We start from the raw sequence: 117,393 nt of genomic DNA on the forward strand, positions 1-117,393 counted from the left end.
AAGTCGTTGGGGCAGACACTGGAGAGAGGATGCGGGGAGAAGGCAGGGACTGCGTGTGCGTTCCTGCGGCGGCGAGACCCGGCGGGGCAGCCAGGGAGGACCTTTCACTCCTCCCGCGGATGTGCGAATTGGACGATGCAAATTAGCCGGCGCTCGGGGCGCCTTGGAGATAAGCGCTTTATAAGTACAGGCTGGGCGGTGGCTGTGACAGCCGGGGTTGTCACCTTCCTTTCCCGCTCGCAGACTTCTGCACGCTCGCGACTTTCGGCGCGGCTGTTTTGCCCGCCGCCTTCCCCCGGGCGCCCGAGGAGCGGGGTGTCGGGGCCGCGGCCGCAGAAGCGCACGCTCGGGGGCGCGGGGTAACTTGCGCACCTGGCACCTGCCACACGGCGAGAGCGCGGGTCGCCGAGCCGAGAGCCGAGCGGAGGGCCGCCGCCGCCCTCTCCCCTCGGCGCCCGAGGCTGAGCACGCTCCCGCGGGCCGGCCGAGCCGCGGAGAGAGTGGGTGGGCAGGCGAGGGAGGGGAAGGGAGAGGAAGGAGGGAGGGAGGGAAAGGGCGAGGCGCGTTCCCGCGGCGGGGGCGCGCTCTCGCGCGGGCTGCCGGGATCGCTCGCCGCCGCTGTGGTAATGTCCGCCATGTTGGCCATGGCGCAGGGAGCGGATCGGGCGGGCGAGCGGCGGATCTAGTGTGTGGAAGCGGCCGCGGGCGGCAGGGGGCTGTTTTCGGGCGGGTGGGCGCCCATGCTGTGGCCGGGGGCAGGGAGGAGGAGGAGGAGGAGCGGGCCGGCCGCGCTGCACTGAGGAAGGAGGTGGAGGAGGCGGCGGGAGTCCTCCCCCCCTCCCCACCCGCCCCGCCGCCGCCGCCGCCCGGGCTGTTCCTGTAAGGCGGGGAGACAATGAGTAAACTCTCCTTCCGAGCGCGGGCGCTGGACGCCGCCAAACCGCTGCCTATCTACCGCGGCAAGGACATGCCTGATCTCAACGACTGCGTCTCCATCAACCGGGCCGTGCCCCAGATGCCCACCGGGATGGAGAAGGAGGAGGAATCGGTAGGGACTCGAGTGTTTATTACCCCCCCTTCTCTCCTCCCCCCTCCCCTTTGTCAGTCGGGCCTCGCCATTCACAGCGCGCTTTACGCTCGCTGGAGGGCGCCGCTGCTGCTCCAACGCATGAGACCCTACGCCGGCGGAGTAGCGTAAACCTCTCGGCCGGCGCAGCGCCCGCCCGCAGCCGCCATGTTGTTGCGTCCCAGTGTTGTGATTAGCTCGCTGCGCCGCTTACGCTGCCGTAAGGGGGCCTTGCCGTAAGCGGCGGCCCGGAATGGCGCAGGGAATGTTATGGCCGTACTTGGCGTAGGGCCTCTGTTTACCTTTTTTTCCCCACCCGCGACGCCAGGTTAACTAATGGGCGAGGGACCCTTTGGCTGGGAAATCTTCGTTTTTCACTTTTAAATTTAGTTTTGCATTGGGTTATCTTTGAAATGTCTTATGGAAAGTAAAGTGCTTTCAAAACAAACATCTTCCTCCTAGCAAGGTAATCCTCGTTCCCTGGCCCGTGGTGTGCAGCGGGATGAGGCGGGGTGGCACTGCGACGGGAGAGGGCGGAGGCCACGACTACCCATCGAGTTGTAGCGTTAGAGAGCCGCGGACCTGCTAGCTTAGTGTCTCCGAGTGGGACAGCTGTGCCTGCCCACTGAGTGCGCAGCTTTTTGAAAGGTCTCGGGGATGTTCAGCAACGACCTGCTGGCGGTGTGCTGTCCCCTTTCCGCCTCCCCAAGTATTGTCGGAGGGCAGTCTTTTAGGAGTTAAAGACCTAGTGCATCTAAATTGACAGTTGCCTTTTCAGTAATACAGCACATTTTGGCAAAAATGTTGTTTTTTCTCCCTGATGGGTTAAATTTTGCACACGGTTGAATTTCATCTGGTTTGACAGTGTTTATGACTCTGGAGTGGTGTTACTTGCATGCGAAGTTTATAGTAACTGCACCCTCAAGAATTTCTTCAATGAACCTGGAGTCCCGCCTTATTGTCAACCCCGGGTGTTCGTGGATTGGTTCTCTTGCTTCTGTGACTGTCAAAAGAAGGCGCAAGGTTTCTGTGATTGGTTTTCCTCTTTTGACTATTAATATTACAGGAAATGCTTTTATGCCTTTGATTGGCTGCTCGAGTTCTGACCTCATTATGTTACCCTGTTATTACTACTTTCTGCTGTGATTTAATCACATTTCTCTTTGGTGTTTGATTACTTGAAAGTTTTGCACTTTCAGTAGAAAATGAATATGGCTGCATTATCAGAACGAACATTCAACTTCTTTTTAAGTAAATAAGATGAACACCCAATATTTATGCCGGAAATTTAGAATTAAGTCATGTGTAAAGATTCTTTTTGTTTTTGTTTTTTGAATAAGATTTATTTCTAACTTAGTATTCCCTGGGAAAGATAATTAAAATAAGAACGTGATAGTATATACAAGAATTAATTGAATTGAACTTTAACCACACAACTTTGGATTCCACAAAGTTAAATTTCTGTTAATGTTATTTTATGGGTTTTGACCCCCAAAGAAAGGTGGTTTATGAGTCTAAAAGTATCAATACAGGGTGGGGCAAAAGTAGGTTTACAGTTGTTTGTATGGAAAATAATACAATAATTAATAAATAATATAAGGATATACGTGTTTCACGAACTCACAACTGTAAACCTACTTTTGCCCCATCCTGTATTGTATGCAACTACTTTGATCCTATTATTTTGGTTTGGGAAACTTGAATCAAAAACTTGTACTAGAATGAACAGCCCCTGGAAGATATGTTACTTTTTGTAAACAGTGATCAGCATTGTATTTAGTTACTGCTTTAGATCCTTAGTTTTCCACATATGTCTTGGTATTTTATCTGAATTTAGGAAGAAAACTTTCAATTTAGTTATTTTTAATGATATACTAAAAATAAATGTTTAACCCCATCACAATTTTGTACATCAGTGTTAAAGTTGGATTATTTTCAGAAGTCTGCTTCATTTATCCAATTTTAGGAAAGAAAAAATCCAAATTCTGATAAAACTATTGAGTTGTAACCTAGGACTTCTGTCTCTGACCTGTCCTTTCTGCCTCTTTAATGTTATAAGTGGAGGTTCTTAAAATTAAACAAACCCTAACTCTTAAGATTTATATATAGCCTAAAGTCTTTTGTTTCTCAGACTGTCTAAATGGGGTACTAGTTTTTTCTTTTTCTTTATAAAAAATTAACATATAAGTCAGAAGACTTGTGCTTTCGTGAGTGACAGCCAATTCAGTTCTTCTGGTCTTATATGCAGAATTTGTTCATTAAGAAATGTTCTGCTCTGATAAGCAATTCTAAGTAGCAGTAAAATATAAATTGCACAAATGTTTTATTTTATTTGAGTTGTATCTCTATTAAACTTCAGTTGTCACCATGTTTCTAATTAGTCACCTTCATAGTTTTAAGTCACATAGACTTGTAAAAAAAAAAAAAGAGAGAGAGAGAGAAACCTGGGTTTATGGATTTATAATTATTGCTTGACATTTCTAAATTGTCCACAATATGACCATGAGCCCTTTTCTGATTGGTTGGCAGAATCCTTTGACTTCACTTTAAAGCCTTCATGGACATGCCCCCACCCCACCCCAATAAAATTAAGGACTGTGCCTGTGTAACTATCAAATTAAACTTTATATAGTCATTGACTTAATTTTGAGTTACATTTTGATAATAACTAGATAAGGTGTTTCCTTTTTTAAAAATAATTTAATGTATTTTTTAATCATTGAAAATTTTTTTAGTTACACTTAGCATTCAATATTATATTAGTTTCAGCATCGTGGTTAGCTATCTATATATGTACAGCAAAGAGGTTAGACATCTGTATAACTTACTAAGTGATCCCCGCCCCCCAAAAGTCTAGTCCACCTGACACCATATAATTATTACATTGTTACTGACCATATTCCCTGTGCTGTACTTTCCATCCCCATGACTCTTTTGTAACTGCTAATTTGTACTTAATTCCCTTCATCTTTTCTGTTCGGTCCCCTAACCCCTGCCCCTCTGGCAACCATCAGTTTGTTCTCTGTATCTATTAGTCTGTTTCTGTTTTGCTTGTTCATTTTTTAGATTCAATATTTAAGTGAAATGATATGGCAGTTGTCTTTCTCTGTCTGACTTATTTTACTTAGTATAATGCCCTCTAAGAGTCTATCCATGTTGTTGCAAATTTCGTTTTTTTGGCCAAATAATATTCCATTGTGTATATGTGTAGCACTTTTTTTTTTTAATTTGTTGGTGGACACCTATGTTGCTTCCTTATCGGGGCTATTGTAAATAATAGCTGCAATAAATCTTAAGTGTTCTTTGGTGTTGATAGCACTCTACTATTACTAACCATAGAATTCTCTTAGCTTTCTCTTTTCTTAGGCATCTTTTACTTTTCTTGTTCTCACTGTCTTTTGCTAAGATTTGCCAGTTGTCATCTTTCTGTAACTTGGTCTCTGTAATGCTCCTCATTGCACTTGGTCTAGGTCAAATACTGTAAACTTATGTTTATTTAGAGTTGAAACAACCAGAAAGATCAGGTAATCAGTGGTTCTGACATCTCCCCATGAGTTTGTATAGTGGTAGTTGTTGTTTTTAACATATCTATCATTTGGCACCAGATACTGTGCCAAGAACTTGACATTATTTTAAAAAATTTTTAATCCATTTTAAAATCAACTTGAGGTATAATTTATGTACAATAAAATGTACCCATTTAAAGCATGGAGTTTGAAGAATTATGACAAATGTGTTTTTATCTTATGTTAATTATCTCTCTCATAGGTGTATGTATATTTGTGTAAGGAGGTCTCTTCATACTGGAATGAACCAAAATCTCCATGAAGCATGTGATTCCATTTATTTTTAAAGAAAAAGATCATGATTGATTTAAATTGCCACTTCTCTCCTCATATGTTAGTTGACTAATTTTTATCATTATCTTAATATTTTAAGTGATATTTTAAATGATAAGAGTAGAAATATATTCTATCTTTCAACCATTTAAAATTATTTTTGGCACTAATATATTTCATGTTTAATAATAGGAGGATTCTGAGAGGGTATAAAATGCAATTTTGTAAGCTAACATTGTTTTGTTTTTTCCCCCCAAAAGCGAATACTAACCAGGCATTATGTAAGTTCTACGTGTTCCCTAAATAAGATATTGGGAAAGTATTTAAAGGGTTCTGTATATATCAATGTGTGTAAGGCTGTGTGCTGAAGTGTTTTAGGATTAAAAGAAGACTATGATACAGATCTTGATTTCAGGGAACTAAAATGAATCATTGACATTAAAACGTATCTGGAAAGTTAGCAAAAACTACCAGGTTAAGTCAGCCTGACAGACATTAAAAGAACATTAGAAAAAGTTAAATGTCTGTAGTTAAGAGGAGTAAGAGAAAAACATTGCTGGAATGTACAGAGAAGACTCCTTGGAGAGGGATTTAACAATTTGGGTTTTCAGGTTTGGTAGTATGGTGTATGTTGAAGCAAATATTTAGTGTAGAAATATTTAAAACTGGTTCTATGGATGTTAGTTACATAGACTAACAGATGATTCTTGCATGTTAAAAGTGTTTTTTTGTTCTGTTTTTTTATCCTCACCTGAGGAATATGTTCATTGATTTTAGAGAGAGAAACATGAATGTGAGAGAGGAACATCAGTTGGTTGCCTTCCACAAGAGCCCTAAACTGGGGATCGAACCTGCAATCTGGGTATGTGCCCAGACCAGGACTGGAACCTGCAACCCCATGATTCACAGAACAATGCTCCAACCAACTGAACCACCTGGCCAGGGCTCTTCTTGCATGTTATGTTTTTTAATCTGTCCTTCACCTACTGATAGAAACTTAAAGGAGTGTTGCAGTCTGTCATTTCTGAGCATGCCATTCTCTTAGGTCCCCCCCCCCCCTTTTTGACTTACAGATGACTTTTACTTCTTCCTCTTCCTTTGTTTCCTGCTATATCTTCAGCACTAGATACTGTTTAGAACCTAGGAGGCACTCAGTAAATGTTTGGTGATTGAATGAATAAAATTGTTGGAGGGGGGACTAGGTTGAAAAAGGGTAGAATTATACCAAATTATACATAGTTTTGAATGTTAGGCCCAGCAGTTTGTAGGATGGTGTAGAAGAAAGAGAATTGAGGTGCAAGTGTGAAATCTGTCTCCTGTTTTAGTTCTGTTGTTAAGTGGCCATATGATCTGGGAAAGTTGCCTACTTTCTCTGAGCCTCAGGTTGTTGATCACTACCATCTCAGCTATCATTTATTGGTGTGTTAGTGAGTGTGTTGAGCATGTGCCAGGCACTTTATTAAACTCAGTAGATGGTTTAGGGCTTATAACTCTAGGGTGGGTAGGTGCTGTTATCTCTTTTCCGGAAGAACCCAAGGCTTTAGAAATTAAGTATTTTGCCCAAGGGCACCCCTACCTAAAACTAAAACATGGTATAGGTAGTATCTGAACCCATACTCTGTAGGTCTTTGACTCCAGGGTTCTTACCTTCACTGTTGTACTGCTTCATCTGTGGAATGAGTATATTGAGAAGTAGATGATATCTAAGGTTCATTACATCTCTACTGTTCTATCACTTATTATCTCATAGGCACAGAGGAGTTACTAAGTTTTGCCTCAGGGAATATTATGAAAGAAACTTTGTGGTGAATGCCTTTTGTAAACACATTTCTTTTTTAAAAATTCAAAGGAATGATCTATTTCTGGCAGGAGTTTAGATTTAATCTGTATCAGTTCTCTAAAAATGAGGCCTAAAAATATTTGACAGGTGCGATCTATAGGTTGGTTTCAAGTAACAGAAACCAAATCTGGTTTCTTTAGCATTGCTGGAGGTTGTCTCATAGATACCAAGGAAAGATGGAAGAGTCAAGGTTTGGGAAGGCCAAGAACCAGGGCAGCCATGGGCCCGTGAGCAAGTGACATTGATGTCACTGTAACAATTCCCAATCTTTTGAAAAGTAGTATAGGTTATGTATGGGTGTGAGTCCTCAGGCAGGTTAATTTCATTTATAAAATCTAATGGGTTGTTGGAGTATGAACTGTAGTGTGCTTGGGACAATTTGTGGCATGCAGTAAGCATTAAATGAATATTAGCTATTATCATTGTTATATTTCTTTCAGTTCAAAATTCCAGATTCCTGAGATAGAGGGTGTTATTGGTTTGGCTTGCATCAGGTATCTGTCTGCCTCTAAGTCTACTAGTCAAGGAACAGGGGAAGTTAGTATACATGTGCTATTAAGGGCTACCCTACTGAGAATGGGGCTTTAGCCAGGCAGCTTCCCTGAGAGATCTTCTGGTAGGTATATGATATCATAATAAAAAGTTGTGGAGTTAAATTATTTAAATCCATGGTTTGACCCAATGTGAATTTGTATACTTGTTGTGTTTTTACAAACCTTCAATTTGTAAGGTGGTTTAATGAGATTAGAATATTTTGTGTGTATAGCTTTTTTTAATGAAATTTGAACTAAGGACTATGAAAGAAGTCTCCAGAATCCTTTTAAAGAAAGCAAATTCTTCACATTTACTAATTTTTGAAGTAGTAAAGGATGAATTTTGTGTGACCCAAGAAAGTTATTTAACCTTTTTGGCTCTTAGTTTCCTCATTTGTGAAACAGAATTGGACTGAGTGACCTTTAAAATACCTTTGATTTAAAAATTACTGTGTCTATGAATCATCATGTTCACTCAGAACTAACAAATGAGAGACTAGATATTAGGAAGAGGTTTAACTCTAACACTATTGCAAATGCTGCCAATTTGGTTTAAGAGTTCTTTTTTCATGAGGATTGGTTACATTTATCCACAGTCTCACTAGTTTTTCCTAAAGATCGGTAGGACAGTCCATTTTGTATACTTTGGATATGATCAGTTCTCTTGCTTTCATGAAATTTTCTTTTACTATCTTTATTATTCTTATTTGTTGCTGTAAACATTCTGAATTTTGGCATACTTTGAGCTCCTAACACGAGTTTATTCTAATTTTCTAATATCTCATATGTGTGTTTGTGTGTGTATGTATATCTCTAAGTGTGGATATGGATATATGTATGAGAGTGAGAACACAAGTGAGAGAAAAGACATTTATTTTCCCAACTAAACCAAATGCTTTAAGAAAGGTATCATGTCTTTGTTTTATTTAGCGCAGGCTAGATACCTACCCAGGCACTTAAGTAATAGAAAGTTTGTAGTATAGGTATGGCCACTGGGATTTGATTGTATTACTGAAAATACAGCACTGCATCTTTATTTCATTTTAAGTAAAATTGAGGTAGAAAAATAGTAATGGATGCTTAGGGAGCTGCCTGAGGAAGAAAGGATTATAGGTAGAAATAAGCCATGAAGGAGACCAACGCAGTTAGTAGGTCTATCATGATTATCATGATCTTACCTTACAACTGATCCTTGATTCTTTTTTTTGCCTTGTCTACACTTAAATGGAACAGAACTTCAGATTTGCCTACTCCATCATGTAGGACTGTTTCTTGTGGGATTTATACTAGAAGATGGCAGTCACTTCCAGATTCTTTTTAGCACCATTTCCATATATCTGCTTTTAGGTTTCTTTTTTCTTGTCAGCTAGTATTACTGTGCAGTTTGAGGAATGCAGAGTGGAAGATTCAGCCTGTCTGCTTGCTCTTTAGCCCATATCCTTATATCTTTACCTCCAGCTTTCTTACTGCAACCCTCCTGTTTTTGGTGGGCAAAGGACATAATGTTGGTTGGAGAGTCAGCAGGAAACCGTTAGTTGGTACTATAAATTTAAAGAAGTTATTGAAACTTCTAAATTGTGTCTTAGGTTCCAAACTTGGCCCCTGTCACTTTCCCTCTGGGCAAGATACATTACTTTATCTCATTAAACATTTCTTTGTCTGTTTAATGAAAAATATCTCAAAAGGTAACTTTAAAAATTGATTTTTTAAAGAGTTAAGTTAGTACTTTGTAAAGGCAATTGCTATTTTTTTATTACAGATAATTTTTAGTTATAAAGAATAATATGAAGGAATATGGAAGAGTAAAATATACAGAGTGTCTCCATACATTATTCTGTGGCATAGTTTCACTTTTTTTTTCCCTGTCATTTAAATATTTTTTTACATCTGTCGGACATTAGCAAATTGATACTTTATTTTCCTCCTTCCATCTTTGTTTCTGGCAAAGCTGTTAACATCAGATTGACTTAAAAAATTAAAGACTTTGAAAATTAAAGCCAGAGAACTAAGAACTAAATCTTCAGCTAATCTTCAGACTAATAATTGAGTCTTGAATAATTTATACTTAAATATTGTATTTGTTTTTTAGAGGTGTTTTTTTTTTTTTTTTAGATTAGACTGATCAGTTGGTCATTGGGGGAAAATAGGTTTTAGTGATAAAAATCTGTTCAGTGGGTGGTATACACTAGAGAAACAAGTGAAGAGAGACATTCTAATGTATTTGTGAACTCTGGGATGAACCCTTAAGTTTGGAAACTTTGGAAAGCATGGTACTGAAGAAGATAATGTTGCCATTTATTTGATTCTTGAGATGGTTCTCAACTGGGACGTTTTTGACCTTGTTTGTACGTATTTGGTTGTTTAAGGCTGGCATATCAGGAAGTTTATTAATCAATCTCCTGCCCATTAATTTCTGGTACCATAACAGTAGGAATAGCCCAAAAATGTTTCCTCCTTCAGTTTCCAGATGGGGGGCTATTGCACTTGATTTGAAAACCATTATCCAAGGCTTCTTAACCTGTTTTGTGACTTAGACTCCTTTGGCTGTCTGGTGAAACTCCTCCAAATGCCTAAAATAAAGTCAGATAAACAAATTATATTGAAATGTAGTTATCAGTGTTAAAGCTGTTTTTAATTTACGTATTTAACACATTAATAACTGGATATAGAGTTGGGTCTAATTATCTTAAATTTGAAGTAGTGATGAGTATAAATGATATTTTGACAAGTGCAATCACTGTAATGTGACAATTAAAAGATCTATTATTTCTGTTATATTGCTAGTCAGAAGTATTACTAGTACTACTGTGATCTGCTATCTACATTAATAATTAATGAAATGATAAATATGTTAGAAATTAGTGAAAGGATTATTTTCTTACCCAAGTTCATAGATCCCTCAGGTCTTTCAGTGAATGTTTGAGGAATCTATGACCTGTTGTTCAGAAACCCTCAGAAGAATTTCCATGGCCCAAATGACAATCTTTTTCTGTGTCATTTTTGTCCCTAATATGTAGTCAGGCCACAGATTTTATTCCCATTATAAGAAAAGATGCTGCTATAGACAATATGTTATTTTCATGTCTAAGACATTTTCTAGCCTTACTTTCTTTTTCAATTACAGTTTACATTCAGTATTATTTTTGTATTAATTTCAGGTGTACAGCATAGTGATTAGATAATCATATACTTTGCAAAGTGGTCCCCCTGATATTTCAACATTTGTAGCTTTTTTAAATTGAAAAATAATAGTTCCACATGATTTAAATAGAAAATTTTAATAACAAAATGATATACATAAGAAGTAATTGTCCTTTCTTCCCTTTCTTCTCCAGACTGTCTACAGAGGCAGCTATTGTTAATGTGTGTGTGTGTGTGTGTGTGTGTGTGTGTGTATGCATATCCTTGACAACTTTTTTTTTGCAGCTGCTTATTTATTTTTATTTTTTATTAATTTATTTTTGTTAAAGATGTTTCTCCTTTTTTCCCCCTGGCACCTGCCCTCATTCTCCCCATCCTGTCCCCCCAAACTCCCTGCATTGTCGTCTATGTCCATTGGTTATACATACATGAATATAAGTTCTTTGGTTCATCTCCTCCATCACCCTGCCCCCCTACCCTGAGGTTTGTCAGTCTGAACCGTACTCCTTTCTGTGTCTCTGGGTCTGTTTAGTTCATCAGCCCACCTTGTTCATTATATTCCACAACTAAGTGAGATCATGTGGTATTTCTCTTTCTCTGATTGGCTTATTTCGCTTAGCATAATACTCTCGAGGTCCCTCCATGTTGTCTCAAAGGATAAGAGATCTTTCTTGCTTACAGCTGCATAGTATTCCATTGCATATATGTACCACAATTTTTTTATCCACTCATCTATTGATGGACACTTGGGCTGTCCTAGACAATTTTTAAACACTTGCTTTTTACTTGGTGAAGTACGCAAATATTTCTCTTGTTGTATTCATTTTATAAGTGAGTGATACATGACCTTATAGTTATAAAGTCAGGTAATTTTGATTTTAAATTTCTACCCTTTAAAATCTCTGAGGAATTGAGAATTGGCAAATTGTAGCTTTCTGGTGAATTGTTTGGAGTTTGAATATCAAACCTTAACCTGTTATTCCCGTGTGGGAATTTAGTTGTCAGTAAGCCTTGTATTGTGCATAGACTTTTAATTATTTTTCTATAAATAAAACATTAAAGTCAGATTAACTATTGATTAAGTTACTTGTCTCTATTTTCTTTGACAGTTATATATGACCTTAAATAGCAACTTGGATCAGAAGAGTATGTATCACATTTGTATACTGGATCTTTCATACAGAGTACTTTCTCAACTTTTCAGTGTAGTGTTTATGATGCTCATTCATTCAGTAAATAGCTCTGTGAATACAGAGACTGTACTTTTTTTGTATCTGCCTGGTACAGTGAATGAGATATGGTAGTTGCTTACTGAATATTTGCTGACGGAATGAACAATACCTGCTATGTACTTTAGACATGGAAAAAGGTAAAATGTGGTTCCTGTCTTCAAGCAGCTTACAGTCCCATAGAAAAGACTTCTACACAGATAACTCCGTATGAGGTTTAATGTGTTAGGTGGAAGATAAAAATGATATCGTAGAAATTTGTGACACAAGGGTCATGATTTGAACAAGAGTATATATGAATTCATATAATAGGTAATTGAATTGAGTATAATGTGCTATTGTATTAATTTTTACAAATTAGTTTTAAAATTATGTCCATATGCCAGAATGCCATAAGTGGTGTTGTGTGTTATTTTTAATTCTTACCCAAGGATATTTTTACATTTATCTTCAGACAGAGTGGGAGGGAGGGAGGGAGGGAGAGAGAGAGAGAGAGAGAGAAACATCCATGTGAAAGAGGCAGACACATATAATAGTTGCCACCCGCACGGCCCCAGTTGGGGCCAGGGACTAACCACAACCGAGGTACGTGCCCTTGGCCGGAATCGAACCCGGGAATCTTTGGTCCATAGGCCTACGCTCTAACCGCTGAACCAAACCAGCCAGGGCTGTTGTTGTTTTTAATAGGCAGTGTCATTATTTTTCATATTGGGTAGTGTGTGATACCCAGGATAATTGTCAGAGGGTTGAAAGATTTTTTGTGTGTGTGGTCTAGTGTAGATTCACCTTTTATGACAGGCATACTAATGTTAAGGACAGTGCCTGATAAAGAGTTCCAAGGAAAAGAATCTGTGTTTTGGGGGATGGCCTAAAGAAACCGTGTTACTTGATTATTAGGCAATAATGTGCAGATTTTACTTATTACGGTTTAAAGCACAGGGGTCACTCTCTATAAAGAAACTACTTAAGCCAGGCGTGGCTCAGTGGTTGAGCGTCGACCCATGCACCAAGAGGTCACCGGTTCAATTCCCTGTCAGGGCACATGCACAGGTTGTGGGCCAAATCACCAGTGGACGGGGACATGCTAGAGGCAGCTAATGAATGTTCTCTCTCATCGATGTTTCTCTCTTCCTCTCCCTTTCTCTCTAAAATCAATAAAGAGAAAGAAAGAAAGAAGAAAAGAAAAAGAAAGAAACTACCTAAGAGAAGCTTGTCTATACATTGTAGGTGCTTCAGTAGGGTAATAGTAGCAGTTACCCTTCTGTTTTATTTGAAATAGCCTCAACCATCTTAGCAGAATTCATCAGGGCTTTCAAAATATTTAAAAGAAATACAAATGATTTAGGTCAGCGATTCTCAAACTTGTGCATCAGAATCACCTGGAAGGCTTGTTAAAACACTTATCACTGATCACCATTCCCAGAGTGTAGGATTCAGTAGGTCTGGGATAGGGCCCAGGATTTTGCACTTGTAACAAGTTCCCAGGTGATCCCATGTTGCTTGTCCAGCAGTCCCACTTTGAGAACCAACAGTTTAGGAGGGAGAATAGTGGTTCTTTTGTTGTTAATATATTTTTATTGATTTTTTTTTTTTTTTAAGAGAGTAAGGGAGAGAGAGAGAAACATTAATGGGAAAGAGACACATCAATTGGCTGCCTCCTGCATGCTCCCTATTGAGCCTGAAACCTGGACATGTGCCCTGACCAGGAATCAAACCGGGACCTCTCAGACCATGGGACTACTCTCAATCCACTGAGCCACACTGGCCAGGCAAGAATAGTGGTTCTTATCTAGGCCACCCATCAGAATATCTGGATGCTTTCCTAAAGTACATGTGTAGGTTTTACCCTAGATTTACCAACCAAATCACAGTATATGGCTGACTCTGACTCTGGGTAGAAAAAAGTGATTAGCATGTGTACCCATGATCCCTTTCTGCCTTTCCATTTTACCACTCCTTTCAGAGTTTCTTCTTGTGCTCTAAGTCATTGGCTTTCAAACTTTTTGGGCTGTGACATTGGTGTGTGTGTGTGTGTGTGTGTGTGTAACCAAAATGAAGTACACCTTGACATACACACACACAAATAATACAGTGGACTTTCATTTTTTGCAGTAGTTGCGCTCTGTAGAATTGCCATGAACAATGAATGACTAAAACATTGCTCCTAGAGGAAATACAGGGTTAGGTTCCTGTGAGCCTCTGGTCTCAGTGTGTTTTTATCAACCAGTCAATGTATATACCTAACCCTCATTTTATATATGTTTCTGTTTAAAGACACTTTATATACTACATATTGTCGATTCATTAACATTGACTTTAGAGCCACCAGCACTATAACTCATGCCTGAATCAAGCTTGTCTAACACAACATATTTTCACAGCCTTCTTGCACTTAGGAACAACATTAAAGAGCACCTCAGCACTATAGTTGGGGGTGCTGGGGAGGGGAGTGTAACAGTGAAATCATTAAAGAAGGAAAAAAACATGACACTAAACAGAACATTAAAAGGACAAAGTAGAAAGTTTTCAGTTCTTAGAAAATGCTTCTGGTTTTTAAATTAGAGTTAAGACGTTTTTCTCCCTTTTCTTTGGTCCTTAATTACTGCAGATTTTCTTCTGGAACTTGTGATTTTTTCTAGTGTGCTCTACTCTGTAGATCCAATTTTTTCATTCAAATGGATATTCAGTGGTTCAAACGCCATTTTAAAACAATATTTTTTCTCTCTGGTTAAAATGCCACTTTTATCATATTTTAATTTTCTTAGGCATTTGTGCTTATTTCTTAACTTTATATTTGTTTCATTGTGCACAAAAATTACTGGTTTAATCATTAATCATTTCATTATTTTATCTTTCTAAAATATATCTGGTAGAGGTAGTCACTTCTCCCATTCTTACTGCTTTTCGTTTTCAGAGTTTTTCTTACTGTAGTTTCTTGTTTATTTTTCATATGAACTTTATAATTATTTTGTCTAACTCCAGAAAAGAAGTTAGTGTTTTTATTAGGATTCACCATACCTTTATAAATTAGCTTATGGAGAATTGACATCCTTGTGATGTTGACTTTTCCTATCCAAGAACGTAGTTTACCTCTTCATTTTTTGAAGTGTACTTATATATCTCTCCAGAGCGGTTTTCTTACTGGTTTAGTGCATTTTTGGTTAAGCATATTCTTTGGAATTCTACCTGTTTGGTGGCTATTGTAAATGTCATCTCCTCTTTCATTATACCTTATAACTTGTTATTGCTTGTATTTTAAAAAGCTATAAATTTCTATGTTAACACATTGCGTACCGCATAGAAATCTCTAAGACATACGCCAGGGACCACACGTTTTGGGGCAAACTGCACGTTAGGTTCCGAGCTGCACTCATTTGAACCAGCAGATATCCATTCCCTAGCTACTTCAAGAATATAGAATGGTGTGCTGTTTTTCAGACTTCGACCCTCAGGGCGAAGATTCACAAATACAATAATCTTATATTACCCTGAGGTTCAAAAACGGAAATAGCTAATGCAAGTGCAAACCGGAGTTACCTCATGGCGCAGTCTGCAATGTTTGGGCAGGAAAACACGAGTAACTCGTGAATGGTCAAAATGTGTAAATTTTATATCCTGTGACTTTATTGTTTTCTATTATTTCTATCACTGGATCACCACTGGTTTTCTTACCTACTGTATAGTATATGTTTTCAGTGGTTAGTTGGAATTAAGAAAGATCCTAAAGGGCCTTCGGAGTCACCTTTCACCATCACCTCCGGAGGCTCTCATTCTTAGTATAGGCATACTGTTGTGGATATCTGATTCTGACATCTAATCCGATGCTCCCCACGCACACACACACCAAGCAGTTCTCTGGCACCAGCAGATTATCCTACAATTCAGCTCAGTTCTGACACTATCTATCTGGAGATAGCATCAGATGCCAATCAAAAGTCCAGGTTGTCACCTGTGCCTTTGACCAACTAGTTATAGATTGGAGGCTTCAGTGATTCCCCCTTCCTTGGGTTCATTAGTTTGCTAAAGTAGCTCACAGAACTCAGCGAAACATTTTACTTGCCACATTACTGGTTTATTATAAAAAGATACAACTCAGGGACAGCCAGATAGAAGGAAATGCATAGGGCAATGGGGTGGCGGGGGTGGGGAGAAGGGGCGCAGAGTGTCCGTGGTCTCCCTTAGCTTGCCTCTCTACCAGTACCTCCTGTGTTCACCAGACTGGAAGCTCCCTGAACCCACTCCTTTTGGTTTTTTTATGGAGGCTTCATTACATAGACATTGATTAATTCATTGGCCATTGGTAATCTGCAATCTGCAGCCCCTCTCCCCTTCCTAAAGGTAATGGGGGTGGGACTGAAAGTTCCAACCTTTCTAATTACAGAAACTAGCCCCCAACCTTAGGTGCTTTCCAAAAGCCACTTCATTAACATAACTCTGGTATAGTTGAAAGGGCTTTGTTAGGAAAATCAAGGTATCTTTATCACTCTTATCCCAGGAAATTCTAAGTGTTTAGGAGCTCTGGGTCAGAAAAAGGGACAAAGACCAAATTTATATTTCTTGTTATATAGCACAATATCACAGTATTACATGAGATTTTCAAAGAATTAGAATTTACTTCTAAGTAATGACATTATTTGAGCTATAATTTGTATTTGAAAGCTATCTTTCTAAAGGTATAATTGACACAAAGTCTACATACTTAATATGCACAATTTGGTAAATGTTGACATCTGTATACTCCTGTGAAACCATTACCACAGTTAAGGTAATGAACATGTCTCTTACCTCCATGCCCTGTTATAAGCCCCTTCACCTTTAGGCAAATTCCGTCTTGCTTTCTGTCACTGTAGATTAGTGGTTTGCATTTTTAGATTTTTAAATATTTTTTATTGATTTTTTAGAGAGAGGAAGGGAGAGAGAGATAGAAACATCGATGTGAGAGTGAAACATCCATCGGCTGCTCCTGCACACCATCCACTGGGGATCAAGGCCGGACCTCTCAGTCCATGGGACGACGCTAAATCCACTGATCCACATCGACCAGGCGCATTTTAGATTTTTATGTAAATGGAATCACAGTATATATTCTTTTTTGGTCTGGTTTCTTTCACTTAGCATAATTGTTTTGAGATCATACATATGATAGCATGCATCAATAATACATTCCCTTTGTTGCTGAGTAGTATTGCATTTTGTGGATATACCACAGTTTATCCATTTCTCAGCTGATTGATTTTTGGCTATTACAGATAAAGCTGCTGTGAGTATTTGTGTGTGTACATCTACTTTTAGTTGTTTTGGTTAAATATCTGGGGGTAAAATGGTTTGATCATATGGTATGTATATTTAAAAAGGTTGAACTTAAAAAAAAAAAAACTGTCAGATTGTTATTCAGAGTGGTTATATACCATAAAGATAACTTTTATGAGATGCTTCCATAGCTTAGAACCTTGCCACTCAAAGTTTGGTATGGATTTGGCATTACCTGGAAGTTCCTTAAAATTGCTGAATTTCACACCTAATGAATCAAAATGTGCAATTAAAAAAATTAGGAAGATCCCTGGGTAGTTCAAATGCACAGTAGGATTTGAGAAGGTCTTGTTTAGAGCAGTTGTTCTTGCTCTTCTTTTTCTAATTCTTATTTGCTTTAACATGCCTTAGGGCTTTGACATGTTTGTGTGACATTCACAAATGGTGCAGGGAGATGCAGTATCATTTTTCAAATTCCAAGATAATATTGATAAATTCTGAGTGTTTTGCCCTTCTTCAGATGATTGCTTCATAGTGATTTACTTTATGGCAGTAAATTTTTGCCTATTGCCCGTTTCAAATACAGTCGTTTTAGAAGGAATACTTCACAAGCATTTCTCTAGTATCTAGATATCTAGCCTGGCACAATTCTTTTGTGGGTAAGAGATGCCCATTTCCTTTTGTGTAATTCTGTATGATTCATCTGGTGAATGAGTCCATTTACTAGCCTTTTGTTGTTCTTTCTTTTTTTCATAACTAGTGATCTAATTCTTGGTTATTTTCATATATAGGTATCTAGAAATTTTCTGAATGGGTTATCTATCTACTCTTAGTTTTCAAGGAATGCAGAGTAATTTCAGAAATGACTTTGTTATTAATAAATTAAGTGAATATCAAATAATGCTTTTTTTTTTTTTGGTACATGCCCCTAGCATGTACCAAACCTGGGACTCTCTGGTCCACAGGTCAGCGGTTGGAGCATCGGCCTACGGTCCAGAGAGACCCAGGTTCGGTTCCCGCTAAGGGCACGTACCTTGGTTGCGGTTTATCCCCAGCCCTGGTTGGGTCGTGTGGGTGGCAACCACTCGATGTGTCCCTTTCACATCGATGTTTCTCTCTCTCTCCTTCCCACTCTATCTGAACAAAAATGGAAAAATGTCCTTGGGTGAGGATAAAAAAAACAAAACAAAGCCAAATCAATGATTTATTTTGTGTTTTGTTTAAATTTTCTCTACTACTGCTCATTTCAGTTGTTGCATGAATCTTTAAGATCAGGTTAACATTGATATCACTGTCACATTCCTGAATTAGTGTTAATGTTGAAGGTCATGGTCTTAATCAGTATTAGGAAATTCCCACTTTAAAACAAGGTTTCAAAAAAACCAATGATTAGATTAAAAATAAGCATTTATTACATAATCAAATGAAACAACTTAGTGTTATATAACTTAAAATTGAGTTCTCCAAAAGTTGATATGTAAGTCAGATATTCTAGAATTATATAGTAATGTTTTGGTAAAATATTTGTAAATTTGATTGCTTTCACTTTTACATTTTTGTTTAAAATATCAGTTGTTTAGGCTATTAAAACCCCCTCACCCACATTTTTTTTTTTTTTTTTTTTTTACATTCCCACTGGCAGTCAAGAAAGGAAGAGAAGCTATGGGTGATTCAGTTCTTATTTATTCAAAATTTAACACGGCTGTTTTTCAGAAGAGAAAAATCTTGACCCTGTTATTAAATTCTAAAAGGAATTTATTGCACATGGGCACTTACCTGTTTAATTGATAAATGTCTTTAAATACAATTTTCAGGAAAATAGAAAGCTTAATAAAGTAACTTTCTGTTTTATTGATTTTTAGCTAACGCTGATGTATCTGTCTGGGAGGCAAAGTTAATGAAATAAATGTAACTTTCCCTACAAAAACAGTATTTAGAATACTAAAGGAAAGGATGGATACCATATTCTTTAGGCTAATGTTTCTCAAATTTCATGGTGAAAGACCAGTTTTAAAAAATAATTCATTGTTTGCTAATACTTTTCTGAAGTATAATAAAAATGAATTACTAGAAAAAATAAATAAAAGATGTAGAAAATAGAAGGACACTGTTTTACTGTGTTTGTGTGTGTGTGTGTGTGTGTGTGTTTTAATCCTTACCCGAGGACATTTTTTCGCATTTATCTTCAGATAGAGCAGGAGGGAGAGAGAGAAATGTTGATGGGAGAGAGACACATCATCTGGTTGCCACCCGCAAGACCCCAACCAGGGCCAGGGACAAACCACCACCAAGGTATGTGCCCTTAGTGGGAACTGAACCCGGGACAATCTGGTTCATGGGCCAATGCTCTAACCGTTGAGGCAAACCGGCCAGGGCCACTGTTTTTTTTTTTTTTTCCTTTATTGAAAAAAAAATTTTTTTTCTTTTAGAGTGAGAGAGAGGAAATGAAAGGGAGAGAGAGATAGAAACATCAGTGAGAGAGCACATTGATTGGCCACTTCCTTCATGCTCCACATTGGGGATTGGACTCACAACCTGGGCATATGTCCTAACTGGGAATCGAACTGGCAACCTCTTGGTGCATGGGTTGACGCTCAACCACTGAGCCACACCAGCATACACCTTAGAAACAAACAAGATACGTGCCCTTGACCAGAATTAAGCCCGAGACTCTGGTCCACAGGCTGATGCTCCAACTGCTGAGCCAAACCAGCCAGGGCAAGACCACTACTTTTTAATCATCAGTTTTAACAGACAAAATTACTTTGTCACATTGCTTTAAAACTTCTAGAGCACCTCAATCTTAGTAGCATTGTTTTAGTGTAGCAATTGTAAGTGTAGTCCTCCAATTTACAGCTTTATTATCACATTGGAACTTGTTAGAAATGCGAATTGTCTGGTTCCACCCCAGAACTACTGAATCAGAAATTCAGGTGGTTTGGTTCAGCAATATGTTTTGAAATGAGACCCATAAGTGATTCTGAAGCACACTAAAGTTTGAGAGTCGTTGCTTTGGGCTTTCCCCCTAAAATGCTTTCTAAGGAAGAACTAGGTAGTCTAAACTCTCTTTGAGTGCAAACTATGTAATTGAAAGACAAAGATATGGTGAGTTTAAAAAGTTTAATCTGTTGCCCTGGCTGGTTTGGCTCAGCGGTTAGAGCATCTGCCCACTGACCAATGAGGCGAGGGTTCGATTGTGGTCAAGGGCACGTACCTCAGCTTCGGTTAGTCTCCGCCCTCGTTGGGGTCTTTCGAGAGGCATCCAGTCGATGGAAAAATATCCTCGGGTGAGGATTTAAAAAAAAAGTTAAATTTGTCATGGATTCTTAGATAGGAAATAGCACGTGTAATTAAAGATTGAGATGTTTGAAAATATATGTGCTAAATGAAAAAAAGATTCTGATGTTTCAGGTACTAGGACTATAGATCACATAATTAAAATTCTTTTGATGGAATTGAGAAGCCTGACATTGTTCTCACCTAGAAGAAGACTTTGCTGATTAAAACTCTTCTTGGTTTAAGACCTCAGGGTTGCATGGCAACTGATTCATACAACTCTAAGTTGGATGTTTGGCAGGTTGTTTCAGTACGTATTAAAAGGAACTAGCACATTGTTGTATTTGAAATCACCTGAGATTGAAATGGAATCTTTGTCTTGACGAATCTGTAATTTAACTTAGTGTGTTTGTAACTAGTGCATAAAAATATATTTGATTTTGTAAAATGATCTTGTATCCTACAGTATTGCCAAACTCACTTTATTGGTTTTAGAAGGTTTTTTTTTGGTAGATTCCATCATATTTCCTACGTAGAGGAGCCTGTGGGTCTGTGAACAAAGGCAGTTTTTACTTCTTCCTTTCCCAGTCTGGATGCTCACTCACTCTGTCTTTCTGCTGCCCTCCCTCTCATCTGTTGATTACACTGACTAGGACCCCAGTATGATATTGAATAGAAGTGTAGAGATTGGATGTCCCTATCTTATTCCTAATTTTAGGAAATGAGTATTCAGTATTTCAGTTAAGTATGATGGTTAATTTTGGGTTTTTTTGTTGATGCTCTTTGGAAATTCCTTTCTATTTTTAGTTTTTATAAGAATTTTTTGGAATGGTAGTTGGGTTTTGTAAAAAAAATTTTGTGTGTATGGAGATGATCATACTGTTTTGCTCTTTGATTTATTAATATGATGAATTACATTGATTTTGAGTGTAAACCAGTGCTGCATTCCTGGAATAGACCTCATTTGGTCATTTATTATCCTTTTAATATAGCGTTGGATTCTTTTTGCTAAATTTTTGTTTACAGTGATTGCCTCGATGTTCACAGTGAATATTTGTAGTTTTCTTGTATTGTCTTTTTCTGGTTTTGGCATCAGAGTAATACTAGTTTTTTAGAATGAGTTGGGAAGTATTCCTTCCACTTCAGTGTCTTGGAAAAATTTGTGTCGAGTTGGTATTATTTTCTCCTCAAATATTTGGTAGAATTCACCAGTGAAGCTATCTGTCCCTGAAGTTTTTTTGTATGAAGGTTTTTAACTACAGTTAAATTTCTTTAGTAGATATAAGGTTATTCAGGTTATCTGTTTCTTGTGTGAGCTTTGTTTCTTTCAAGGAATTTTTCTTTTTCATATAATTGATGAGTTGATTGGTATGAAGGTGTTCATAATATTCTTTCTTGGTTCAAACATATTTTGTCATAGTAGATGTTCCCTTTGAACATACAAAGAGCCCTGGCCAGTTTGGCTCAGCGGTTAGAGCGTCGGCCTGCGGTCTGGAGAGACCCGGGTTCGGTTCCCGCTAAGGGCACGTACTTCGGTTGCGGTTTGTCCCCGGCCCTGGTTGGTCGTGCGGGTGGCAGCCACTCGATGTGTCCCTTCACATTGATGTTTCTCACTCTCTTTCCCTTCCTCTCTCTCCCTCCCACTCTATCTGTACAAAAAAAAAAAAGGAAAAATATCCTCGAGTGAGGATAAAAAAAAAAAAGAACATACAAAGAAGGTGTATGCTGTCTTTGATGGGCAGAGCATTCTGTAAAAGGCAAGTCAAGTTGGATGGTAGTTTTATTTGTGCTGATTTTCTGTGTATTTGTTTTGTCTGTTATTGAGAATGTGGCACACAAATCTCTGTAATTGTAATATGTCTATTTGTCCTTGAAGTTACATTAGTTTTTATTTTATGTATCTTGAAGCTCTCTTGTTAGGTGCATAATTGGGTAGGATTGCTATGTCTTCTTGACCAATTGACCCCTTTAAGCAATGTGAAATAAACCTGTAAATTCTTCATGATTTTCTCTGATCTGAAATCTATGTTGGAATTTAATATGGCCACACTAAATCTCTTTGACTAGTGTTAGCATGCTATATCTTTTCCTATTTTATTTTTAACCTATTTATGTCTTTGTATTTAAAGTACATTTATTATTGGTAGCTTATAATTGGATCTTTTTGAAAAATTCAGTCTGGCAATCTCTGTTTAATTGTGGTGTTTAGACCTTTTACAGTTAATATGATTTTTTAAAAATTAAAACTTTTTAAGAGCAGTTTTAGACAGCAAAATTGAGAGGAAGGGATAGAGATTTCCCATATACCCCCCCATCCCCACACATACATAGCTTTCCTTATTATCAACACCCATTACCAGAGTGGTATGTTTGTTACAATTAATGAATCTATTATTGACAAACCATGACCACCCATAGTCCATAGTTTACATTACAGTTCACTCTTAATGTTGTACATTCTACAGGTTTGAACAGGTGTATAATGATATGTTGCCATCGTTATGGTATAAAGAGTATTTTCACTGCCCTGAAAATCCTCGGTGATCTGCTTATTTATCCACCTCCCTCCTTCCGTAACCACTGATATTTTTACTGTCTCCATTGTTTTGCATTTTCTAGAATGTCATTAGTTGGATTTATAAAATATGTAGCCTTTTTAGATTGACTTCTTCCACTTTTTTTTTTTTTTTCATATGTGAATGTCCAGTTCAAGCGCCATTTATTGAAAAGGATTGCTATATTGTGTTGCCTTTGCTCCACCAAAAAGGGTCTAATTATGTGGGTCTATTTCTGGACTCTATTCTTTTCCATTGATCTATTTGTTCTTGCCCCACTACCATACTGTCTTGATTACTGTAGCTTTATAAGCCTTGAAGTCAGGTAGTGTCAGCCTTCCAACTTTGTTCCTCTTCTTCAATATTGTGTTGGCTAATCTAGGTCTTTTAACTCTCCTTGTAAACTTTAGAATCAGTTTATCCATATTCACAAAATAACTTGCTGGGATATTTATTGGGATTGCATTGAATCTGTATACAGTGTGCAACAGTAGGTTTAGAGTTGCTCATTTAGAAAATAATACAAGAGTAAACATTCACATACTTACAACCATAAACCTATTTTTGCCCTGCAAAATAAATAAAGTTGAGAAGAGCTGACATCTTGACAATTTTGAATCTTCCTATTCATGAAGATGGAATAGTTCTTTATTTATTTAATTCTTCTTTGATTTTGTTCTTCAGAATTTTATAATATTCCCTCAGATATTGTATATATTTTGTTAGATTTATACCTAAATATTTCATGTTGGGTGTCGTTAATGTAGATGGAATTGATTTTAATTTCATATTCCACTTATTCATTGGAAAGCGATTTGCTTTTGTCTGTTAACCTTGAATCCTGCAACCTTGCTATAAATCACTGATTAGTTTCGAGGCGTTTTTTTGTCAGTTCTTTCAGATTTTCTGCATAGATGGTCTTGTCATCTGCAAACAAAGACAGTTTTATGTGTTTTTCCCAGTCTGTATACCTTTTATTTCCTTTTTTTTTGGTCTCATTGAATTAGCTACAACTTCTAGTATAATGTTGAAACAAAGTGGTGAGAGGGGACAAGTTTGAGGAAAGTTCCTCTCTGTTCCTATTTTACTGAGATTTAATATGATTTTGTATATGGTTAGGTTTCACTCTGTTATGCCTATTTTCTATTTATTCTGTTCTTTGTTCCTTTTTCCTCTTCTGTCTTCGTGTGACTCATTTCCATTTTACCTGTTTTTAGTTTATTAGCAATAACTTTGTTTTGTTATTTTAGTGATTGCTTTAGGGATGTGATTCTCAATAGGGTCTTATTTATTTCCCAGAGAACACTTGGTAATGTCTGAAAACATTTTTGATTTTCACAACTTGGGAAATGCTACTGATGTCTCGTGGATAGAGGTCATCCTACGTTGCACAGGGCAGCCCCCCACAACAAATAATTTTTGCCCAGAATGTTAGTAGTGCCAAAGTTGAGAACCTGTGATTTGGGGGCAATAATATAATTTTTATTTAACCACAATCTACCTTCAAGTGATATATACCACTTACTGTATAGTGTAAGAACATTATAATAGTGTACTTCCATTTCTGCCTGCCCAGCCTTTGTTTTCATATGTAATAAGCCTTATCATACATTCTTACTATTTTTCTTAAACAGCCAATTATTTTTCAAATACTTAAAAATAATATGAAAAAGATGTATATCTTTACCCCTGTAGTTATCACTACTCCTGCTTTTCATCAGTTTGTCTTATATCCAGACTTCCATGTGTATCATTTTCCTTTTTACCAAAGGACTTCTGTTAACATTTCTTATAATGCCGTTCTGCTGGTGATGACTACTTTCAGCTTTTGTATGTCTAAAGAAAGTCTTTATTTTGCCTTTCTTGTGTGGTAAAGCATATAACATAAATTTATCCTCTTAATTTATAAATGCACCTTATAGGATTGTTAACTATATGCATGTTGTTGTAGAGCAGATCTCTGATTTTTGCTTTGCTTTTGAAAGATATTCTGAATACAGAATTTTAGGTTGACGGTTTTTCTTCTAGTACTCATTAAAAATGCTGTTCTAGTCTTTCCTCACATTGTTTCTGATGAGAAATCCAATGTCATTTGTATCTCTGTTCCTCTATATGTAGCATGTCATTTTTTCCAGTCTGGTTGGTAGGAACAGGTACTCTTTTGACCCTGAGTGGCAGGCACTGTTCTGCTAATCTTTTCAGCTAGTTCTTTCTTCAGTGTCAGGTAGTTTCTTTACATACATGCGCTGGGGGAGTACTCTGCTGAATACTCCAAGGAATCCTCTACAAATTTCCTGGGTTCTCTGTGTGTGTAGTTCTTTCCTCTTTGGTACTCTGTCCTATGAATTTTAAGTGCCTTAGTTTTCCTGGACTCATTTCTGTCTCTACAACTCATGGAGTCACTATTCTCTAGTCTCTTTGCCTTAGTTCATTCTTTTGCTCTACAGCATGAACACGCTTTCTTTCAGGGCAGTAATCGGAAGCTGTCATAGGGCTCACCTGGATTTATTTTCTTTCTTTCAAGTACCATTGTCTTTTATTGTTTGATGTCCAGTGTCTGGAAAACCATTGTTGCAACTCCTTTGTCACATTTTTGTTGTTGCTTCAGGTAGAAGGGTGAATTCATTCCATCACTTTTTTTTGGTCAGTTTTTTGTGTGTGTGTGTGATAAAAACTTTCACATAATATATAATTCACCATATTAAATCGTGCAACTCCATGGGTTGGTTTGTTTGTATTTTTGTATATTCAGTGTTTTGCAGTGTCACAACTATTTTGTTTCAGAACATTTTCATCACCCTAAAAAACCCAATACCCACGAGTCACTCTTCATCTTCCTCCCCCCACCACTCTTTGACAACCACTAATATACTTTCTTTTTGTATAGGTTTGTCTATTTCTGTACCTTTCCTATAAATAGAATCATATATGTGGCCTTTTTTTACATGGTATAATGTTTTTAAAGGTTGTGTTATAGCATGCATCAGTACTATATTATTCTTATGGCTGAAAATTAGTTCATTGTATGTATTTCATCATTGTTGGAGTGGAAGTCAGAGGCTGAAGACTTTTAAGTGATTTCTACTGACTATTTATCTCCCTTATGGTCTATATTTGGCCTTCCAGGTAATTTTAACATGCTGTCAGGGCTGAGAACCAGATTTAGAGTGTACTTGAAGAGAAGCACTTTTAAATAGATAGGATAAGGACTTATCTAGAATCTTTTTTTTTTTCTTTGTCTTTATCTCTTCCTTTTCTTTCTTTGATTCTGAAAGGGATACCAGATCAATTTAAATGGTTTTAAACATTGGCACTGGTTGCTTTCTGTAATGCATGCTCTAAGTAAATTGTAGAAAATGAAGAGAAGAGAGACCATCTATAATTTCATTACTAATACTTTGGCACACTTACTTTTAGCATTTTTTAAAACTTTTTAATTTTGCGTTTATATATCCCACCACCTCTCATCTATTTACAATATTTTACTTGAGAGTATCTTCAATATGTGATTTTGTTTCCTGCTTTTTCTACTTAATGTGTGAGCATTTTCAAATATTAAATTATTTTTCAAGAAGTTTTAAATGGCAGTGTGTAAGTCAGTGCATCATATGGATATGCTAAATTACTGTTATTACAGTGTTGGAGATAATTTGGTTGTTTCCAGTTTTACTTATTATGATTGTTGTTTAAATAAATAGATTATTAGAGAGATTTTAAAGGTTTAGAAATGTATTACCAAACTGTTCTCCAAAACATGCCAATTTACACTTTAACACATTATCTAGCACTCATTCTTAAAAGTGTTTTACTCATCACAATTCTACCAGCATTGCAGATATTGCCTAGCCACCATGTTTTGTTTATGTTAAATATTTGTTTACCACACAAGTTAATTTTTCTAGATTTTTAAAAATTTGCTTTGTACTTTATTGTATAAAACATTTATTTTATGTGTGGTTCTGTTTTAATAAAGAAATATACCAGTGTAACCAGTACCCCAAATAAGGAATAGAACATTTTCATTCCCTTCAAAAGTTCACTTTAACTTTTTTGCAGACATATCCTCTACCTCTGTTTCAGGCTACTACTGATCTGATTTTGATTACTATAGGTTAGTTTTTGTCTGTTCTCGAACTTCATGTAAAGGGAATCATACAGTATGTAGCCACCTCTGTCTGGTTGTTGCTCAGTATATTTCTGAGATCCTATAATGTGTGTGATTAGTTTGTCCCATTTTCTCTCTTTAAACCAAGTATTCTATTGAATAAATATATTCACTTTGTTTATTCACCTGTTGAGGTACATTTTTATTGTTCCCAGCCATTTTGAGTAAAATTGCAATTAACATTTATGTGCAAGTTGTTTGTGCACATGTATTGCACTTCTCGGGTATATACTTAGCAGTAGGATTGCTGGGTCATGTGGTAAATATATATTTACTTTATAAGAAACTGCTCAGCAGTTTTCCAAAGTAGTGATAGCATTTAATACTCTTAACAGTTGGTGTGGTCAGTTTCTTAATTTTAGTCATTTTGTGGGTGTGTAGTTAAAACTTTCTGTGGTTTTATTTTACATTTTTCTGATAGAAAGATTTTGAGCCTCTTTTAAAAGTGTTTATTGGTCATTCCTCTATCTTTGTGAAGTGTCTTGTTTAAATCACTGGCCCACTTTTTTTTAAAAATTAGATTTTCTTATTGAGTTATAAGAATTCTTTTGATACAGTTGTTGGTATGGAAAATAATTCAATAGTTAATAAATAATAATGTAAGAATAAACGCTATTTTGTGTATTCACAGCTGTAGACCTATTTTTGCTCTGCCTTGTAATCTGCATACAAAATCTCTCACATGTATGTCGTGAATATTTTTTGTTTTCTTAAGAATGTAATTTGAAAAGCCCAGGTTTTGAATTTTGAGGAAATAGAGTTCATTCATTCTTCTATTAATAATTTGTGCTTTTTATGTCCTGAGAAATCTTTGCCAAATCCAGGATCACTAAGATTTTTCTCCTATATTTTCTTGTAGATATTTTATAATTTAGGTTTTATGTATAAGTCTGACTATTTTGAGTTAATTTTTTGTGGGTAGTGTGAAGTAGGAATATTAGGCTCTTTTTTTTTTTTTTAAAGCAGTTCACATCCAGATCATTTATACTTACCCCCATTTAATTGGCATCTTTGTCTAAAATTCATTACCTGTGTGTATGTGGGTATGTTTCTAGACTCTTTTTATCTCCATTGCTTTATATGTTTGTCTTTATGCCAATAACATTCACTGTTGATTAATTTAGCTTTCTGATTTAGCTTGTAATCAAATTATGTATGCTCTTCAAATTTATTCTTTTAAAAATATGTTTTTTTTTTTTTTTTATCCTCACTCGAGGACATTTTTCCATTTTTTGTTCAGGTAGAGTGGGAGGGAGAGAGAGGAACAGAAAGAGAGAGAGAAACATCGATGTGAAAGGAACACATCGAGTGGCTGCCACCCGCACAACCGACCAGGGCCGGGGACAAACTGCAACCGAGGTACGCGCCCTTAGCGGGAACCGAACCCGGGTCTCTCAGGACCGCAAGCTGACGCTCTAACCGCTGAGCCAAACCGGCCAGGGCTGTATTCTTTTTTTTTAAGATCGTTTCAGCTATTGTATTTCTTTTGCCTTTCTATATGAATTTTAGAATCAGCTTGTCCATTTCTGTGGTTATTTTTTTATCCTCACCCGAGGACTTTTTTTTTCAATTTTTTATTCAGATAGAGTGGGAGGGAGAGCGAGAGAGAGAGAGAAACATCAACGTGAAAGGGACACATCAAGTGGCTGCCACCCGCACGACCAACCAGGGCCAGGGAGAAACTGCAACCGAGGTACGTGCCCTTAGCAGGAACCCTGAACCCAGGTCTCTCTGGACTGCAGGCCTATGTTCTAACTGCTGAGCCAAACAGGCCAGGGCAAAACAAGAAACTTTTATTCCTTATAGTGTGCCTCGGACTATTCTGAACACTTCATTAACTTATATAATCATCACAACAGTCTTTTGAAGTATATGTTTTCTAAGTTTTACAGATGAGCCTCACATCATTATTTTCCAGAGGAACTTAAATTCCTTCCTTTCCCATACCCTTCATGGTAGGTGTATGAATATTCATTTCTAATAAGTGAGGTTTCTGTTTGTTTCTCTTTTGTATTCTATTTTGGGTTCTCCCCACATCCTCATTGATTTTCATTATTTTTAGAGCACATAAAACATTAACATGGTTCTAAAATTCAAAACTATGCAAAGAGTATATGCTCAGAGAATTTTTACTTTCTCCTTATACCTTCTACTCCATGTATAATACCCTGTCTTTGTGATTCTTAACTAATAATATGATCAGTTTTATGAAAGTTCCATTGGTACTTGAGAAGAAGGGGCATTGGGTATAAATTTTGGTATAAATTGTACAGTCTTATCTAATTAAATTGTGCAGGTCCGTGCTTGTTTTTTTGTCTACTTGATTTGCCTTATGCTGAGTGTTGTGTTAAGGTTACTGATTATTATTGTTATTATTACTAATTTTATGTCTTATCTATTAGTCCTTGCATATCCTGTAGCTTTGCTTCATAAAATGGTTGCTATGTTATTTAATGTATAGATATTCATAAATGTACATGGATATTCAAATATATGTTCACAATCTATACATATCTATACATAGATAAATATCTATACAGATATTTATGTTATCTTTGTTGTGAATTGTGATTTTTAGGTTATGCTTATTGCTAACTCTTTGGCTAGAATTCTACTTGTCTGATAGTAAGGTATGCTTATCTTACTGTCTTCCATTACATGACAAACTTTCATCTATGCCTTTAATTTTATTTTTTCTGAACTACTTGGACTACTGTGTGTGTGTGTGTGTGTGTGTGGGTGTGTTGTATATAACATATATAGTTGAGTCTTGGGTTATGACACTAGTTGAAAATCTTGTTTTCATAGATGAGTGAAGTCGATTTACATTTATTGATATGACTGAATATGTTTGGTTTCAACTCTTTCATATTTTTTTTTTTTAATTTTGTTATATCGGCTGTTCCTTTTTATTTTTTGCTCTTTTTTCTACAATAATTTTATTTGGTATATGAGAAATTTTTGTGTGTTTTTTTTTCATTCTCCCATTTTTAACTGCATTATTTCCATTATACTGTGCAGATGTTTGAATATTAGTCTTTCAGCCTTTCCCCATCTTTCAGTGTGTGTGTGTGTGTGTGTGTGTCTGTGTTGAATGAAGCCATGTGAAGACGGACACACTGTCCAATACGTAGTAACTAGTTATTTGTAGCTATTGAGCACTTGAAATATGGCTCAACTGAATTGAGATGTTTTATACGTTTTTAAAAACCACTAGATTTTGTAGGCTTAATATAAAAGAAAACAATGTAAACTATCTCCATGCATTTTTATACTATATATGTTGAAATGATAATGTTTTAAATACATACATGGGCTTAAATAAAATGTTATTAAAATTAATTTTATTTTTTTACTTTTGTAAGAATGTCTACTAGATAATTTAAATATGTGGCTCACATTAATGACTTGCATATTTCTGTTGAATAATACCATTCTAGTAGATTCCTCAAAAGTCTCCTACAATATTCTCTAATTTTTTTCCTTTGTTCTTGATACTTGAAGGACAACTTAGCTGCATCTAAAATCCTTAGTTCACAATTTTTGGTTCGCTGAAGTTTCTGAAAATGCTGCTTCATTGATGTTTTGTATTATATGTTGCTTCTGAAGTCTGATATTAATGTGATGTTTTTGGCCTTTTATGTTATAATAATATAATTTATAATATTATTATTTGAGGGCTGTGAGAATTTTTAAAATTGTTTTTGAAATAGTTTTATTTATAAATATATCAGAGTACGTTGCTCTTGGTTACTTTTTTCAAGTACTTGGTGAGCTTTTTTTTTTTATGAAAAACACATAACCTAAAGTTTTCCATTTTAACCATATTTAAGTGTACAATACAGTAGTAGTCACTGTATGTAGTGTTAATGCAACAGATATCCAGCACTTTTCATTTTAGAAAACTGAAACTCTATATCCATTGAACAACTTCCTTTTTCCTCTTCTGTCCAGCCCCTGGAAACCAACATTCTACTTTTTGTTTATATAAATTTGACTATTTTAGACCTCATGTAAATGAAATGATGCAGTATTAGTCTTTTTGTGGATGGATTATTTCACTTAGCATAATTTCCACAAGGTTGATCCATGTTATAGCATGTGTCAGGATTTCTTCCAGTTTTTAAGGCTGAGTAATATTTTGTTACATGTATATACCACATTTTGTTTATCCATTCATCTGCCAATAAATTCTTGGGTTGCTTTTACCACTTGGCTATTGTGAATATCTGCAGTGAACATGGGTGTGCAAATAATTTCTTTGAAATCCTGTTTTCATTTCTTTGTATATGTACCAGAAGTGAGACTGCTGGATCATATATATGGTAGTTCTGTTTTTAAAATTGTCTTCCAGTCCATGAAAACAGGATGTTTTTCCTTTTTACTTAGGCCTTACTTAGTTTCTTTCAGCAGTCTTTTGTGGTTTTTTAATGTACAGCTCTTTCACCTCCTTGGCTAAGTTTATTTCTAAGTTTTTTGGTTGTTTTTTTTTCAATGCAGTTGTAAATAGGATTGTTTTCTTTTCTTTTTCTTCATTGATTTTTAGAGAGAGAGGAAGGGAGAGGGGGAGAGAGAGAGAGAAACATCTATGAGAAAGAACATCAATTGGCTGCCTCTTGCATTTAGCCCACAACCTGAGCATGTGCCCTGACTGGAAATCGAACTGGCAACCTCTTGGTGCATGGGTCGATGCTCAGTCACTGAGCCACACCGGCTGGGCAGGGGATTGTTTTCTTAATTTCTTTCACAGATAGTTCACTAGTGTATAGAAACAACTGATTTTTGTGTGGTGATATACTGTAACATTATTGAATTTGTTTACTAGTTCTAACAGGTCTTTTTGTGAAATCTTTAGAGTTTTCTACATAAAAGATCATGTCATCTGTGGACAGATCATTTTACTTTTTCCTTTCCAATTTGGATGCCTCTCCCCCCCCCCCCCCCCCTTGGTAATTATTCTCACTAGGACTTACAAGTAAAAGCAAGCATCTTTGCCTTGTTTCTGATCTTAAAGGAAAAGCTTTTAGTTTTTCACCATTGAATATGTTAACTGTGGGCTTTTCATATATGGCCTTTATTATACTGAAGTAATTTTCTTCTGTTCCTAGTTTGTTGAGTTTTTTTTTTTTCTTTTTTCTTTTCCTTTTCTTTATTGGTTTTGAGAGAGAGAGGAAGGTCCACAGCCTGGGCATGTGCCCTGACTGGGAATTGAACCGACAACCTCTTGGTGTATGGGTTGACGCTCAAACACTAAGCCACACCAGCTGGGCAAGTTTTTTTTTTTTTTAATGAAAGAATGTTGAATTTTGTTAATGCATTAATTGAAATGATCATGTGGTTTTTTACTTTTGTTCTTTTATTGTGGTGTATTACATTGATAAATTTTTGTATCTTGAACATTATTTCAATCCAGGAATAAATCCCACTTGGTCATGATATATATAGTCACCATACTGTACTTTATATCCCCAGAATTTTATTAATCTTGTAACTGTAAGTTTATGCCTTTTAACCACCTTAACCCATTTCTTCTTCTCTCCACCGTCCTCCTTGTAGTATTTTTGTCTGATTTTGGTATCGGTAATGTTGGCCTCATAAAATTACTTTAGAAATTTTGCCTATGTTTTTTTTTTTAAAGAGTTTAAAGATTGTTGTTAATTCTTTATATGTTGATAGAATTCTCCAGTGAAGCCATCTAGTGGTGAACTTTTCTAGTTAAAGATTTGTTCAGACTTTGTTTTCACGATTTAGTCTTGATAGGTTGTGTGTCTAGAAATGTATCTGTTTCTTCTACATTGTCCAGTTCATTGTTGTATAATTGTTCAAAGTAGTCTCTTAACAGTTCTCTTTATTTCTGTGGCATTAGTTTTAATGTCTCTTTATTTCTGATTTTTAGTTTTTGAGTTTACTTGGTTCACGTAGCTAAGGGTTTGTCAGTTTTGTTGATCTTTTCAAAACAACTTTTACTTTCATTTTTTTTCCTACGTTTTTATTTTCTATTTCATTTATTTCTGCTCTAATATTTTCTTTTTTGCTAATTTGCGGTTTTGTTTGTTCTTTTTCTAGTTCCATGAAGCGTAAAGTTAGGTTGTTGATTGGAAATCTTTTTAATGTAGGTGGGAATTTGCTGCTATAAACTTCCCTCTTGATATTGCTTTTGCTGCATCCCTTAAGTTTTATGTTGTATTTTTGTTTTCATTTATCTCAATATTTTCTAAGTTCCCTTGTGATTTCTTTTTTGATCCATTGGTTGTTCAAAAGTGTGTTCGGTTTTCATATGCAGGGAGGACAAAAGTAGGTTAACAGTTGTGGGTACATGAAACAATTTATTGTATTATTTATTAATTATTATATTATTTTCCATATGAACCTACTTTTGCCCACCCCTGTATCTGAGTTTTTCAGTTTTCCTGTTGCTGTTGATTTTTAATTTCATTTTATTGTGATTATAAAAGACACTTGGTATGATTTCAGTCTTCTTAAATTTGTTAAAACTTGTTTTGTGTCCTAGTGTATGATCTATCCTGGGGAATGTCTGTGAACACTTCAGAAGAATGTGTATTCTGCTGCTGTTGGGTGGAGTGTCTATATATGTCCCTTCGGTTCAGTTGGTCCTTAGTGGTGTCCAAGTCCTCTTTTCTTTATTGATATTCTGTCTGGTTGATCTGTCCATTATGAAATCTCCTATTATTGTAATACTCCCTTTAATTCTATAAGTCTTTGCTTCATGTATGTGTCAATGTAAGAAACACCCAAACCTGTGGAGGATTTTTATAGGAAGAGTTTATTTGAACCAAACTGACGGGCATATGCACGGGAGAAGATCTCAAATGCTCCAGAGAATAACAGTTTTGCAGCTTCTTTTATGCATTTGAAATTAAGGAGGGAACCTAAGGAAGATTACATAAGAGTGGGAGCAGGCAAAGTGGGGATTGGATTATAGGATAGTTAAGATTGGTCTCCCTTTAGGAGGAGGGGTCTGAAAGTGGTTATTTCAAAAGTCTGTTAACCAAATGCACAGAGACAATGAACAGGCGTTGCTTAAGGCAGAGACAAACCTTTTACTAAAAAGTTATATGCTTAGGGTGTGACTACCCACCCTGACCCACCTTGGTTGGAATTTATCATCAAATCACTCTGTGAGGTTACTTTGCACAGAAGCTCCTTTTCATCCATATATGTAGGTGCTCTGCTATTAGGGGCATATAATTGTTACAGCTTTGTGGTAAACTGAAAATGTGGTAAATATAAAAGGGCACACAGATGAAAATAAGGGCCACCTAAATAGTTAACATTTTGTGGTATTTTTTATTCTGTACTCTTCCAGGTTCTTTTTTGTATAGACATATTCAGGAGAGGCAGTGTAGCTAGAATAAAGAATAGGAAGAGAAGTAGGAAATAAGGGTGGAAATCATTGAGTGATTTTTAACCTTTAATCTAAATATAAAGGTGTCTTGGAAAGTAGCATAACCTAATTTTCCTTCCACAAGGTAAAGCTGGTTTGTTGGGAATGGTCCACCGTGGGTCAAGGGAGAAAGTATGCAGTAAGTGGCGAAGTAATGAAAATTTATTAGAATCTGGGTGTATTCTGTGAGAACTTTTTGTTTAACTTTTCTCTGTTGAACATCATTTTATCTTTCTTTGAATTATCCAGAATTTTGTACTGTTGACGTGTCAAGTATATAAATGCAAGAGACATAAAATCTATTGAAATTATTTTCCTGTTATTTGCTTCTTTGTAATTTGGTGTTGGTGACAAACACCTTGATTACTTTAGCAAACAAAGGTCAGTTTTCTTGTAATTAAGATGTTAAATCCTAGTTGTGAACATGAATATATTTAATCCTTTTAAATTCTAACTTATTAAAATTATAATCATTTAAAGTGGCGTTTAAGTATGAACACAGGTATTAATGGAGAGCTATGGCAGTGTCTTCTGTAGGTCTGCGGCAAAGGAACTATTTGTAATTGATTCTTAAAGCGCCTTGATATTATTAAACAAATTAAATTTAAATATAATTATGCATTGAAGTAACATTATTAAAACAACTGATGTTGCCTACTTTACATTTTCCAGGAACATCACTTACAGCGAGCTATTTCAGCACAGCAAGTGTTTAGAGAAAAAAAAGAGAGCATGGTCATTCCAGTTCCCGAGGCAGAGAGCAACGTCAACTATTACAATCGCTTGTACAAAGGAGAGTTTAAACAACCAAAACAGTTCATTCATATTCAGCGTAAGTTTGTCAATTCATTATTTTCTGTTTGTAAGTTAAAACCTTGTTTCTCTTTTTCCAAAGAGTTTTTAATTTTTCAATTTATATACACTGATTAATAGAAATGTAAAACATTAAAGAATAAAATCTTTCTGTACTTAATATCCGAACTTGGAAATCATTTTGAGTATTAGGAGCATTTGGAATCTTTGATGTTTATGTAGTGTAGGACTTTGTATAACACTTAGACTTTATTATACAGCTAAAAGTTGATCGATTGTCATGGCTAAATAAGATTTATTTTTAGAGGCTTAATGGCTTCATGTCAACTAGGTTTGCATTCTGAATTTTTTTAGAATTAGATCCTACCTTCATCTAGTTTTTATAAAATTCTAAATCTGCCTCCTTGATACTCATATTTCTTTCCATTGTTACTATTTAAATGATTACCATCTCTTGCCTTAAAACTATTTTAATAATCTTCTATATATCACTACCACTATCTCCTAATCTATCTACTCACCAAGTCCACCAGCACCAGATTGGTCTTTCTGAAGTGTTGGTCTGATCAAATTATGCTCTAGCTTAAAATCCTACTGTTCTTTATTGTCTACAGTAGGAGTTTTCAACTGATTCTGCAGAGACACACAGACACATACACTCACCTACCCACCCTTGGATAATTTGTTAGAATAGAGATTCCAATACTCTGTTTAGGCATACCTGTCTGAAAATCTTTGGTATGTGGCCTGGAAATAAGAATTTTTTTTAAGTTCCTCAAGTAATTCTGAAACATCTCCAGATTTAAGACTGTGACTTTAAGATCTGTTTTTTAATGAATTCTAAGATGCACACTTTTTCATTTGTCATCTCTGAAATGAGATTGCATTTTAAATTGCTGTTGTCCTGGATTGAAGTCTGGTTTATCTAGAGAGAATTCACATTTGTTTCTGCCAGGCATCTGAGGACACTACCAATCTGAGACCATTTTAAATTATTTATTTTATTTTATTTACTTCTTTTTGAACCACACTGGTAGCTTTGGTTCAGACTACAGATCTACTTGGAATTAAGTTCTCAGCAGGGAGATTTTCCCTCCTCCTTCCACCTAAGGGCAAGTGGAGAAATACAAAGTTCTTTTTTCCCCTTTCTGCATGGCCAGTTTATTTCCTTATCTTACACTGAGGTTGTTGCCCTTTGGTGATGCAGCTTTATGCCAGGAGTATTCTATCAAAATTCCTAATAGACTTCAGCATAACATGTGTGTGTTTTTCCGCCCTCTTTTTTACTGTACATAAAGTCATGATGCATTTGTAATTGATGGCAGTTTCAGTTTGACAGAATTCAGTAATAGCCAGATTCTCCATTTTGAATACAAGGTACTTTGTGATTTATTCCCTGACTCATGCTCTGTTAACCTAATTTCCTGTTGCTTTTTCCCTCACTCTGTACCATAGGGATTAACTAAAAGTTATACACATTTGCCTTGTTTCATATTCCACAATTTCTTGCATGTGCTATTCAAGTCTTCTTTCCCTTCCTGTAGCTCATTTTAAGACCTAACTCCCTTATAAAGCTTACCCTGACTTTTCTCATTCTACCTCTCTTTGCTTATCTCAAGTATCTTGTACATACCTCCTCTGTTAGAGGACTCATCATATGTCATTGCAGTTATTTGTAGTTATTCTTTCTCTCCTTTTAGACTGTGAATTCCTTGAGGACAGAAAACTTTTATTTTCTTTTTGCATCTTTAATGTGAAGTGCATGGCTTTTAGGTGCTCAATAAATGGCATGTTTGTTGACTGATTCAATGTTTTTAGATGGCTTTTATAAGACCCTTAGGTGTCAGAACCATTTTCCAGAGATTTTTCCTCTGAAGCACCCAGGAGAAACACACATGTAGAAATTATTTGTGTATGTTTCCTCTGTGTCCTTTCATTTTTAATCCCTTTAGCTTGTTGAATTTGCCTTATCTTTGCATCAGGAAGGATATAGCTGTTCACAATAGGAATTTTAAGAATTTCTCAAGCCAAAGTATCCTCCCCCCTGCCCCCAATTTGTATTTTAATAACAGCATAGCCAGACAGTAGGACCATTTGTAAAAACCATTCTAAGAAACCAAGAAATTGGGTGTAACCACCTGGGTCAGGTTGGATACAATAAACATTAATGTTGTGTTTTTCTTTTTTTTTCTTTTTCTTTTATTCTATTGTAAAAAATGTAATAAAAGCAATAGAAAATTTTTTAACTTTTTAAATCTTTTAGTCTATTGGTATATATATTCTACATACTATACTGTACAATTTCATACTATATATATAATTTTTTAGTCTGCCTTTCTACTTTTTTTTTTTTTTTATCCTCACCCGAGTACATTTTTTTCCATTTTTTTATTCAAATAGAATGGGAGGAAGAGAGAGAGAGAGAGAAAGAAACATCGACATGAAAGGGACACACCGAGTGGCTGCCACCCACATGACCCCACCAGGGCCAGGGACAAACTGTAACTGAGGTACGCACCCCTAGTGGGAACCAAACCTGGGTCTCTCTGGTCTTGCAGGCCGACACTCTAACCACTGAACCAAACCGGCCAGGGCTGTTTCTCAGGTTTTTATATTACATAGTCTCTTATTTTCATTTTCAATGTCTATTACTTTTTTAAATCAAATTTATATTCTACAATTTGCTTATCTATATGATTATTATTGCCTTTAAGGTTATCTGTAGTAAAACTTAATCTTGTGTTATTTAGATTATGTTTTCAGGAATGCCTAAAATAATTTTTTTTATAAAACTTTTTTTCTAAGCTCTGTAATACAGGAAATTTCAGATAATACTGTTCTGGTTTTCTTCTTTTTCTTCTTTTAATGATAGATTTTAAAGAATCCTCATTTGCCTAGCTAGAAAAAGACATTGCAAACTTGCCACATTAGAGTAGCCTAGTTCAGGCCCATCGTATTACTTGCAGAAACCTTTTTACTGGTTTTTCTGCTCGAATTCCATGTTTTCCACTCCATTGTCCACACCACCACTATTGTAATTATTACACATTTAGAATTTTCTAAGAATCTCTGTTGCCTATAGGATAAAATGTTAACATCTTTATTATTTATTTGTTCTTTATTGATGTTAGAGACAGAGAAGAAGGGAGAGAGAGATAGAAACATCAGTGAGAGAGAACATCGATTGCCTCCTCCATGCCCCCTTATTGGGTATCAGCCCACAAACTGGGCATGTGCCCTGACCAGGAATTGAGCTGGAGACCTCGTGGTGCATGGGTCAACACTCAACCACTGAGGCACACCAGCCAGGCTAAAATTTTAACATCTTTGTACAATGTTTAAGACCCTTCTTTGTGCCTGTCCAGCCACAGTTTCCTGTGTGTTCTTCCACTGCGATATCAACCTTATTGAAATTAACTATTGGAGGGTCTATTTCCTTATCTTGACTGTAAGCTTCTGAGGTACAGAAGCTCCAACTATTCACCATGTAGTCCCTACAGTCTCAGTATACTCCCCTTGCCCCATTCCTATAACTCTTGATACTTTCAGCTACAATAATGAATTTGCAACACCCTGACTTATGCCTTATTTTCTCATGCCTCCATGGCTTCACATAGCCCTTTACTTCTCATTTCTCTTTGTCAAAACATAACTTGTTCTCTAAGTCTTGCCTTTAGGAACCTTTTCTTGATCCCTTTAAGCCCTTGGCACTATTTACCTCAAACCCTGCTGTGTCATGTGTACATCCTCAGTATAGCATTGACCACTTTCAGTTGTGATTGATGCCTTCTGTTGCTCAGTAGGCATACTGCTCATTGAGAGCAGGGGAGGTTTTTTTTCTTTTAATTTCACTGCCTAGTATAGTTCCTAGAATGTGGTTAGGTATGAAATTATTTGCTGAATAAATACATGAGTGAGTGAATGGGTGGTTGAAGATGAAAGCATACACATTGTGGCATTTTTTAGACATTAGTCTTGTTGGACTCAGAATTGTATACAGAATCAAAAATAAGAATAAAATTATTGGTGTGTACAGTGAAATTAAGAGGCCCACTGTGTGGATCCAAGTTAGAAGTTAAAAGTGAGTTCGCCTGGCTTGTTTTCTCAGTGGTTAGAGCGTGGGCCCAAGGGCTGAAGGGTCGAGGGTTCTATTGCTGGTCAAGGGTGTGTACCTGGGTTGCAGGTTTGATCCCTGGCATTGGTCAGGGTTGTGCAGGAGGCAACCAAACAATGTCTCTCTCTCACATTGATGTTTCTTTCTCTCTCTCTCTCTCTCTATCTCCCTCCCCCTCTTCCCACTCTATCTAAAAATCAGTGGGAAAATATCCTTGGGTGAGGATTAACAACAACAACAAAAAGTAAGCTGTATTCACCAAAGTGGGCCAAAAAGGAGTTGGAAGTGGAATAACTCCGTTTTTGGTAGGGATGTGAGACAAAACTTGTTCCTTTCTGCCCCTTTTAGTACCAATTCTTCATAGTCACTCATAATGTATTCTGGGGGAACTTATTAATTAGAACACATTGGAGTATTTTTACTAGGTTGGAAGTATCTTGGAAGCACATAGTTTTTGATGACCCAAGGTACTCAAACTGATCCTTATTTAGACTAACTCTATACACTGATCAGTTGTGTAACGTGTAGAAAATGCTACCTTCGTTTTGCCTAATGTTATACCAAACTTACTTTGGGTACCTCAACTCAGACGTTACAATTCTTTAATTCCTTTTGGATTTTAAGAACTTCATTAAGTTCAGGATTCAAACTTTTCTCCTCAAGGAAATAACTTTGTTTACATTGCAATACATTCTTTTTTTTGACCTCCCATGACCCTTTTATTTAATATGATAATATTTCACATTTGACGTGGGGTATCTCAGAATTTTAGAACATGAAGGAACTTAAGATATTGTTTCATAAGTATCATGAAGTTAATTTGTGTCTAGGGTTTAACTCAGATGGTTCTTGGCAACAGGAGTACTTTTGTTTTGATAGGAAGCTTCCCATTCCCTTCACTGCATTACGCGTACAAACTCAAATCAGTAGACCATCTCACCTGCTTCTTGGCTAAAAGAAAGGAGACTTCAGGAAAAAGGATAGATGAGGTAGCGCCCTCTTGTTATCTGTTGGGCAGGGAGAGGAACTCTCGCAAAGGAAATTGAATTCTGCTGTTTTGTATCTGCGGCCAAGATCTTAAGCCCTGGGGAAGCAAGTGCCTGTGTGTGTACTGTACTGTATTTCTCAATACACTTAAAGCTGCTCCTTCTCAGTCTGATAAAGCTGACCTAGCATACACTGGGAAATGAAGAAAAATCCCATTTATTTAATGTAAAGTGGACTTGTACCAAGGGTATGGGATGTATAGAACAGAATAACAAATCCCGGGGTGGGGTGGGGGGTTGGGGACAGGAAGAGATTAACCAAAGAACATATATGTATAACCCATGGACACAGGCAATAGCATGGGGAAGGACTGGGGTGGGGCAGGGTAGGTGAAGGGCAGCCAAAAGGGAGAAAATGGGAGACATCTGTAATATTGTCAAAAATAAAATAAAGTTAAAAAAGAAAAGAAAATATAAATGAAAGAAAAAAAAAAAAAAACTAAAGTGGACCTATATTGTCCACTGGGTTTTCAGCAAGAGTGAGACAGATACTGGCCTAACACCCAACTTTAATCTCATTATCCTTGGAATGTCCTTTGCTATTCTGATGAAACAAATATGGTGGCAATTGACCCTTAGCCCTGGGAGGACAAACATGTTTTGATTGGAAAGAGTTGGAAAAGATCCCAAATGAAGAGCACTGTTTTGTTTATACAGTAAAACTTCTTAGGGAAAAGGATGCATTTTAGGAACATCATTTTCTTATAAAAATGCCACTGGATATATATTAAGAAATAAAATTGAGCACAAATCCCATTAAATGATATCATACATTTTAAGGAATACAGTAGACCCAGAAACATGGAAGTAGGGCACAGACTGACATCCCTCAGAAGAGGAGGTGGGAGGGGTGGGAAGAGATAAACCACAGAACTTATATGCATGTATGCATGACCAATGGACATGGACAACTAAGCCGGGGACGGGGCGGAGGGAAGGGGGGGAGGGGGGTGCCAATGGGGTAAAAAAGGAGAAACATCTGTAACAAGAAAATAAATAAAAAAAATTTTAGAAAAAGAAAAAGAAAAATATAGAAGAAAAAAAAAAGAAAAATCAATAAATACTACAGAAACAGAGTCACAAGTACAAAAGCAGATTGTATCAAATTTGTGGAGAACCACATTTCAGTTGAGGCTGGATCCCAGGTTGGGGTAATTAGAGGAGTTATAACAATGGGCAAGGCCTGGCACTGAAGGCAATCCACATTCAAATCAGGTAACTTCACATATTTCCCTCTCTTCTCAAGATTGGGCTGACCCTCTTGACTTTGGATAAAGCTGTGAGTGTGGGCACTAGGGCTGAAATGGTAGACCATTGTCTGGTAGCTACTAATCCAGGAAGTAGGAGGAACCCCAGAAGTCAGAAAATATTAAAGATTAAGGTAATGACAGGTGTTTTGGGAAAAGCAAAATAATCATTTGGCAGTCTGGGATAGAGAGATGAAAGAGAAGTTTGGGTACAAGAAGGGTGCCCCTTGGGCTTATATGCATTTATTTATGTCCGCTATGAAAAAAAATTGTTTGAGGTTACCACGAATAAAACAATGCAATAGATTAAAGACCATGGTTAAATCGGGGAGAAAATAAAGATACTATAGTAAGCGGTAAAGTTGATGCATAGTGGTGCATATTTTAGGCATGATGTAATTAATAGACAAAGCAAAAAAGTAATGTTGGTTTTAAGGTGCATGTTTCAGTGCATGTTTCCTGGCACCGAAGCATTCAGAACTCTCCTGTGGGGCCACACAAAGAAGATCCTGTGTGCTAATAGGAGTTGCCAGAAATAGACCTTCAACACATGCACCTAGCAACTAGCATCTCCATTGAAGATCCTTCAAGTGACACCACACTGCCTTGAGAGTTTACACCTGTTAGCATCTTGTCTGTCTCCCTGCTACCATAAAAGACTAGATTTTCTTCCCATCTGACCCCAGTAATATAATTTCATGGGCTGCCTTTGTATAAAAATATTTTCTTATATGCTTATTTTCCTGAAAATTTTAATACTAAACTTTTTTTCCTACAATTATGGGTAAAAAGCATAATAAAATACTAAACATTGACCGATCGTGTCCACATCCTGTAGTGTTTTACATATGTTAAAACACAAAGGAATCTTATGAGGCAGCTAATATTTTTACCTCCTTTTTAAAGGCAGATTATGTTAAGAGCCCAAGATAGAGTCAGCTACCAAGTAGAGTCAGAATTCAAACGCAGGCCATCTGGCTCTAGAAGGTGCCTGTTTAATTCTGATACACTGCTTCTCAGTCATTCATACCTCATTGTTATAAGATACAAATATTGGTGCACATTAAACAGAAATCCATTACCATTCATGTGTGGTTGATGGTGGGAGTAAAGTATTCCTTTTTTTTTTTAAATCCTGGATAAATTGCAGGATAGATGATAGATGATGTGTTGTTTGCTGATAGAAAAGGAAGTCCTGGATGTGAAAGACAGATTCAAACACCTATTATGATATTTTTCTGGTTTGGCCTGGCAGGGTTGCTTAATAAATGAAGAGTACTGTGCATGGGGATGAGTAAGGTGCCAGGAAGAGAGAAAACCTTGAAGAAAAGGGAGCCATAAGAGTAATAACACATTTTTATAATTTTGCTTAGGGTAGTGAAGAGCTCCAGCGAACGGGTGAATTTTAGCATTTGGAAAGGCCTAAGATCTAATTTTTATAAAAAGGCCTTTTATGTTTTACCAATCAAAGATACTGGGGGAGGACGCCACTAGGGTAACAATATGGGCTGAGCCTTTAAAAAAAATTCTTGTTCCAGTACATGCACACATGTACCCAGGTGTTACACACACACACACACACACACACACACACACAGGGATCAGCCAAGACCTTTGGGCTCCAGGAACTAACTGACTGTACACACAGGTGTACAGACACGCACGTGCACACACATGCACAATAAGGGGTCAGCCAAGACCTTTGGGCTTCAGGAACGAACTGAGCAGGACTAGAGGATCGTCTTCTAGTGCCCCTGGGTGTCCCGGCTTTCTACAAGTCCAGCCCATCTTTGAAGACATTCTGTAATCCTAATAGAGGGAGGCCCAAGTTAAGAAAGGGCTGTTGGCAGGTACTGATTTCTAAAACCTCCAAATAAGCACTGTGCTTGGCAGTCAATAAGGTTTCCTTTGAGTGGAATGAATTGGGCTACATGGGACCTTGGTCAGGTGAACTTTTTCTCTGTTTAACAGTATCTGTCAAGATTGGAGGCTCAAATGGATAATAGAAGTGATATGAAAGATGAAAGAATAGAAAAGCCTTTATGATGTTTATTAAATAATCCAAGATGATAAGTAATATATCAGTGATTAAAATAATTGTTTTCTCACTGACATTCTTCAGTCAAGTCAAACTAATCAAAATTGTAAGAATGTAAGACCCTCCTCCCCATGGAAGTTAAAAAAAAAAATCCACCCTCACCCCCCCCACTTCCCCAATTAGACCTTGTTCAAAAGTAGTTGTTTCTCATCACTGAGTTAAATATCTCCTTTGTTTCTCTGATAAAAACGAAGAAAATAGCCTTGGCCAGTTTGGCTCTGTGGTTAGGGTGTCAGCCTGCGGACCTAAGGGTCTCAGGTTCATTTCCCATCAAGGGCATGCCTACCTAGGTTGCAGGTTCTATCCCTAATCCCTGTTGGGGTTGTGCAGGAGGCAACCAATCCATGTGTCTCTCTCACATTGATGTTTTTCTCTTTCTTCTCCCTTCCCCCTTTCCACTCTGTCTAAAAAGCAGTGGAAAAAATATCCTTGGGTGAGGATTAAAATAAAACAAAAAACTAAGAAAATAGAGTGTTTGGGGTTTTGGGTTTTGTTTTTTTTTGTTTTTTTGAGAAGTTGATGTTTATTCTCTATAATGAAAAGTAAAATGTTCATTGCCGAAAATATTAGTAAACTCATCTCACAAAGATAACCATAGATGTAAGTTGTATTTCTCCCAAATTTCCATTACATTGTGTGTGTGTGTGTGTCTTTTGCTTTTTTTACTTAGTCACATAGTAAGCGTTTTTCCATGTTATTAAATAAGTAATAATTTCTTAAGCCCTGGCCGATTTTGCTCAGCGGTTAGAGCCTTGGCCCGCGGACCAGAGAGACCTGGGTTCGGTTTCCGCTAAGGGCACATACCTTGGTTGCAGTTTGTCCCGGGCCCCCATTGAGGTCGTGTGGGTGGCAACCAGTCCATGTGTTTCTCTCTCTCTCTTCCCCCCTCTCTCCCTCCCGCTCTATCTGAAGATGAGTGCAAAAATGTCCTCAAGTGAGGATAATAATAATAATAACAATTTTTTAAAAATGTGAAATATTACAAGGAATTAGTGTTATGGTTTTCAGTAGTCAACAGTAATCTGTAAGGAAAGCAAGCCAGTACTGAAGGTTTTTATTTGTTTATACTTTAATTAAGGAATTTTAGACCCAGGTTATTTTGTTATATTAGTAAAATATGAATTTGTATATTAGTAAATTAGTAATCTGCATAGTAAAATATAATTTGCGTTTCAAGGAAAAATGAGATTTTAGGCTTTTAAATAAAGTTAATAGTTTATTATTTTTTCAATGGCTAGTATGCAATGAACTCTTTTTAGATAAAGTCTAATTTAACTGAGACATTTTACAGTCTCATCTAATCCAGCTACAGTCTTTTTGAGATATAAAATTTGTAAGATGCCAATATTTATGCCCTTTCATGGCATATTTTATAACTTTAGTTTTCCCGAGGAAATACCCTCTGAGTTCCCTCCCCCCTTTTTCTTCCTAAGGGGTATTCATTGCTGGAGTGCTTAGGAAACAAAGTATGTATAACCAACCTGATATTAATGGGACATTCCAGCTCTGGTACTTATTTAATTACTGACTGTGTTAACTTGGGTCAAGGTATCTGGCTCATCTAGAGTTTTAGATACTTCTGTTGAGTCGGGGGAGATCATAACTACTTTATATGATTACTTGAAAAATAAAATGAATTAATATTAGAACAACCACAGTTATTTGAAACATTTCTACCCCTTACCAACATCTAACCTGGTGCCACAAAACCATAACCACATCTGCAAAACTAGGCAAGAGCCAATGAGGTCTAGATTTAGAGAGCCACATTTTGAAAGTTTTAAGCAGTATTTTGTAACTGACTACATAAGAATATGAGGAAGAACGGAATTGAGCATAACTAATTGTCCAGCTGTGGAATGTGGAAATGAAATATGTTTAGGTGTGGTTCCATAATGTCTCATGATAATACATATGGAGTATTTATAATTAGCCAAATATTGTTAATAGTCTGTATGTTTTACTTTATTTCATACCCATGAAAACTGTGTGAGGTAGGTAAAATCATTTCTTTCATTTTATAGAGATTGTAATGGTCTATTGAAAATATAGAGAGGTTTAAGAGCATGTTCCAAGGCCTTGGAACTAGGGAAGCCAGAATTTAACTAGACAGTCAGATTCCAGAATTTAACTAGGCAGTCAGATTCCAGAATTCTTGCTTTCCCCGTCCCGTTTTATTGAGATATAATTGACATACAATACTGTATGAGTTGAAGGTACACAGTATAATGATTTGACTTACATGTTGTGAAATGATTACCACAATAAGTTTCATACATCACCTCATGCTGTAACCAAAAAAAATTTTTTTTTTCTAGTGATGAGAACTCTTAAGATTTACTCTTTAACAACTTTTTTTTATTATTATTATTATATAATCCTCACCCGAGAACATTTTTCCATTTTTTGTTCAGGTAGAGTGGGAGGGAGAGAGAGGAACAGAGAGAAAGAGAGAGAGAGAGAGAGAGAGAGAGAGAGAAACATCGACGTGAAAGGGACACATTGAGTGGCTGCCACCCGCACAACCAGCCAGGGCCGGGGACAAACTGCAACCGAGGTACGTGCCCTTAGCGGGAACTGAACCCGGGTCTCTCTGGACTGCAGGCCAATGCTCTAACCGCTGAGCCAAACCGGCCAGGGCTTAACAACTTTTTTTTATGTCATATAGCAGTGTTAACTATAGTCCTCATTGTTGTGTATTATATCCTAGTACTTATTTATGTTATAGCTGGAAATTTGCACTTTTTTTTTTAATCCTCACACAAGGATATTTTTCCCACTGATTTTTTTAGAGAGTAGAAGAGAAGGAGGGAGACAGAAGAGTCATTGATGTGAGGGAGACACATCAATCATTTGCCTCCTGCATGTACTCTAACCGCTGAGCCAAAGTGGCCAGGGCTCATTTATTTTTATAATTGAGTGATATTCCATTGTATGGATATACCACTGTTTGTTCATTCATTCACCTATTGAAGGACATCCTGGTTGCTTCCAATTTGGGTTAATTATGAAAAAAACTTTAATATTTTTTTGCAGGTTTTTGTGTTCTGTCTCCTTTAAGTATTGACCCTTCATCATTATATAATGCCTTCTTTACCCCTGATAACTTTCCTTACTCTGAACTCAGCTGTGTGAAATTAATTTAGCTACTCCCACTTTCTTTTGATCAGTGTTAGCATGATATATCTTTCCCCATTCTTTTGATCTATATGTGTCTTCATATTTAAAGTGGGGTTATTGGTAGATAAGAAGTTGGGTCATGCTTTTTGAGCCATTCTGACATTTCTTTTAATTGTTGTATTTACACCATTGATGTTTAAAGCGATTATTGATATAGTTGGATTGATATCTACCATGTTTGTTACTGTTTTCTATTTGTTGCCTTGTTCTTTGTTTCTTTTTGAAACAAAACATTTTAAAAAACAATAAAACAGTTCATTCCTCCCTCTTTTCCTTGTATCATTGTCATTCCTTTTGCTTATACATAAGCATACATAATCAAATACATTGTTACTATCATTTTGTACAAAATTCTTATGTGTTAGATCAGTTAAAAGTAAGAAAAATAAAAGCTTTTATTTTACCTTTACAGTCATCCCTCGCCACTTCACGCTTCGACTTTCACGACTTCACTCTATCGCGTTTTTTGTTGGTTTTTTTTCCCCAAATATAAAGCGTGAAGTGGCGAGGGTTGGCTGTATAAATAAAGAATCCTATTTCGCGGAAATTAATTTGTCGCGGTAGAGTCTGGAAATGATTAACTGCGATAAACGAGGGCCGACTGTACTTAACTCATTTTTCTGAGCTCTTCCCCTTTTATGTAAATTCAAGCTTCTGACCTATGTCATTTTCCTTTTCTTAGTGAACTTCTTTTAACATTTCTTGTAAAGGAGATCTGGCAACAAATTTCCTAAATTTTTGTTTGTCTGAAAAGGTCTTTTACTACTTCTTCCCTTTTGAAGGATTTTAGGTTGGTGAGTTTTTTTACTTTCAACCCTTAATTATTTCACTCTACTCTCGTCTTGCTTCCATGGTTTCTGAGGAGACTCAGATCTAATTCTCATCTTTGTACTTCTCTGTAGGTAAGATTATTTTTCCCCACCTTTTTTCTTTAATGTTGGTTTTCTGAAATTTTAATGTGATATGGCTAGCTGTCGTTTTTTGGCATTTTTCCTGCCTTGTATTGTCTGAACTTCCTGAATTAGTGGTTTGGTGTCTAATATTAATTTGGGAATATTTTCAGTCATTATTGCTTCAGATATTGGATCTATTCTTTTCTTGTCCATCTTTTCCTTTTGGTAATCCTATTACATGTATATTATACTTTTTTTCTTTCTTTCTTGATTTTAGAGAGAGAGAAAGGGAGGGGAAGAGAGAGAGATAGAAACATTGATGAGAGAAAACATCAATTGGCCGCCTCCTGTATGCCCCCCACTGGGGATTGGGCCCACAACCTGGCCATATGCCCTAACCAGGAATCGACCAGCAACCTCTTGGTGCATGGGGTCAATGCTCAACCACTGAGCCACACCAGCCGGACAGTTTTGGAAATTTCTATTGTCATATTGTCAAGCTCAGAGATTCTTTCTTCAGACATGTCCACTCCACTGATAAGCCGATGAAAGCCATTCTTCATTTCTGTTAACAATATTTTTTATCTCTAGCATTTCTTTTTTATTCTTTTTTAAAATTTCCATCTCTGTGCTTACATTATTCATCTGCTCTTTCATGTTGTCTACTTTTTTTTAATTAAAGCCTATTTGACATTAATCACACTTTAAAAAGAAATTCTCATCTAATAATTTCAACATTTCTGCCATGTGTGACTCTGGTTCTGATTCACTAAGTGTTAACATTTAATAATAATTGCTCTCTCTTATTCTTTCTCCTTACTCTCACACTCTTTGTTTCAGTCACTCTCTCTTTTTTTGCACTTATCTTCAGATAGAGTGGGAGGGAGAGAGGGAGGAAGAGAGAGAGAAAAACATTGATGTGAGAGAGACACATCGAGTGGTTGTCACCCACATGACCCCAACCGGAGCCAGGGACAAACTGCAACTGAGGTAAGTGCCCTTAGCGGGAACAAAACCCCTGCCTCTCTGGTTCGCTGGCCGACACTCTTAACTGCTGACCCAAACCGGCCAGGGCTAAAATGTTTATTTTTAAATGAGATGCTTTATATCTCCCATAGGACTGGTGTTTGAAAAGAACATTTGGTGAAATCTTTAACAAAGAGTCTCCTTATTAAAGGAAATTACTCACTGCCCTCCACTTTATGTTTAGATTTTTTTCAGACCTATTAAGAAATATTGTGATGTCTTTTATATACTGAGTTTATTTCGTTGTCTATTCAATACTTTGCTCACATTAAAACTAATCTGTTTATAAGAATACTGCTATTTAATCTCTCAAGTTTCTGACTAGTGGACTATGGACATATGTTCTCTTTCTGTGATTTATTTATTAATTATTTCTACACTAATAGATATTAGACATAAGATTATAGATACAAGAATAGAATGTATATTCTTGCACATATAATATATAATTATAGAATTAGTTTGTAGTGGTTAAGCTAAGATACTTCCTGAATGCAGATGTCTAAGTGAGGCTTTTTGCCCTCATTCTGTACCTGTTGAATGATTGAGAGTGAAAGAGAAAGATAAGTAAGTGGTCTGAACAGAAAGTGGTAGAGAATCTCTAAATAGTATTAAGGGATCACTGACCTTGTATATTATTTTAAAACATGAAATTTTTAAATTCACAAAGTAACATGATTTTTATTTTTAAATAGATAATGAATTTAGATGATTTCAAAATAAAAAGTATGTGAAAACAACCTTATCCCTGTCCATCCTCCACTCCAGTTACCCTCCCCTAATAAGTGACCATTTTATTAGTCCATGTGTTCTTTTATACATATTTAAGCACATAAGAATTTATATATATATATATTTTTTTTATCTTTACCCAAGGACATTTTTCCATCCTTTGTTCAGATACAGTGGGAGGGAGAGAGAGGAAGAGAGAGAGAGAGAATCATTGACATGAAAGGGACACATCGAGTGGCTGCCACCCACACGACCAACTAGGGCCGGGGACAAACCACAACCGAGGTACATGCCCTTAGCAGGAACCAAACCCGGGTCCCTCTGGACCGCAGGCCGATGCTCCAACCGCTGAGCCAAACTGGCCAGGGCAAGAATTTATATTTTTATAGTCACTCTTACACAAAAGTTAACGTGCTGTTTTATGTACTTTTTGGCACTTTGCTTTTTTTGGTAATAGTGTAGTCTGGAAGCTATCCCATATTAGCATGTAAGGGGTATCCTCAATCTTTTTTTACTGCTGCATAATAGTGTACTGTGTTTGGATGTACAATTTTATTACCCAATTTTCTATAAAAGGAAACTTGTATTGTTACCAGTCTTTCATAATTACAAATAGTGCTTCACTGAATAAAAGTGAACAAACAATTTCATAAAGGTGTGATTATATCTATTTCTTACATAAATTGTCAGGTTGCCCTCTTTAGGGACTATACCATGTTACACTTCCACTAGCAATGTGTGAGAATGCCTGTAGCCAGGTCACAAAACTGCTCCTGAATTGTTTGTAATTTTTCCAGTTAGATAGGTAAAAGATGATATACTTCACTGTAGTATTTTTAAAAAATATGTGTCTGCCCAGCCAGTGTGGCTCAGTGGTTGAGCATCAACCCATGCACCAAGAAGTTGTCACCTGTTTGATTCCTGGTCAGGGCACATGCCCAGGTTGTGGGCCAAATCCCCAGTGGGGGGCATGCAGGAGGCGGCCAGTCAGTGTTCTCTCTCATCGATGTTTCTTTCTCTCCCTCTCCCTTCCTCTGTCTCTAAAATCAATAAAGAAAAAAAATATTTTAAAAAATTGTTTCTATTGATTTTGTAGAGAGAGGGGAAGGGAGAGAGAGATAGAAACATCAATGTGAGAGAGGAACATCAATCAGCTGCCTGTCGCACACCTCACCACTGGGGATTGAGCCCGCAACTTGGGCATGTCCCCTGACCAGGAATTGAACCAGGACCTCTCAATCCATGGGATGACGCTCAGTCCACTGAGCCACACCGACGGGCACTGTCGTATATATTTTTTTAACTTTATATTTCAGAAAATTTCCAGAGAAGTTGCAAAAGTAGTTCATAGTGTTCCTGTATACCTCTCATTCAATTTCAGTTTCCTCTAATTTATTATCATGCATTACTGTGGCACCTGTGTCAAAAATAAGGAACCAGTAGTGGTACATTATTATTAACTAAAACCTGACTTTACTCTTGATTTATCTCACTGTGGTTCTAATTTTGATTTCTTATTATGAATGAGGTTGAGTATCTCTTGTTAATGTTTAGGAGCCATTAGCATTTTTATCCCTGAACTGTTAACTTTTTTTGCCCAGTTGTCTATTGAGTTGTTAGAAAATAAGGGAGGACGAGTCTGAAGGAAAAGACTAAAAAAAAACCAAAACACCACATAATTAGAGGGAGAATAAAAGGATCATTACCTTCACACATTTTATTTTTTTAAAAAATCATTACTGCATTCCTTAAGTCCTGTCTAATATAATTAGGCTCTGTGCCCTCTCTAATGATGAAAATATCTACCTGAAAGATTCAGAGAATCCACTTAACCATTCTCATGGTCAGTGGTTCCCATAATTGTAATCATTGCTACTAATTTTTGCAAGCATTGCTTCTTGTTTATATAAAATATTGATTCTTCAAAGTGGGAGAGGAATGTTAGTTGGCTGGTCAGCAAAAACACTAAGAATAATCCCAATTAATATAAACCTGGAGTTTTTTTAGTCAGTAGAACGGCTTGGATCACTGTGTGAGCTTGTGGAAAGTAGCCTTGGACTCCTCTGCACTTTCTGTGTTTGTACATTGGGGAGGGAGTATAAGAAAGGTCTTTGGCTTAGTCTTATAACTGTAGGAAATCTCAGAGAATCAAAGGTAAGATTCATATTCTTGACTTTCAGCTTTAATGATCTCTTGATACAGTATTGAGAACTACTGGGTTTGGAGGCTATCAGAACCTTGGAGAGCTCCAAGTAAAGGAGGAGAGGTTGCTTCTGAACTTTGAGATACACTTGCTTATCAGTAACTATTTTTCAAAGTTAATTGAAGCCTGAGAAAAAGATTTACAAATTTTATTTTTAAAAATATTTTTTTTCATTGATTTTTAGAGAAGGAGAGGGAAAAAGAAAAATACCACTTGAGAGAGGAACATTGATTGGCTGCCGCCTGCACGCCTCCTACCAGGGATCGAGCCTGAAACCTGGGCATGTGCCCTGACCTGGAATTGAACCAACAACCTTTTGGTACATGGGACGACGCCCAACCAACAAAGCCGCACCAGCCAGGGCGGTTTACAAATTTTAAAAGTTCAGTCCGTGTTAATATTAGGCATAACTTAAGTTTATAATATTTTCAAAACAAGGACGGTTTAGATCAGGGGTGCTCAGAACATTGTCTAACATGATTTGGGAACTTGTTAGAAATGCAAATTCACAAGCTCCTCTTCAAATCTACTGAGTTAGAAACTGGTGTTCAAACTCAGTAGTCTTGTTTGCTTTTCTAGTTTATTGATTTTCTTTTTTTTTTTTAAGAGCAAGGAAGGGAGCAGAGGGAGAAAGAAACATCGACCTGAGAGTGCAACATCAACCGCAGCCTCCTGCATGCCCCCTACTGGGTAGCGAGCCCACAACTTTAGACCATCCTCCTGGTACACAGCACCACACCCAACCAGCTGAGCCACTCCCTGGCGATGGCTGCTAATCTGTTTTAACAAGCCATCCAGACTATAGTGGTGAATGCTACAGTTTGAGAAAAACTGATTTAAAGGCTTTGATGATATTCTTGTGTCATGGAGAGACTTCTGAGCCTTTGTCAGATCCCTGGACTTCCTTAGGGTTAAGAAGTATATGGGATTTTAGGAAGATGTTTTATTCAAACTGCTTCCTAATTCATAGTTCTGCCTAATCAGAACTCACTTTAGTGTACACTAACTTCCATTTAACTAAGATATAGATATACATTAGCATTTCTGATGTTAGATTTATAAAACTATTTAACTTTTTAAAAAAATTATGCATCTTATGTATGTGCATACAACTTCTATGGACATGTAGTTCTGAATTTTTGTTCTGTTTGAAGGTGGACTTGGATCGTATAGCCTCCTATCCAGACTCATTATTGATAATTTGTATCTCTTGCAGTTAAGCATATTTCCTGTCTTTGATCCTCCTGCTCTCTCTCTCTGGGATGCCCTGATATCCACTTTCTCTATGTCTTATGGTATTAATATCTATTCTAATTTAGAAGAACATCTGTTGGCCTGGCCAGTGTGGCTCAGTGGACTGAGTATTGTCCCATGGACTGAGAGATCCTGGTTTGATTCCCAGTCAAGGCACATGCCCAAGTTGCAGGCTCGATCCCCAGTGGATGTCATGCAGGAGGCAACCGATTGATGATTCTCTCTCACGTTGATGTTTCTGTTTCTCTCTCTCTCCCTTCTTCTCGCTATAAAAAATCAATAAAGCCCAGCCGGTGTTGCTCAGTGGTTGACCATCGACCCATGCCCTAAGAGATTGCCAGTTCGATTCCTCGTCAGGGCACATGCCCAGGTTGTGGGCCAAATTTCCGGTGGGGGCTGTGCAGGGGGCAGCCAATCGATGTTTCCAATTCTCTCCCTCTCCCTTCCTCTCTCTCAAATCAATTAAAAAAGGGGGGAGGGCATCTGTTATATGTGTTGTACTTGAGGTATAGTTAGTCTGGGTTGTTAGTGAGTTCATTAGATTAATAAACATGATTTTGTTGTATAAGAAAGGAAGTGTTGTATAAGAGTTGGAAGATGAGATAGGCCAGCAAGAGTACAAGTTCTTTTAATTATACTCGAAAAACGTTATAAGTCATAACATTGAAATTTCAGCCTTGCAGAAAGACGCTGGTGGTCCTGTATTTCTTTGTGCTTCATGTTTCGTGGTATTTGGTCAGAGACTTAAAACCAGCCCACACACTACTCTAAAATGTCAAAAAGGTAACTGATTCAGTTAAATAACAGCCCCAAGGTAGAAGCCTAATATGTGACTACCCACTTACATTCAGAGCTATCTGTTCTGTCCAAAGCCACTGAAACCTGATATGCCCCTTCATATATCCCTCAGGTCCCAATATGTCTGCCATCTTCTGACAGGTGGCTGCAGGTCCACATGAATGGAACTCCTGCTGAAAACATCTTTAATCATTATCTGCCAACGAGGTCAGTCAGCAGGCATCTGTTAAGCCCCTGAATTGGTCATGATAGGTTACTCACTCATTTTTAGATTTCAACAATATTCTGTTACTATTCTTACCTTATCCTTAAGAGGCAAGGGGAGAAAGAACATGCACCTGCAGGAAATTAGTGGTGTTTGTAAATATTTTATGAGCTAGAATTTGACTGCATAACTTACTGGTCTAGTTCTCCCACCCTTCAGAACTGCATCAGAATAATATGGTCTTACCTGGCCGAGGGATAGTCAGAACTGTCACCTAGAGCACATCGTGAACGTCCGAACAAAAGCATATCAGGAACCTCTGTTGGCTGTACAATAATGTTCATTGTTGATTCTTGAGTGAGAAGGCCAGAGGGGGAAGTGACTTTTTAAACCAAAACAGCGGGAATCTGAAATGCTGGAAGAGCCAAGGCCTGTTTACCTGGAAGTCTATCTGCACATATGTAGAAGCAATAGTGCCCTCCAGCCCCATGGGAGGTTTGAAGTGGTGTGGCCACTCTTGGGCATTAAATAGCTACACGAGATGCCTGAAGATGACATGAGACAAAGGGAGCAAGAGCTAAAAGTAACAAGAACACGTAGATGGCAGAGAATCTGGAGAAGTGGCCATCAGGTAGGGATTGCTCTGGCTGACACCGCCATGGACAGAGTTACATTACTGCCTCAAACATAAAAGGAAACAAACTGTTTCAGGAGAAAAAGCTACCCTGTAGTCTTTCAAAACAGTGCTCTCTCACATCCTTCCTTTACCATTTTAAACCCACGCCATGTCAGTACAGGCTTAATCTGTCCAGTGGACCCTTAGAAGGTGCTATTGTTAATATTTTCAAAGAGCCTTTACAAACAAGGCGCATTTGTGCCACTGTCTTATTTTATTGCCTCCATTAAAGGTATTGGATATTGTTTCCAGAAGTTAAACATTTAGGAAACTTGTGTGAAAGTAGTGTAGGAGCTTTGTATAAAGATGGATTTTACTTCTTTTTGTGTTAAAAATATCATTTATAATTCTTAGTAAATGTTGGAAATTTTCCTTTTTATATATATATTTTTTTATTATTTTTGTTACAGATGCGTCTCCTATTTCTCCCATTGACAATCCCCTCCTGATCCCACCCCCCTCCCTCAGCATTGTTGTCTATGTCCATTGGTTATGCATACATGCATGTAAGTTCTTTGGTTTGTCGCATCCCTTCCCTTACCCTCCTCCTCTGAGGTTTGTCAGTCTTTACCCTACTACTATGTCTCTGGGTCTATTGTGTTCATCAGCGTATTCTGTTCATTATATTCCACAAATAAGGGAGATCATGTGATATTTGTCTTTCTCTATCTTGAAATAACTTTAAATGGGAAACTATTGTAGTTTGTTGTTTTGTTTTCTCACTCGAGGATATTTTTCCATTGATTTTTAGATAGAGTGGAAGGGAAGGGGGGAGAGAGAAAGAAATATCGATGTGAGAGAGACACATCGATTGGTTGCCTCCCACATGACTCCCATCAGAGTTGGGGATCAAACCTGCAGCCAAGGTACATGCCCTTGACTGGGAATTGAACCCACTACCCTTCAGTCCGAGGGCTTATGCTCTAATAACTGAGGCAAATTGGCCAGGGCATGTTCTTTTTCATTTTTAATGTTTGGTTTTAGCAAGTCCTTGAGTGCCTCATGCACTAGGTTCACAATAGCTTGTTTTATATGTATTTTAGTCAACTGGTAATTATGTTCTTGTAGATTAATTTTTTTAATCTTTCATTGTTAATCTAATTTATAAGCTTGAACATTTAAGTCAAAGGTCGAGCAAAAATTTTATATACGTGTGTGTGTGTGTGTGTGTGTGTGTAGTTGTTGTTTTGTTAATCCTCACCCAAGGATATTTTTCCATTGATTTTTAGATAGAGTGGATGGGAGGGAGAAGTGGGGGTGTGTGTGAGAGGGACACATTGATTGGTTGCCTCCCTCAGGACCCTGACAGGGGCCGGGGATCAATCAACCAGGTACATGCCTTTACATGCCTTTGACTGGGAATCAAACCAGAGACCCTTTGGTCTATAGGCCATATTGGCCAGGCAGAAATAATATTTTAATTTATCTATATTTTTCTCTTTGGTATTCAAAGAATTTTTTATTACTGCTGTTATGATTAGAGGGGTTTAATTTAACATCTATATGGTGTAATGGGAAAAGTATTGACCTCGGAGTCAAACCCCTGAAACCTGTATTCAACTCACCAAGGTCCTTAACCTCTCTGGTCTGTTAGATAAGGAGTTTCTAGCTCTGTTTTATGTAACTTTTTGTATATGTAAATTAACTGATATGCTTGATCTTCACTTTAACTTGCTTTTTTGTTTTGTGTTGTTTTTTAAATAATGACACTAGTAGTGGTATACTAGGAAGAGAAAAAGTTGACAGGGAGGGAAAATTAGAAAGGGAAAACATTCAAAATGGATTCCAGGCATAAGGAAAAACTTTAAAAGATGAAAAACTATTCAAGTTTCATTTTATAACAGATTTTTACTTTTTAAGTATTGCTTCAGTAACCATATTTAGTTACATGATTTCCCCCCACACCTGGTGTTTTTCCACCAACACAAGGAAAGGGAATTATATGATTAATTGAACATCTGGGTTCTGGTTTGTGACTACCCTTAGGAACTATTAATTTTTAAGATTTTAGTCTCTGTTTACTAGAGAAGAGATACTACATAATTTGGGTAAAACTAATTTAAGTCTGGATCTCCCAGCATATCTTTATTTACTCTAGTTTTCCTCTTGACAAGTTACACAGTAGATTCAATGTTTTTTAAGACTCAGGAGCACTTAATCTGGGCATCCCTACACATCCTTTCTGTTGTTAGTACCTAGCACATTATAGACCCTCAATAATACATATTGAACTTCAGAAAAAAATCAGCTTGTAAGGAAAAAACTCTGAAAGTATAGTAAATGTCTCCATTCTCACTGTGTTTAGTGTTTGTGGCCTCTTTGATTTATTTTCTTTAATTCCTATTTAGAAGACAAGCAACTTTAGGTAAAAAATGTTCCTAATAAAAATGGAGTAGTTTTGATGATAAAAAAAAATTTTAAATCAGGACTTGCCATTCTCATGTTTTATATCACTTTATTCACTTGTGAATCAGTTCTAAATCTCAGTTTTGCTTACAGTTTGTTGCTATTTCCAATCAGAGATAAAATGCATGTAGATGAATGAATTTTTATGTGAAGATATTTTTCTTTAATTTCAAAGTAAAGGAACTTGTTAGTGTGAGAAAAGTATCTGATAAATATTAACTCTAGGTAAAAAAACAAAAAAAAACCCAACAGTTAAACAGTGAATCTGTCTGCCATTTCATTAGAAGTATTCAAGCTAAATTTGACAGCCTTTTTTGTTTGTTTTAAAACTTGATTATAATTTTAAATGATTAGTTTCTATCATATTAACTGTCTCTTGAGTTTTGTTTGTTTGTTTTCTTTAATAGACTACTTTATAACCTGAACTAAGATGGGGGGAGGAAGGAGTTCAACCTCTCTGGCCCTTGATCTTCCTTAGATGGAATTCCAACTTGTTCTCCAGCACAAAGCTATCAGCTATTCACTTGGGCTACAGTAGCCAGACCTTAAAAGCAATGCTCTCAAGAAGCTTTCCCTGCTCTGGAGGAGGAACTCCTTCGGAAATTTTTATTCTTAATCATATTTCTCTTAAATTTATTTTGACTGTTTTTGTTTAAAATTTCTTCCTCAGGAGCCAACTTTGCTCCACGTGATTCATGGATATTGTGTAGTGGCGCTTGTACCATTGCTAGATATTGTGTGCTGTTGATGAGCACAGTGCTGTTTCTCATTAGGGTCTTGGTGCAGACCATTTATTACTAGATATATTATAGACTGCACAGATGACCCTCTTCTTACCCATTGTTTAGAAAGATGCCCATTACTGTGTGCTGAGTAGAAGGAAGAAATGCTAAGTCCCACTGCTGTAAACTGCTGTCCTATCCCTCTGCAAATTTTTGAAATTGTGGATATGTACATACATGACAAATGTATAGAGCTTCTTTGCAGATTTTCATATTAATGTTTTCTAAACAGACATACCTAAATACTCTAGGATGCATTCTTTTTCCTTTCGACATTTTCTTGAGTCTGTTAGCAGTATACACATCTGGTGTTTCCATCCCCTTCATTGTGAACTTTTCAGATCTCTTGGTATGTGAGGTCCATGTTCCATGGATATTAGTGAATATTGGTAGTATATTCTCTGGTCGCTCTCTTTCTGATGGCAGAATGGCCTTTCTTTTTTCTCTTTTTTTCTGGAGCCATACTGTGTGGTACTGGTAAAAAAAAAAAAAGAACATGAAGCATTATTATTGCCAGATTTGTTTTCAAATGTTTGTTCCTTTGGAAGGGAAATTGATTTGTTCTCATCAATACCATACTATATCCAGCTGTGGTACAAGTCCCTTTCAAAAAACTAAAATTCAAAATATGTACCCAAGGTAAGCTCTGTACTACAAGTAACCAAAAGAAGGGTGACATGTAGCCAAACTGCTCCTATAAATCAGAAGATAGAAAAACCCTAAACTGGATGTGGTCACATAATTCAAAGGACATTTTGTTGGAAGATGAATGGTGTTCTGCCCAGTGACCACAAGGTATGTATGTTTCTGAGGAAAATCACAAAGTTCTCTTCCAATCCAACAGTGTTTCCAAGTAAAGGTCAATACTGTTATACTTAAAGCAGGGATTCATGGCTTCATCTACTGTACCTAGCTCTCTACCTGATGCATTAAGTAAGCCTTTGATAAGTTGAGTTAGTGTTAGACTAGGCATTTTGTTATTCACTCTATAAACTGTTCTTGTTATAATACACATAGGAGTTAATTTTAAAAGTTTCTCGAGATTTTATCAAACCATTTAAGTTTTATAAATTAAAAGCACATTAGCACCCTGGCTGTTTTTACTCAGTGGTTAGAGTGTTGGCCCATAGACTGAAGGGGTCACAGATTCGATTCCTGGTCATGGGCACACCTAGGTTGCACATTTAATCCTGGACAGGGTTGTGTGGTAGACAACCAATCGATGTCTTTCTCTCACATAGATATTTCTCTTTCTCTCTCCTTTTCTCCCTTCCACTCTCTAAAAGTCAATGGAAAAATATCCTCGGGTGAGGATTAAAAAATAATAATAATAATAGCCCTGGCCGGTTTGGCTCAGTGGTTAGAGCGTCTGCCTGCGGTCCGGAGAGACCCGGGTTCGGTTCCCGCTAAGGGCATGTACTCGGTTGCAGTTTGTCCCCGGCCCTGGTCGGTTGTGCGGGTGGCAGCCACTCGATGTGTTCCTTTCACATCGATGTTTCTCTCTCTCTCTCTCTGTTCCTCTCTCTCCCTCCCACTCTACCTGAACAAAAAAATGGGAAAATGTCCTCCGGTGAGGATAAAAAAAAAAAAATAATAATAATAATAGTAATAATAAAAATAAATAGTAGGCTTATATATCTATTTAAACTTTAAAAAATACATTATCTTTTGACTTCTGGCTATTTAAAATTTACTTCTCTCCTCAGCACACTTTCCGTATCCCGTATTTTGGCTATAGTTACGTTATTAAATCATTCTACAAATATTAACAGTTTAACAATGATTACATGTCCTTTCTTGTTTAGGTTTGTATTTTCAAAGGAGATAACTTTCTTATCTTATATTTGCTGCTTTCTCTTGTATGTATCTTTGATTAAGTCACCAGAAACTCTCCCACAGAAATGTATATATAACTCTCCTAATATATTCAGATTATCTGTCAGTTCTATTTCTTCTGTGGACATTTTTTTCCTGGAACCATTCATTTTGCTGCTATATTCTGGATGGGTTGCTTTTAGGCTTACTGCTTGGTTATCTTAGGAATTTCTTTGCTTCTTTTATGTGTTTATTTCCCCATTGCCTAGATTCCATGCTTGCTTCCTTTTGGATTTACTCCATTCTAATGGAGCACACCTTCTGGTGGCTTTCTAAGAAAGGGTAAGTTGAAGGTGGATTTTTTTGAAGCCATTCATGTCTGAAATTATCTTTATTCTAGCTTCATACTTTATTGATAATTTAGCTGGGTGGAAAGTTTTAGGTTGAAAACCTTTATCCATCATAATTTTGAAAATGGATTGTGCTGCTGTTTTCTAATTTTTAGTGTTGCTATTGAGAAATCTGTTTGTTATTTTTTGCTATTACAGTCAAACCTCAGTTCTTGAATGTCTTCCATCATGAACAATTCAGTTCTTGACCAAGTTGTTCACAGAAAAAATGTCTTGGTTATTGAACAAAACCTCAATTCTCAACTTAAGAACCCTTTCATGCTGATATATCAGCATGGCAAAAATCGTCTCTCAGGCCACAAAGGACAGAATGCTAATCACTGTACTGCTAAACCTCTTGTTAATACCTCATGTTGTACCCTGGCCGGTTTGGCTCAGCAGTTAGAGCGTTGGCCTGCAGTGCAGAGGTCCGGGTTCGGTTCCCGCTAAGGGCATGTACCTTGGTTGCAGTTTGTCCCCGGCCCTGGTTGGGTCGTGTGGGTGACAGACACTTGATGTGTTCCTTTCACATAGATATTTCTCTTTCTCTTTCTCTTTCTCTTTCTCTTTCTCTTTCTCTTTCTCTCTCTCTCTCTCTCTCTCTCTCCCCCCCTCTCTCTCCCCCCTCCCCCCTCTCTCTTTCCCTCCCTCCCTTCTTCCCTCCCACTCTATCCGAACAAAAAATGGAAAAATGTCCTTGAGTGAGGATAAAAAAAAAGTACCTCATGTTGTTAACACCTCAGGAAATTGTGCTCTGGATATTTTTATGTATTTATTTTTTTTGTTTTTGTTGTTGGTGAAATGGACAATTAGCAAACTTTTAAAACATAAAGAAGCCATCAAGAGTGCTAATGTTGCTAAGGGTATGAAAGAAACGATAACAGGCAATTAAAGAGGTAGAAAAGTTTGTTGATTTGGGCAAACAAAAAGCTGTTAGCTGGTGACAGCATAGTGATATGTGAAAAAGCTAAGATGCTCCATGCTGACTTCCTGAAAGACACCCCTGGAACAAGTACTGAAAGTGATTTATGTAAGTAAGGCTGGTGGGGGGGGGTCAATACATTTAAGAAAAGAAGTGATTGTTTATAGATTAGACAGTACATTACACATGTACTGTATATAAGAAAAGTTAAAACGGAATTATTTGTGGGTCTGAAACAAATTAATTCATTACATTATTTCTAATGGGAAAAAAATGATTTGGTTTTCTAACAAATTGCTTCTCGAACAGCCTTCCATAATGAATTAAGCTCGAGAACCAAGGTTCCACAGGATAGTTATTTTAATTTTTGGATAAAGTGTTTCTTTTATATACATAGTATCCTGTTTCTGTTCTTGTTTCATGGAAGCAGGACTATCACTGTGAGGATTTTTTTCATCCCCTTACATTGTCTTTGTTTCCTGAATTTATCTTTTTTTTTTTTTATTAGTTTTGCAATCTTTTCTCAAATATTTGGGTTACTTGACTTTATATTTGAGTAAGGTCATTTATCTCTAAAGGTGTTTTGGGGGGGAATTGGCCATCCCCCCACCCCAAAGAATTCATTCTCATTCCTGGGGGGCTGGCTGTTTTTATTTTTGTAGCTGAGTTGGAGGGATGGGAATGGGGTAATGGGATGGCAGTGGTGGGAGAGATCATGATTCAACTTGTAGACTTTCACTTAATCTTCTTTGGTATAGAGCCTATACCTTCCTTTCAGTGTGCCTTATACTCCAGAGTCCACTGGCTCTCTGGATTAACCTTTATAGATTGAGCCTTCAGTCTTCTACCATCTGCGAGGAAAAGTAGTTGCCTAGGTACAGTGGATGAAGAAAAGGTCTAATTTTCATATACAGTTATTTATCCAGTCTTTCTGTTTTCAGAGTGTCCTACCCTCTCCTTCAGAGAGTAACTGTTAATTTCAACTCTAAGTCTTTAGATGGATAGGGGAGTTTTCCTGTTTCTTGTGTCCTCCCTTCACCATTTTATATTTCAGTGTTCTCTTGTCTGCTAATCCATATGTTTTATAGGTCTGAAATGTGACTGATAATTTTTACCTGCTCATTCCCATCTCCTCTGAGGTTAAATGACATTTGGGAGAAAAAAATTGCTTTGCTTTTATTTTATTGGGATTTCAAGACAAATATGTGTTCATTCTAGTTTATTTAACCAGAAACCATATGGCCACATTTCTGTTAGAAGAAAGCTGGCTGGCCCAGGTATGCTTTAAACCCTGAAGCATTTCACAGGTCATTGATCACCTATGGTTTGGCTGTTTGAGGGTCAGTTACTCATCTGTGGTATAGTTACCTGTGGAATGGAATGTTGCATGGTATCAAACATGGCATTAGAGGTCCAGAAAGGTAGAGTGATTAATATCTACAAATACAGAGACAGTTTTATGTAAAGATCTTTAAATTCACATAATTATGGTAGGGAAATTATCTGTGTTTGTTTTATTTTTACAAAGCCTTGAACTTAAAAGCATTAGCTTTGGTGGACATCCAGTATATTAAAGAGTCCTTGTGCTACATGAGCTATTGCATCCTAGTTTTGTAAATAACCAGAGGGAAGAGGATGAGAGAAACTCTGGATGTTGAGTATGATGAAGACTGAAGTGTAGACAAAGAATGTTCTGGAGTCAAAACAAAAATGCATAAACTGAGCTTTTCCTGGTGGTGGGCAGGACTGGAGTGAGGCAAAGTGTGAGTGAATGAGAGGGCCAGTGTGCGGTGTGTGGGTGTGAGTGAGGGTCAGTCCTATCATGCAGGGACTCGGGAAGGGTAGTTCTGGCTCTCCTGGACAGTGAGCTGCTGCGGCCAAACATCCACTTGGCGGTGCTCCTTAAAGCTCAGGCTTGGAGACTACATCATCTTGGAGGATTTAAAAGGGCCCCCTCTGGGGGAGGCTGCCGGGAACAGCTGCAGCTTGGTACCAACTCGTTGTGCCCGGACTAGACCCATAGGACCCACGTGCCTGCTGCGGATGTTGCCCCAGACCCACAAGCCCATTGCAGACATTGCCCCACCCAGACCTGCGCATCTTCCAAGGACCCTGCCCAGACACGCACAATTGCTAATGATGCCCCCCGGCCCACGCGACTGCCACCCACCCTGATCCACGTGTCCATGGAGGACCACGCCTGGACCTGCCACCCACGGTGGACTTGTCACCCAGCTGCTGACCCACCAGGACTCCTGCCAGGGCCCTGGCCTGGACTTATCAGTTGCCAACACCACCACTGCTGCTGCGGAGCTGTGGGGTCCCACCACCAGAGGTCAGGGGCAGGAACTGCACTGAAGGCTGGGGAAGGGGGATGTAGCATTCCCAGCCCTGGGGCTGCTGGAACTGAGGACCAGATAGAGACTGAAAAGGCTGCAAATCTGTGGGTGAGATGTGAGTGCCTGGAACAGAAAGAGGTGGCCCAGAGAGTGCTGGCTGTGAAGATCGTGGAGTGGATGCAGTGGTGGAAACCTGCAGGAGAAATCCCTGGATGGAGTAGAGCTAGCACCCCGCCATCATCCAGCCTGGGAGGTTCTCCCTGATATGTGTCAATGGGAAGGGCCACATAATGGAGTTCAGAGCCAGCCTCTAACAGTGGGCCCTGAGGGATACACCCAGCATTGAATCTGGGGGACCCTTTATTCCTTGGAGCAACTTGTGCTGTTGAGCAGAACAGGAACCAGACAGTAAGACCAGGAAGGAGAATGAGTCCTACTCACGTGGAGTGCAGAGAAAGTGCCCTCTCTCCCACTGGTGGAACAGCTACTTCTGACTTGACTTGCAGTGACCTGAGGCAAGAGGAAACAGCCTGGGGCTGGAAATCTGTGCCCTTGCAGGTGACAGCAAACAGGTACCAGCAAGCCAGGCTGAGCTGAGCCCTTGGAAGGAGAGGAAGTGCCCAGTCCCCCTCCTATAAGCTACATGCACCACCCCTCACACAAGTCTGATCAAACAATCCTTGCCAAGACCAGTATATCCTGGCAGAGCCTGGCTCTGTGAGGGAAGGGAAAACAGCTCAGAACAGACACACTCAAGGTGTGAGACCCTAGGAAGACCTAGCCTCTGGATAAGAGGCCCCGCCCACTGGTCTACTTGGGGCTCCCACCTATTGGACCTCAGTCAGGTTGCCCAGGCCAGGAAGGGACCGTGAATCATACTGTCCTGCACCAGCGAAGCTACTGGGAGGCCCAGGTAAGACACACCAAAGGACCACAATCAACAACATCAGAGCTAGGTCCAGCAAGCTCTGCAAATAGTAGATCCAAAGGTGTTTGTGTGGTTTTGTTTTGTTTTTTTTCTTTGTCTCCTTTTTAAAAAATATGGTTCCGTTTATTTTATTTTTGGGGAGAGAGAGGAAGGGAGATAGAAAGATTGATGTGAGAGAGAAACATTGATGGGCTGCCTCCTGCACGCCCCTTACTGGGGCTCAAGCCCACAACCCAGGCCTGTGCCCTGACCAGGAATGGAAACAGGACCCTCTCCATCCATGGGAGTATGCTCAATTCACTGAACCACACTGGCCGGGCTTTGTCTTCTTTTCTGTTCTTCTCTTTTTTCTTGCATAGCTCTAATTTCTCTTTTTCTTTTATTCTGTTCTCTTTTTGCCTCTTATTCTTTTCTTTTTATTGTTACTATTAACTTATTTTATTTTTCTCATTTCTTTTCCTCTTTTACTTTTCCTATTTTTATATTTTAATATCCATTATTATTTTTAAAATCGTTATTCATTTATTTTTGTTTCCTTTTCTTTTTTTGTCTTATTAGAGTTCCTTTAGCTTTCTTCTTTGCTTCCATATTCTCTTTTTTTCTTTGCTCTAGTATCTTTTAGTATTCTTTGCTTTTTTGTTTTGTTGTTTTCATTTTTAGCCTTTCTTCTTGTTGCTTTGCTTAGTTTGCTTTTTACAGTGTTTTTGGTTCAGTCCTGTTGTGTCTTGTTTGGTTCTGTCAGCATTTGTATAACAGCTGGCATGACAAGGTTGGGGTTGAGCCTCACAGTCAGCAAGTCATAGTGGAGATCCCACCCATGAACGGGACATCAGCAATCAAGTGCCAGTTACACCAGGAGAGTCCAAATAATGCACACAAAGAACATTCCTAGAACATCCATCTCAGGAGATCAAAGAGACTGCACCAGGGGCCCCTCAAGACACTTTCTACATAAGGCCATCCTACAAAGACTGGGAGACATAACAGCTTTGTTTTATACATTAGAAACAAACACAGAGACAGCTAAAATGAGGAGACAGAAACAACCCCCAAATGAAAGAAAAGGAGGAATCTCCAGGAAAAGAACTAAATGAAATGGAGGCAGGCAAACTATCAGACATAGAGTTCAAAGTAATGGTTATAATGATGCTGAAGGAACTTAGTGCAATTTACAAGGAACTCGGGGAACTACAACAGCATGAAAAAGGAAATGGAAACCACAAACAAGAACCAGTTGGAAATGAAGAATAACATATCCAACATCAAGAATACACTGGAAAGGCCCTGGCCAGTTTGGCTCAGTGATTAGAGCATTGGCCTGCAGACCAGAGTTGTGGGTTTGATTCGGTCAAGTGCACGTACTTTGGTTGTGGTTGGTCCCCAGCCCAGGTTGGGATCCTGTGGGAGGCAACCAGTCAATGTGTTCTTCTCACATGATGTTTTTCTCTTTCTCCCTCCCTCCCACTCTATCTAAAGATAAATAGAAAAACATCCTCGGGTGAGAATTGGAAAAAAAAAAAGGAATACACCGGAAGGAATTAAAAGTAGATTGGATGAAGCAGAGGATCAAATTAGCAATTTGGAAGACAAAGTAGAAATAAATATCCAATTAGAGTAGCAAATAAAAATAAAGAATTAAATAGCAAGAGGATAGCTTAAGGGAGCTTTTGAACATGAAACATAATAATATTCGTTTCATAGGGGAACCAGAAAGAGAAAACTGTGAGCAAGGAACAGAGAAGCTGTTGGAACAAATAATGACAGAAAATTTCCCTAACCTGGTGAAGGAAAAAGTCACAGAAGTTTAGGAGGTACAGAGAGTCCAAATCAAGATGAACCCAAAGAGTCCCACACCTAGACACATCATAATTAACCTGGCAATTGTTAAAGACAATGAATCTTAAAAGGCAGTAAGAGAGAGAAAAAAAACTACATACAAGGGTGTTCCCATTAAAATGTCAGCTGATTTCTCACTTCAGGCTAGAAGGGAGTGGCATGAAGTATTCCAAGTAATGAAAATCAGGAGCCTGAATCCAAGACTACTGTATCCAGCAAGGCTATCATTTAAAATTGAAGGTGGCCCTGCTGGTTTGGTTCAGCAGTTAGAGTGTCGGCCTGCGGTCCAGAGAGACCTGGGTTCATTTCCCACTAAGGACACGTACCTCAGTTGTAGTTTGTCCCCGGCCCTGGTTGGGTCATGCAGGTGGCAACCACTTAATGTGTCCCTTTCACATCAATGTTTTTTTCTCTCTCTTTCTTCCTCCTACTCTATCTGAACAAAAAAATGGAAAAATGTCCTTGGGTGAAGATAAAAAATAGTAATAATAAAAAAATTAAATTGAAGGTGAAATAAAGTTACCCAGACCAAAAAAAAAAAAAAAAAAAGGCTAAAGGAGTACATTACCACCAGACCAGCATTGCAAAAAATGTGAAAGTAACTGCTTTAAGAAGAAGGAGAAAAGGAGAGAGAGGGAGGACATAGACATAACAAAAATAAAAATAGCAGTAAGTATGTACCTATTAATAATCTTACATATAAATTAATAACATGTTCCAATTAAAATACATAGAGTGACGGAATGGATAAGAATACATGACCCATATATATGCTGTCTACAAGAGCCCCACCTCAGAACAAAAGATTCACACAGTCTGAAAGTGAAGGGATAGAAAAAAATATTCCATGCAAATAGAAGTGGGGGAAAAAAGCGGGGGTAGCAATACTCATATCTGACAAAACAGACTTCAAAACAAAGGCCATAACAAGAGACAAAAAAGGGCACTACATAATACTAAAGATATTATATAATACAGGTATTATTATACTAAAGGTAGACAAAGAAGGGCACTACATAATGCTACATAAATACATAATCCAACAAGAAAATATAACCTCTGTAAACATACATGCACCCACTACAGGAGCACCCAAATATATTTAAAAAAAAAAAAAAAAAAAAACTCTTGAAGGAGTGAAAAGGAGAGATCCACAGCAATACATCATAGTAGGGGACTTTAACACACCAGTGACGTCATTGGACAAATTTTCCAGATGGAAAAATCAACAAGGAAGCAGGGGACTTCAATGACACACCAGATTAGATGGATCTAACTGGTATTTATAGGCTATTTCACCCCAAAGCAGCAGAATATACATTCTTCTCAAGTGCACATGGAACATTCTCAAAGATAGACCACATATTAGGACACAAAACAAGCCTATACAGATTCAAGAAGATTGATACCATACCAAGTACCTTCTCAGATCACAATGGCATGAAAGTAGAAATTAACTACAATTTTTTAAAAACCCTCAAAAACATTCAAATACATGGAGGCTAAATAGCAGGTTATATAACAATGGGATCCAGTGAGATCAAGCAAGAAATAAAAAACTTCCTGGTAACAAATGAAAATGAACGCACAACAACCCAAAACCTACAGGACACAGCGAAAGCAGTCCTTTGAGGGAAGTTCATAGCATTACAGGCCTACCTCAAGAAACAAGAAAATTTTATAATAAACCATATAATCCTACAACTTAAAGAATTAGAGAACAGCAAGAAAAGCCACAGTAAGTAGAAGGAAGTATATAATAAAGCCCAGAGCAGGAATAAATGACATAGATAGAGACAAAACAAAACAAAACAAAACAAAACAAAAACAATACAAAAGCTCAACGTATCCAAGAACTGTTTCTTTGAAAAGATAAACAAGATTGATGAACCCCTAGCCAGACTTATTAAGAAACAAAGAGAGGACACAAATAAAATAAAAAATGAAAAGGCGATATAAAAACAGACACCACAGAAATACAGAGAATTGTAAGAAAATACTATGAACAATATGCCAAGAAACTGGACAACTTGGGTGAAATGGACAAATTCCTGGAAACATACAATCTTCCAAAACATACTCTGGAAGAATCAGAAAACCTAAATAGGCCAGTAACAACTCATGAAATTGAAGCAGTAATCAAAAAACTCCCAACAAACAAAAGTCCTGGACCAGATGGATTTATAGGAGAGTTTTATTGAACATTCAAAGAAGAATTAACACCTATCTTCCTTAAACTATTCCCAAAAATTAAATAGGAAGGGACACTTCCAAGCTTTTTTATGAAATCAACATCCTAATTCCAAAACCAGATAAAGACACTACAAAGAAAGTAAATTACAGGCCAGTGTTCCTGATGAACAGAGATGCTAAAATCCTCAACAGAATAGTAGGAAACCAGATCTAGCAATACATTAAAAAGATCATACACCATGATCAAGTGGGATTTATTCTGGGGATGCAATCAGTATTGGCAAGTCAATAAATGTGATACATCACATAAACAAAATGAAGGATAAAAATCTCATGATTATATCAATAGATGCAGAAAAGTTATTCGTCAAAATCCAGCACCCATTTTTGATAAAAGCTCTCAGCAAAGTGGGAATACAATCTTCCATATATGACCTTTATTATGTTGAGGTATGCTCTATGTAGACCAATGGATCATACCTCAACATGATAAAGGCCATATATGACAAACCTACAGCCAACAGCATACTCAGTGAGCAAAAACTTAGTGTTTTCCTTAAGAACAAGAACAAGACAAGGATGTCTTCTTTCACCACTTATTCAACATAGTACTTGAATCTTGAAGTTGTAGCACAGCAATCAGACAAGAACAAAAGATAAAAGTCACCCAAATTGGAAAGGAGGAAGTAAAATTACCATTAGTCGCAGATTACATGATATTGTACATAGAAAACCCTAAAGTCTCCACCAAAAAACTGGATTTAATAACTGAACTTGGCAAAGTAGCAGGATACAATATAGCATCCAGAAATCAGTGGCATTTTTATATGCCAATAATTAACTATGAGAAAGAGAAACCAAGAAAACAATCCCGTTTACCACTGCAACAACAACAAAAATAAGATATCTAGGAGTAAACTTAACCAAGGCGGTAAAAGACCTGTACTCGAAAAACTATAGGACATTGAAAAAATAAGTAGAGGGAGACACAAACAAGTGGAAGTGTATATCGTGTTCATGAATTGCAAGAATTAACATCATTAAAATGTTTATACTAAACAAAGCAATCCATAGATTCAATACAATCCCTATTAAACTACCAATGGCATACTTCAAAGAAATACAACAAATACTCCAAAAATTTATGTGGAACCAAAATAGACCCTGAATAGCTGCAGCAATCTTGAGAAAGAAGAACAAAGTCAGATGGATCACAATACTGGACAACAAACTATACTACAAAGCCATGTACTGGCACAAGAATAGACACATAGATCAGTGGAACAGAAAAGAGACCTCAGAAATCAACCCACACCGTTATGGTCAATTAATATTTGACAAAGGGGGAAGAATATAAAATAGAGTAAAAACAGTCTCCTCAACAAATGGTGTTGGGAAAACTGGACAGACACATGCAAAAAGATGAAACTAGACCACCAACTTGCACAATATGTAAGAATAAACTCGAAATGTATAAAAGACTTAAATGGAAGTCTTGAAACCATAAAAATCCTAGAAGAAAACATGGGCAGTAAAATCTTGGACATCTTGTAGCAGAATTTTTGCTGAAATATCTCCTAGGGCAAGAGAAACAAAGGAAAATATAAACAAATGGCAGTACATCAAACAAAAGCACAGCAGAAGAAACCACCATCAAAATGAAAAGAGAACCCACTGTGTGGTAGAACGTATTTGCAAATGATACATCTGATAGGGGATTAATTTCCAAAATATATAGAGTGCTCATACAACTCAACAAAAGGAAGACAAAGAACCCAACTAAAAAATGGGCAGAGGAACTAAATAGACACCTTTCTAAACAGGACAAACAAATGACTAAGAGACATATGAAGAAATGCTCAACATCACTAATCATCAGAGAGATGCAAATTAAAACAACAATGAGGTATCACCTCACACCTGTCAGAACGGCTGCCATCAACAAATCATCAAACAAGTGTTGGAGAGGATGTGGAGAAAAGGGTATAGTCTAGTACACTGCTGGTGAGAATGCAGACTGGTGCAGCACTATGGAAAACAGTATGGAGTTTCCTCAAAACATTGAAAATGGAATTGCCGTTGTCACTCAGCGATCCCACTTCTGGGAATATATCCTGAAAACCTTGAAACAGTCAGAAAGAATATATGCACCCCTATGTTCATAGCAGCATTATTTACAATAGCTAAGATTTGGAAACAGCCAAAGTGCCCATCAGTAGATGAATGGGTGGTGGTACATTTACACAATGGAATACTATGCAACTGTGAAAAAGAATGATCTCTTACCTTTTGAGACAGCATGGATGGATCTGGAGACTATTATGCTAAGTAAAATAAGCCAATCAGAGAAAGACATGATCTCAGTTATATGTGGAATCTAATGAACAAAATGAAGTGACCAACAAAGTAAGTCCCGAGTCATGGAGCATGGAACAAACTGACATATCTTGGGAGGGCAGTATGAGAAGAGATAAACTAAAGAACTTATATGCATATCCCATGGACATAGACAATAGTGTGGTGAAGAGCTGAGGGGGATAAAATGGGGGTATCTCTAATTCTGTCAATAATAAAATATATATATGTATTTAAAAACATAAATCACTTGTAAATTGCGTAGCCTATTAATGTTGGGGTTTAGGACAGCAGTAAGTAACATTTTTTTCTTTTTACTCTGGAAATAATGGTGAAAAAGGCATAGACATAAAGTTTTAGCTTTATTACTAATAAATATGGTGTTGGAATGCAGGACATAGACATATGGTCTCAACAGACAACCTAATATTTAGTCCTTGAATTAGGCAAACTTACCTCACCACTGGCTGGTCACTGACAGAGCAGGTCTCCCCATACAGGGACAGAATCAACCCTGTAGTAGAGGACTAACTAGAATGTAGCCTCTCCAAAGGAAGGAAGAACCATAAGAGATTATGCACTTGAAGGTCTTAAGCTGATAGGTTCTCTTCCCAAATTCACCAGTTTAAGTCACTCCTTCCTGGGTGAAGAGACGAGTGAAAGGTTGGAGAGAAGGTATTCTTCCTATCTCAGCTCTAGAAAATTTTCTTACATTTTTTCTTCTCCTGGATTCTGTGTTTTTATTCCATTAGATAGTAGTGCCTGTTATACATTTGCATATGAATATAAGGTGGGGCAAAAGTTGATTTACTGTTGCTGGTATGGAAAAGAATACAATAATTGATAAATAATACAAGAACAAACTGTTTTGGGTACTTACAACATAAACCTACTTTTCCCCACCCTGTATATCCAAATAAAGGGCATTCTAAGGGACTTTAAAAGGTACTTTTAACTACAAGTAATATTTCTTTATCAGCTAATTTTAGACCAGTTCTGTTCTGTATATTCTCCAAGACTTATATATTCAAACAGCAGGTTATACTCATTTCCCTTCCTTCACAGAAGCAGTTGGCTCCTCCTGCCAGAAAGCAACCCAATTTCCCTATGAAACTTAACTGATGTACTTTCCTTCCCACTACCTTTTTTCCTTCTCATAAGTTATCATACACACTCTCTAGTTCCCTCATTTTTCTTTTTTGATTGTTTACTGCCCAGTTAACTGTACCACAGTCTTCTACACGTACACATGCCCTATTGTCCCTAACCTTGTTCATATCTTGAGTTTATTGATCAACTACATCGAGAAAATTTTAACTCCTTGCCTGCTTCCTTCCCCTCTTTTTGGGAGGGAAAAAATAGGGATTGTTTTACTTTTTTTAAATTGACTGGCTTGTGAAACTAATTCAATATTTGTAAGATTTCTTTTTTAACAGGAGAAAGCTTTCTGGGTTTCAAAAACCTGAGGATATTTTTTTAATTGATTTTAGAGAGAAAGAGAGAGAGAGAACATCGTTGTGAAAGAGAAACATTTATTGGTTGCCTCCTTTACACACCCCAACCAGGGGTGGAACCCACAACCTTTCAGTGTAGGACAACGCTCCAACCAACTGAGCCACATTGACCAGGGCTAAAGTAATCACTATTTGTAAAGAATTTGTTGTTGCTTTTTTTGGGGTCTGGTAGAGGAGATAATCAGTATTATCTGTGGTAAAGAGAGGTACAGATGAAACCATGTAGATGTTTGGAAGCAACAGAATACTGGAATCTGTAATCGAATTTTTGTATAGTTTTTGAATTAAAAGAGAAACGGTAGCATCTTTGCCCTGGTTCTGATTTAACATATTGTAAGACCTGTCAATTCTCACTATTAATTTTTCTAACTATTTCCCAGCTTTTCTTGCCCCTTTCCCTGCCTCAGAAGCTAGGGCACTGCCTTTTGTAAGAATAGAATAAGAACATAGAACCAGAGATGACAGGTGGAGGAACAAGAGGTGAGTAAGATTGGTAGGTGTGTAAAAGATGGTCATGCAAAATTTGCATGTATAGCCATGACCTTGAATTTTCAAAAACTTGTGTTTAACTTAGAAAATCAGTATACTGGCTTAACTGTGCTCAACATTTTTATAAACCTATCTTCCTCTAAAATATCTTCTAGTTGTATCAGATACCTGATTTTATTATTTGTCGTTATACTGTGGACTAAAGACAGACCATTGACTGTCACTCTGTGAATTTATAAATACAACATCACATTATAGATAGAAAAGTAATTTTTAATGATGTACCTAGTTTAGAGGTACACATCATCTGTCATTGAATTGGATGCAGATTTGATTTTTTAAAAAGCATACTTGTGAATTATTGCTAATCATATAATAAAAATAATATATCAAGATAAAGATTTTATTTTCAGGGCTATTTTAAATGAATCATGCTTACGAAATAATCTGTCATTTCATGAATAGCTATAACTTCTCTGATTTATTAACTTTACTTTGATACTACGTGATACAAGTTAAATACAATAAAATTTTTATAGATTTTAGAATGTAAGTCACATTCAGAGATAAAAAATTACCAGCCAGTTAGGGTGGTTGTGATAATTAGCATGCATAAAGCATGCCCAGGCCCATATTAAGTACTATATAATGTTATACGTTATAAATGTTAGCTAACATTTATTTTTGTTGTTTTTATATAGTGGTACAATTTTATTAGACAATTAACCACAGTTCAGATTTTTAGATATAGTCATTTGCTTTATAATCAGTTATTTTTGCCTTTATTTTATGTCCATCAGTACTATCTGTTGTTGTGGGTGGATTTTACTAAAATTATATAAATATACACATCTGTTTCTGTTACTGTGTTATAAACTAACTTTAAGAGTATCATGCTGAATCTGAAAATGCCAGGAGATTTCACACAGTATGGATATGGGATATTCATTTACACGTTGATATGTAGGTAGCCTTTACATAAACAACCTGTTGGTGATTGGTATCTTTCATTGCCTGGCACTACATCTTGACATGTGATTTCAACACATAATTTACAGCACTTTAGTTTTTGTTCTTTCTTTATATTTTAAATTTTAATGCTTAAAATCCTTTATATTTAAATAGTAAAATGCTGTATATTTAAAATAAAGGGGACAGTATAAAAGGAACAAAGAGAAATTTTAAATTCCCTCCTCGATCCTTGAACTCCTATTTAAAATTTCATTTCTAGAAATAGAGAACTATTACCAATATCCTTTTAAAATATTCCGTGCAGCCCTGGCCGGTTTGGCTCAGTTGGTTGGAGCACCAGAAGGTTGTGGGTTCGATCCCTGTTTGAGGCACATGTAGAAGGCAACCAATTGATGTTCTCGCTCACATCGATGTTTCACTCTCACTTCCTCTCTCTAAAATCAATAAACATATCCTTGGGTGAGGATTAAAAAATAAAATAATAAAATATCCTGTGCATTTGTAAGACTATACACTCACACATTCCTTATTTAAAAACATAGTTTAGTACACTATTTACACTGTTGTGTACCTTAGCTTTTTTTTTTAATTAATGTTCGTTAAGATTGGTTTCATTTCATGTAAGTACACATACGTCATTGTCATTTATTCTCAGGGCTTCAGCTTATTTACAAATCATTGTTTCTCTAATTCATTGCTCGTTTTATATTTTTTATTTCTTATAGTGTCAAATATAAAACTTTTGTTTATATGTCTTTGTCTCTGTGTAAGTTCATTAGATAAATTCCTACAAATATAAACTGAATACACAGTATTTGAGAAGGCCTCCTCCTCCCCCCAAGTCATTCCAAAGTAGTTAATCAAGTTTTAAATCTTAGTCTCTATCTGATGAGTAAAACATACTGTCATCATTGTATTTGCCCTTATTTAATCAGGTTTATGATTTCTGAGCTTTTACTGGCCCATAACAACATTTTCCTCTTGCATTTTCTTCTAATATGTTTATATGTTTTATTTTTTACTATAAAATTTTGATGAATATATTATTTATTGATATGAGGAGTGTGGTAGGAATCAAACTTAATTTTTTTAAGATAACTAGTCTGTCAGTCTATTATGCTAGCATCCTCCCTTTTAAATAATCTATTTTATCCTTAATGATTTTAAAGCCATTTCCATTAATTTTGTATTTGAGTTTATTTCTGGATCTATAAATTTTATTTCATAGTTTCTCATTATGCTACCAAATTATGTTGATAAATATGTATTTATATTTTGTAATTGCTACTTTATATTTTAGCATATATTTGTGAAACTTTGTTTTTAAAATAAATTTTTGTTATTGCTTTTAGTAAACTTTAAATCATATGAATCAAAATTTTATTTTTTTCCATTTTTTCCTTTGTCTCTGAAGCCAATTTTTAGATATCTGTTCATGAGCTCCTCTTGATCAATGCATTATAGTTTAGGAATATTCTGTGGTCAAATGTAAACACTATAATATATATATATATATATATATCTGTTTTTTCCTCAGTATGAAAACTTTTTTTTTCTTTTCTAGCCTTTAACCTAGACAACGAGCAACCAGATTATGATATGGATTCAGAAGATGAGACCTTATTAAATAGACTTAACAGAAAGATGGAAATTAAACCTTTGCAATTTGAAATTATGATTGACAGACTTGAAAAAGCCAGTTCTAATCAGGTACTGTATGTACATTGTAAAAATGCCATGGTCTTACAGTTAATCCAGTTAGTGGCTTCATTTTGCTTTTAAGTAGATTGTATTTTACTGTTTTTTGAATTTCTTTCACTGGCATCCAAGAATATCTAGAAATATTTACAATATTTCTTGAATACTTAAGCATAATTTATTTAAATGAGAGTATAAAGTGTACTGTTCTGACTTTTTAATTGTTGGATACAAAAATAATACTAGTTGCAATAATATAATATCTTCTTTGATTCTTCTCATAGGGCTGTGTTTTTGGTGCTTCAGTAACTAAGTTTGCTAGGCTGGGTCTCTGAGGCACACATCTCATACTAAATCTTGCTCAGTTGCTCAGATTTATATTAAGGTACTCTTATTATTTTAAATGTATTTTAGTTTTACTTATTTATATATTACTTTAAAATTTTAAGTGAAGGAAAAATTATTCACAAGTAATAAAGAGTTTTCCTTAATGAGACAGTGTTTATTTGGTATAAAGAATTTAAAATGATGTGGTCTTTCTGGAAAACAATTAGTTGGTGTATGTCAGGTATAAAATGTTTATACCTTTTAATTTAGTAATTCTACCTCTAGGAATTATTCTCAAGACAAATAATTAGTGAAAATGTCAAAGATTTTTAAACAGTGTTCAGAATAACTTACAGGTTGTCTTTATTGTGGACTATCATACAGCCATTCAAAATCATTAGTTTGAATGCTATCTCATTGCCACAGGAAATTGCTCATTTTATAATGTTAGATTTCAAAAACAGGATACAGAGTTGTTTAAGTGGAAAACTCTGAGTTTTATTTAAAGCCATTTCATTTATACTTGTACAGAGAATAAAGGAACAAGAAAATCCAACAAAATGCCAAGAATGGTTATATTTAAGTGATAGGATTATTGGTGATTTTTATGTTTATTATTCTATTTTCTAAATTTACTATAATGAATATGTGTTCATATTGTAATTAGATTTTTTAAAACAAATAGTTTTTATTTTTTTCCTTACCTGGGGACATTTTTGCATTTATCTTCAGATAGAGCAGGAGGGAGAAAGGGAGGAAGAGAGAGAAAACATTGATGTGTCCAGACACATAAAGTGGTTGCCACCCACATGACGCCAACTGGGGCTGGGGACAAACTGCAACCGAGGTACATGCCCTTAGCAGGAACCTAACCTGGGACTCTCTGGTCTGCAGGTCGGCACTCTAACTGCTGAGCAAAACCGGCCAGGGCTTCACTAGTTTACTTTGGCAATTATTAATTTTTCTCACCTCCCAACTTAAGTCCATTGAATTCCTGCAGCATTACCAGCTATTCAGAACATTTCTAAAAAACATTTGTATTATAAAGTGACTTTGCTGTATATTTAAGTTTCCTACCAGTTCCCCCCACCCCATTTTAATGGAAATTAAAATCTAGTGTACTATCCAAAAGAGTACATTGAAAATTGAATTTTGTAAAATTCGATGTAATTGGCTTTTTGAGAAAATGTCTTGTTCTTTTCATTGGAAATTTGTTATAATGATCAGATTGATATTCGTTGTAGTTAATGCTCACAGTTTTTCTAGGATTTTGATCACTAACACCAGATATAGTGTCAGTTTTTCTTTGCATACAAATTTTCCTAGCAATCTTAGGTTCAATCAGTCTTTTGGTATTTCTACTGTTTTTCGTGATTGCTCTGATACTCAAGGTGGCCGTAATTATATCATCAGAAGCCTTCACCTCTCTGTTCTGTAATATGCTTTCTTTCATTTAGTCTATAATATTTATTTAGTGCTCAGGTGAACAGGAGAGGTGGCAGAAGTTCTCACTTTGTGGAGCTTATTTCCTAAGTACGAATGACATAAACAAAAAGCATGTAAACAATGCGATTAACTATACACATATAATCAGCATTATTCCACCCTGGCCAGTTTGGCTCAGCGGTTGGAGCGTCGGCCTGAGAGACCCGGGTTCGGTTCCCGCTAAGGGCATGTACCTCGGTTGCAGTTTGTCCCCGGCCCTGGTTGGTCGTGCGGGTGGCAGCCACTCGATGTGTCCCTTCACGTCAATGTTTCTCTCTCTCTCTCTTCCTCTCTCTCCCTCCCGCTCTATCTGAACAAAAAAAAGGAAAAATGTCCTCGGGTGAGGATAAAAAAAATAATCAGCATTATTCCATTTTAGTTCTCTTTGCTCAGTGACAAGCTTCTAGGCCCTAAAACAACTGGCTAGGCTCAGAGCATGATAACCATGCCATCAGCTCTCAGCCATGCAGATAAAGGTGGAGGTTTTGTCATAGGAACAGGATAATGGACCTGTTATTAGAACCGAGGATTAAAGATATCAAAAAGGCTGTGTTCATTCCAAATCCCTGATCTGCGATTCATGGATTTCTTTATTTTTTTTTTCTTACTGGGGGCTAGCATAGTATCAGATCCAAGGGCAAGGACTCGGGTTTGTGGTTAAACCAGTACTTATTAGGTTAGTAGAGAAAGACATAAGATAGACTAGGGCAAAGCTATTGCCCCCATCATTCTGTGGGGTTACTATAATGAAGTCATTATTGAAAACTCCTATTGCTAAATGCTCTGATTATTTTCAGTCCCCGTCCTTTTGTCTAATTTGAGCTCTCCTTATTTCTTGATTGTCATCGTCATTGGTCTTTAGAATACAAATCATTTCCTTCTGGTTTTTCTTATTATTTTCCATGACTATTTCTTGTAATTTTCTTTTGTCAACTTCTTTTTTAAATTCAACTCCTGCAAACATTAGGATTTCTTAAAATTTGGTTTTGGGTATTCTTAACCTATGTATTTGGGGTACTGTCACTTCAAGCATTTTTGTGGGTATAACAGTACATAATACTTTTAGCCTTGATCTCTTTCTCAAGCTCCAGGATTTTTTTTTTTCACTTGTCATACTGCCTTTTGGCATCTCCACCTACATATGTTCCACAGACCCCTCAACTTTAAACTTCCCAAAACTTCACTTACTCTCAACTCTAGGTGATCCTCTACCCTGTATTCCTTCTCTCTGTCATGACTCACTAAACGTAGAATCATGTATTTTTATCCCTTTCCTTTAGTCCCTAATTTTCTAATTCTAACTCTTCCTTGAGTATCTGCATATTCCTTGAATATTTCATTTTCAGTTGTCTCTTCTCTCATTTCTTTTCTCTGCCTAAAAATGTGTCAAGGGTCCCTATATTTGACCCTGTCTTTCTTAATAAACTACCATCTTATGTCTCTTATTTTTCTGTCACAGTTAAATTTTGAAAAGATTAGCCACCACAATTCATTTTGGTTTATAGAAATTGCATAAGGTCCACCAGTGAGTGGCCTTCTAATTGTCATCCAAGAGCCTCTTTTCACCTTGTAATCTACTTAGTATCCCTGTAGTATCGGATGCTGTTGACCTCCACATTTCCTGATTCTTACTGTCTTCATCTCTTTCATTTCTCCTCTACATCTTATTTGTTGCCATTTTCTTCAGTATCTGCCCTCTGAATTTATTTTTGTTTCTTAAGCTACTACTGCAGGCCTTCTTAGATAGTGTTCTTGTGACTCTGTCTTGCATCTTACTGCACTGATACTCAGTTCCAACATTCTTACCTTGTTCTCTTATTATTTAATTTGTATTTGTGTTATTTTATCTTTTTTGCCATATTATAAGTCTCTTTATGTTGTGGATATATCTTAAAATTTGTTTACTTACCTTCTACAACCTGTAACATGATGGGCTGATAGTAATTGATTATTAATTAGTTATTTAACAGAGTGTTGTATATATAAAAACATTAATTTTTACATATAATTTATTCATTTTTGTGTTTAAAATATATTCATCGAAATTGTTAGATCATGTATTTTGTATATAAACAAACTAAATGATCCTTGTCCTCATGGAAACTAGTAGCAGTCTAGGAGAAAAAGCTATATAGTAGAATAATTTTTAGTTTTCCCATCTCTAATCCCCCAAAGTAAGTAAATCAAGAAAATCAAACAGCTCAGCTGTCTTGAGAGTAGTAAGTTTACCCCAGATGCTTTGCCAGTTAAATACTGTTTTCTGCTACCTTCTAGTAGACAAAGTGCTAAATGGCAGAACTTTTTCTGAAGTTCAAAAGTATTACAATTCTGATTTTGTGTGGTTTTAATCATGTGACATAATTTGGGACTACTTTATCTGCAAATAGTTCTTGCCCACCCAAATTGATGATAATGGTCTAATTGCCTTATAATAGCTACAGAAAATTTTTTATAGAATGATTAACATTGAAATTCAATAAAATAAAAATTTGGTGTATAACAACATAAAAACCGTTGACTAAGAAAACACAGTTAACACTGGAAAGAAATGTCAGGATGTTTAACTGTAAATTGTGTATTGACTTTTTATGACCTGAGATGCAAAGAAGGTACTTAACCAGGCAGAAGGATATTTCTAGCAGCAGCAAGAAGCACCAGAGAAAGAAATCTGAGGCAGTATTTTAAACCCTAAACACCTGCAACAGGATAGGAAGCAATGTTATTTTGATCGTATTATATAAGAAACTCTCTTACTGCCCTGCTGGTTGACTGAAAGAATTTGCTCCTTCTCCCCACTCTAAGATTAGATTACGTTTTCTGTTTAACTAATGAATGTTTTAAAATTTTATCAGGAGCAGAATGACCAAACAGCTCAACTCGAGCACGTGTGGCATAACCACAGCATTGTTTCCCTTGTTCCCCCAGAGCACATGAGAGCTGCTAGTGATGCTGTCAGAATAAGGTGGAATTTTATTAGATCCACAAAGCTTGATTCTGATTCTACCACTGTCCTTGTAGACTTTGGGGGCATACATCACCATTCCAGGGAACTTCAACTAACAGTAGGAAAGTATCCATTTAAAGTTGATATTTGGAAATATTGATTCTTTTAGTTTGGTCTCATGTTCCAGGCTCTGGCCCTCTGCTTTAAAGACCGAATTTCTCAGCCTCTCAGATGCAGTTAAGCTGACTCTACTGAGACACTGAATAAACCAAAGAATGATCACTTATAATTTTCATAAAATGTAATTGTTATGTGGACTAGAATACTTGGATTTACATCGTCAGTATATTCTCTTCCTGTGGTCAAACTATCTTGGTAGCCAAATTATATAAGAAATGAACCAGTGAGTCCTAGTAATTGCCATCATGGGACTAAAAGTCCAAGGGATCATTGCATTTATTCCATGAAGTTCAGATTATATCAGAAATTTATTTGGTGGGTCATGCCTTCTCCAGATGACTTCATAAAACCAACAGATCAGTTCATATGTTGATCTTATGATCGGAGTGAGAAAATTTTTTCCTTCATTTTCAAGTTTTTGGGAAACATTTCTTAGGAGATATCTCAGCCTGCTTTGGAATTAATCTAAAATGATAAAAGTAAGAAAACTGAGATAACGTCACTTAAGCGAGGCCTTCCAGCCCTAAAACTTCATGGTCTTTTTCTAAAGTTCACTGTAAATGGATATGTGTAACCCCAAGTCCATTCTGCTAAAGTTGATTGGCCTGATTTTCATTAGGAACAAGGAAACACATTTGACCAAGCAAAATTTTACAAACATTAGCTTGAGATATGCCTGCATTATCTCAAGACACTGACATCAGAGCTCCAAGATGAACCATCCTAGGACATTGTCTTGTGACAGACATTAGCAGAATGAGTATTGAGAACAAAAATTCTCTAGTACACTACCAGCTTGGATAGAAGAATTACTTTTATATGTAATTAGTACAAGAAATTCAAAATTGCATAGTGTTGAAACTTCTGGAAACATGCTGAAAGTTTGTCCTTTTACCTGGCCGGTGTGGCTCAGTAGTTGAACGTCAACCCATGCATCAAGAGATTGCCAGTTCGATTCCTGGTTAGGACACATGTCCAGGTTGTGGGCCCAATTCCCAGTGAGGGGCATGCAGGAGGCAGCCAATCAGTGTTTTATCTCTCTCTTCCTCTCCCTCTAAAAATCAATTTAAAAAATTTTTAAAGTTTGTCTTTTTACAATTTCAAAACAGGCACTGTATATTTAGTTGCTTAGCATATAGGGTGGGGAAAAGGTTTAAATTGTGGGTATGCGAAACAGTTTTATTGTATTACTATTTATTAAGTATTGTGTTATTTTCAGTAGGAACAACTGTAAACCTCTTTTTGCCACACCCTGTATTTATCTTTTACTTTGGAGAGAAAAACAAACGCCTTATCTTCTAGTTTCTGTTGATAAACAAATACACAGAAAGGAGTTAGGAGTCTACTAAAACTAGTAGCTTCTCACATATGTAGAATCATAGAGTACTGGAATTACTCTATGTACTTCTAGTTCAGGACTTAACTGAGGCATAAATCTATTGTAGTCTTCCCACTGTCATTCATCCAGGCTTCTTAAGTATTTTAAGTGTTGGTACTAACTCTCAGGGCAAAATATACATTTTTAGATAAATCTTCTTATTAATAAAATCCTTTCTTTGATTGAATTGAATTGTGTTTTCTGCCATCGTGATATCTGATCATAATTGTGAGACTTACCATGTTTTGTATCATAGGTGTAGTTTAACTTTTTTGATTTCTCAACATTGTAGTTGATGATATGTTTGTTTGTTTGTTTTTAATTTAGCTTGTAACACTTCAAGAAGCAAAATTGCTGCTAAATGAAGATGATTACCTTATTAAAGCAGTATATGACTACTGGGTGAGAAAACGTAAAAATTGCAGGGGGCCATCCCTCATTCCTCAGATAAAACAAGAGAAAAGAGATGGCTCTACTAATAATGACCCTTATGTTGCCTTTCGGAGAAGAACAGAGAAAATGCAGACTCGAAAGGTAATGTGCAAATTAGATTTAATTAAATGTACCTTAATAGTATTTAAGACAAGTTTTGTTTTGTTTTTTTATGCTAAAGACTTGAATAATTTTGAATACTTTGAAAATAGAGGGGCGCTAATGATATTGTTGAGTTTTATGTTAGAAACCCTGCTCTTCAGTAGCTTCTGTTGACCAGTTTTGTACAGTTTTTATCTAATCCCATGCCCCTTACAAATCTACTGATCATACTATTTTAGACTTGCTGTTGAAGTGATATGAGAAATTATATGTCTTGATGTACCTTGGAAGTTTTGATTTCTTGAGTAAACTATACAGTCTATACATATGTTTTATTTGGGAAGCTTAAGAACTTATAGTTCCTTTGAAATCATATTCTAATTCTTGCAAGTAAAAATGGACTTTACTGCCTTTAGCTAAAGTTGTGGGAAGCAGGAAAAGGTTCATTTCCAAGCCTGTTCTGCCAACAGTCAGAAGTGACACAGAGGAATCTTTTTCTCCTTTTCTGAGTTGTCAGTTGTATCCGATTTCAAATTGATAAACTTGTCCCCATCTGGCTTTCTGAAGCAGTGTGAGCAAGAGATAGACACGGTATAGAGGAGAGCATTATTTCAGAGGAGTGTTCGCTGCTTTCCATTTCTCATAATTAACGGGAAGCACCACACATTGTAAAATATTAAGAACATATAAATGTAAAAACCATAAGGAATTATAATTGGAGACAAAGCATTTTCTGTGGATTCCTGTTTCTCCTAATATTGAAAGCTTGGCCTTGTCAGCTGTTAATATAACAGCTGGGAAGCATAACAGCTGCCAAGAATAATATATTTTAGGAGAAGCTCTCCTACTGGTTAACAAGAGGAGTTTACACTCTTTCTTAGATTTCCCAAGTGTAAATGACATTCTCTAACCTAGGCTGAGTTTTTAATTTGGTGTTTTAGTTCTTCAGTTAAAGAAATCTAAGATAATTTATGAAGATTTAGTACCTTAGAAAAGACTAGAGTGAGGTAAGTTTGTAAATACAGTAAAACTTTATAAATATAGATTATTGGGCATGAGGAAGGAAAGGTTTATCTGAGTCATTGAAAAATTTGAACTGCAGTTGCTTTTTATAAGAAATTAATTAATTTAGATATATTATAAAATAGACTTTTAGCAGTATCTTGAAGAAAAACTATGTAATTGGTCGACTTTTAGTGAGTACTTAAAATTATAAGTATTTAGCCCGGCCGGGTGGCTCTGTGGATTGAGTGTTGTCCCATGGACTGAGAGGTCCCGTTGGATTTCCAGTCAGGGCATGTGACTGGGTTGTGGGCTTGATCCCCAGTGGGGAATGTGCAGGAGGCAGCTGATCGATGTTTCTCCCTCACATCGATGTGTCTGTCTCTCTCTTTCTCTAAAATATCAAAAACATTTTTTAAAAATTATAAGTATTTGTTGACATAAACAATATTCTAAATGTTTAAATGTGTTTTATTCTTAAATAGGTTAAATCACTATTTTCTAATTAGCATGTATTAAGAATTGCTAGTAATGGGTTCCTACGTTTAGGTGCTTTACCATTGTGTAATACTAGTCCAGCCTTTTCCTGATATTCTTACTTGTTATTTTCATCTTCCTCTGCAGAGTGTTGTGCATTCTTTTCCAACAGTCTTTTTATTCCTCTCTGTTTCGGTTGTGGGACCAAAGACTGTTTCCCTTCCTGTACACTGTTGCTGGTTAGAAATGTTTATGTTCAAAATGAGAAAGTTGGGAAAGCAGTCAACATTAAATACCCCCTCCCAGGTCTTTAGGAGGTGGGCAAGCATTGGGATATGCAAAAATGAATACAGCTAACAAAAGATTCTCTGCTTTCTTCTCTATTTCCACAAAATTAAAAACATTTGTATAGATAATGCAAAGGCTAAATAAAGTAAGGAACTTCTGAAATATCTTTTCGGTAGTCTAGACTTTAATTTTAATTCACCAAACTAATAATTAATTTGGGAGTGCTTACATATTTTAAGCTGTTCTTAAATGAGATAGTCTTAAGATACCAGCAAGTCTGCATGCACTGATTGGAAGGTCTTTAATTAGCATATACGTTTAATATGTTTAATCCCAAAGTTACAACTGTTAGTGTCTGTGCTTTCTCTCCTTCCTCTCTGTGGCCCAGAGAAGCAAGACAAACAGAAGCGGAAACTCTCATGGTAGTGGTTGTCAGTGTAGCAGCACATAACAATCACCTGTGAATTATCCTCGGTTATAAAAAGATCTACAGTTGCCCTGTCCAGTTTTCTCAGTGGTTAGAGCATCAGCCTGTGGACCAGAGGCCCGGGATCGGTTCTCACTAAGGGCATGTACCTTGGTTGCAGCTTGTCCCTGGCCCCGGTTGGGGTCTTGTGGGTGGCAACCAGTCAGTGGATGTCTCTCTCTCACGTCAGTGTTTCTCTCTTTCTCTTTCCCCTCTCTCCCTCCCGCTCTGTCTAATATAAATGCAAAAATGTCCTCCAGTGAGGATAAAGAAAAAGATCTGCAGTTAATTTCAAATGTAGTTTGAGAACCATTTCCCTAGGGATTTAGCAGTAGGTCAGAACTATATGTTACTGGAATAGGAAGAAAGGCATTGGCCATGAGCAGAGACACTTGTGAGAAAGGGTAAAGGGAGTGAGTGGGTTTGAATACAGGGAGTAGGGCCATCTTAAAAGCATATAGAAAAGATATCAGTATGAACTCGTGCGTTTTAGTATAATGATTTAGTTAGAAATTGATAGAGCTCTGTGTATGTGTATGTGCATACACATATTACGTACATATTTCCTAACTCTGAGAGAGTCTAGAAGCAATAACTAGTCTAGAGAGTCTAGAAGCATTATCTATGTGTGGGCACATAGATAGTGATTTTAAATACTGTTTTCAATAAAAGGGAATCAAGGCTCCTTAGAAAAATGGTTTATTCTAGGTGTGGGGCTAGGAAAGTATAAAGATAAACTTAGCCTTGGCCAGTTTGGCTCAGCAGTTAGAGCGTCGGCCCGCAGACCTCAGGGACCCAGATTCGGTTCCTGCTAAGGGCATGTACTTCAGTTGCAGTTTGTCCCCAGCCCCGGTTGGGGTTGTGTGGGTGGTGGCCAGTCGATGTGTCTCTCTCACATCGATGTTTCGATGTTTCTCTCTCTCTCTCTCTCTCTCTCTCTCTCTCTCTCTCTCTCTCTCTCCTTCCTCCACTATCTGAAGATAAATGCAAAAAATGTCCTCGGGTGAGGATTAAAAAAAAAAAAGATAGAATGTTCTGCTATACTAGAAAATAAAAATGTGGTTGGAGATTGAAGCATGTTGGAGCCATGTCAGAAGGCCTCAGGAGCCAGCTTCAAGGAGGACTCCCTGAGCAGATCTGGGAAAGTATGAGTGTCACAATAAATAAGAATAATGGATAACCCATAGAGTATAAGTAACCCATGAGTCCATACTGATATAAATGGATGGATGAATGGATGATTGATACACAGATAGATAAGAGAAAGGTATACTTTTCCTTATAATAGAATTCCAACTTCTACATGTCAGTAGAATGATGGAATTTGAAAATCACCATTTGACAACCACAATGGTAATAATATTTCAGGCAAAAATTAGAATCAGTGGATATAAAACCAGTGGAGGGAGATTTGATGAAAAAGTTCTACAGCATTTTTTTTTTTTTTTTTTTTTTAATCCTTACCCAAGGACATTTTTCCATTTTTTGTTCAGATAGAGTGGGAGGGAGAGAGAGAGAGAGAGAGAGAAACATCGATGTGAAAGGGACACTTCAAGTGGTTGCCAGGGACAAACCAGGGCCAGGGACAAACTGCAACCGAGGTACGTGTCCTTAGCGGGAACCGAACCCAGGTCTCTCTGGACCACAGGCTGATGCTCTAACCACTGAGAAAACTAGCCAGGGCCTACAACATACTTTTTAATAAAAAAGGAAAAATAGTCATTTGACTGGAGAAACCTGGCAGACATCATCTAAATCAAGTGCTCAAAGTTAACATCACACTAATGGGACAGATAGATATCATTTAACTTGTGATATGGTGAGAGAAGGATATATTATTACTTCTGTGATAGTTCTACTAAAAATATGTAACCCAAGTTTTTTTATCCTCACCTGAAGATATTTTTCCACCTATCATCAGATAGAGTGGGAGAGAGAGAGAGAGAAACATCGATACGAGAAAGACACATCGACTGGTTGCCTCCAGCACGACCCTGACCAGGGCTGGGGATGAACCACAACCAAGGTACATGTCCTTAACCAGAATTGAATGCGGGACTCATTGGTCTATGGGTCAATACTCTAACTGCTGAGCCAAACCAGCGAGGGCTATAACCCAAGTTTAATTGTGGAAAAACCAAATTGTGGAACATTCTATAAAGGTGGCCTCTGGTCTTCAAAAATACCAAGGTCATGATCACCATAGAAAATCTGGAGATTAAAGAGACATGACAGCTAAATGCACTTTTAATCCTGAATCAGAGCCTAGACAGAAAAAAGAATTTGTTACATTTTAATGAATTTTAATAATAAAAATTATGTTGTCCCACTAATGCCCTTTATAGCAACAGTTATTCAAATATATATGTAACAGTCATATTTGTTGCTGTAAAGGACATTAGTAAGACAATTGGTTAAATATGAATTAAATCTATAAGATAATAGGAATATATCATGTTAATTTCCTGATTTTGATAATTACTGTAGTTACATAAAAGAATATTGTTTTTTGCCCTGGCTGGTTTGTCTCAGCAGTTAGAGCATTGGCAGGTCTGATTCCTGTTAACGGGCGAGAACCTGGGTTGCTGGTTTGATCCCCGCTTGGGTTGGGGTCATGCAGGAGGCAACCAATTGATGTGTCTCCCTCATATCAGTGTTTCTTTCTCTCTCCCTCCTTTTCTCCCTTCCTTTCACTTTATCTAAAAATGAATGGAAAAATATCCTCAGGTGAGGATGAACAAAAATGAATAAATAAAATATTGTTTTTAGAAAATATACTTAGGGATAAAGGAACATTTTTCTAAAAAAAAAATCTTCAAAATACTGTTGATAATTTATGTATGTATGTGTTTATATACATACGTATTTATGTGTCTTAGCTCATTTAGGCTGCTGTAACAAAAATACCATAGACTGGATGGCTGTGTGGCTTAAACAGCAAACATGTATTTCTCACAGTTTTGGAGACTAGGAAGTCCATAGTCCAGGTACCAGCAAATTCGGTGTCTGGTGAGGGCCTGCTTTCTGCTTCCTGTTTCATGGATGGTCATCTTGCTGTCCCCTCATGTAGTGCAAGAGGCAAGAGAACTCTCTGGGGTCGTCTTGATAAGAGCACTAATCCATTCCTAAGGACTCCAAACTGATAACCTAATTACTGCCCTAAGGCCCCACTTCCAAATGCCATCATATTAGGGGGTTAGAATTTCAACATTATTACATTTCAGGAGATGGAAACATTCTGTCCATAACAATATACATAAATATATAACATGTGCATGTGTGTGTGTATATATTAAAGCAAATATAAGATATTAACATTTGGGAATCTGGTGAATATATATGAGGATTATTTTTACTATGTAATTTTTTGGTAAATCTGAAATTTTCTTTTTTAAAAAAAAAAAGACTAGACTGGGGAAAGGAAAAATTAGGAGGGGTAGTTATTTGGGCCTAAAGAGAGCAGGAAATCAATGAGTAAGACAGGGCAGGGACACATTGTCTAAGAGGAACCCTTAGTGAAGAGGGGGGCAATCTTAAAAAGTTCTCATGTTCTTTTGAATATTGTTCAGTTGGCTTATAGCCTTGTATTATTATTTATCTTTTGAATCTGTATGTCTCTCATTCTTATAAGACTTTAAGCTTTCTGAGGATAGGGAACATGTGCAATATCCAGCACAGAGTGGACCCTTTAATATTTGCTGTTGATAATGTTAATTTCTTTTTCAATTGGAGAGTATTATTGCCTTTTTACCAAAAAGAAAAAAAAAATGTTTAAAATCATGCATTAGATTTTGCCTCTTGTCACGTAGTGTACCGAAGGGAAAAAATTAATTTCGTCTTGATGAGATAAAAGGATGAGTTATTAACACAGCATTTCTTAATATTTGCTATGCAGTCCTTTAATGGGGCATACTTCTGGTGATGTTTTGTAGGTGTTGATTAATTTTAAAATACAAGAAACTATATACAAAAGAACAGAAAGAGTAAAACTTTGAATCTTTCTCAAGTTTTACTTTCTCTTTTATAATCCTCCAATATGAAATCTGGCTTTCTTCAGGTTCTTTTTAATGTCATATTGCATTATTAACTAAGGATGGAAACAATAACTTTTGTATACAAGTAGATGCTGCTAATTACAACTGAGTTTTCTCTGGTTATTAAACACTACTGTCACTCTAAGTTTGTTCATATAGTTTCTACACTTCATAGTAAGAACTTAAAGATACTCTGAAACTCACAATTTTCACTAAATCTTTTATGTACCTTTCAGTGAGGTGGTATTACACTGAATCATGATGATCTCACACTTTTGGTTTTTGAGTTTTTAAAAAAAATTTTGTTTCTTTATTGATTTAGTGAGAGATGAAGGGAGAAGGAGAAAGAGATAGAAACATCAATGAGAGAGAACATTGATTGACCGCCTCCTGCATGCCCCCCACTGGGGATTTGGCCCACAACCTGGGCATGTGCCCTAACCGGGATCGAATCGGCAACCTGTTGGTGCATGGGTCGATGCTCAACCACTGAGCCACACACTAGCTGGGCTCACACTTTTAGTTTTATATCTGAGTTTCTGACATGAAGCTTTGCTTGTCATTGGGCATGTTTACATTGTAGTATGTTGAACCTTCCAGCCCCAAGTTACAGAGATGGCTGGCTGGCTGGCTGGCTAGATTGAGACCCATTTTGGCTATTTTTAAGGTAACCTTGATTTGACGGAACTGTTTCTCTGTCATTGGAAAATACCTTTCTACAATTTAAATAGACTGCGTTTTCTGATACACTAAGTTTTGTTTCATGCAGACTTGTATTTGTTACATTGGAATTATCCTATTGATGTTATTCCATCTTTTCAGTAGCTGGTAACACTTTTTTCCTGAGTATTTAGTGAGAGATTTGCTTATAGTTATAGTTTCAGAGTTAGATAGGTTGTTTTATTTAGTTGTTGTTTATATGATTTTTTAATGTTTTTACATTGAATATTTTTTAACATTTACTTTTATAGAATGAATTTGGGTCTGATAAGATTTTGTGGAATGAAGCTGGAAATGCGTATAATCGGATTAATTATTTGCTCTTCTTAAATTTTCGTTATTTTCAATAGAATCGTAAGAATGATGAAGCCTCTTATGAAAAGATGTTGAAACTGAGACGAGAGTTTAGTAGAGCCATAACAATTTTGGAAATGATTAAGCGAAGAGAGAAAACAAAACGAGAATTATTGCACTTAACCTTAGAAGTTGTGGAAAAAAGGTAACATTGCTACAATTACATACTAGTGGCTGCTTTAGCCAAATGATGGGTAATATATAACCAGATGAGAGAGATTTTTTTGTAAATTTGAAACAAATGACATTGTGGTTATTAGTTGTGTTTTATTTTTTGTTGGTTTTAAGCAGATTGTTAGAATATGGAGTGCAAATTTGGGGATATTTTTGTGTGTAGTTTAGGTCCTCTAATACACCTAATTTTTTTGTTTTGCTTTTGCAAAATTGTTGAATTGTATTTAGAAAAGAACTTAGAGATCTTTTTGTCCAATTCTCTGTATTAAAGTTTCTATTGAACATAATTTGAGGGAATGAGTATTTAATTGATATTTTCTGATTAGGTAGAAAACACTTTTTGTTTCAGTGTACTTTGAAAATATGTTCTCTAAATATTAGTCATTTTTCTGCATAATTTTAGGCTATACCTAAACCTAACAGAATTTTATGTGATTCCTGAAGTTAGCATTCTAAACATCATTTCCCAGTGCTTCAGAATATAAAATGTATGAGAAATTTGTCTTCTGTGCATCTTAGATACCTTAGAGATATTTTGTTTTGGGATTATTTGTTTGTATTATTTACTAAATCCCAATTATGAGCTTCTTTATTCATGTACATTTTCTCTTTTAAGAGTAATCTGATTAATTGTTGGTTCTGTTTGATTATTTGTGTTCCACTTAATTGCGGTATCATTGTTTTTCTTCTTTATTTTTAAACTGTGCGACATTTTAAAAATAATTTGTTACTTTTTCAAGATATCATTTGGGAGACTATGGTGGTGAAATCCTTAATGAAGTGAAAATCAATAGATCAGAAAAAGAGTTATATGCTACTCCAGCAACTCTTCACAATGGAAATCATCACAAAGTCCAAGAATGTAAAACTAAGGTGAATATCCTCTGGGGAAAAGCATGTATGGTAATATTGATCTCACAGTTAACTGTTTTCTGCCGTTGTCTTAGTCTCCTTTTGTTAAAGAAGAGAATAACAAACTTGTATTTTGTTCTTATATTTGCCAACACTTTGCTGGGATTACATACATATGACTTAATAATCCTTATAACAACCCTTTGAGATAGATTTTACTTCTGTGTGACTTCTACATCAAATAGCTAGTAAGTGGCAGATTCAAATTTGAGTCCAGGTTTAGCACCAGAGACGATGTGCTTTCCACCATGCAAGCTGCTTTTGTAGAGAATAAGGTTCCAGTTTAGTTACTACCACTAGCCTTAGCAAATCTTGCATCGAACTTACTGGCAGGCATCAAAATCTAAAACTAAAGCTTTCTTCATTGAGACTATTGAAAGTTATTCTTGTTGTTATCCTCAATGCCAGAACCAGCAATTATCAATTGCACTCTACCCTTAGTGATTTGAAAAGGTCCTCTAACTTCTAGATTACAATTTCTTCCTAATAATGAGTCAGACACAGTGATTACTTTAGTCTCTTAGACTAAAGAACTATATTCAGTATTCACTTGGTATAGTAATTAAATTATTCAATAGATACACAAAAATTAATAAGACTCTTAATTTTAGGAACTTAGATTTAAATAAGAAACTGGTACTAACTGAAGCATTAGACAATAGAACTTTACTGTGTAGCAAGATTTAAAAGTGACTTGGTGTTTGTGGAAAATTCATCTTTTAAAAATGTACACAATCATTTTTCATGGGTTCATTCTTAAATGTCAAGAAAGAATGTGGAACAGGAAAACTCCTTCTTAACTCATGTCAGTTCAGACACCAAAGTTCTTTCTTATTAATCACAGGCATCTAGCCCCTACCTATTTCCCTTTAAATCATACTTGCCTCTATAGCCAAAATGTTACCAATTCAATAAATGTCATTTTCTTAGTTATTTTTTAAATCCATTTAATATAAATCAGTGTTTTTCTTAGGTATGTGATTAACAGTCATAGAATATGAAAATCTCAACCCAAAATTACTGATAGAATCAGCCTTTATTATATATTGATTCTTACTTTAGATCATCTCTAAGAATAAACACTCCTATTAAAATCCTACTTTTAGATATATGGTTGCGTCCATATTACACATACCTAACTGAATTTACTTTGTCACACATCCCACCTTAAAATACCTAGGTAGTTTCTAAGAAGTTGGGGTTTTCTTTTTGGTGTTGTAACTATACCCATTGTATGAAACAACTTATATCTCACTAAATAATTTGGCATTTAAGCGACATTTTCATTGTACATACTATTTTGACCCTAAAGTGATTTTAACAAAAATCTGGGCTACATGGGGAAATACATAACTTCCTAAATTTATTACACTTTTCATATTGCTTGTACTTTGGTGCTTAGAACAGTCATTTTCAAACTTTTTTAAGCATATCGTCCCTTTTATTAAAAGGAATTGCCAGTATGACACAGAAACAGAGCTGCTCTGTTGAAGAGGTGAGGGGCTGGAAACCCCCCGCAGCAGGTTTTCGCCGGGTGGCCTGCGAAGCTCCGGCGCAGGGCTGGGGGCTGGAGGACAGTCTGGGTGTGGTTCAGTGACGCAGAGATTAGACATCTGCAAAGTGACTTCATTTTTTTCTAGCTAATAAGCTTTTTTATTTTTCCTCAAAAAAAAAAAAAGTCAACATTTAAAAAAATTAGAAATAAGAATAGAAATGAATTAATGAATTCATAATCTAATTCAAGTTATTTTTAAAATAAAATTAAGGTTGAATTTAAATACTTTTTAAATGCTGGATTGCATACAGAGCAATTTTTTAAAATCACTAGCATCTTAGTTTAAGTATTAATAACAATATATAAAGCAAATATAAGTATAATTATTTTTTATAACTTACAGAAAGTAAAACATTTAAAAATTTATGATCACATAACTTTTGCATAATAAAAACAGTAAATAAAATCACCTCCTGGGTAAAAATGTATGTTTTTCAAAGAGCAGTATAGTTTTTAATGATTTCTAAAATGATTTTCATTTCTTCCTTTGGGGGAAAAATCGTCATGTAAACAGCACCCTCATCATTTGTCTTTGAAAGAAGAGGCTTCTGATGTGGTTCGTCAAAAGAAGAAGTACCCAAAGAAGCCTAAAGCAGAGGCTTTGATAACATCTCAGCAACCCACTCCTGAGACATTGCCTGTGATCAATAAGAGTGACATTAAGCAATATGACTTTCACAGCTCAGATGAAGATGAATTTCCACAGGTGCTTGTTTTAAAACTATTTTAAAAACATTTCCTTCCATTCTTTTATATTGCTATATTTTAAAACATAATTGACATCTTAGAGTTTTGATTCTTGCTATTTTCACCTAATGGTATAGCATAAACATTTTCCACATTATATAGCCACTGAAATGGTTTTTATTTTTTTGTTATTTTCCATCAGTGGGATAGAGTTTATTCTATTTATTTATTCTATTATTAGAATTTGGTGGTGTTCAGTTTTCCCTTTTATAAAAATGAGCATCTCTATCTTTAAACTCTGTTAGAAATGAAATTACTGAACCAAATATTATCAATATTTTAAGACATTTAATACATAATTGTAACTATTCACCAACAATAATCCCTTTTCACCATATTCTACCAGCATTGTATTTTATAACTTTTAATGCTAATTTTAATTATCTATTTGGCAATAACTACTTGATTATAAAGAATCTTTAGAAGAATTAGTTTAAGTTTTAACTTGTGAAGATAATTCTTTGGTTTATATTGCAATACTTTTATAAAAAAATGTTTGCAATTAAAATCTTAATTTTACTTTTTATTTATATTGAATTTTAGAGAGGAAGGGAGAGGGAGAGAGAGAGAGAGAGACATGGATGTGAGAGCAGAACATTAATTGGCTGCCTCCTACATGCTCTCTACCAGAGACTGAGCCCTAATCCCAGGCATGTTCCCTGACCAGTTTTTGAACTGACAGCCCTTCGGTGAATGGAATGACACCTGAGCCACATTGGCCAGGGCCATAAGTGCTATTTTTTAAAACAAGACCTTTATTTTATATGTTAAAGGATTACTGTTTTGCCCTGGCCGGTTTGACTCAGTAGTAGAGCGTCTGCCTGCAGACCAGTGAGTCGTGGGTTTGATTCCAGCCAAGGGCACATACCTCGATTGCAGTTGTCCCTGGCCCTGGGCAGGGTCATGCAGGAGGCAACCAGTCGATGTGTCCCTCTCGTGTCAATGTTTCTCTCTCTCCCTTTCACTCTATCTGAAGATAAATAGAAAAATATCCTCGGGTGAGGATTTAAAATAAAATAAAAGTATTAATGTATTTTTTTAATTGTCTAGCACTATCTTTATTTTTTTTTTCTTTTCTATATGATATAGGCATCTTAAAGAGAATACAGTAAAAAGCAAACTTAACCATATTTTAACATTGTGACTGACTGAATTTAAAAGAATTAAAAACATGCCCTGGCCGGTTTGGCTCAGCGGTTAGAGCATCAGCCTGCGGTTTAGAGAGACCCGGGTTCGGTTCCCGCTAAGGGCGCGTACCTCGGTTGAAGTTTATCCCCGGCCCTGGTTGGGTTGTGTGGGTGGCAGCCACTCGATGTGTCCCTTTCACATCGATGTTTCTCTCTCTCTCTCTCTCTCTCTCTCTCTGTCTCTCTCTCTCTCTCTCTCCCTCCCTCCCTCCCACTCTATCTGAACAAAAAATGGAAAAATGTCCTCGGGAGAGGATTAAAAAAAAAAATAAAAGAATTAAAAACAACAACACTGTCACAGATGTTTTTGGAAGCAAGACTGCTTACAAACCTCTTTATTGTAACTATTTAAAATCTAGAGTTTAGTCCAGCCGGTATGGCTCAGTGGTTGAACATTGACCCATGCACCAAGAGGTCACTGTTTCAATTCTCAGTCAGGACACATGCCCAGGTTGTGGTCCAGTCCCCAGTGAGGGGCATGCAGGAGGCAGCCAATTGATGTACTATCTTATTGATGTTTCTCTCTCTCTCCCTTTCACTTCCTCTCTCTCTAAAATTAGTAAAGGGAAAAAAATAAAATAAAATCTAGAGTTTACATAAAATGTGTACTTTGGCTAGGTTATATTTTTTACTTTTTTGTCACTGATTTGGTTTTTTACCCCTGATAATATTTTAGGATTCATATGCATTGTAACCAGTGCACAAAGATGTGTTTAATTTAGCATGGTCTTGAAATGCACTTAATGAAGTAATTCATTACTTTTGTCATAGGATCATCCAGTTTGACTTAGGCAGGACTTTGAGTAGCCATGAAACATTAATTAAATGACCATTTTGAAAGAATGAGGGAAATTATGTCCTAACAAATAGTAGTTTTCCAGATAGAAAGGGTAGGGAAGGGCTCTAGACAGAGAAAACTACTAACATTTTGGCATTGCTGGAGCATAAACATAAAGGGAAGAAAGGGTGAATGGAATGGTGCCTGGAGTAGTACCCAGAGAGCAAATGTCTTCTTGGCCTCTATCTACATTATATATATTGGGAAATTATTAAAGAATTTTAAATCAGAATATGACATAGTAGATAAATATGTGTATAGATGATAGCCTTGTATTGATGGTACCTGTGAGAACCTATAATGTTTTGCTATACAGTGCCTTTAAGAATGATGTCATGGGATGCTATGACCTGTAGAAACTTTTCCCTTATTGCTAGAATCAATCTTTGTACTCTGATAGTAGGACACACTCAACATGCTAGTTATATATTCCTCATGCATTAAGGTATCTTTATTTCTTTTCTAAGTTCTTAGGCTTATTCACATAGTGCACAGCTCTCATCACCGCATGAAAATTGCAACTCAGGTTCCTGAGTCCTTGTACTAAGTCTTCTGACAATTTCATTAATTTTTATAATGGTATCCCCATATTGCCAAAATAAGTATTTACCTATAGTTGGACATCATTCACTGAAGCAACTATTTAGAATGTAACTCTTACAAAATCAGGATTTTATCGGCAAAAAAAATAATCATATATGTCGTCTTTGTCCAGTAAACAAAGAAAAAGGAAGACTTGAGAGAACAAACATTTTAACCAGACTTATCCACTAGTTTGCAGCAGAGCAGAATTGAAAACCCTCTCTCTTCTTGATCATGCTTTCAGTTTTCCTAAAATGGCTTTCTCTTCTCAGACTAAAACCTGAAATCCACTCCTAGGTAATGGTGATTGGGAGGAAGGGGTGGTATACAAAGACTGATACTTTCTATGTGCATTTTAGAAGAGGTAGATGATTTGCAAAGGAACCAAAGCATAAAATTCACATTTAGGATTTCCTTTCAAGTTTCGAGTTTGGGACCTGGTTCCCCAGGAAGAAGAATCAGCCCTAGCTTATTGTTTCTGTGTCTCCCCCATAGGGTCGGTAGAGGTATATTGGAACCTCAAACAAATGCCTTTCTCCCCTGGATGACCCTCCTTAGTGGTAATTACCACAGTTTGGAAATAAAGTGGAGAAAACATTTTTCCTCTCAAAATAGGAAGAGGGGGATTTGTGAGGTTCAGAAATGTGCAAGTAAATATGTAAGAGCCAGTGTTATCAAGAGATGTACTCCAAAGTGAAATTGTGAGACAACGGAACTTAAATACCAAAACTTTTTTTTTTTTTTTTTTGACCATTATGAGTAGAAATTATCTAAACCATAGTATCTCCCTGCTGTGTCAAAGTGTATTTACATATCATTTAACCTGTTTGGGTTGACATTTAATTAAGTATGCTATAATGTATTAGTGCTGCCCTAGGGATCCACTCAGATTATATAGGGATTTCACTCAATATCACAAGGTCCTAGGCAGAATGCTTTTTAATATAAGACTGGTCTTGGTTTATTCCTTTGCTGTCAAGTTGTGGGTTTATCACTTCTCTCTGTAACCTGTCTCCCTACCTTTTAGCAAGTCTTTGTTCCTCTTCTAACTTTTCTGCTTTTGATTTGCTGAGTTTAAAAAGTGATTTTTTAAAATGAGTGGGGAAATAAGGGACTCCCCTTTGAGTAAAATGTATGGCTTTTCTGGCTTTTGGTGGGGAGACTGTTCATAAGTTCTGTTTTACTTCCTACTTTTTGCCTTTTTTTACAGAGATAAAAACACACCTACCTATAGGTAAAGCATAATGATCGTAATGAAGTATTTATGGCCACACACATTATTTACAAAATATAAGTGGAACATAAAAAACTGTACTAATTCTTTTTAAGTCTGTAGTGCTTATATGTTGAGAAGCACTTAAGCAAGATGTGAACTTACGTGCAAGAAAACTAATCCATTAAAAATAATCACTTTCTAACCATAGAATATTTTTGCTACTCTTTAAATATTTGGGGAAGTTTGTTGTTGCCTACTGTATGTAATGTAAGAGTGATTTACTGTTTATGATCAGATTCTAATTTTAGACCATTACAAAGGTTTATCTGTTGACTTTTGATAACTCTTAAATAGAATGCTTCATTCGTCATTTTTCAGGTACCGTCCCCAGTATCAGAACCTGAAGAAGAAAATGATCCTGATGGTCCCTGTGCTTTTAGGAGGCGAGCAGGATGCCAGTATTATGCTGTAAGAACTTTATTTTTTGTGGTATTTTTGTGAATGGGAATTAACAGGTAACTCTTGTCAAGATGACTTAGTCTTGATCTAAAAATGGGAAATCCATCAGCATTTTTTATTGAATATCTCCTCTGTGGACACCACTAAAAGATGCTCATAGATACTGAGTTCTTTCAAAGGATATCAGAATCCTTCACTTAGAAATTGATGGCTCATATTTTAGAAATCTAGTCTCACTTTGGGCTTTAAGCATAGCTATAGCTGAGCAGTTAAGAAAATTACTCATTGTGTCATTGCTTGAGTTAGGTAAGCCCATAATATCTAGTTGAACCTTTGATGAATACCAAGTGTTTATTGAAATTTACTATTAGGCAAGCCCATCTTGTGCACACATAGCCAGTAAGTATCAAACATAAATAAACCATTTTTAGACTTTTCTATGGCAGTATTTTATCTAGCCATTATATTCATAACTTATTGACACACTTAGAAATTACTTTGTGCTGTTAAATCAAGTTTTGTTGCAGCATTGTATTAAGGAATGACCCTCATTCCCAGATATTTGGGTTTTCAGGTAAGGTATAACTATCAAGTTATGGGGATGACTTTCATATATGGCTTGTGGACACTGTCTTGTTGCATTATGGTATACATACAACTTTTTCAGGGTGTGTGTGTTTACTGTAGAAGAGGTAAGTTGTTGTTTACAAGTTATGCTGATGAGTAAAGAAGGAAATTATTATGAAAGGGGCAGAAGTGGTAAGACACAGAAAAGCAGAATAATAAAGGGAATGTGAGAAGGCAAAGAAATGGACTGTATGTTCTTAAAAAGCAAAGAGGAAGTGTCAGCTTGTCCCATGCATGCTGCAAGTACAACTTTGGGTCCAAAAAAATTTCCTCTGGTTTATCTTAATAAGAAGCTATAAGTTACTAACATCACTATCTCTACTTTTTTACATAAATGTTAAAGCCATGTTATTCTTTAAAGATATGTTTCTTTTTAAAATATAATATACCTTAAGTGTGTTTATATTTATAAGCTAAATTCAGTTTGAATTTCTAAATTTTAATTGTACTGCTAATGCTCTAGTTACTTCATTTTTATCATGGTTTTTTTTCCTTCATTTCAGATGAACTCCATGAGTTTTAATTTTTTTCTTTCTTTGCAGCCTCGTTTGGACCAAGTTAACCATTCGTTTGAAAATTCAGATTTGGCAGATTTGGATAAATTGAGATACAGGCATTGCCTTACAACACTTACAGTCCCAAGAAGATGTATAGGATTTGCAAGGAGGCGAATTGGCAGGGGTGGAAGGTAAACCGTTTGTTTTGACAAGATAGAAGGAAAGGTATAGGAAAATGTTAAGTGCTTCCAGATAATATTTGGTTTTATATTGCTTTCCAGGGTCATAATGGACCGAATATCCACAGAATATGACCCAGTCCTGAAACAGATAGACCCTGAAATGCTGAATGGTTTTTCAAGCTCTTCCCAAACTATAGACTTTTCATCTAATTTCTCTCGGACCAATGCTTCCAATAAACATTGTGAAAATAGACTCTCCCTTTCTGAAATATTAAGCAATATCAGATCATGTCGACTACAGTGTTTCCAGCCAAGGCTACTAAATGTACAGGACAGTGATAGTGAAGAATGTACCTCAAGGAAACCAGGGCAGACTGTGAACAATAAAAGAGTTTCTGCAGCATCTGTAGCTTTATTGAACACCAGCAAGAATGGCATATCAGGTAAGCTGTTACTTTGTTGACGGTATATCCTGCTGGGTTTTTTCTCCTTAATTTTCATTATCTATTCAAAAAACTCAGGCTAAATTTTGAAGGTTTATTTTCATAATCCCACAGAGAACAGCAATTTTATCTTAACGTACTACATTTTTCCCAGCCTAAGAAACTAAACCTAATTATTGTGGTTCACATTTTAATGAAAGCATCCTGATACCTGTAAAACTACTCTCATATATTCTGAATCCGTAGCCCTGCTATGGTGAATATGTAAGCAGAACGCAGTGGGATCCCTCTGGACAAAGTGGTTATAAGTTGCAACCAGAGTGTATTGTACAATAATGTCTGCTTTGGTTAAAGAAAATTTTTATTTTTAAGTATTAACTTTGCTTAAAAACAGGCCTTGTTCCTCAAGAGTAGCATTGAAAGCTTTCTTTATGTAAAATGATGTTTTAAGAGGCTTTCTATGAATAGTTACAATATTTATCCGATAACTTACCTCTCTGATTGATATTGGAAAGCTTTTTTTATTTTAAGAGACTTTTTGCTCAAATTAACAATATTTTCATGACATTTACTTTGTAAATAATGTATAATAATCTAGAGAATCAAAAATGTAATTTTGATTTGTTTCCTTCTGTAGATAGCTTCTCTTTATCACATGCATGCAAGTATGTATAAATTTATAAATATCCTTATAATGTGTGTATTGCAAATGATGTGTGGTATCCAGAGACAAACCTAGATGTGACTTGACTTGTACTGCTAATATCATTTCTTTCTGTATTAGGTACATATTTCTAAATAATAAGCGGCAACCAGTATCTGGATGGTGTATTTTAGTATGGGAAATTATGTTAAACTTATTTAAAGTGATTTTAAATCATTTTAGCTTGAAATTTGGTCTCAATAATGTTTAGTCTTTTAGTTGCTGAACTTCTTATTTTCAAACTTGACCTGGACATTTATCTGTTTCCAGATTGTAATGGGAAATTAGATTTGTTTGAATGATTGGAAGTTGGCTTATCATTTCTCCTATTAGTTGGTTAATTTTCTCTTAAATGAACTTAGGTAAGGAAAATGGTGTCCATTATATAAAGTTCATGAGTCTGTGAAGTTTAATGAGCTTTTGAAACTGAAATGGATAAATACTTAATGTGGTTTTGAGGTGGCAAGATTCTCAGAAATCTAAAGATAATAAGTTTACGAATATTAGGTCAGATCTTTTTTTCCGCCAACTCCAAAACATTGTTCAAATTGTTGAGCTTAACAGGAATTACTGTCCCAAAAATTGCTCAAAATAATTTTTGCCCAAAAGGGAGTGTAAAAAACCTATCAGTATAGGCATTTGTATTAGATTTGACCATAGAATGAGTTTCCACTCTACCAGTGTATATACCAAACCGAAAAAATGATTTTAGTATGTTCCTTCTCAACTTGAACATACTTGCAGCTTTTCTGCTATACATTCTGATTATCTTTAGATCTATTTGACTTAACTCTTTTCCAGAAAATGTATCTTTGTTGCATGTTACTGTACCATCAATACTCTAAATGTATTAATCCAGAATAAAACTTAATGTACCTTAAGTAATTTTATAATCAGCTCTAGAATTTTATGACACTACTATACATTAGCCATAAAGTAAGCATTTAAAATATTATCATAGTATGTCCACTGGTGTGGCTCAGTGGTTGAGCATCAATGCATGCACCAAAAGGTCGCCGGTTCAATTCCTGGTTAGGACACATGCCCAGGTTGTGGGCCCAATCACCAGTGGTGGACATGCAGGAGGCAGCCAGTCGATGTTATCTCTCATCAATGTTTCTATCTCTTTCTCCCTCTCTCTTCCTCTCTCTCTCTAAAATCAATAAAGGAAAAAAAAAATTTTTAAATACTATCATAATAATAAAATATGTACTTCTCAAGGAACTTAAATCACAAATGTTTAGAAAATTATAGCATCATAGACAATAAGGTTTTTTCCCCCAACCATCAGAAAAAAAAATGTATTTTTTAGTCTTTGTAATTTTTCCTGTCTTTCTGTTTTGTTTTGTTTTGTTTGTTTTTGGTACTTGCCCCTAGCCTAGCGGGAACCGAACCTGGCACACTCTGGTCCACAGGCCTATGCTACAACTGCTGAGCCAAATCAGCCAGGGCTGTCTTACTGTTTTTTAGTACTCTCAACATAGTATCATTCATTTTTTCACTTAGAAATTTTCAAGGCTTAAAGAATAGCTAAGCTACATTAGAATTAATGTTTTGTCATTGAGGTTTTCAAATATAAAATTATTTGTTACTAGAGTAAAGATTTTGTTTGAAGTTTTCCTCCTCTAAGTGTGATCCTCTAGTCATTGAAGCCACAAGGGTTTTTTTTGTTTGTTTTTAACAACTTTCTTTCATTTCAAAATATTAGGCATAGCTATATAAATCCATAATGACAGAAGTGTTTTAACAACATTATTATAAATAACCAAAGACCTGTGGCAATTTTAAGTATTCATTTGTACCAGTTATATTCATTACATGGTTTTTTCAGTTCTGGTTAGATAATTTTAGGTTGATTCACTTAGAGTTCAATAAAGATTGGTAGAAATTCCTTCATTTGCCTAAAGCAAACGGTGTAGATGTTTTTAGAAAGTTGTAATTTTATATTTGATGGACACACACAAAAGGATTTAATCCCCCTGTATTTGGTTTCTTTTAGTCTATGTGTCTTTAACATTTTTGCCTTCTGCTTATTCTTAGTTGCCTTGGTCTTGAGAGCATGTGTGCTTAATAGCACCAAGACCGGACACGGTGTTTTAACCCACTTGGCAGAGGATCACTGAGCTAGATAAATTATCAGCACTGATTTTTCTGTTTCACAGCTGAATCCAGCAAATAAATATATGATACACTTGACAGTAATATTTATTTGTATTACAGGTTCCTTAGTTCTTTAAAAAAAAAAACTTGAGCCCTGGCCGGTTTGGCTCAGCGGTTAGAGCGTCCGCCTGCGGTCTGGAGAGACCCGGGTTCGGTTCCCGCTAAGGGCACGTACCTCGGTTGCAGTTTGTCCCCGGCCCTGGCTGGTCGTGCGGGTGGCAGCTACTCCATGTGTCCCTTTCACGTCGATGTTTCCCTCTCTCTCTCTTCCTCTCTCTCCCTCCCACTCTGTCTGTACAAAAAATGGAAAAATGTCCTCGGATGAGGGGGGAAAAAAAACAAACTTGAGGGCTAGTGGCAAAGACTTTTTTTTTATGTTGTTAATAACTATTTAGGATCTCTTATATGCAGAGCACTATATTAAGTGTTTAAAAGTTGCAAAGTTTTATAAGACAGTAATCCTTACCTTCAAGGAAGCTTTTTAACACATGGCAAGTGTTACATTCTTTATATAAATAGATGATAAAGTTTTTAGTAATTTGAAAGTGCAGTGTTATTTATTCTTTTGAGATGCTGTTCTTAAATCCAAACCTCAGGAAAATGTATTTCGTATCTACAAGTAGTTTTGCTTGTTTATATTTGAAGGTCTGGATTACTTTACATTTTATCTTCATTTAGACTAATGCATGGTTGCAAATTAACTTTTTTTCCTCATGTGTCTTAGTACACCGAATAGCAGATACCAGTAGTCTTTTTGACCAACTTCAAATATCATAATATTACCAATTTGTAAAATCATCAGCATTTTGAATAGTTTTACAATTTTTAATTTTTAATTTTTTCAGTTTCTCTTCCTTTTCTTAAATTGCCATAAAACGTTTGCAAGCATAAAAGTTTTAGGATAGGTAGAACTATGTTTTAACAACTAGCTACAGTATACACAGTGATTTATATTTTTGAGTTAAGGTGACTTCCAAATGTGAGATGTGAATTGAGACTTCGTAAATTAAAATATTTTAGTTTGATGCTGTGGGAAATACTACTAAAATTTATTTTTTATTTTATTATTATTTTTTTTATCCTCACCCGAGGACATTTTTCCATTTTTTGTTCAGATAGAGTGGGAGGGGGAGGGAGAGAGAGAAACAAACATCGACGTGAAAGGGACAGGTCGAGTGGCTGCCTCCTGCACGACCCATCCAGGGCCAGGGACAAACTGCAACCGAGGTACGTGCCCTTAGTGGATACTGAACCTGGGTCTCTCTGGACCGCAGGCCAACGCTCTAACCACTGAGCCAAACCAGCCAGGGCAAATACTACTAAAATTTAAACTGCAACTATTTAGTTTAAGTGTCAGAAGTTTAAATGAATCTTTAGTCTATTTTCTTTATCCTCACATCTTAAAGACCTACCTGGTTGATGATAAAATGCTGGATAATATATTCATTTTTATTTATTTATTCCTCACCCGAGGACATTTTTGTATTTATCTTCAGATAGAAGGGGAGGGAGTGAGGTGGGAAGAGAAAGAGAAAAACATCGACATGAGAGGGACACATCAAGTGGTTGCCACCACACGACCCCACCAAGGGCTGGGGACAAACTGCAACCGAGGTACGTGCCCTTGGCTGGAACCGAACCAAGGACTCTCTGGTCTGCAGGCCAATGCTCTAACCACTGAGCCTAAGTGGCCAGGGCTTCATTTTGACTTTTAGATAATCTTTACTGCTACCTCAGATGTTCATTAAACTATGAAAACTTGGTCTAGGCTAGTGTTTAAAAAATTCATGGCTTCCCAATAAAACATCATCTTAGCCCACTGAGAAATACTGCATTAAAAGCTAGATTATTTTTCAGAGGCAGGCACAAGCACAGAATTCTGTTTATACTGTTGTGAGCTCATCCAGAAGATTTAGAATGTGTTTCCATTAGATTTTTCTTTTTAGTTCAACCATTGAAACAATACAAAGTTAACAAATACTTATAAAGATTTCACATATGCTCAAGAATACCTGTATGGGCCCAAGTGTAAAAAATCAGTAATGTGGGGCTTTAGAGTTATTACACCAGTGTATAATCTAGTGATGATACCTAGAGTATGTTTTTGATGGAATACTGTCTGAATATGGGAGGGAAAGGCGATAATTGATCAGCCTAGTAGATCACAATATAGGAACCACATGCCTGAAAAGTGACAGATGAAATAAGGAATGCCTAGAGCACTTGAGAATAATCAACATTCTAAGAATTGTGGCTACTGTTTTAAGATAAGGTACCTGGATTCATCTGAGGATTAAAGAAAACTGATAAATTCAAAATAGGTCATGAGCCATATATAAGAAGATAGCGTGAGAATTTAGGGACTTTAGTGAAAAACAGACTGTTGGTTATATACATAAAATATTTAGAAATGTTAGTATGTTACTAATGTACAGAATGATGTATTTACACATAAGGGAAAATTCTGTAATGTGCATGTATATCTATCTATTAGAATGCGTTTACCCAGAAAGATTTGCACAACTTTTTACTTAGGGAAAGGAAACACTTCCCATCTGTCTGGAATATTGAAATGTTACCACTTTCACAAACATTCAAATTTGTTATTACTCTTAAATAATAGGACTTGGAGGGATTGGGTAGGGTAGATGTATAACCGGCATGAATTTCACTTTTAAGCTAGCAACTTAAGAGCAACTAGTAGAAAGAACTCGAGTTGGAATTAAGCAACAGAAGCAGACAGGGTTTCTCTTGTACATTCACATTTCCCTTTGTGCCACTACCACCCATCCAGAGCTGGGCCCCTATCCTGTATCTGATTCCTAAACAGATTTCTTCATAGTATACATACGACCTTTTCCTGATATATTTTAATGCTTGCCTCTTGATGACTCAAAGTCATTGTAAGACATAACTCTCTTGTGGAAATATTTGGGTAATTTTTGAAAGGAAAAGTAATTAGTGGAGAAGGTATTTTCAATCAGATTACCATCCTCCACCAACCAGTAAGTCAACCCTTGAGAATGGTAATTCAGTGTCTATGCCATTAAAACCACATATTTTTTACCACTTTCCATTCACCATAACAAAGTGAAAGTATAGCAGTTACAAAGGATATTTTGTATGTGTTCCAATTCTGTGTTATATTACTAGTTAGTTTTGTAGTCCAAATTAGAGTTGAAATAATACTAAATAATGCTCTAGAAAATTCTGAATGAAGAACTTCAGCTTATTTCAAGCACATACACCTTAAAGAAATTGTTAGATAACAAGAATGGATATAACGTGTGAAGTTTCAGGTGAGGGAGAAGAAGAAAAAGGGAATGTAATTTGCCCTGACTGGTGTGGTTCAATGGTTGGAGCATTAACCCACACACCAAAGGGTCTCGGGTTTGATTTCCAATCAAGCGCACACACTGGGTTGCAGGTTCAGTCCTGGGCCCCAGTTGGGGCATATGCGGGAGGCAGCCAATCAATCTCACATCGATGAGTCTGTCTCTCCCTCTCTCTCCCTCTTTTCCTCCTTCCCTATCCCTCCCTCCCTTCCACTCTCTCTAAAAATCAATGGAAAAATCCTCAAGTGAGGATTAATCAAGGGTTGAGGCAGGGGGTAATTTTTTTTTTTTTTTTTTTTTTTTATCCTCACCTGAGGACATTTTTCCATATTTTGTACAGATAGAGTGAGAGGGAGAGAGAGAGAAAGAAACATCGATGTGAAGGGACACATCGAGTGGCTGCCACCGCACAACCAACCAGGGCCGGGGACAAACTGCAACCGAAGTACGTGCCCTTAGCGGGAACCGAACCCGGGTCTCTCTGTACCGCAGGTCGACGCTCTAACCGCTGAGCCAAACCGGCCAGGGCAGCAGGGGGTAATTTTTAAAAGCACATCTATATTGTAGAACTAAATTAAGTTCATGTGAGATTCTCAACCAGTAATGGAACTAGGAGTGAGATTTTTGTTATCAGAGTCAGCTTAAGTTTAAAAAAGGTTAGGAGCCCTGGCCGGTTTGGCTCAGCGGTTAGAGCGTCCGCCTGCGGTCCGGAGAGACCCGGGTTCGGTTCCCACTAAGGGCACGTACCTCGGTTGCAGTTTGTCCCCGGCCCTGGTTGGTCGTGCGGGTGGCGACCACTCGATGTGTCCCTTTCACATCGATGTTTCCCTCTCTCTCTTCCTCTCTCTCCCTCCCACTCTGTCTGTACAAAAAATGGAAAAATGTCCTCGGATGAGGATTAAAAAAAATAAATAAAAAAAGGTTAGGAAACACTGACAATTTGAATAATTGGATTGATCCTTGGTTGGGTATACATCTAAGGATACATTGTATCTTTCCTGAGTTTTTTAGGAAAAAAATATGGGGTTCCTGAGCAAATTAATGGTCTCAACAAGACAGAGCAATAAGTAGACGTATTTCCTCAAAATAGGCAATCTTATCAGCATTACTTTTTTGTGTACTTAACTGTTCATTTGTTCGTGAAATTAAATGATCATGAATTTAAATACCTATAGTTGGTAACACTTTGTTAGCCATGGACTACCAACCAAAAGTAAATTTTTAATTAAAAAAAGTGAACTTTTGGGAGAACATCTATAATAGTTTCAACAATAAAGTTTTTTTTAAGTACACTTCTTTCTACTAATTTAGTATAAATACCTTATTCTGAATTAGTAAGATTTTATGATTGTCTGACTTAAAAGATGTTGGAAAAAGAAAAAATACTCATTATCCTCATTTTTCTTTCAATTTTAAAATAGCCACTAGCTCTAGCCTGTGTGGTTCAGTTGGTTGGGCATTGTCCCGTGCACCAAAAGGTTGCTGGTTCGATTCCTGGTCAGGGCGCATGCCTGGTTGCAGGCTCAATTTCCTGTAGGGGGCATGCAGAAGGCAGCCCATTGATGTTTCTCTTTCTCCCTCTCCCTACCACCCCCTCAAAAAAAATCAATAAAAATATATTTTAAAAAATAAAATAACCACTAGAAGCATATTCTCTTTCTTTGGTTTATTATTCACTTAAGTTAACCATTGTGACTCACCTTTTTACCACAGCATAAACCTTAGCTCTGGACAGACATAACACTGGATTTGAGGGAGCAGACCATGTTCATGCTAGATTCCAAGTCTATCTTTTAATTGACACCCTCCTTATACAAATAGGACTTAAACAGATTTTTGGAGGGTTAATTTTTCCTTCCTGACTTTATATCTAATAAACTATTTTTCATCTTTCCCAAGGTTTTCAAACAGCTGGAAATTCATGAACACTTCATATTTTCATTTGATTTTGAAAATTGTAAATTTAGAATTAAAAATTTTTTTTTTTATTTATAAATAGAACACTCACAGTGAATTTAACATGTACAAAGAAAGACATTTGATTTTGTTGGTAATTCAGTAAGATAACTAATGTGTACTTCAAAAATACAGGTAATATTAAAATTTTAAGCTGAGAGTGTCATAACCCTAGGTTTCTTAATCTTTTAAAAATAAAATTGTTATCTGGGTAACAGCTGTTTTCCCCTAATTGTCTAATACAAATTTTAATGATGGTTAGAGTTATTGTGGAAGCCCTGGCCAGTGTGGCTCAGTTGGTTGGAGCATCAATCCGTAAACCAAAAGGTCTTGGGTTTGATTCCAGGTCAGGGTACATACTTAAGTTGTGGGTTTGATCCCCTAGTCAGGGCACATAAGGGAGGCAACTGGTTGATATTTCTCTCTCACATGGATGTTTCTGTCTCTCTCTCTCTCTCTAAAATCCATAAATGTATCCTCAGGTGAGGATTTTTTTTTTAATTGTTGTGGAATAGAAATGAAGGCATATGTAAAGCTTTGTTCATCTCTGATGCCTAACTCCTTTTCATAGAAAATAGACTATACTATGTATTATTTGTTATGTATCTAATTGACTATCTTTTTTTTTTTTTAATTTTCCATTTGTGATCCTACTAAACAGAATACTTTGGGGACTAGTTAAGTAAGCTAGGTTAAGGGTATATCTCCTTTCTAAACTCCTTTAGGTCATATTGATAAGATTGTTCAGTTGCATTTAAAGGTTGACTCATATATGAGTTGGTATTTCTTTATATGTATTTTTTCTTCCCAACTTACCCGTAGGACTTTATAGCAGGGACCCTCTTAATTTATTTTCCCTATAGTCACTCTTAACTCTTAATACAGCACTCTGCATCACAATAGATAGTAAATATTGGATTGAGTGAAATAGTTGGGAGAGAAGAAAGCAATAAAGAAAAATAGGACAGCTCTGGCCCAGGAGCACATTTGGGTAGATCATTGTCCTGATACACCAAGGTTGCAGGTTCAAGCCCTGGTCAGGACACCTACAAGAAACAACCAATGAATGCATATATAAGTGGGGAACAACAAATCAGTGTGTTCTCTCTCTCTCTGTCTCTCTCTCTCTGTCTGTCTGTCTGTAAAAATCAACTTAAAAAATAGTGCACCCTGGCTGGTTTGGCTCAGCAATTAGAGCATCGGCCCTTGGACCAAAGAGTCAAGTTTTCCAGTCAAGGGCATGTACCTTGGTTGTAGTGTGGTTCCTGGCCCTGGTCGAGGTCGTGCAGGAGGCAACCAATCAATGTGTCTCTCTCACATCAATGTTTTTCTCTTTCTCTCTTCCTTTCTTCTTCCTTCCCTCCCACTCTATCTGAAGATAAGTGGAAAAATATCCTCGGTGAGGATTAAAAAAAAATAATAATTTTAAAAAAAGCAAAAGTACTCTAGTAGTACATGTATTCTGATGTGATTTAATACTTCTTGACTCTAATAACATACTAACTGCTATGGAAATAACTGTCCTCTAAATCATTCTATCTGTGGTCTACTTAAATATGAAAGTTTGTTTACATTTCTTTGAGGAAAATGTTTCCTATAATTACTTCTTGTTAGCTGATCTTTTCAACAAAAGTTTTAGATGTCTTTCATTTGAAATCACCAACTTTTAATACATACAGTTGGTTACAACATAATTGATTACATCTGCAGATACATTGTATCTTTAGTTTTCTGATTATCTCTCTGATTTCTAGCCCATATTTTTATAGATAGGACTTTATTTTAGACATCTAATCTATTGGCTTGAACTATGGTTTGTGGCAGCGATTTTCAACTGGTGTGCCACAAGAATTTTTAAAACATGCGATACCTATGTACTGACCTCTTTTTTGTTGGATTATCAAATTTAAAAATGACAACAGCCAACACAACAATAGCTGTCCAGTGTGAATTAATCAAAATTATACCTTTTTTTTTTTTTTTTGTCAGATCGGCTAATTAGTTTATGTGTGCCATGAGATGAAAAAAGTTGAAAATCGCTGGTTAATGGTTATGTTAGATGAACATCTTTGTCTTCCACTCTGATTTGTAATCAGGAAAAAGGTATTTCACTTCAGTGTCATAGATGAAAACCAGCAGTGAGGATCATTTACATTCTTACAGATGGTCCTGTTTTCTTATCAAGGCTATAACTTAACTTAGTCTTCTTATTATTTGCACTAATAAATCAAGTTTTTCTCATTGTAGTTACCATAGTGCAGAAAATTAAGAGTGATCTCAAAGATACTGAGTCTGAATAAATGACAGAATTCTCATATTAGAACTATGTTATACAGTAAAAACCACATATAGGAACTTCTGGCATAAGGTCATGGATATTATCATAAGCCACTTCTGCTGGAAGATTTGTCATTTTTATTGGATTCTTTGTTGATGCTATATATTGTGATTTGTAATTGCTTTTCATCTTAATTGTGGAATAATTTTATGTTGTATTTTACCTGTGTTGTTAAAAGTACTTTTAAACATACGTCTGAAATCAATGTTCTTTATCAGTAACAGGGGGTATCACAGAAGAGCAGTTTCAGACACATCAACAGCAATTAGTTCAAATGCAAAGGCAGCAACTTGCTCAGCTTCAGCAGAAACAGCAATCTCAGCATTCCTCGCAACAGACACATCCAAAAGCACAGGTATTAATCTTATTAATCTATCTATTAATCGTGCTTATTTCTCTTCCTTTCTCTCATATTACGTAGTTTTATTCCATTGTAGTCAAGTCAGAGAAGATAATCTTGATATTGCCACTCCTCATTTCAAAGATCAAACCAAAGTGTCATTTTAGTTAATTTACATGATTTTAAGTGACTAGTTTATATTTTATGAGAGATGCACTAGACCCAAATGTGATATTTTTAATTTAGGAAAAATGTTTTGAAGGGTTATTGAGAACTTGTAAAAGTAATTATATACTATCTCTTAGAACCATTATCCCCCATCCCTTCTGTCTCTAAAAATATTTTTTTCAAGGATTTAACTTTCCTAGCCCCTAGTGTGGGTATGTCTTGAGCTGAAAGGTAATTCTCTTGAATTGTACAATAACTCTAAACGTAGCCCTTGCCTCCTTGATTCATATTTCCCTGAAAAAAAAAAATGCTACCAGGTGAGGTTTTCCATAAGCACCATTAAATGAATACACTATGGATAAGAATAAAAGTATCTTATAAAGTTGTAATTACCAGAAGAGAAACCCTTTCAATACCTTGAGATGAGCCCTATAGATTCATTTTAGTCTTTTGGCCTCCAAAACTGTATGAGAATATATTCCTGTTGTTTAAGCCACTAAAAACAAAACTGTAATTAAGTATATTTCAAATTTGGCCATCTGAAAAAATAAACCTAGTGTTTTTAAGCCATAAATTTTGTTGCGCCATAATTCTGAGATAATGAGATTAACGCAGTTTCGTTGTATCTTGGACCAGCATCTGCCCATAATAGTTCAGCTTGTTCTCAAAGGATCACTACACTGACGTTGGAGGTTTGAGTGCAGCAACATGAAAACCTCAGTGAACCTAGGGCCCCTCGACATCTCAACACTCCCATAACATCCTGGTGAATTTGAGACTGGCCCACATTCTAGGGCTAGTGGCTGTTAATAACAGTTTTATACAGAATCAAGAGTAAATGCCATTAAACTTGCCTTTTTATTTGCTTTTTCTGAATCTCTTGGGTAACCAGCCTGAAGTATTTGTAGCATACTGCAAGGTTAGGCCAAGATATGTTTTTTACATTGTGACAAAAATGACTTTTAGTCATCTCTGATTTTATTTTGCTCATAGTATCAAGATTGTCAAGTATTTTTAAAGACATTTATTAACACTTAATACACTAACATTTATAGAGTATTAAAGGTTTGGGTTTTTTAATTCCCCTACTTCTTTCTTAGAAATAGTTGCTTCCCAGTTTTTAGTCACTTCCCTGATTTATGTGCCAAATAGTCTATGGACCCTAGACCTCTTAATCTAAACACTTGTAACTGTTCCATATGAAAAAGGCAACAGCCTCTTCTTGGGTTTACTCATTTCTTAACATGTTCCTGGAATCCCGTCTAAAAAATTGAGTTTGATTTTGTTCATTGTATAGGGCTCAAGCACCTCTGACTGTATGTCTAAAACACTTGACTCAGCCAGCGCCCACTTTGCTGCATCTGCAGTGGTCAGTGCCCCTGTTCCAAGTCGCAGCGAGGTAGCCAAGGAACAGAACACTGGCCACAACAACATAAACGGTGTTGTCCAGCCTTCAGGTAAGCCTGTGGTTTCATATGGCACTGACTAGCTCAGAGTTGTAACTCAGTGATTTGAAGTATGGTCTTTGTTTTTTAAATTCAAGGGGAGCTCTGGCCAGTTTGGCTCAGCGTTAGAGCACCAGCCCTTGGACCAGTGAGTCCTGGGTTCGATTCCAGCCAAGGTCACCTACTTTGGTTGCATCCCTGGCCCTGGTCGGGGTTGTGCGGGAGGCAACCAGTCGATGTGTCCTTCTCAAGTTGATGTCTCTCTCTCTCTCCCTGTCTCTCCCTCTTTCTACCTGAAGATAAATAGAAAAATATCCTTGAGTGAGGATTAAAAATAATAACAATAATAATAAATTCAAGGGGAAGTGTACAAGAAGTTAGTCTTCAGCATTTCTTTGGATAATGAGTGGTAGAAGAGCTGAATGTTTTCTAGAATTCAAGTAGAATCTGCTTTCTATTTCCTTCTGCACCCACTGGGTACCTGCCTGTGTGACTCCACCCTGCCTAGTTTTATTCATGTCCTGTCATTTGCCTCACGTCTTAGGAAGTGCATCGTGCTAAGCACTATCACCATTGAATTATCCGTGCTTTGTTAGAAAGGTGAAACATAATGCAGGACGGTCAGAGAGTTAGAAATGGGTTTACCTCCCACTTGCATGTTTTCAGAGGTCTGCTTTCCCTGCTCCTCCTCTTGAAGGGCAGCACTGTTGTGAGACCCTGCCTGCTGCATATGACCCTGAGTCCTCCGAGACTTGGCTGTTCTGAACATCCTTCAACTACTGCTCAGATCTTAGGATTTTCCACTTGCTTGTACGTGTCTCCACAGTCCTGTTTGCCCCTCCTTACTGATGTTCTTCCATGTGTAAATTCTAATAGAAACCCAACTATCGTTTTCACCTGCCCTCAGCCTCCAGAATGGACCTCTCTGTTCTGTTACACAGTTTCCAAATAGGGAGGCAGAACACTTTGCAGAGCCCTTTATGTAGGAATAGAGTGTCTTTGTCTTTGGAGTTGTAATAGGTGAGTATGTTGTACTTACTGATCAGAAGCTGTCTTTTGAGAGGCAATTATGTGCAAGGTTGATTTGGCATTTAATTAGAATTCAAATGTTTACATTTATCTTTATTGTTAAACTGTTTTTAAGAGTTTAATGTCTCATGACATGAATGATTTTTTTTTTCTCCTTCAGGAACCTCTAAGACATTATATTCCACCAATATGGCTTTATCATCCAGCCCAGGGATTTCAGCTGTACAACTTGTAAGGACAGTTGGCCACACCACTACAAACCACTTGATCCCAGCATTGTGCACAAGCAGTCCTCCAACTCTTTCCATGAACAATTCTTGCCTGACAAATGCAGTGCACCTCAATAACGTCAGTGTTGTCTCTCCAGTCAATGTGCATATCAATACACGGACTTCAGCACCATCGCCAACAGCCTTAAAACTTGCCACAGTTGCTGCTAGTATGGACAGAGTGCCAAAGGTTACTCCGAGCAGTGCCATCAGCAGCATAGCAAGGTGTGTGTGTGTGTCTCAAGCATCACTCTATCCCTTTCTGCTGGCCATCCTGTGGGAGGAAGGCCTTTTTTTTTTTTTTTTTTTACTGCTCAAATAATAGATGTCTGTTGATTGACTTGCTTTTCAACAGATACTGAATATGCTTAGTGTAAAGTACTGTGCTTACATTATTTGTTTGAGGTCACTAGGAGGGTGTTTAAATATTAGCCAGAATTATAAAAACACAAGGAGAAAACCATATCAAATTGGGAACCACCAAACCAAAAAAGCATATCACAGAGCCTATCTTAGAAGCTTCAGTTACTTTTACATTACTCTTTGTAGCTCAGACAGTCTGAAGGATTAGAGTTGTTATTACTAACTTCCATGTCAGAGTTTTAATTTTCAAATCAAATTTGTTTTCTTCCTGTGTTAAACACAAAGGGAAAAATAAATTATTGTATGTATATATTAAAATTGAGAATGTTCTAGGATTAACTAAATCTAGGATAATGTATTTCAGAGTATTTTTTACCTTTTCTGTGAGACTAATACATGAGAACACTGAGTCAGAAAAAATTTATTTGCATGGGTTAATAACTACATGACCTTGAACCTGAAAAATGAAACTGTAGTAGAAAGTAATTTAAGTAATACTGTGCTCCAAATGATCATTGATTTAGACTCATCGTAAGCTCCATCTATTGTAAAAACTTTGATTGTCCTATATTACATATTGCATAAGTAATTTATTACTGGCTTATACTGAAATATTATGTTAAATTACTTTCTTTCCTAAGTAAATAGTTATAATCAAGTAATTAGGAATTAATAAGATTTCTTAGCTGAAGGAAACTTTTTCTCATTCCTGTATAGAAACTGTAAAAATGGCAAATGTTCTTGGGAAGTACATGTTTAGTTATAGTACATAACAGCATATCTGTAAATGCCAGAGAGTGTTAATGTTTATTTTACTCTTTGCCTTATTATAGAGAGAACCATGAACCAGAAAGATTGGGTTTAAATGGAATAGCAGAGACAACAGTAGCCATGGAAGTGACATAACCTAAAACATGTGGCTCCGACCTGTGCTGGTGGTGCGCAGTCACTCGTATTCCAGCCGGATGCAAAAGGCAGCACTCTGTGGATCACAGAGGTTAACGTGGACCTAAAGGGACTGCGGTGTGTCGGATGTGTAATCGATGTATATTTTGTAAAATTGGGAAAATCACTACCTTGTAAAATAGTTTATTTGTATCATCAATATTATTTCTGTTACTTGAATAGTAGATATTCATCATCATGCTTTTGCACTTGAATTTGCAACTGAATGGATTTTAAAAAATAATTCTTTAATGGGATCATGAGCATGAAATGGGATCCTACATCACTTGTTTTAACTATTTATTTTGCCATGTTTACATTTTGTATCTTGTAAAAATAAATCCAACTTTGTGTCTAAAAAGTTAAAGATTCATAGCTAGGAAATGAAATTCTTGTAATTTTTTTCTAAAGGAACTGTAAAGTTTTCACTTGGTTCATTTTGTTTCACAATTTGACTAGATGGACTTTTTGGTAAATACTTTAGTGGCATTTCACTGTCAAATATGAAGTTCAAGGCAAAATAGTATTTTCTATTACTGTGCAGGGGAAAGGGATGGATCGATACATGCAAATTTAATGTAGTAACTCACTTTTCCATATATTTTGAATGTATATTTCTATTTATAATACCAGTTTATAAAAAATAATTACATGGAAAAAAACGGACTAGGAAAAATTATGCATCTAGCACATTTAAACTGTGCAGATATGAAAATTTTTCAAGGATTACATTTTATCTGAAGACTGCATATTTTAACTGGCTTTAAAACTGTAACACACCACGTAAAGGATATTTTACCAGGTATGTATTGCATTATATCATTGCAATAATTATTGGAAGTCTAGATATCGAGCCATCCCAGGTGTTGGGAGGGGGGAGGGTTGTGGCAAGATTGTCTTTTCAATTTTGGAGAGTTTTCCTGTGGCTACAAGGCAAGTAACGGGTTGGAAAAAGTCTGACTGTAAGCGTTGGACACCTTCATAGTGTAGTGTTTTAGTGACTTTTTTTATACGGTTCTTGTAAATTAGATACGTGTAGTGGTGTTTCAGAATGTTTGTTTATGCACTAGTTCAGACAACTTTCCCTGTTACTTGTTCTTGATAAGTGAAAACTGCAGGGAAATAAAAATACATATCAAAACATGGCCATGCTGCATATGTGTTTATTTCACAATGTGCACACAGTATAGGTAAAAATTTAAGGGAGATGATAGCACTTGACAGCACTTTTCATTTTCACAGTGCTTTCCAAGCATTAATGAAAAGAACTATAAGAAGCTCATCTGTGGGCTCTATTGGGTTTCAGATAATCCAATATAAACTACCTTTGATATGAAAACTTCTTGAAATATTTTACGAATGTAAGTAATTTGCAGTATAACATTCATTGAAATCTCATAAATGAGCCTCATTTTATAAATAGAAGTTTAGAGTAGAATTATATTGCAAGGGTGTTTTGTCAAGTAAGTACTGGGAAATGTAAATATTTTTAATGAATATGATTAAAACCATTTCAAACTTACATAATTTTATACTTTACATTTTTTATATCTGCAGTTCTAAACATTGTAAATTGATATGTCAGTTGAATTAATGGGCCAAGATTTCTGAGAGTGATTTTTATTCAGGTCCTAAATGTGTAAAGCAATTTATGGGCAAAACCATAGAAAAATAATAAATTTAATTTCTTCATTGGTTGTGACCTGATAGGATCCATGCTCGTTTCTGCCATACTACCTCTGGAGTTACTGATTGCTGATGATATAAAGGAAATCATTTTGATTCTATATGTATTATGACTGTGTTCATTCTGCTTAAAGTTGGATGTATCTTGTTGCTATTAAGAACTTAAATCAACTTCAGTGCCAATTTCAGAGAAAGCCTTTTTTTCCCCATTTTACTGAAACAAAGCATGAAGTGAATTTGCCTTGTGTGATATACATGTTAAAAATAATTTAAGTAAAACAAAAGAACTATCCATTTGTACAGTTTCTGGAGATGTGGCAAATCAGAATTTATCAGCCTGATGACCAATCTATTTGTTCCTTTTGAAGTAAAATAGAAAAATAAGCCTTCCTTATTCTGGTGGTTGTAACTATTTCACTGATGGCATTTCAGTTATTTGCACACACATTTTTCCAGTGCTTTTCAAAAACGTACGTGACATATTTATTTTCACCTTACCAAGTGGAAGGATAGTTTATTTTTGCACGGGCCCTCCACTGGGCAGTGCCACTACTTCCCTCCGTTTTCTGAGGAAACCTGTGTTGGTACCTGTTCATTAAGCTCCTAGCGCCTGTGGAGGACGTTTTTGATAGAGTAGTAGGTTGGTTGGTTGGTTGGTTGGTTGGTTGGTTGGTTGGTTTTAAACAAAGGGGTAACTCTCGTGTGCTTGGGATATCTTGTAATTCAGTATAGATTAAAATACTTATAAATTAGTTTTCTATCTTCCTGAAGAAGGTACCCTTCCCTTCCTTGCCATTGAAGGTCATCTTTACTGGTAGCTCTGAATCTATTGTCGTGATGTGTTGCATATCTTTCTTTTGCAAAACACCAAGGGAAAAATAAAAATATCTGGAGGGCACATTTAAAAGATATATTTGCAGATATGCTTAGTGATTGTTATCCAAACTTGTTTGGGGGGGAAGGAGGGTAGTAAGGAGGAGTAACATTTTAGAAACTTCTCCCCAGTATGTACTGCTGTATTTGAGTATAATGCTATCTATATTTTGAGCAAATTTTATTGACCAGTAGTAATACACTTTTGACTGAAATGTTTTCTTCATTGACCTGGCAAATTAAATTTCAAAAGGTTAAGGATATCTCAAGTAATTGTGACCACTTTATCCTGTAAGACAAGTGGGGTTTTCATCATTAACTGCAATGTCATAGCGAGCGTCATGGAGCATGTTGTGTTCTCCCCCAGTGACTTTTATTTAGTCCTAATAACAGTTGTGTGATGTACTGTGTTTCCCATTTCACACATTAGGGAAAGGAAGTTGAGAAAGTCAGATAACTTGCCCTGTGTCACACAGCTGGTAAGTCACTGAGCCAGGAATTGAACTTGGGTAGCTGACACTCAGACCACTGCATCCGTCTTCAATGTGGAAGAAGAAGGGCTCTTCAAAGTACCTACTGTATTTCTCAGTCCGCTTATTGCAGCATCAGTAGCAGAGTTTGAAAATTCATTTGGAAAACCACCTCCCCCGTTCTTCACTAGCAATTGAGGTTTTGTTTTTTACTTCCCAGACTGAGTGCATTAGATCCAACGGGGGCTTCTAGGCAGCTGCCCAGCAAACCCAAACCAATCCGTTTATCCTCTCAGACCTGGCCCATTAATGCAAAAGCTCTCAATCAGCACAAGGCGCTGGGAGCTGGGTCTGGGCCAGGATGTGGCTGAGTTTTGCCCTTCTGGACCGTGGTTTCCCCATCTGTAAAATAAGCAAGTTTTCCTGAAACTCCAGGAAGGAGGCCACACAGACGAGCTTGGTGGAGGTGTATGTATGGCCATG

The 117,393-nt window shown here is 36.5% G+C and overlaps 1 protein-coding gene across 10 annotated transcripts; it reads left to right on the forward strand.

Annotated features, from left to right (window-relative positions):
- The first annotated feature begins 622 nt into the window (after positions 1-622).
- EPC2 (enhancer of polycomb homolog 2) lies at positions 623-115,599 on the forward strand. Of its 10 annotated transcripts, XM_036254979.1 has the most exons (16): positions 28,835-28,849; positions 32,961-33,006; positions 34,385-34,438; positions 34,972-35,131; positions 75,089-75,234; positions 81,864-82,070; positions 89,408-89,556; positions 90,326-90,458; positions 92,567-92,758; positions 97,001-97,090; positions 98,251-98,396; positions 98,487-98,830; positions 109,541-109,677; positions 111,128-111,287; positions 112,465-112,798; positions 113,770-115,599. In XM_036254979.1, the coding sequence occupies exons 2-16, from the start codon at positions 32,965-32,967 to the stop codon at positions 113,840-113,842; spliced, it is 2,367 nt and encodes a 788-aa protein (XP_036110872.1). In that variant the 5' UTR covers positions 28,835-28,849; positions 32,961-32,964; the 3' UTR covers positions 113,843-115,599. The 10 variants fall into 10 exon arrangements, with proteins under 10 accessions (XP_036110871.1, XP_036110877.1, XP_036110879.1 ...); XM_036254984.1 differs by lacking the exons at positions 28,835-28,849; positions 32,961-33,006 and adding an exon at positions 4,892-4,965 and having other exon boundaries at positions 113,770-115,598; XM_036254981.1 differs by lacking the exon at positions 34,385-34,438 and having other exon boundaries at positions 28,680-28,849.
- The last annotated feature ends 1,794 nt before the right edge of the window (positions 115,600-117,393 follow it).

This window comes from Molossus molossus, unplaced genomic scaffold (genome assembly GCF_014108415.1).
Source record: "Molossus molossus isolate mMolMol1 unplaced genomic scaffold, mMolMol1.p scaffold_m16_p_11, whole genome shotgun sequence".
NCBI classification, from domain to species: domain Eukaryota; kingdom Metazoa; phylum Chordata; class Mammalia; order Chiroptera; family Molossidae; genus Molossus; species Molossus molossus.

Excerpts from the sequence above, each read along its gene's own strand:
- EPC2 (XM_036254978.1), top strand. The coding sequence starts at position 896 with ATGAGTAAACTCTCCTTCCGAGCGCGGGCGCTGGACGCCGCCAAACCG. Across the intron at positions 89,557-90,325 it reads TTAGAAGTTGTGGAAAAAAG|ATATCATTTGGGAGACTATG; the intron begins GTAACATTGCTA and ends TACTTTTTCAAG. Across the intron at positions 98,397-98,486 it reads CGAATTGGCAGGGGTGGAAG|GGTCATAATGGACCGAATAT; the intron begins GTAAACCGTTTG and ends ATTGCTTTCCAG.